This window comes from Pseudorasbora parva, chromosome 20 (assembly GCF_024679245.1).
Source record: "Pseudorasbora parva isolate DD20220531a chromosome 20, ASM2467924v1, whole genome shotgun sequence".
Lineage (NCBI taxonomy): Eukaryota > Metazoa > Chordata > Actinopteri > Cypriniformes > Gobionidae > Pseudorasbora > Pseudorasbora parva.
Window position 1 is genome coordinate 568,536 of NC_090191.1, and position 121,178 is coordinate 689,713.

Sequence of the window (121,178 nt, forward strand, 5' to 3'; positions counted from 1 at the left end):
ACAACTTTTGGATTTTAAATAAATAATAATGAATAAATGCTGTTTGTGGTGTGCAACAGCGGATCAGTTGCGGACTGCAAACGCAGCATATGTGAAAGCACAACAGGGCGTGCGGATCCTGTACCGCAACGCAACACGCACCGCACACGCACTGCAGACGGGGTATGACATGACATCAAAGCCACGATCGGTCAACGAGACCTCGCGCCTCGCGGTACACCAAAGCGCACTTGTGGGAGAGGTGTCTGGCTGATGATTATGTCAGGAAAAAAGTCCAAAGTGTGGGATCATTTTGAAAAGTCGAAGGACGACCCTAAAGGCTGTTTGCAAACTCCGCAGGCAAACATCTGCCTATCACGCGTCAACATCGAATATGTCTTATCATTTAAAACATGTAAGTAGTAACGTTTCCTTATAGTGTTTCTGTTTGCTATCTGTTCGGCTATATATAAAAAACAAGTATTTTTTATAACGGGTAGGCTATACAAATAAATAAATACATATTATTTTTATTTATACATTTTTATAAAATGCAGAAGTTGTTTTTTATTCTGTTAGAAAAATTAGTCTGATGTTTGCAATTTGTTGTTTACAACAAAACCCGCCAACTACTAGCCCTAAACAATAGCCTTTCGGGGGGTTCTCCAGGAGAAAATGGCGTTTGGGGGTAAAATGTGTGTTATTTTGGCAAGGTTGCTGCTAAAATTCGCACTCATGGGTCTATATATCACATCAACGCGGACTTGGCAACACAGTGCAGTGCACTCTGTCTGTTGACATTTGCGTCAATGGCAGACAATGCGTCGCTTCGTTGCTCTGATTGGTTGTTGGTCTATCCAGTCGAGGTCTTTCCTGGTTGGGTTGAAACACGCCCCATAATCACAGCCCAATGAGCATCAGACTCATATTCTGACTAGAATTGAGTATGACCACGTCAGGCTAATAAAACACTGCTTAAAGTGGTAAACATGTAAGTATATGTTGTCTAAGCTGTTATAACACTCCCCAAAAAACTAGGCACTTTTTGATTTTTTTTTATAAATTAATGTTTGAAAGTGTGTAACTCAGGCCCTGTGTGCTCTAGGACCCTGCAGACACTTTGGGCTGCTTCCAGCATGTTTAATTAATATAATGACACTGGAATTTTGCATTTATACCACTGTATATGGTGGTGGGAGGGGGTAGCAGGGTTAGGGGAGGGAGGAAATGGGGGAAGGGGGGGGTCATCTCTTCAGACCCATTTGAATAAACCTTGCATACAACACGACACAGACAAACTTCTTTTTTCCACTATTTTAATGTAGTTTAGTGGAAGCAGCCCAAACTGACTGCAGGTGCTACAGCACACAAGGCCTGAGTTACACACTTTCAAAAATGATTTTATAAAAAAAAAAAAAAAAAAAATTCAAAAAGCCGCCTACTTTTTTTTTTGGGGGGGGGGGGGTTATTACAGCTTAGACAACATATACTTATGTGTTTATCACATTTATCAGTGTTTTATGTAACCTCAAAGGGTTTCCTGTAAAATGACACCAACATTTTTCAACTTAGACCACTGTGTGTGTGTATGGGAAGCTTTTCAATTTGGGTCGGCAAAATATCCCAAAAATGGTCCCGGAGTTTAAGCGGTTACTATCAGTGTTGAAAACAGTTGTGTAATTTATTTTTCATGAATATTTAATTAATAGAAAGTTAAAAAGAACAGCATTTAACTGAAATATAAAGCTTTTGCAACTTTATAAATGTCTATACTGTCACTTAATCAATTTAAGGCATCCTTGCTGAATAAAGGTATTCCTTTCTTTGTTTACCTACCCTACCCTACCCCCTAACATTTACTTTACATTTTAATAATATTTCACAATATAACACTCAACATAATTGTTTTATTTTTAATAACATAAATGCAGGTTTTGTTAGAAGAAGATAGCCTACTTATTTCAAAAACAATAAAAATTGTACAGTTGTAACAGATAGATTTGAGTATTGGGGGGGGGGGGGGGGGGGTGTTACCTCCCCCCACCCCCCCATAAACTACGTCCCTGCTGGCTGGTATGATCATTTAGATTGTAATTCTAAGAACAAACCTGACAGAGTTGTCTACATGGCAAGTAAAATTAGTTGGTAGGCCACAAAAGCCATTAACACAACTATATGCTGAAAGGACAAAGAAGGCGGCGAGAGGTATTCTTGCAGATAACTTTCACTCTCTCTTTAATTAATTTGAGCCCTTGAAATCAGGAAGGCGGTATAGAACCCCTCTAGCAAACCAAAATGTGTTTAAGAGATCTTCCCTCCCGAATGCCATTACAATTCTCAACTCTGCAAGTGACTGATAAATTAAATGAATGTGAAATGAATTGTACTTTTATATTTATGTATTGTGAATCTGTCTGTTTTTCGTAACACTGCCTGTCTAATTATTGAATGTGTTGGTGAGCCAAAGACAAATTTCCACCTCGGTGGACAATAAAGAAATACATACATATATAACATTATAGCCAAATGCCAAAAAGACCAAAAGCCAGCAAAGAAAAAGCAGACGAGCAGTGGGAATAAAGACAAACCTCATTCAGGACAAATGTGGGCAATTTTTTTCTTTTTTCTTTGCATAATCTGAGCAGAACAAGACTTGGCTACTTTTCCTAAGTTTGCCACCTGAACACAGAATTAGTCTACAATGTCGGCACCCATAGGAATAAATATGAAAAACTAAAATTCAGAGCATTTTGTTTTTATTTGTGCAATAAAACTCAAAAGATCCAACACAATGAAAATCATACATACATACAAATCGAGGGGTGAGCCTGTACAAAATTCTCTATGTGGCAAACACTCACACACACACTCTCTCTCTCTCTCTCTCTCTCTCTCACACACACACACACGCTCCCACAAACAAAGCATTCAATGAGCCTATAACAGAGGTGTTTTTATCACTCAAACATATATAAACAAAGAATTAAATGAGACAATGACTGACTTATTTGTTGTTGAATGTTTCAATCAGGCACTGCGCACACATTATAACAATGGTTTATAGAGTTCAGCCTATATGCAGCCACTGAGTACTACATCCATCTAGTGGCTATTGATATTATTGCCTTTTTTGTTATTTTTATACCAACATATAACACCAGATGACACCAATAATAACTTAATATTAAGTTATTAAATATAAAATAAAAATTTAAAAGATATGTGCCAGTATTATCCCATCAATGAAGTCTGTAAGTCCCGTTTGGCTATTGTCCAGTCTGCCTCTCAGTGTTTGCTCATAGGCTTATCAATCTGACACAGCCATGCCGAGGAGTCCAAAATATGAGACTGAAACCCAAATCCAGCACAGAGAGACTCCGTGAATGTGGAGGTGAATGTGTGTATGTGTGTGAGTGTGTGTGTGTCAGAGATGCTGTAGAAGGACAGTGTGCCGGCTGAAATGTCTACATACACCCCTACTCTACTACAGGAGCCTGAAGGAACATGTTTGTAAGGGAAGTTATAACAACGGATAGAAAATGTGTTGTCGTCGCAGACCAGACACCAGGTGTTTTCACTGTGTCCAAAATTACAATCCATCCCTCCTTTCCTGCTGATTCCTTTATATGATATTGCTATAGCAACATTTCCACTCCGTTCAACCTCCCAGTAACAGCGTTCTGGCAGACTCTCTCTACAGAGAACCTGAGGATTATATTTATATCTATCTGGGTGATCAGGATATGACTGATCCTCTCTCACATATAAAACCTTTCTGTTCCCCTCAGACATAATGAGCTGAGTGTGTGCTGTGTTTGGATCCAGTGTAAGATCACAGGCATCTGAACATAAGAAGAGAGAACACATTTATAACAATATCAATCACTAAATACACACATTTGTGTATAATTAAATTTGCATTACAATTTAAACGTGTTTGTGTGTCCCAGTAATTTACCTCATACCTCGTGTCCCCATAATCCAAATGTTTTAAAAAAACATACAAAAACCAGGTTTTATTGAAATAAAAAAAATGGCAAACATTTTCTGTGAGGGTTATGTTTAGTAGTGGGGAAAGAACATACGATGAGCTTAGCATAAAAACAATATATACAAGCTTGTGTGTGTGTGTGTGTGTGTGTGTGTGTGTGTGTGTGTGTGTGTGTGTGTGTGTGTGTGTGTGTGTGGACATACATTTGTGTAGTCCTGCTGTATTCCTGAACACTTCACCATGCGCCACGCTATAAAAGACAGAGTTAAACATTCTGTTAATCTGAAACAACACACACACACAGAGTGAGAGTGAGTGAGAGAGAGAGAGAGAGAGAGAGAGAGAGAGAGAGACATACTTGAGCATCTGTAGTGAGTAGTTTTGATCCTCCAGTTTTTCAGAGAGCAGCTTGACTCCTGAATCTCCTGGATGATTATAGCTCAGATCCAGCTCTCTCAGGTGTGAGGGGTTTGAACTTAGAACTGAAGACAAATAACCGCAGCCTTCCTCTGTCACCATACAGCCAGACAATCTACAAACACACATGACTTTATTTTGTTAATCAGTTATCACTATCACAGTCACCTGGGCAACTTGTATTTGCAACCTTTTTTATTTTCTAAACGTAGTGAAGTTTGCAGAAACATCTATACTCCAGCGTAGCAGATTTCCACTCTCTGCAAGAACACGAACAAAGTATTTCTACATTTTTCTGGACATTAGGCCATCCTTAAAAATATTTTGGTTTGTAACAGTAACAGTAACAGTAAAAAAAAAAAAAAAAAAAGGGTCGGTAGGTAGGTCAATATTTTTTTTCTTCAAATTTTAATGTAAAAAAAAAAGTAACTTTTTGGTGATGGTGATTACGTAGGTTTGAATTTAAACAAATTAGCATATTGTGACATCACTGACTGGGTCTTTAAGCCTTGCCCTCGGGCTCATAGGCTGATTGCAGGCTATATAGACCACAAACAAATTGAAATATTTGTCAAAAACATGTTTATTGCATAAATTTCAGGTGCATTCTTTAAGAAAAGGGTCCAACCACAGCTCGCTGTCATTGACTCAAAGCTGTCAACCCTCCCTTTTTTTCCGGGTTTCTCACGTATTTTAGCTCTTTTCCCGCTGTCTTCCCGTTTTAGTATTTTCCCGTGATATGTTTCTTATTTTTACGCTCGATTGTGTTAAATCTGAACACGCAGCTATCTGTGTCTCTGGAGTGGCTTGCACTTCTTGCCAGACCAGCGCATCTGGTGATATAGACTAGTGTATCTGAAGATCAAAAAGCTAAAAGTTAATTAAGTCGCTATAACCAACTCTTTACTGGTAAATATTACAGTAAACAAACATCGCAGACAATGGCAGACCATTTTTTTTCAGACGTTATTTTATTTTTGTAATATTATGTATTGTCTTTCAGTTTTTTTGAAGAGACACTGCCCCTCTTTCCTCCTTCTTGACAGCCTACATTTACAATAATAGCTTTGATGAACGTTAATGATGAGAGAGTTTTAATAATCGTGATTGTTTGGATTGTTTTTCCTGCCGTCGAGCCACAGCCGTTCACTAAATCAGTGTTTCCCAATCTTTTTTCAGTCATGGCACCCTTTGAAAATTTTTCTAATTTTGTGGCCCCCCCATACATACGTTACGCTAGGGGTGTAACGGTACAGATTGCTCACGGCTCGGTTTGTATCATGGTTTTAGGTTCACGGTTTCAGTACGGTTTGGTATTTGCCATGCTCAGGGACAGAAAGAACTAATGTCAAATAAAAATAAAGAAAACAAGAACAAAAAACTTAAATACAAGCAGCAGCACAAATAAATACTATTGAGCAAAGATACTAATAAAATAAACAATGCTTTTCAGATTTTTCAGGTAGGTCTAACACAGCGAGTTAATTAGTTTTTAGGTAGGTCTAACATTAGTTATTAGGTAGAGAAATTGAATAAATTAATCAAATGTAAAATAACTGGGCATTTAACTGTTTAAATTAAACATGAATCCTTATTAAACTTACAAAAGCTATTCAATCAAGAGCAGTGAGTGATGTCTTTATCTTTTGTTTGACAGACAGCAGTAAAGGCTACTGCCCCTTTAAAACCTAATACAGAGATATGCTCGTCTTTCTCAACTGAATACAGTTCACTTAAGGCATATTCAGACTGTCTGATGGATACTCATCAAGATCGACATGCTGACATACTTTTTGTGTGAGTTTGTCCGTTCAAACGCAAGACTTGAAAGAACTCAATATTTGCGTGCTGTGAGACGTGCGCGCGCTGCGCACAGAGACAGATCTTCTCTCACTGCAGAGGGTTCTCATTCGCGTCTTCTGGCGAATATACCCGGGTGATGATGGTGAAAATGACTGGTCATACGGCAGCACTCGCATGCATTGAACACAGTTTACAAAGATAGACCGTTTTGGCCACGTTCTTGTTTTATTATCGCTGTTGTAGTGTAACCTATCACTGAGGAGCCAGCACGTGTCTCCATCGACAGAACCATACATAAAGCATTATTTTCCAAGTTACAACCAGTGCCACGCGCTGAGCGTAGTCGAGCAAAACACACGCTACCCATAGCAACGCGTTAGGACAACGACATTTCAGACTGACAGGGACAAGATAAACGGCTTTTCCGCCATTTGTTACTGTTTTGTACACGTTGTTATATTAATTATAATTCAAATTCTGTTTTATTGGCCACAATATAGTAATGATGATTGTTGAGAGGGGCACTTTTGATTAATTTTCAGAAAGGGCAGGGGCTCAAACCCCCAAAGCCCTCGCCTCTGCAGTGCACTTAACTGGTGTGTGTAACGTGTGTGTAGCGTGTCCATGGTCCTGACTCCTGTCACACAATGCGGTGAAATCTCCGACAGGGCTTTAATAGTCTAACGTTACAGTGAATGAGAGAATGAGCCGAAACGAACCCACAGGCCGTAGTTTGACATCCGTTAACCATAGTGTAAACATAGATGACGTCACGGGTTTTTCTACAAAAGAAAGAACGTAGCCTTCGTTTGTATGTAGGCCTAGGCAATTTATATATTCATAATACTTACTAAAATATAATTCATATTATTTTATTACTGTTGTATTAGTTGTTTGAAGAGTAAAAAAAGAAATTGGTCGGTCTTAAAGCAAATTTACAACCGGCAAGTCGGTCGGACTAAAAGGGAAAAAAAATAAAAATTGAGTCGGCCCTAAATTGACAGGGTCGGTCGGCTTACGGCAAACAATATTTTTAAGGATGGCCTTATGGGCCAAAACCTGAAGTGCCATTTTAATTTATCTCACTGTCAGTGGTGTACATTTTGCTGGTATTATTACTTTATTACAGTACTTAAGTATTTTTGGGAGAATCTGTACTTTGTATTTTTTATAGTTTTTATTTTACTTTACTACATTTTTTTAACGAAATGTATCCTTTTAATCCAATACATTTACCCAAAGCATTTTGTTACTTAAGACAAAATAAAGTCGGGAGAACACAGACTGCAAGCAACCATGTGCAATAAAGTGCTGACACAGCCGTGGTCGATTTCATTTTCCAGGATGCTTCTGTTGCTATAGCGGCTGAGAAGGGTCTGCTGTCATTATACAGTACGAAAACAGCCTCAAGAGGCCAAATAAAAACTCTCCTCGTAAATAAAAACTGAAGCCTAGTAAAGTCTATTTTTTGTGTATAGTCACAATAAAAACAAATTCTTGTGCTTTTTGCAAAATAAAGAAAACAAACATGATGCGCAATTTGCAGCTTCTCTGTAAATTATGTCTAATCTGATTCTCTTGAGAAAATCACCTGTAGCTTAGTGAAAACTTATCACACAACCATGAGACATATGTCTAAAGAAACATTAAAATATCAGGTTTTAAATAAGGTAAACCAAATTGAAAACAAATATTATGTGTTTATGTAATCTGTTTGAAAAGAGAGAGATGTCAGTCGTTTGCAAGCCTCTTCATTATCTGGTAATGCGACCACCTTTACAGAGCGTGCGCTCTTTGAGATTCAAATACTGAGGCGATCCATGCGTCAACGCCCACATCAACTCAAACAAACTCTCTAAAAATGCTGTATCATGAATGCCAGACAAATAATTTTTCAATGTCACCCTGTTAAGAAATACTACACACCAGCACACATACGATTTCAAGTGTGCTTGCCTATGGATTAAACACGTACTACATGTGTGTGTGTCACTGTTTTAACAGAGTCATGTTTTTGAAGTTTACATTGAGATGATAATGGTATCGCTTTCAAAACTCCCTTTCAAAAACTTGCACTTTGAAACCTTTGAAAACAGGTTCCCAGGTCACCAAAACGCAGTTTTAGTGTAAATGAACGGCCACAACACAAATAAGGTTTTCTTATTTCAGTTGAAAACCATGTTGTGTAAGCAGCCCCTAGTTCAACCTTTATTTAACCAGGCAAGTTACTTAAGAACAGGTTCTTATTTTTAACAACAGCCTAAGATAATGTGTGATGAGATTTCTCGTCGAGGTGAAAAGCTGTCTCGTGTCATACGGTCATGACGGATTGTGAGGGTGAAGTTAGGATAGAATATGCCACTGCTACGTTTACATTGCGCCTCCACTCTATTTTTGCATTTTATAGAAATAAAAACAATTTAATTCCAGTGAATAACGGTCACTTCAATTCCATCAACTTATCCAACAAGAGCTGTTTGAGTCATACAGTGCGTAACACTGCCATTGATCACGTGATGAGAAGACCCGAGTGTGTTATGAGTGTGTGTTACGTGTCAGTGTATTGGTCGTATTGAGCATTTGTTACGAGTGTGTTACGAGTGTGTTACATGTTAGTGGACTGGACCGTGGAGGAGGATTCGTTGAGAAACAGAAGTTCAGACGATTGTCTTATTTTAAAATGCGCGTTCAGCACCACCGCTTCCTTTTCACAGAGTAATCATTTAAACGGGAGCGCAATATTATTTCAATAGTTACGGCTGTTTGAAAGCGGCTCCCTGAGGCATGAGAATTATTTCAATATGAAAGCTATCTAGTTTGAACCATCTCTTAGCTCTGTATCATGCTTGCTACCACGCTTTTCCATTGCGTGGTACGACTCGGTTCGGCACGGCTCGGCTCGGTTTTCCACTGCAGTTAGTACCTCTTTAAATTGTGTGGGATTAGAGAATGATCGCTGTAATTGTGCATTATACTTCTCGGTATGGGGATGTTTTTAACTACAAGACGAAGTTTGTTTCAAAGGAGGCTGATAGCAGCAAAACAAAATATTGCTAAAATCAAGAGAGTCTTAGTCTAATAACAAAGCACAGATGGCAACATCACTTGATTTGCTTGATAGCGGACGAGGGTAAACTAATCTAATATTTAGCAATGTGTTTAGGGTCTCAATCTCTATATCACTGTCACAAAAGCATATAATGTTATTGACCATAGTAGCTGGTAGTGACGATTCTCTCTGAACAATCAGTGATCTGCAGTGTTTACATGTCACTTTTTAGTAACGGTACGGCACGCTTGAAATCTCAACTGAGACGGTACTATTTAATTGAACCAAACCGAACTGTGCCATGCAGTGAAAATGCGCCAAAGCGAGCCGTACCAAAATATACCGAACTGTACCATGCAGTGGAAATGCACCAAAGCTAGCCGTACCGAACTATACCATACAGTGGAAATGCACCAAAGCTAGCCGTACCGAACTATACCATACAGTGGAAATGCACCAAAGCTAGCCGTACCAAACTATACCATGCAGTGGAAAAGTGCCAATACAGAAAAAAAAAAATGCCAGTCAGTTGAGTTTGTGCAAAACCTTTACAGTGCTTGTTGTCTTTTACTGCATGCATATGATAATTCTACTTAGAAAGTAGAACTGAAATGACATTCATTATAAGATGATGAGTTAAAACATTTCAAATGCATCTGCAAACTATTTTCTTGTCATGTATTTCATCATTGAGGATTTCTTAAAAATATTATGTAAACATCTACATAATATGTAAACATCCTGTAAGATCTTGTCTAATCTTGTTCTCGTGAACCCAATCTCGTGTCTTGTCTCGTCTCGAGAGATAAGGGCCTCATTACACCCCTAATAATAACTAATTTTACAGTGGAAATGAGCACTATATAAATGAAGATGACTTGACTGCAGCATGTTCTAATTGAGATCCAATGGCACAGATTTCAGACTATGGAAAGCCTTATTTTCTTGTTACTTCACGTAAACCTCACTTCAGACCAAGCCGACATCAGTCCGCTTCAGCTATGTGTCTGCATCAGGTCAGTAATTAGTTGGCATGTTTTATATATTCTTTCTATGTGAGTAGTGTATCAAATTATGATTTCAAACAATGAAAGTCACATAACTTGTAATATTCTAAACCATCAGTCTGTGGTAATAAATACTACATTAGGTCATCCTTAACAATATTGTTGTTTACCGTAATCCGACCGACCCTGTCAATTTAGGGCCGACTCAATTTTTTTTTTTCCCTTTTAGTCCGACCAACTTGCCGGTTGTAAATTTGCTTTAAGACCGACCAATTTCTTTTTTTACTCTTCAAACAACAAATACAAAAGTATTACGAATACAAAAATAAAAACGAATACAAAAATAATATGAAATATATTTTAGGAAGTATTATAAATATATAAATTGCCTAGGCCTACATACAAACGAAGGCTACGTTCTTTCTTTTATAGAAAAACCCGTGACGTCATCTATGTTTACACTATGGTTAACGGATGTCAAACTACGGCCTGTGGGTTCGTTTCGGCTCATTCTCTCATTCACTGTAACGTTAGACTATTAAAGCCCTGTCGGAGATTTCACCGCATTGTGTGACAGGAGTCAGGACCATGGACACGCTACACACACGTTACACACACCAGTTAAGTGCACTGCAGAGGCGAGGGCTTTGGGGGTTTGAGCCCCTGCCCTTTCTGAAAATTAATCAAAAGTGCCCCTCTCAACAATCATCATTACTATATTGTGGCCAATGAAACAGAATTGGAACTGTAACAAATGGCGGAAAAGCCGTTTCTTTTTTATTAAGTTTACTAAGCCGTATCTGTCAGTCTGAAATGTCGTTGTCATAACGCTTTGCTATGGGTAGCGTGTGTTTTGCTCGACTGCGCGTGGTGGGAGCGGCGGCACTGGTTGTAACTTGAAAAATAATGCTTTATGTATGGTTCTGTTGATGGAGACACGTGCTGGCTCCTCAGTGATAGGCTACACTACAACAGCGATAATAAAAGAAGAACGTGGGCAAAACGGTCTATCTTTGTAAACTGTGTTCAATGCATGCGAGTGCTGCCGTATGACCAGTCATTTTCACCATCATCACCCGGGTATATTCGCCAGAAGACGCGAATGAGAACTCTCTGCAGTGAGAGAAGATCTGTCTCTGCGCTCGTCCAAAAACGCGCACACTTCTCACAGCGCGCAAATACTGAGTTCTTCAAGTCTTGCGCTTGAATGAACAAACTCACACAAAAAGTATGTCAGCATGTCGATCTTGATGAGTATCCAAGCAGCCATAGTCTGTATATGCCTTAAGAGGACTGTCTATAGTCGAGAAAGACGATGCATAACCCTGTATTAGGTTTTAAAGGGGCAGTAGCCTTTACTGCCGTCTGTTTAATGTCAAACAAAAGATAAGGACATCACTCACTGCTCTTGATTGAATAGCTTTTTTAAGTTTAAAAAGGATTCATTTTAATTTAAACAGTTAAATGTGCAGTTAGTTTACATTTAATCAATTTATTCAATTTCTATACCTAAAAACTAATTAACTCGCTGTGTTAGACCTACCTGAAAAATCTGAAAAGCATTCTTTATTTTATTAGTATCTTTGCTCAATAGTATTTATTTGTGCTGCTGCTTGTATTTTAGTTTTTTTGTTCTTATTTTCTTTATTTTTATTTGACAGTAGTTCTGTCCCTGAGCATGGGACTGGGAGGGTAAAAAAGTGAGGGTTGACAGCTTTGAGTCAATGACAGCGAGCTGTGGTTGGACCCTTTTCTTAAAGAATGCACCTGAAATTTGTGCAATAAACATGTTTTTGACAAATATTTCAATTTGTTTGTGGTCTATATAGCCTGCAATTAGCCTATGAGCCCGAGGGCAAGGCTTGTAGACCCAGTCAGTGATGTCACAATATGCTAATTTGTTTAAATTCAAACCTACGTAATCACCATCACCAAAAAGTTACTTTTTTTTTACATTAAAATTTGAAAAATAAAATAAATAAAAAAATAGATCTACCTACCTACTTTTTTTTTTTTTTACTGCAAACCAAAAAAAAAATTTAAGGATGGCCTTAAGGCAAGTCTAAGGTAGCATTCCATGCATTTATCATATTAGTCTGTCAATCAACATTAGAGTGCCACTGTCAGGCAGAATAATGCAAGGACATTATAATTCTGCCACAAGTGTGTCTGATGTGTTCAGCGATTAGGCTATAAAGCATCATAAACTAGCGCAAAGACCCAGAATCTGTCCTACCTAAATTTATGGCCAGGAGCCGCTACTGTACTGTGCATTGTACTTATTTGATGTTTGAGTGTTTTGATTTGTTATTGTTGGGTCTTGTTTCTCCCCATTCCATACCACTGATGTGGGATTGTTCACCTTTACATTGATTTCCGTATTGTCAAATAAACACCATTCACTTCTCATCTCTGCGCTAGGGTCTAATAATTTCCAGTGACTTCCTGACACCATGGAACTTTTATTAATTATATAAAGAATATTTTAGAGAAGATGTTTGGATGATTACTTGTTTTAAAAAATATATTATAGGTGACCCAAACTAACAGCTCTTGCAGAGATGAGTTTGTGAAGCAGCATTTACTGCAGACTGAGCCACTCTTAGGTGTAAAATTCTTGCGTGTAAATGAACACAGTTTCGCGCTTTACTCTGAAACATGCATCTCATCAGTTAATCTATATTTACCTCAGTATCTGCAGCTGACAGTTTGGGCTCTTCAGTCCATCAGAGAGCTGCTTCACTCCAGAATCCTGCAGGTCATTGTTACTCAGGTCCAGCTCTGTCAGGACAGAGTTTGAGGATTGTAGAGCTGAAGACAAACTCTCACAGGACAGAGCAGTGAGATTACAGCACTGCAGCCTGTGTAAAGAACAAAACAAAAAGCCATATTAATGGGTTAATCAAGTAGAGTTCTACTTGAGTAATCTAGAGCACATATTATAACCAGGCCTGTTACATGTCATTTTCTTTCATACTGCTCGGTGTGCTATAGTGCATTCGTTATAGTTAGAAGGACCATCATACGTCACGATGCACCACAACGTCCAATAGGAAAATTCGACTGCAATATCCACCGTTCAACCTTAAGAGGGCAGCACTAAGACGTTTTTACAGCACATATTATAGAACACTTTATACCCAAATGTCAAAACATTTACTCGAATCAATAAAGAGCATTAATAAAGCCCCAGTCTTGCAGATCATTAACTAAAAAAAGTTGGCTAAGGGTTTTGTGGCGAAGGGGGCGTGGTTCTGCGAGGTCTGCAGTGGGAGAGAGAGCTGAGAGCGGAACAGCAGGTAAGTAGGTCAAGCACAGATGACGAACACCTGTTTCTGATTGCAGTAATTGGCAGGGAGAGAGCGCATTTAAGCCGCGGCCGGGAGAGAGAGTTGGCCTGGGACTTTGCATGCACAGCAGAAAAACAGAGACAGACACAGAGAGTCTGATTGAGAAGGAGCGATCCATATCATGGAGAAACTGAGTTATCACACACACACGTGTTTTTTTTGTTTTGAAAAGACTGAATAAAGAAAGCGAGTCCCAGTCAAAGTCCCAGACGTCACTAACACAGTCATTTGGGTGGTAGCTGTTATTTTCTGTAGTTTCAGTCTCAAAAGTAACAAAAGCCAACAGAAACATTTATACTCCAGTAAAGCTGAAATATACTTAAGAACAGGAACAAAGTATTTCTACATTGTCAGTAAACACCAGAGGTCGAAACTTGAAGTGACATTTTTAATTGATCTCACTGTCATTTCATCTTTTTGTGGTAAATTATCATTATCCGGAAGAAATAAATATTCCCCTTCAAAAAATGTCACATTATATCTTGTACTTAAATGAAAACTAAATAATGGATTTGATCCCACACAGACAACAGTGGTGCAATGCTTCCCCTGAAATCTTAGAAAGAATATAAATCGAACATGTCAAAATGTCAAACTTTGTTACTAAAATAAAATAGGAAGCTGCTTGCAGATTCTCACAATTGACTACACTATTGTGTCACAATTGGCACTACACTGAAATCCTCACTTCCAGGTCAAGAAGTTGTCAATCAAAATCTTACTAGCTAATGAGAATCATTTTTTAGCTTGCCTCGCACACACAAGGGATTTGAGCCAGAATGGCACAGATTTATTTTTCCAGTTTCAGAGTTTTTTCGTTAGTGTTTAATTCATATTTGTATTAGTTTATTGAAAAGTTACATTCAAAACATTTGGCACAAATCTAATTCCATATTAGTTAAGTATGGCCAATCTGAGTGCAGAGATTGCATCCACATAGCCTGTGCAGAGAACAAAACAAAGGTAGGGTTTATAATATGGGGCCTGATGTATAAACATTGCATACACACAAAATGTATCAGGATTTATAAAAAATAAACTAGGCGTAAATCTGTGCGCACCGTATGGACACTCTAGACCAGGGGTCTCCAAACTCAGTCCTGGAGGGCTGCTGTCATTGTTAGGACCTTGTAAAGCTGGGCATACACAGATTTTTGTCCGATTTCGAGCCAAATTCTGATTAATGCAGCTCTTTTTTAGATTGGGGCAATTTTCCGCTTTGTCGTGCATTGTTTGTCGTGAGGTGTTTGGGCAGTGTACGGGGGAAAGAAGAGGCAACAAACCTATCCTTATCTGCAATCGGATGAATTTCTGGCATGTCAGGGTATCAGAAGTTAAACCATTTCATTTTTAATGCAGCAAGAAAGAAAACAAAAAGAGGCAGATCTTTATGTTCTGTAGGAAGCTATCAAACTTGCAGCAATTTAGCAAACAATTGCATTCCTCCAGTTCGTGTTGAAAAATGGGTAATCCAAGTCTTCCAAACCACAGTGTAGCCTATCCAGTCAGTGCCTCTTTTATTATTTCAGCTACTTGATTGTTAATTTACTTGTTTCACTTCATTTACTAATTTATCTAACATTAAATTAATGTTATTTTCATGGGAAATGTGAATCGTTGTCCATCATTTGACAATTGGTGATGTCACATTGCAATATTGAAATTAATTTTTCCGTTTTAAATCATGAAGGCGAGTCAGTGGATTCACTACAGAAAGTGAAAGTAAAATCTGACAAGCTTTCGGCATATATTCTCAGAGAGAGAGAGAGAGAGAGATAAACTACTCCAGCATATGCTAAAAATGTTAAACTGTCTGTATTTATTATCTTTTATTTATATTTCTTATAATATTTCGACCTAGGCCTATTTTGTGTTTAACAAGTTGTTTTTGAAATAAAGCTGTGTAGGAATATGTATATTCCAGCACAACAAAGCATCCCCTCTCCGAAACCTGAACCGATCATAAAACCAATCAAGGATACGCCAACTGGCCCAAAGACAACATCTCTCCCCCTTTATCTGCGTTATCTCAAAACCAGCACAAGGACAAGATGAGTCACATGACGTTTATTGCCGACAGGCATACATTCAAATTGTTATCAGGACACAGAGCCGCTAAGAGCTTTTCGAAGGCTCGAAATCAACCCTGACACCATCCAGGACACCCCCCCCCCTTTTCTTGACCCGTGCATTCCAAAGGCTCTTTGAACATCACACAAAGACCTCACACCAATGCAGACATGAGGAGTTGACTTAAACCAAAGATTCAATAACATGAATTAATCCACCCAATTTAAACATATACCAAGGTGTATATTTATTATGTATATTTTCCTGTGACTTAAAGTTTCACTGTATGCGAGACATGTATTACATATGAATCTTTACTATCTCCTACTCCCATCATGGGAATAGCAAGCTGTTTGATGTCTATGTGATGGATAAATGATTCTCGTCATTTTGATGCAAGGTAAATTTGTGTAAAATGTGATCACAATAGTAAAGTTGGGTCCTTAAAAGTGTATAATCAGACATTACACTAGTGATATGCATGAACAGGAAATGTGTGCCCCCCCCCCCATGTCTTCTTCTCCTGTCATTGTCACTTGCACTGCATGCTACATGTTTAGCATATCTATCTCCGTTGGCAAACAGGGCTTCACATGTGATTAATGTAAGGAATTAATCAGGCTGACGGAGATTTCAGATTTAGAGACACGCATCCAAGCTTTATGTGAGAGTAGTGAGAATGTAACAGCTTTAGATACTGCTTTGGATGCGACTAGCTTAGTGAACACTCATTGTTTGGTTCCGGCTGAGGCCGCGCAGCAGGGCTGGGTGACGATGGGAAAGCATAGTCGCGGATCAAAAAACCACTCTTCCGTTCCGATTAGAACATCAAACAGGTTCTCCCCACACAGTGACGCACCCACCGAGGATCCTGTTGAAAGTGCCCTAGTTATTGGCGATTCAATTACACGGAATGTGAAAATAGAGACACCAGCCACCATAGTCACATGTTTATCGGGAGCCAGAGCGCCTGACATCAAAGCAAATTTAAAAGTGCTGGCTTAAGCTAATCGTAAATTCTCTAAGATTATTATTGATGTATTCGAACACTAATGATGTTCGACTTCGCCAGTCGGAGATCACCAAAATTAACATTAAAGAGGTGTGTAAACTCGCAAGTACGATGTCAAAGGCCGTATTTTTCTCTGGTCCTCTCCCTGCGAAAAGGAGTGATGAAATAGTTAGCAGATTATCATCACTCAATGGCTGGTTGTCTAAGTGGTGTCTGCAAAATAACATAGGTTTCATAGACAATTGGAAAAGTTTTTGGGGCAGACCTGACCTGTTGAAGATAGACGGCATTCATCCCTCCTGGGCTGGTGCTGCTCTTCTCTCTAGTAATTTGGCACATAGTCTTAAAGCTAAACCTTGACTCACTGGGGCCCAGGTCAGGAAGCAGACAAACTGGCTAGCTGTCTCACGTCACCAAAGTCAGCTAAATCCCAGCACATAGAGACTCTTTCACCTAGATATTATCATATAGAGACTGTGTCTGTTCCCCGAATTAGTCAATACAAAAAAACCATAACCAACCGTAAAAATTTAATTGATGTCCAACAAATAAACAACAGATATAATACGGATGAACAATTGATAAAGCTTGGGTTGCTGAATATTCGATCCCTTTCGCCAAAAACGCTTGTTGTCAATGATATGATTATAGATCATAACTTAGATGTGCTGTGTTTGACAGAAACCTGGCTAAAACCTGACGATTACATTACTTTAAATGAGTCCACCCCCCGAGATTATTGTTACAAACATGAGCCACGTCTGAAAGGTAAAGGGGGAGGTGTTGCTGTAATTTATAATAATATTTTCAGTATTACTCAGAAGTCTAGTTTCAAATATAATTCCTTTGAAGTTTTGGTGCTTTATGTAACGCTGTGTAGTGTAAATGATAAATCGCGTCTGACATTTGTGTTGGCTACTGTATACAGGCCACCAGGGCACAATACAGACTTTATCAAAGAATTTGCTGGTTTTGTATCGGAGTTAGTATTAGCTGTAGATAAAGTACTAATTGTTGGGGATCTTAATATCCACGTAGACAATGAAAAAGACGCATTGGGATTGGCATTTAGAGACATTTTAAACTCTATTGGAGTTAGACAACACGTATCGGGACCCACTCATCGCCTTAATCATACTTTAGATCTAATAATGTCACATGGAATAAATGTTGATACTGTTAAAATTCTGCAGCAGAGCGATGACATCTCAGATCATTACCTAATATCATGTATACTTAATTTACCGAAGGCTGCAAAGCCATCCCCTCGCTTCAAATATGGCAGGACGATAACCCGCTGCGACTAAAGATTGCTTTGTCCATAATCTTCCTCATCAGTTCCATCTCCTCAGCATTACAGATAGCCAAGAGGAACTTGATGCTGCAACAGAAACTATTGACTCTCTCTTTACTAGCACTTTAGACATAGTTGCTCCCCGGCGCTTAAAGAAGATTAAAGCAAATAATCCAACGCCGTGGTACAACGAGCACACTCGGGCCCTAAAAACAGCAGCCAGAAAAATGGAGCGCAGCTGGAAGAAAACAAAACTAGAGGTTTTTCGCAATTTGTGGAAAGAGAGCATGATTGCATACAGAAAGGCCATAAAAACTGCTAGATCTGCTTATTTCTCATCTCTTTTAGAAGAAAACAAACACAACCCTAAGTATTTATTCGATACAGTGGCTAAATTATCAAAAAATAAAGCTTCAGCTTCTGATGTTTGTAAACAACACAGCAGTAATGACTTTATGAACTTCTTTACTAGTAAGATTGATAATATTAGGAAAAAAATTATAACCATGCAGCCGTCTATTACAGTATCACTTCAGACAGAGCATTGTAGTGTCACTGAGGAAAAATTACACTCATTCACTACTATAGGAGGAGAAGAATTGGCTAAACTTGTTAAATCATCAAAATCAACAACATGTCTGTGTAACGGAGTGTAAATGTTAGTGTTAAATGATGCATAAATGGGGACAGCGCCATCTGCAGGAAAACGTGATGGCATTTAGCTCGTGGAATGGGGACCGCCCACAGCAGAACTAACGAGATATGCTGTGGGTAAGTCGCACGTTTTGAGCAGGCAGAGAATTATCAGTTAAAAGTGTGTAAAACGCATATACTTCCTTTTTTTGTGGACGTTTCTTTCTATGAACTCCTTAGGGAACTTTTCATATGTGTTTGGCGTCGAATGTGTTGTTTTATAATGATTTATTTTTATTTTGTAATACGTGGCACAATCGTAATTAATTTGTGCATTATCTTGTGTTTTATGTAGAACTGATTTATTCTTTCTTGCTTGGATCCTTCATTTCCACGTGTTGTTTCCTCATTGTGCAGGTATGTTTGTAAAATGTGTTGTGTTTAATGGATTAATTGTTTTATTCATGTATTGCGCATGTTCACCGCTAGGTGGGGATGTTTTCCTTTATATGGAACTTAATTGAATTGTTCTGTCTTTCATTGAGTTGATTTGTGATTAATTCATTGAAAATGTTTATTATAACTTCTCTCTTTCTAAAACAATCCACTATACGATCACAAAGCATGAGTTTAAAAGGATTAAAAGAGAAAATAGTTTTAAATAAAGAGCAGAACTAACGAGATATGCTGTGGAACTGATTTATTCTTTCTTGCTTGGATCCTTCATTTCCACGTGTTGTTTCCTCATTGTGCAGACCGCCCAGGCAAGACCGTCACATTGGTGCCGTGAAGTTGTGATGTCGCTGTGTTGCTATGGGCCGCGTCTTCAAGCAAGTTGATAGAAATCGCCGTGCTGCTACATAAGGACTGGAAGCGCCCTTCATCAGTTGTTCATCTCTGGTCCATCGTCTTTCGCGATCAAAGGACTCATTCGCTCTATCCTTTTTCAATTTATGGGACTTTTTGCACTGATCATTGATTTTGAGTTTATGTCTGTATGTGTGTGTGTGTGTGTGTGAACCTGCAACACATCTCATTTGCTCATAATGAGTAACAGCAATAGATATTTGCCTAACCAATTCACTCCTAGTCCAGTGGGCAGAGGCAGAGGGGTTTTAGGTGTTCCAATTCCCTTTTCAATGGACAGCCCCAATACTGGCAATGGTAATATTAGACGTGACATTACGGGAAGGCTGTGCCCTTTAAGAGACTATGATACAGCAGACATGCAGTCAGATGTGAGTCATAGGTTTTCAGGGCCCTGCACGTCAACGCCTAATGCTGAACATGGTGTGCCTGATATGTTAGGGCAAATGAGTTCAATTGTCCATCAGATTGGTCAACAGTTAGCAGACAACATTATGTCCCATCTTAGCCCTCATAGCTTGGACACTGGCCTAACAAATAGACAACAACCTGACAATTCTAAGGCTAGTTGCCCTTCAGGCATAGTAAATCAGTCACAAAACCAAGTAATTCAGCACAGAAAAGTCAAGGAGCCACCTTCATTCAGAGGGGATAGTTCAGACACAATTGAAATTGAGGAATGGGAAGATCTAATGAGGACATTTGTTAAAAAGAGCAACATGAATGATGATGAACATGTGGAGGAAATCCTTGTGCACCTGCGTGGTAAAGCAAAAGATGTAGTCAAATTCTGGATCAGGAACTGTGATTCTGCCACCTCTGTCAGCCCAAATTCTGTCTATAGCCTACTGCGCAAACATTTCAGTTGTAATCATTACTCACCTGTCCCACTTGCTGATTTTTACACTACCTTACCTGAGGAAGACGAAAATTCGTACGACTACTGGCTGAGACTCAACAAAGCAGCGGATGTTGCTTCTGAATGTCTGCGAGAGCAAGGTAAAACTCTTGACAAGCCCAGTGTGGAGGTGGTCCACATGTTTATCAGACACTGCCCGAGTAAAGACTTAGCCCTAACCTTCAGGTCCAAACCGATTACCAAGTGGTCAGCACATGAAGTACAGGCTGTACTTAATGATTATCAGTCTGATTTATCTTTCAAAGCCAACAGTACAGTGCATCGCAGCCAAAGTGAAAGAGTTTCGGTCAACAAGATTAATTTCAGTACAGTTCCAGTGCCCGCTCCCACGGTGTGTGAACAACAGAAAAGTACAGATTTCTCTGCTCTTGAAAAGGTCATTGACATGCTTGAAAAAGTCCTGCTGACCAACACTAACAGACCTCAGTCTCATCCAAAACGCCAGCCTTATAGGAGTCTCCCTAGAATAGAAGGTTTTGATGCTTTGCCGTGTGCTATCTGCAAAGATGCTGCTCACTCTGCCTTAACGCATTGTCGTGATCACCGACTGTGTTTCCAGTGTCAGTCACCAGGTCACTCTAGACGTTTCTGTCCCAGGTGGAGAAGACAATCGCCTCAGCCCGATCAGGAAAACTAGCAGGTCTGTGCGTAATGGAGGTTAGTACAGACCAGATTGATAACCCTCCCATCTTTGACACACAAGATTATGAGTCTGTATATGAGCAGCACAAACCCAGTGTCTCTCCCGATAAAACTGCTGTCTTTCAAGGAATACAACGAGTCCCCAGAGCTGATTCATTATTTTACACAACTGTATCTGTAGAAAATGGCCCGTCTTTCACTGCATTACTTGACAGTGGTTCAATGGCCTGCACTCTCAGCGAGGCTGCTGAAGCTAGTTTGTTGGCAAGTGCTTCCGCGCTAAAAAAGTGTCCTGCCGATGATGTTGTGATTATTGGATGTGGTGGTCATCGAGTCACACCAACTGCAATGTATGATCTGTCTGTCTGTGTTTACGGATGTAAAATGATAATACCTGCGCTGATCGTTCCAGGCCAGACAGATGAGATGATCCTGGGCAGTAATGCCATCAAAAGTCTACTGACTCTCCTGAAGAATACAGATGACTACTGGAAATTGATTTCACTTCCAAGCGGTAATGGAGAGAACGAGAGTTTAGAGTTCATTTCATTGCTCTCCAACACACAGAGATGGAGAGGTGATCACACACCTGAAAGAGTAGGTACAGTTAAGCTCAAGCACTGTGTGACACTTCAACCTAAAAGTGAACATCTTGTTTGGGGCAAGCTCCCTGCCAATGCTGCAATGTCTGTGGGAAGTACAGTGCTTGTGGAACCCACCCGATCCAAATGTAGCCCTAAGCAGATTATGGTAGGCCGAGTCATTACACCTTTGTGGGGCGACGGATGGGTACCTGTGAAAGTTATAAATCCTACGAACAATGTGTTGACACTAAGAAGAAATGCAAAGATTGCAGACGTTTCTCCATGCATCGCAGTGGAAGATCTTCCAGAGAGCGACCATATTAAGTCTCATGTTCAACACTTTCAACATGAGGAAGCTTCTCAGGAATCTGATGATGAGTTGATTCATGTCTTAAACGACTTGGGTTTGAAAGACCTGGATCTGACATCGTGTGAAGTGTCTTCGGCTTGGAAAAGTGAGTTACTTCGTCTCATTGTGAAATATGAGTCCATATTTTCAAGGAACAAAATGGACTGTGGTGAAGCCAAAGATTTTGTACATCGGATCCGCCTAGTAGATGACAAACCCTTTCGTCTGCCCTACCGTCGTGTACCTCCGAGTCATTATGAGAAGCTGAGAGTAGCACTGAATGAGATGGAAGAGAAGGGTATTATCAGTAAATCGAATAGTGAGTATGCTTCTCCTCTTGTCCTGGTGTGGAAAAAGAACGGTGATCTGAGGATTTGTACTGACTTTCGATGGTTGAATGCCAGAACTGTGAAAGACGCCCATCCTCTGCCACACCAGTCAGATGCCTTAGCTGCTCTTGGGGGAAATGCTTTCTTCTCCACTATGGACCTTACCTCTGGCTTCTATAATGTTCCGTTACACGAGGACGATAGGAAATATACTGCTTTCTCGTCGCCATTTGGACTACATGAATATAACAGGATGCCGCAGGGCCTCTGCAATAGTCCAGCTACATTCATGCGCATGATGATGTCAATCTTTGGTGATAAGAACTTCACAAATTTACTGTGCTATCTTGATGACCTTATGGTCTTTGCTCCCAATGAGCAGGTTGCACTTAACAGGCTGGAGATGGTGTTCTCAAGACTCAAGGCCCACAATCTCAAGCTTTCCCCTAAAAAATGCCATTTCTTGAGAAAGTCAGTTAAGTTTCTTGGACATGTCATTTGTGAGGATGGTGTCAAGACAGACTCTGAGAAAGTAAAGGCCATTACAGATGTTCAAGCAGTGGACTTAATGGACTCTGATGGAATCACTCCATGCCACAAGAAAATCAGATCGTTCTTAGGTATGGTATTATACTACCAACATTTTATTGAGAGATGCTCTGTTAAAGCCAAACCCTTGTTCAATCTTATTTCAAAGACAGATTCAAAGGGCTCCAGAGGCAGAAAGAGGAAACTCATCTCAAAGGCTATAAGCGTTAAGCTCTTACCAGCAGACTGGACGGACACATGCCAGAAAGCATTTGACACTTTAAAGGAAGACCTTCTCACAAGTGTAACGCTAGCACACCCAGACTTCGAACGCAACTTCATTCTGGCTGTGGATGCCTCATTTGATGGATTGGGTGCTGTTCTTTCCCAGATTCCAGAAGGTAGCACTATGGCCAGACCGGTGGCATTTGCTAGCAAGACATTGTCTCGTTCTCAGATGAATTACCCAGCTCACAGGCTGGAATTCCTCGCACTTAAGTGGGCGATATGCGACAAGTTCCATTATTGGTTAAAGGGCCGTCATTTTACAGCGTGGACGGATAATAATCCCCTCACCTACATACTCACCAAGCCGAGACTCGATGCTTGCGAGCAACGCTGGGTTGCCAAGCTAGCCTCCTTCAGCTTCGACCTGAGATATGTACCCGGTTCTAAAAACATAGTCGCAGATGCGTTGAGCAGGGAACCTTTTGTCCAATCCAGTGTAAGCCACCGACTCGTGACAGAACCTTACCAGTCTTTGCTTAATCAGGTTGATGGAGTTGTAGATCAAGTCGTCCAAGATTCCTTTCGACTTACCACTAACTGTCAATTATTGAGTCCTGCTGATGATTCTTCTGGTGCAGCTGGAGTTGCCAGTCAATGTCAGGTGTCTACAGATGCCTTGAGTTCACAGGATGTAGCCGCAGTATTAGACGCACATTGTTCTGGTGGTGTAGGACAATTCATGGGTGTGGAATCCATTCCGCCCTTCCTCAATGTTGACCAGACTGCTACGCTGAACACAAGCACACTTTCAGCTGCACAAGAACAGGATACCGCTGTGAGTAGAGCACTCTTTTATGTTCAGAGACACCGACGTCCTGACAAGCGTGAACGTGCTAGTGAGCCTCATACTGTCCTGAGACTTCTTAAGCATTGGAGTAAACTTACCATTAGAGATGGCATGCTTTTCAAAGTCAAAAGAGACAATCAAATGAACAAAAAGTTGCATCAATTCATAGTCCCAGATGCTTTAAAACAGCAAGTGCTTCATGGATTGCATGATGCAGCTGGTCATCAAGGGCGATCCAGGACTCTCTCATTAGCCAGACAGCGGTTCTTTTGGACTGGCATGGAACACGATATAACGCATTATGTGAGGAACTGCATGCGATGTATTGTAGGCAAGACACCTGAACCGAAAGATCGTGCTCCCCTTGAGAACATACGCACCTCTGAGCCAATGGAACTCGTCTGTATTGATTTCTGGACAGCAGAGCAGGGTGATAAGAGTGTGGATGTCTTGGTAGCAACGGATCATTTCACCAAATTAGCCTACGCTTTTCCCTGTAAGAACCAGTCTGCAAAGCAGGTTGCTCATCATTTATGGAACAGTCTCTTCTGCATTTATGGATTCCCTAGGCGTGTGCATTCAGATCAAGGTCCAAGTTTTGAGAGCAAACTGATGAAAGAGTTGCTGAATATGGCGGGTGTCAATAAATCACACACCACTCCTTACCACCCAATGGGAAACGGGATCACTGAACGCTTCAACAGAACCTTAGGGAACATGATAAGAGCCTTACCTCCCCAGTCCAAAGCCAAGTGGCCACAGTCTTTGCAGATGCTGACATTCTGTTATAACTGTACTGTTCACGAGACCACCGGCTTTGCGCCTTTCTTTCTGATGTTCGGGAGAGTTCCGCGTCTTCCAATTGATGTGATGTTCCAACATGTCTTGAAGGATGATACTGTTGTGAAGTATTCAGATTTCGTATCCAAACTTAAGTGTGACCTTGGTGAAGCTGCAAAAATTGCGCAGAAGCACAGTTCAACTGAGCAGGCCCGGCATGCAAGAATCTACAATCGGAAAGTGAAGGGATCACCTTTGACCCTGGGAGACAGAGTCCTTCTGGCGAATCGTGGTGAGCGTGGCAAACGAAAAGTCGCAGACAAGTGGGAGTCCAACCTCTATGAAGTGATGTCAGTGAGATCGCCCATTAATGTCTATCGGATAAGAGACACTGAGACAGGCAGAGAAAAGATAGTGCACAGGAACCTCTTACTCCCTGTTAACTTTTTGTACAAAGATGGAGTCGATTTACCAAGTGATTCAACTGCAGACTTACCTGATCTTCTTGAGAGTGATGCAAGAACAGCCCACTGGGTTATGCAGTCTGATCAGCAAAGCTGCCCTGATAATGGCAGTGACTCAGTTGCTTTGTCTAGAGTTCAGTGTTCTTTGGATGTGCAGAATTCCAATTCGGAGGCAGACTCTGATACTTGTAACAACTCTGAACACATTGAATTGGGAAGTGACGTTCCGCATTTGTTAGATGAGGGACTACCTCATGACGATGAGATAGATCAGAGTTCTTCTCAGCACTCCTTGACAACGCCAGTTTTTCCACTTTCACATATAGTCAATAACCCTGTTCTGGATACAGTTGACCCTGTAATTTGCAATCAACCACGACATTTTCAGACAGGCACACTTAGGACTAGGGCTGGTAGGACCATTAAACCTCCCCAAAGATTGATTTGTGAGATGAATAGTCAGTTTGTGGATGATTCGTCACCACCAGTGATTTCTCTTTTTGATGTGGTGAAAAGTCTTTTTCATGGGTAAATTATGAGTTGGACTTAGTTTTGAGTGGAGATTTTGTCTCTTAAGTCATTTCTATCCTTGAATTGTGTATGTGAAGAGAGGTGTTTAGGGCATCTCTTTAGTCTGTCTTAGGTCTGGATTTTGGTACCGGTCCATACTTGCACACTTCCTATGGAGGAATTTTGTAATTGATATTTACACTACAAAACGTCAAGGAGTTTCACAGTTTCTTTTTCTTCCTCTGTCCCTTTTCTGGTTCTTGTATTAAGTTTTCTGTACAGGCGCTTCCCCAGTTTAGCATAATTTAAGGGGGGTGCATGTAACGGAGTGTAAATGTTAGTGTTAAATGATGCATAAATGGGGACAGCGCCATCTGCAGGAAAACGTGATGGCATTTAGCTCGTGGAATGGGGACCGCCCACAGCAGAACTAACGAGATATGCTGTGGGTAAGTCGCACGTTTTGAGCAGGCAGAGAATTATCAGTTAAAAGTGTGTAAAACGCATATACTTCCTTTTTTTGTGGACGTTTCTTTCTATGAACTCCTTAGGGAACTTTTCATATGTGTTTGGCGTCGAATGTGTTGTTTTATAATGATTTATTTTTATTTTGTAATACGTGGCACAATCGTAATTAATTTGTGCATTATCTTGTGTTTTATGTAGAACTGATTTATTCTTTCTTGCTTGGATCCTTCATTTCCACGTGTTGTTTCCTCATTGTGCAGGTATGTTTGTAAAATGTGTTGTGTTTAATGGATTAATTGTTTTATTCATGTATTGCGCATGTTCACCGCTAGGTGGGGATGTTTTCCTTTATATGGAACTTAATTGAATTGTTCTGTCTTTCATTGAGTTGATTTGTGATTAATTCATTGAAAATGTTTATTATAACTTCTCTCTTTCTAAAACAATCCACTATACGATCACAAAGCATGAGTTTAAAAGGATTAAAAGAGAAAATAGTTTTAAATAAAGAGCAGAACTAACGAGATATGCTGTGGAACTGATTTATTCTTTCTTGCTTGGATCCTTCATTTCCACGTGTTGTTTCCTCATTGTGCAGACCGCCCAGGCAAGACCGTCACATCTGCTTGACCCTATACCGACTAGGCTATTAAAAGAGATACTTCCAGAGGTCATAGATCCTCTGCTTAATATCATTAATTCATCTTTGACATTAGGATATGTACCGAAAACTTTTAAGTTGGCTATAATTAAACCACTTATTAAAAAAACGCAACTCGATCCTAAAGAATTAGTCAATTACAGGCCAATCTCGAATCTACCGTTTCTATCAAAAATACTAGAAAAGGCCGTGTCTTCACAATTATGTTCCTATTTAGAAAGAAATGGTATATGTGAGGATTTCCAGTCAGGATTTAGACCGTATCATAGTACTGAGACTGCTCTAATTAGAGTTACAAATGATTTACTCTTATCATCTGATCGTGGTTGTATCTCTCTATTAGTGTTACTCGATCTTAGCGCTGCATTCGATACCATCGATCACAATATTCTTCTGAATAGAATTGTAAATTATGTTGCCGTTAGTGGAACTGCTTTGGCATGGTTTAAATCGTACTTATCTGACCGTTATCAGTTTGTAGCAGTAAATGAAGAGATGTCACACCGATCACAAGTTCAGTATGGGGTACCGCAAGGCTCAGTGTTAGGACCGCTGCTCTTCACCCTGTATCTGCTACCACTGGGAGATATCATTAGGAAGCATGGCGTTAGTTTTCATTGTTATGCTGACGATACTCAGCTCTATATTTCCTCACGCCCTGACGAAACCTACCAATTCACAAGATTAACGGAATGCATAACTGATATAAAAAATTGGATGAATAGTAATTTCCTGCAACTTAATTCAGATAAAACTGAATTTTTAATTATTGGACAGAAAAGCTCCACAAGTAGTAACCGAGAATACTGTCTAACACTTGATGACTGCTCTGTCAAGCCCTCGTCGTCAGTGAGGAACCTGGGTGTGCTCTTTGATACCAATCTTTCATTTGAAAGCCACGTTACTAGCATCTGTAAAACCGCATTCTATCATCTTAAAAATATATCTAAATTACGGCACATGCTTTCAATGCAAAATGCTGAACAGTTAGTACATGCGTTCATGAGTTCATGAGCTCAAGGCTAGATTATTGTAATGCTCTACTGGGTGGTTGCCCTGCTCGCTTAATAAACAAACTCCAGCTGGTCCAAAATGCAGCAGCTCGAGTTCTTACTAGAATCAGGAAGTATGATCATATTAGTCCAGTTCTGTCAACACTTCACTGGCTCCCTATTAAACATCGCATACATTTTAAAATCTTGCTTATTACTTACAAAGCACTAAATGGTTTAGCTCCCCAGTACTTAAGCGAGCCTTTAACACATTATACTCCATCACGTCTATTGCGGTCTCAAAACTCTGGCCAGTTGATAATACCTAGAATATCTAAATCAACTGCAGGCGGTCGATCATTTTCCTATTTAGCACCTAAACTCTGGAATAGTCTTCCTAGCATTGTTCGGGAAGCAGACACACTCTGTCATTTTAAATCTAGACTAAAAACACATCTCTTTACTATGGCATACACATAGAACATTTTTAACTTTCATTATTCAAATCAATTGACTGATTGTTAGGCTGCATTAACTAGGTCAGCCGGAACCGGGAACACTTCCCATAACACCTGATGTACTCGTTACATCATAAAAAGAGTGGCATCTACGCTAATGTTAGTCTCGGATCTGGGCCCTGTCCGGATCGGATGGTGGACCTGCCTGGACATGACCAGCTCATCCTGGAGTGTCTGCTGAGCCATGTCAAATGGTGTCTCCTCCGAATTTTCCTCACTGGCACGACATGCTCAAAACCCGTCTTCGGCGCAATAATTCCGATCTTTCATGTATTCATACTCTTGTGTAATCGACGCCCCATCCTAAATAAATCCGTCTCTTCCGTGATACCCTGAAATTTTGAATATTCCAATCTAATATGATTTCTGACCTGTAAGGTTGCCAGAATAATAATCATACACGGTGTGTTAATAGGCCAGAGGAGAACTGGCACCCCGACTGAGTCTGGTTTCTCCCAAGGTTTATTTTTCTCCATCATGCCCTGATGGAGTTTTGGTTCCTTGCCACTGTCGCCTTTGGCTTGGCTTGCTCAGTTGGGGACACTAAAAATATGATTAAAGTTATTCAACTTATTATACAAATTAAATGTATGAATTAGGTCTTATTTAATTCTATAAACTATAATACTGATCTGCCAACATTGTCTCTCTATGATAAATTAAAATAAGCTGATAACATCACTGTTTTCTCCAGTACGACTGTACAGCCAAATCTAATTTTGTCGCAATATTATCTTGTTTGACACTGTGAAGCTGCTTTGACACAATCATGATTGTAAAAGCGCTATAGAAATAAAGTTGATTGATTGATCATGCGGACCTTTCCTGCCTACACGCAGCGTCCTCCGAGCTACCCAGAGCTCTTCATCACCACACTCCAAAACTCCGTCTGAACCTAGCTGTAAAAAACTTCTTGGAGTCCGCGCAGTGATACCACAGACATGCCCGTCGCGTAGCAACCAGCTAACGCCATCCAGGATCCGGCTTTTCACCCCGCAAAACCAACTATTTGTCCCTCTGACCACAACAACTGACCACCAGCTGAGCAACGCCGTGCTAAGAGGAACCCATGCTTGTAAGAGCATTCAAACGCAAGTACATGACTCTTCATTCTGGCTGAACTGGTAAAAATCATATCTAAGCGAACAAACTAAGGTTGACCTGCTAGTATATTGATTCTCAGGTTGTGGCTAAGAAATCATTGGGACTTCACTCCTTTCCATTAACAAACATCCCTCAACTGTATGAATGTGTGTTTTTGTTATTTTCTGTGTGTTTAGAATAGTCCAATAAACTTTTGTTTACCTTTTTCATCTATACAAGTGTCTTTGGCTATGTGTTTATAAGTTACTGCCTCAAACTGATCGATTGTGTTACCTAAGCTCACAAACAGTGAACATAAAATTGATATTATTGCCGTTGTAGCGGGTAATATCCCAATTCAAGATTGATAATGTACACTGAAAAAAGTATAACATTAGTGTTGTTCGTTTAATGTGTATTTTCCCATTGAAATAGCTTAAAATTGTTAATTTTTTCAGACCCATCCAGCCAGGCTCTGAGACAGAACAACAAGGAACATTGATAAGGTAAGATAAAATTTGTCTACCGTTAACGTTTTTACCTCAAGTATATCTGACGGGCCTTAATTCTGGCCGTAATTAGCGCTAACGCTTGATAGCGTGTAAATTAATTTTTTAAGATAGCACTGGAAATGTTCGCAATTTTCATTCAAACTATAACGTTCAGTTATTTTAGCCCCCCATTGGGTGGGTGAGTAATAACGTAAATGCATGCAAACTATCTAAATGCATTTTGTGGTGGCATTGACCTAGCCTGGTTTTACCAGACTCTCGTACATTTCATTTGTACATAGAGTCTGGCCACTCTCCATTGACAAGGGTTTATTTCCGCAAAGGCGGGTACTCTGTTGAAGTTTAAAAAAATTGGATCTGCCCTGAGCCACTCTGGATCTGCCGTAACCAATCGAACAAAAAACATTTCAAATGCATCTGCAAACTATTTTCTTGTCATGTATTTCATCATTGAGGATTTCTTAAAAATATTATGTAAACATCTACATAATATGTAAACATCCTGTAAGATCTTGTCTAATCTTGTTCTCGTGAACCCAATCTCGTGTCTTGTCTCGTCTCGAGAGATAAGGGCCTCATTACACCCCTAATAATAACTAATTTTACAGTGGAAATGAGCACTATATAAATGAAGATGACTTGACTGCAGCATGTTCTAATTGAGATCCAATGGCACAGATTTCAGACTATGGAAAGCCTTATTTTCTTGTTACTTCACGTAAACCTCACTTCAGACCAAGCCGACATCAGTCCGCTTCAGCTATGTGTCTGCATCAGGTCAGTAATTAGTTGGCATGTTTTATATATTCTTTCTATGTGAGTAGTGTATCAAATTATGATTTCAAACAATGAAAGTCACATAACTTGTAATATTCTAAACCATCAGTCTGTGGTAATAAATACTACATTAGGTCATCCTTAACAATATTGTTGTTTGCCGTATTCCGACCGACCCTGTCAATTTAGGGCCGACTCAATTTTTTTTTTTCCCTTTTAGTCCGACCAACTTGCCGGTTGTAAATTTGCTTTAAGACCGACCAATTTCTTTTTTTACTCTTCAAACAACGAATACAAAAGTATTAAAATAATATGAAATATATTTTAGGAAGTATTATAAATATATAAATTGCCTAGGCCTACATACAAACGAAGGCTACGTTCTTTCTTTTGTAGAAAAACCCGTGACGTCATCTATGTTTACACTATGGTTAACGGATGTCAAACTACGGCCTGTGGGTTCGTTTCGGCTCATTCTCTCATTCACTGTAACGTTAGACTATTAAAGCCCTGTCGGAGATTTCACCGCATTGTGTGACAGGAGTCAGGACCATGGACACGCTACACACACGTTACACACACCAGTTAAGTGCACTGCAGAGGCGAGGGCTTTGGGGGTTTGAGCCCCTGCCCTTTCTGAAAATTAATCAAAAGTGCCCCTCTCAACAATCATCATTACTATATTGTGGCCAATGAAACAGAATTGGAACTGTAACAAATGGCGGAAAAGCCGTTTCTTTTTTATTAAGTTTACTAAGCCGTATCTGTCAGTCTGAAATGTCGTTGTCATAACGCTTTGCTATGGGTAGCGTGTGTTTTGCTCGACTGCACGTGGTGGGAGCGGCGGCACTGGTTGTAACTTGAAAAATAATGCTTTATGTATGGTTCTGTTGATGGAGACACGTGCTGGCTCCTCAGTGATAGGCTACACTACAACAGCGATAATAAAAGAAGAACGTGGGCAAAACGGTCTATCTTTGTAAACTGTGTTCAATGCATGCGAGTGCTGCCGTATGACCAGTCATTTTCACCATCATCACCCGGGTATATTCGCCAGAAGACGCGAATGAGAACTCTCTGCAGTGAGAGAAGATCTGTCTCTGCGCTCGTCCAAAAACGCGCACACTTCTCACAGCGCACAAATATTGAGTTCTTCAAGTCTTGCGCTTGAATGAACAAACTCACACAAAAAGTATGTCAGCATGTCGATCTTGATGAGTATCCAAGCAGCCATAGTCTGTATATGCCTTAAGAGGACTGTCTATAGTCGAGAAAGACGATGCATAACCCTGCATTAGGTTTTAAAGGGGCAGTAGCCTTTACTGCCGTCTGTTTAATGTCAAACAAAAGATAAGGACATCACTCACTGCTCTTGATTGAATAGCTTTTTTAAGTTTAAAAAGGATTCATTTTAATTTAAACAGTTAAATGTGCAGTTATTTTACATTTAATCAATTTATTCAATATCTATACCTAAAAACTAATTAACTCGCTGTGTTAGACCTACCTGAAAAATCTGAAAAGCATTCTTTATTTTATTAGTATCTTTGCTCAATAGTATTTATTTGTGCTGCTGCTTGTATTTTAGTTTTTTTGTTCTTATTTTCTTTATTTTTATTTGACAGTAGTTCTGTCCCTGAGCATGGGACTGGGAGGGTAAAAAAGTGAGGGTTGACAGCTTTGAGTCAATGACAGCGAGCTGTGGTTGGACCCTTTTCTTAAAGAATGCACCTGAAATTTGTGCAATAAACATGTTTTTGACAAATATTTCAATTTGTTTGTGGTCTATATAGCCTGCAATTAGCCTATGAGCCCGAGGGCAAGGCTTGAAGACCCAGTCAGTGATGTCACAATATGCTAATTTGTTTAAATTCAAACCTACGTAATCACCATCACCAAAAAGTTACTTTTTTTTTTACATTAAAATTTGAAAAATAAATTAAATAAAAAAATAGATCTACCTACCTACTTTTTTTTTTTTTACTGCAAACCAAAAAAAAAATTTAAGGATGGCCTTAAGGCAAGTCTAAGGTAGCATTCCATGCATTTATCATATTAGTCTGTCAATCAACATTAGAGTGCCACTGTCAGGCAGAATAATGCAAGGACATTATAATTCTGCCACAAGTGTGTCTGATGTGTTCAGCGATTAGGCTATAAAGCATCATAAACTAGCGCAAAGACCCAGAATCTGTCCTACCTAAATTTATGGCCAGGAGCCGCTACTGTACTGTGCATTGTACTTATTTGATGTTTGAGTGTTTTGATTTGTTATTGTTGGGTCTTGTTTCTCCCCATTCCATACCACTGATGTGGGATTGTTCACCTTTACATTGATTTCCGTATTGTCAAATAAACACCATTCACTTCTCATCTCTGCGCTAGAGTCAAATAATTTCCAGTGACTTCCTGACACCATGGAACTTTTATTAATTATATAAAGAATATTTTAGAGAAGATGTTTGGATGATTACTTGTTTTAAAAAATATATTATAGGTGACCCAAACTAACAGCTCTTGCAGAGATGAGTTTGTGAAGCAGCATTTACTGCAGACTGAGCCACTCTTAGGTGTAAAATTCTTGCGTGTAAATGAACACAGTTTCGCGCTTTACTCTGAAACATGCATCTCATCAGTTAATCTATATTTACCTCAGTATCTGCAGCTGACAGTTTGGGCTCTTCAGTCCATCAGAGAGCTGCTTCACTCCAGAATCCTGCAGGTCATTGTTACTCAGGTCCAGCTCTGTCAGGACAGAGTTTGAGGATTGTAGAGCTGAAGACAAACTCTCACAGGACAGAGCAGTGAGATTACAGCACTGCAGCCTGTGTAAAGAACAAAACAAAAAGCCATATTAATGGGTTAATCAAGTAGAGTTCTACTTGAGTAATCTAGAGCACATATTATAACCAGGCCTGTTACATGTCATTTTCTTTCATACTGCTCGGTGTGCTATAGTGCATTCGTTATAGTTAGAAGGACCATCATACGTCACGATGCACCACAACGTCCAATAGAAAAATTCGACTGCAATATCCACCGTTCAACCTTAAGAGGGCAGCACTAAGACGTTTTTACAGCACATATTATAGAACACTTTATACCCAAATGTCAAAACATTTACTCGAATCAATAAAGAGCATTAATAAAGCCCCAGTCTTGCAGATCATTAACTAAAAAAAGTTGGCTAAGGGTTTTGTGGCGAAGGGGGCGTGGTTCTGAGAGGTCTGCAGTGGGAGAGAGAGCTGAGAGCGGAACAGCAGGTAAGTAGGTCAAGCACAGATGACGAACACCTGTTTCTGATTGCAGTAATTGGCAGGGAGAGAGCGCATTTAAGCCGCGGCCGGGAGAGAGAGTTGGCCTGGGACTTTGCATGCACAGCAGAGAAACAGAGACAGACACAGAGAGTCTGATTGAGAAGGAGCGATCCATATCATGGAGAAACTGAGTTATCACACACACACGTGTTTTTTTTGTTTTGAAAAGACTGAATAAAGAAAGCGAGTCCCAGTCAAAGTCCCAGACGTCACTAACACAGTCATTTGGGTGGTAGCTGTTATTTTCTGTAGTTTCAGTCTCAAAAGTAACAAAAGCCAACAGAAACATTTATACTCCAGTAAAGCTGAAATATACTTAAGAACAGGAACAAAGTATTTCTACATTGTCAGTAAACACCAGAGGTCGAAACTTGAAGTGACATTTTTAATTGATCTCACTGTCATTTCATCTTTTTGTGGTAAATTATCATTATCCGGAAGAAATAAATATTCCCCTTCAAAAAATGTCACATTATATCTTGTACTTAAATGAAAACTAAATAATGGATTTGATCCCACACAGACAACAGTGGTGCAATGCTTCCCCTGAAATCTTAGAAAGAATATAAATCGAACATGTCAAAATGTCAAACTTTGTTACTAAAATAAAATAGGAAGCTGCTTGCAGATTCTCACAATTGACTACACTATTGTGTCACAATTGGCACTACACTGAAATCCTCACTTCCAGGTCAAGAAGTTGTCAATCAAAATCTTACTAGCTAATGAGAATCATTTTTTAGCTTGCCTCGCACACACAAGGGATTTGAGCCAGAATGGCACAGATTTATTTTTCCAGTTTCAGAGTTTTTTCGTTAGTGTTTAATTCATATTTGTATTAGTTTATTGAAAAGTTACATTCAAAACATTTGGCACAAATCTAATTCCATATTAGTTAAGTATGGCCAATCTGAGTGCAGAGATTGCATCCACATAGCCTGTGCAGAGAACAAAACAAAGGTAGGGTTTATAATATGGGGTCTGATGTATAAACATTGCATACACACAAAATGTATCAGGATTTATAAAAAATAAACTAGGCGTAAATCTGTGTGCACCGTATGGACACTCTAGACCAGGGGTCTCCAAACTCAGTCCTGGAGGGCTGCTGTCATTGTTAGGACCTTGTAAAGCTGGGCATACACAGATTTTTGTCCGATTTCGAGCCAAATTCTGATTAATGCAGCTCTTTTTTAGATTGGGGCAATTTTCCGCTTTGTCGTGCATTGTTTGTCGTGAGGTGTTTGGGCAGTGTACGGGGGAAAGAAGAGGCAACAAACCTATCCTTATCTGCAATCGGATGAATTTCTGGCATGTCAGGGTATCAGAAGTTAAACCATTTCATTTTTAATGCAGCAAGAAAGAAAACAAAAAGAGGCAGATCTTTATGTTCTGTAGGAAGCTATCAAACTTGCAGCAATTTAGCAAACTATTGCATTCCTCCAGTTCGTGTTGAAAAATGGGTAATCCAAGTCTTCCAAACCACAGTGTAGCCTATCCAGTCAGTGCCTCTTTTATTATTTCAGCTACTTGATTGTTAATTTACTTGTTTCACGTCATTTACTAATTTATCTAACATTAAATTAATGTTATTTTCATGGGAAATGTGAATCGTTGTCCATCATTTGACAATTGGTGATGTCACATTGCAATATTGAAATTAATTTTTCCGTTTTAAATCATGAAGGCGAGTCAGTGGATTCACTACAGAAAGTGAAAGTAAAATCTGACAAGCTTTCGGCATATATTCTCAGAGAGAGAGAGAGAGATAAACTACTCCAGCATATGCTAAAAATGTTAAACTGTCTGTATTTATTATCTTTTATTTATATTTCTTATAATATTTCTGACCTAGGCCTATTTTGTGTTTAACAAGTTGTTTTTGAAATAAAGCTGTGTAGGAATATGTATATTCCAGCACAACAAAGCATCCCCTCTCCGAAACCTGAACCGATCATAAAACCAATCAAGGATACGCCAACTGGCCCAAAGACAACATCTCTCCCCCTTTATCTGCGTTATCTCAAAACCAGCACAAGGACAAGATGAGTCACATGACGTTTATTGCCGACAGGCATACATTCAAATTGTTATCAGGACACAGAGCCGCTAAGAGCTTTTCGAAGGCTCGAAACCAACCCTGACACCATCCAGGACACCCCCCCCCCCTTTTCTTGACCCGTGCATTCCAAAGGCTCTTTGAACATCACACAAAGACCTCACACCAATGCAGACATGAGGAGTTGACTTAAACCAAAGATTCAATAACATGAATTAATCCACCCAATTTAAACATATACCAAGGTATTATGTATATTTTCCTGTGACTTAAAGTTTCACTGTATGCGAGACATGTATTACATATGAATCTTTACTATCTCCTACTCCCATCATGGGAATAGCAAGCTGTTTGATGTCTATGTGATGGATAAATGATTCTCGTCATTTTGATGCAAGGTAAATTTGTGTAAAATGTGATCACAATAGTAAAGTTGGGTCCTTAAAAGTGTATAATCAGACATTACACTAGTGATATGCATGAACAGGAGATGTGTGCCCCAACCCCCCCCCCCCATGTCTTCATCTCCTGTCATTGTCACTTTCACTGCATGCTACATGTTTAGCATATCTATCTCCGTTGGCAAACAGGGCTTCACATGTGATAAATGTAAGGAATTAATCAGGCTGACGGAGATTTCAGATTTAGAGACACGCATCCAAGCTTTATGTGAGAGTAGTGAGCTTTAGATACTGCTTTAGATACTGCTTTGGATGCGACTAGCTTAGTGAACACTCATTGTTTGGTTCCGGCTGAGGCCGCGCAGCAGGGCTGGGTGACGATGAGAAAGCATAGTCGCGGATCAAAAAAACACTCTTCTGTTCCGATTAGAACATCAAACAGGTTCTCCCCACACAGTGACGCACCCACCGAGGATCCTGTTGAAAGTGCCCTAGTTATTGGCGATTCAATTACACGGAATGTGAAAATAGAGACACCAGCCACCATAGTCACATGTTTATCGGGAGCCAGAGCGCGTGACATCAAAGCAAATTTAAAAGTGCTGGCTTAAGCTAATCGTAAATTCTCTAAGATTATTATTGATGTATTCGAACACTAATGATGTTCGACTTCGCCAGTCGGAGATCACCAAAATTAAAATTAAAGAGGTGTGTAAACTCGCAAGTACGATGTCAAAGGCCGTATTTTTCTCTGGTCCTCTCCCTGCGAAAAGGAGTGATGAAATAGTTAGCAGATTATCATCACTCAATGGCTGGTTGTCTAAGTGGTGTCTGCAAAATAACATAGGTTTCATAGACAATTGGAAAAGTTTTTGGGGCAGACCTGACCTGTTGAAGATAGACGGCATTCATCCCTCCTGGGCTGTTGCTGCTCTTCTCTCTAGTAATTTGGCACATAGTCTTAAAGCTAAACCTTGACTCACTGGGGCCCAGGTCAGGAAGCAGACAAACTGGCTAAACCAACCGTCTGCTAGCTGTCCTTTCGCCAAAAACGCTTGTTGTCAATGATATGATTATAGATCATAACTTAGATGTGCTGTGTTTGACAGAAACCTGGCTAAAACCTGACGATTACATTACTTTAAATAAGTCCACCCCCCGAGATTATTGTTACAAACATGAGCCACGTCTGAAAGGTAAAGGGGGAGGTGTTGCTGTAATTTATAATAATATTTTCAGTATTACTCAGAAGTCTAGTTTCAAATATAATTCCTTTGAAGTTTTGGTGCTTTATGTAACGCTGTGTAGTGTAAATGATAAATCGCGTTTGACATTTGTGTTGGCTACTGTATACAGGCCACCAGGGCACAATACAGACTTTATCAGAGAATTTGCTGGTTTTGTATCGGAGTTAGTATCAGCTGTAGATAAAGTACTAATTGTTGGGGATCTTAATATCCACGTAGACAATGAAAAAGACGCATTGGGATTGGCATTTAGAGACATTCTAAACTCTATTGGAGTTAGACAACACGTATCGGGACCCACTCATCGCCTTAATCATACTTTAGATCTAATAATGTCACATGGAATAAATGTTGATACTGTTAAAATTCTGCAGCAGAGCGATGACATCTCAGATCATTACCTAATATCATGTATACTTAATTTACCTAAGGCTGCAAAGCCATCCCCTCGCTTCAAATATGGCAGGACGATAACCGCTGCGACTAAAGATTGCTTTGTACATAATCTTCCTCATCAGTTCCATCTCCTCAGCATTACAGATAGCCAAGAGGAACTTGATGCTGCAACAGAAACTATTGACTCTCTCTTTACTAGCACTTTAGACATAGTTGCTCCCCAGTGCTTAAAGAAGATTAAAGCAAATAATCCAACGCCGTGGTACAACGAGCACACTCGGGCCCTAAAAACAGCAGCCAGAAAAATGGAGCGCAGCTGGAAGAAAACAAAACTGGAGGTTTTTCGCAATTTGTAGAAAGAGAGCATGATGGCATATAGAAAGGCCATAAAAACTGCTAGATCTGCTTATTTCTCAACTCTTTTAGAAGAAAACAAACACAACCCTAAGTATGTATTCGATACAGTGGCTAAATTATCAAAAAATAAAGCTTCAGCTTCTGACGTTTGTAAACAACACAGCAGTAATGACTTTATGAACTTCTTTACTAGTAAGATTGATAATATTAGGAATAAAATTATAACCATGCAGCCGTCTATTACAGTATCACTTCAGACAGAGCATTGTAGTGTCACTGAGGAAAAATTACACTCATTCACTACTATAGGAGGAGAAGAATTGGCTAAACTTGTTAAATCATCAAAATCAACAACATGTATGCTTGACCCTATACCGACTAGGCTATTAAAAGAGATACTTTCAGAGGTCATAGATCCTCTGCTTAATATCATTAATTCATCTTTGACATTAGGATATGTACCGAAAACTTTTAAGTTGGCTATAATTAAACCACTTATTAAAAAACTGCAACTTGATCCTAAAGAATTAGTCAATTACAGGCCAATCTCGAATCTACCGTTTCTATCAAAAATACTAGAAAAGGCCGTGTCTTCACAATTATGTTCCTATTTAGAAAGAAATGGTATATGTGAGGATTTCCAGTCAGGATTTAGACCGTATCATAGCACTGAGACTGCTCTAATTAGAGTTACAAATGATTTACTCTTATCATCTGATCGTGGTTGAGTCTCTCTATTAGTGTTACTCGATCTTAGCGCTGCATTCGATACCATCGATCACAATATTCTTCTGAATAGACTTGAAAATTATGTTGCCGTTAGTGGAACTGCTTTGGCATGGTTTAAATCGTACTTATCTGACCGTTATCAGTTTGTAGCAGTAAATGAAGAGATGTCACACCGATCACAAGTTCAGTATGGGGTACCGCAAGGCTCAGTGTTAGGACCGCTGCTCTTCACCCTGTATCTGCTCCACTGGGAGATATCATTAGGAAACATGGCGTTAGTTTTCATTGTTATGCTGACGATACTCAGCTCTATATTTCCTCACGCCCTGACGAAACCTACCAATTCACAAGATTAACGGAATGCATAACTGATATAAAAAATTGGATGAATAGTAATTTCCTGCAACTTAATTCAGATAAAACTGAATTTTTAATTATTGGACAGAAAAGCTCCACAAGTATTAACCGAGAATACTGTCTAACACTTGATGACTGCTCTGTCAAGCCCTCGTCGTCAGTGAGGAACCTGGGTGTGCTCTTTGATACCAATCTTTCATTTGAAAGCCACGTTACTAGCATCTGTAAAACCGCATTCTATCATCTTAAAAATATATCTAAATTACGGCACATGCTTTCAATGCAAAATGCTGAACAGTTAGTACATGCGTTCATGAGCTCAAGGCTAGATTATTGTAATGCTCTACTGGGTGGTTGCCCTGCTCGCTTAATAAACAAACTCCAGCTGGTCCAAAACGCAGCAGCTCGAGTTCTTACTAGAACCAGGAAGTATGATCATATTAGTCCAGTTCTGTCAACACTTCACTGGCTCCCTATTAAACATCGCATACATTTTAAAATCTTGCTTATTACTTACAAAGCACTAAAGAGTTTAGCTCCCCAGTACTTAAGCGAGCTCTTAACACATTATACTCCATCACGTCTATTGTGGTCTCAAAACTCTGGCCAGTTGATAATACCTAGAATATCTAAATCAACTGCAGGCGGTCGATCATTTTCCTATTTAGCACCTAAACTGTGGAATAGTCTTCCTAGCATTGTTCGGGAAGCAGACACACTCTGTCAGTTTAAATCTAGAATAAAAACACATCTCTTTACTATGGCATACACATAGAACATTTTTAACTTTCTTTATTCAAATCAATTGACTGATTGTTAGGCTGCATTAACTAGGTCAGCCGGAACCGGGAACACTTCCCATAACACCTGATGTACTCGTTACATCATAAAAAGAGTGGCATCTATGCTAATGTTAGTCTCGGATCTGGGCCCTGTCCGGATCGGATGGTGGACCTCCCTGGACATGACCAACGCATCCTGGAGTGTCTGCTGAGCCGTGTCAAATGGTGTCTCCTCCGAATTTTCCTCACTGGCACGACATGCTCAAAACCCGTCTTCGGCGCAATAATTCCGATCTTTCATGTATTCACACTCTTGTGTAATCGACGCCCCATCCTAAATAAATCCGTCTCTTCCGTGATACCCTGAAATTTTGAATATTCCAATCTAATATGATTTCCGACCTGTAAGGTTGCCAGAATAATAATCCTCCACGGTGTGTTAATAGGCCAGAGGAGAACTGGCACCCCAACTGAGTCTGGTTTCTCCCAAGGTTTATTTTTCTCCATCATGCCCCGATGGAGTTTTGGTTCCTTGCCACTGTCGCCTTTGGCTTGGCTTGCTCAGTTGGGGACACTAAAAATATGATTAAAGTTATTCAACTTATTATACAAATTAAATGTATGAATTAGGTCTTATTTAATTCTATAAACTATAATACTGATCTGCCAACATTGTCTCTCTATGATAAATTAAAATAAGCTGATAACATCACTGTTTTCTCCAGTACGACTGTACAGCCAAATCTAATTTTGTCACAATATTATCTTGTTTGACACTGTGAAGCTGCTTTGACACAATCGTGATTGTAAAAGCGCTATAGAAATAAAGTTGATTGATTGATCATGCGGACCTTTCCTGCCTACACGCAGCGTCCTCCGAGCTACCCAGAGCTCTTCATCACCACACTCCAAAACTCCGTCTGAACCTCGCTGTAAAAAACTTCTTGGAGTCCGCGCAGTGGTACCACAGACATGCCCGTCGCGTAGCAACCAGCTAACGCCATCCAGGATCCGGCTTTTCACCCCGCAAAACCAACTATTTGTCCCTCTGACCACAACAACTGACCACCAGCTGAGCAACGCCGTGCTAAGAGGAACCCATGCTTGTAAGAGCATTCAAACGCAAGTACATGACTCTTCATTCTGGCTGAACTGGTAAAAATCATATCTAAGCGAACAAACTAAGGTTGACCTGCTAGTATATTGATTCTCAGGTTGTGGCTAAGAAATCATTGGGACTTCACTCCTTTCCATTAACAAACATCCCTCAACTGTATGAATGTGTGCTTTTGTTATTTTCTGTGTGTTTAGAATAGTCCAATAAACTTTTGTTTACCTTTTTCATCTATACACGTGTCTTTGGCTATGTGTTTATAAGTTACTGCCTCAAACTGATCGATTGTGTTACCTAAGCTCACAAACAGTGAACATAAAATTGATATTATTGCCGTTGTAGCGGGTAATATCCCAATTCAGGATTGATAATGTACACTGAAAAAAGTATAACATTAGTGTTGTTCGTTTAATGTGTATTTTCCCATTGAAATAGCTTAAAATTGATAATTTTTTCAGACCCATCCAGCCAGGCTCTGAGACAGAACAACAAGGAACATTGATAAGGTAAGATAAAATTTGTCTACCATTAAAGGGGGGGTGAAATGCTGTTTCATGCATACTGATCTTTTTACACTGTTAAAGACTTGGAATCCCATACTAAACATAGACAAAGTTTCAAAAGTTAAGGTGGACGTTTGATGGGAGTATTTCTTTGTCAAAAATACTACTTCCGGTTAGTCATAAGTTTCGGCAAGTTTTTTGAGATCATGCGTCCCCTTTGACGTTAATGGGGGCGGAATTTCCTTGTATGGGCCTTACGGACAATTCTACCGGAAGCGCGTGAGAGAGAGCGAGGGAGAGAGCGAAAGCAACAGCCTACGCCCATCAAAGCGCTGGCTTGTAGGATGCTAAACAGGTGATATAACCAGTAGCTACTGACTTACCCACTGATAGGCCGGCGGTCGATCTGTATTAGCACTTTCCTCACGCGACGGGCGAATCACTTTCCTCACAGAGCGACTCACTTTCCTCACGCGGCAGGCGAATCACTTTCCTCACAGAGCGACTCACTTTCCTCACGCGGCGGGCGAATCACTTTCCTCACTGAGCGAATCACTTTCCTCACAGAGCGAATCACTTTCCTCACAGAGCGATTCACTTTCCTCACGCGGCGGGCGAATCACTTTCCTCACTGAGCGAATCACTTTCCTCACAGAGCGAATCACTTTCCTCACGCGCCGGGCGAATCACTTTCCTCACTGAGCGAATCACTTTCCTCACAGAGCGAATCACTTTCCTCACAGAGCGAATCACTTTCCTCACAGAGCGACTCACTTTCCTCACGCGGCGGGCGAATCACTTTCCTCACTGAGCGAATCACTTTCCTCACAGAGCGAATCACTTTCCTCACGCGGCGGGCGAATCACTTTCCTCACTGAGCGAATCACTTTCCTCACAGAGCGAATCACTTTCCTCACGCGGCGGGCGAATCACTTTCCTCACTGAGCGAATCACTTTCCTCACAGAGCGAATCACTTTCCTCACAGAGCGAATCACTTTCCTCACAGAGCGAATCACTTTCCTCACGCGGTGGGTGAATCACTTTCCTCACAGAGCGAATCACTTTCCTCACTGCAGCGCGCTGCTGCACACGTCATTATTTAGCTCCGCTCACACGACACGCCCCCACCCGCTCGGCTTTTTTCGGAAAGACTCGGAACAGCGCATCTTTCTTATATAATTATAAAAAAAATAAAGACTTTTCGGAGATATGCAGGATGCAATGCTACTCTATAGGTACTCAAGATTGACATGACACTGACTGAAACTGAGTGTTTCACCCCCCCTTTAACGTTTTTACCTCAAGTATATCTGACGGGTCTTAATTCTGGCCGTAATTAGCGCTAACGCTTGATAGCGTGTAAATTCATTTTTTAAGATAGCACTGGAAATGTTCGCAATCTTCATTCAAACTATAACGTTCAGTTATTTTAGCCCCCCATTGGGTGGGTGAGTAATAACGTAAATGCATGCAAACTATCTAAATGCATTTTGTGGTGGCATTGACCTAGCCTGGTTTTACCAGACTCTCGTACATTTCATTTGTGCATAGAGTCTGGCCACTCTCCATTGACAAGGGTTTATTTCCGCGAAGGCGGGTACTCTGTTGAAGTTTAAAAAAATTGGATCTGCCCTGAGCCACTCTGGATCTGCCGTAACCAATCGAACAAAAAACATTTCAAATGCATCTGCAAACTATTTTCTTGTCATGTATTTCATCATTGAGGATTTCTTAAAAATATTATGTAAACATCTACATAATATGTAAACATCCTGTAAGATCTTGTCTAATCTTGTTCTCGTGAACCCAATCTCGTGTCTTGTCTCGTCTCGAGAGATAAGGGCCTCATTACACCCCTAATAATAACTAATTTTACAGTGGAAATGAGCACTATATAAATGAAGATGACTTGACTGCAGCATGTTCTAATTGAGATCCAATGGCACAGATTTCAGACTATGGAAAGCCTTATTTTCTTGTTACTTCACGTAAACCTCACTTCAGACCAAGCCGACATCAGTCCGCTTCAGCTATGTGTCTGCATCAGGTCAGTAATTAGTTGGCATGTTTTATATATTCTTTCTATGTGAGTAGTGTATCAAATTATGATTTCAAACAATGAAAGTCACATAACTTGTAATATTCTAAACCATCAGTCTGTGGTAATAAATACTACATTAGGTCATCCTTAACAATATTGTTGTTTGCCGTATTCCGACCGACCCTGTCAATTTAGGGCCGACTCAATTTTTTTTTTTCCCTTTTAGTCCGACCAACTTGCCGGTTGTAAATTTGCTTTAAGACCGACCAATTTCTTTTTTTACTCTTCAAACAACGAATACAAAAGTATTACGAATACAAAAATAAAAACGAATACAAAAATAATATGAAATATATTTTAGGAAGTATTATAAATATATAAATTGCCTAGGCCTACATACAAACGAAGGCTACGTTCTTTCTTTTATAGAAAAACCCGTGACGTCATCTATGTTTACACTATGGTTAACGGATGTCAAACTACGGCCTGTGGGTTCGTTTCGGCTCATTCTCTCATTCACTGTAACGTTAGACTATTAAAGCCCTGTCGGAGATTTCACCGCATTGTGTGACAGGAGTCAGGACCATGGACACGCTACACACACGTTACACACACCATGCAAGAGCACTGCAGAGGCGAGGGCTTTGGGGGTTTGAGCCCCTGCCCTTTCTGAAAATTAATCAAAAGTGCCCCTCTCAACAATCATCATTACTATATTGTGGCCAATAAAACAGAATTGGAACTGTAACAAATGGCGGAAAAGCCGTTTCTTTTTTATTAAGTTTACTAAGCCGTATCTGTCAGTCTGAAATGTCGTTGTCATAACGCTTTGCTATGGGTAGCGTGTGTTTTGCTCGACTGCGCGTGGTGGGAGCGGCGGCACTGGTTGTAACTTGAAAAATAATGCTTTATGTATGGTTCTGTTGATGGAGACACGTGCTGGCTCCTCAGTGATAGGCTACACTACAACAGCGATAATAAAAGAAGAACGTGGGCAAAACGGTCTATCTTTGTAAACTGTGTTCAATGCATGCGAGTGCTGCCGTATGACCAGTCATTTTCACCATCATCACCCGGGTATATTCGCCAGAAGACGCGAATGAGAACTCTCTGCAGTGAGAGAAGATCTGTCTCTGCGCTCGTCCAAAAACGCGCACACTTCTCACAGCGCACAAATATTGAGTTCTTCAAGTCTTGCGCTTGAATGAACAAACTCACACAAAAAGTATGTCAGCATGTCGATCTTGATGAGTATCCAAGCAGCCATAGTCTGTATATGCCTTAAGAGGACTGTCTATAGTAGAGAAAGACGATGCATAACCCTGCATTAGGTTTTAAAGGGGCAGTAGCCTTTACTGCCGTCTGTTTAATGTCAAACAAAAGATAAGGACATCACTCACTGCTCTTGATTGAATAGCTTTTTTAAGTTTAAAAAGGATTCATTTTAATTTAAACAGTTAAATGTGCAGTTATTTTACATTTAATCAATTTATTCAATATCTATACCTAAAAACTAATTAACTCGCTGTGTTAGACCTACCTGAAAAATCTGAAAAGCATTCTTTATTTTATTAGTATCTTTGCTCAATAGTATTTATTTGTGCTGCTGCTTGTATTTTAGTTTTTTTGTTCTTATTTTCTTTATTTTTATTTGACAGTAGTTCTGTCCCTGAGCATGGGACTGGGAGGGTAAAAAAGTGAGGGTTGACAGCTTTGAGTCAATGACAGCGAGCTGTGGTTGGACCCTTTTCTTAAAGAATGCACCTGAAATTTGTGCAATAAACATGTTTTTGACAAATATTTCAATTTGTTTGTGGTCTATATAGCCTGCAATCAGCCTATGAGCCCGAGGGCAAGGCTTAAAGACCCAGTCAGTGATGTCACAATATGCTAATTTGTTTAAATTCAAACCTACGTAATCACCATCACCAAAAAGTTACTTTTTTTTTTACATTAAAATTTGAAAAAAAAAAAAAAAAAAAGAGATCTACCTACCGACGCTTTTTTTTTTTTTTACTGCAAACCAAAAAAAAAATTTAAGGATGGCCTTAAGGCAAGTCTAAGGTAGCATTCCATGCATTTATCATATTAGTCTGTCAATCAACATTAGAGTGCCACTGTCAGGCAGAATAATGCAAGGACATTATAATTCTGCCACAAGTGTGTCTGATGTGTTCAGCGATTAGGCTATAAAGCATCATAAACTAGCGCAAAGACCCAGAATCTGTCCTACCTAAATTTATGGCCAGGAGCCGCTACTGTACTGTGCATTGTACTTATTTGATGTTTGAGTGTTTTGATTTGTTATTGTTGGGTCTTGTTTCTCCCCATTCCATACCACTGATGTGGGATTGTTCACCTTTACATTGATTTCCGTATTGTCAAATAAACACCATTCACTTCTCATCTCTGCGCTAGGGTCTAATAATTTCCAGTGACTTCCTGACACCATGGAACTTTTATTAATTATATAAAGAATATTTTAGAGATGTTTGGATGATTACTTGTTTTAAAAAATATATTATAGGTGACCCAAACTAACAGCTCTTGCAGAGATGAGTTTGTGAAGCAGCATTTACTGCAGACTGAGCCACTCTTAGGTGTAAAATTCTTGCGTGTAAATGAACACAGTTTCGCGCTTTACTCTGAAACATGCATCTCATCAGTTAATCTATATTTACCTCAGTATCTGCAGCTGACAGTTTGGGCTCTTCAGTCCATCAGAGAGCTGCTTCACTCCAGAATCCTGCAGATCATTGTTACTCAGGTCCAGCTCTGTCAGGACAGAGTTTGAGGATTGTAGAGCTGAAGACAAACTCTCACAGGACAGAGCAGTGAGATTACAGCACTGAAGCCTGTGTAAAGAACAAAACAAAAAGCCATATTAATGGGTTAATCAAGTAGAGTTCTACTTGAGTAATCTGGAGCACATATTATAACCAGGCCTGTTACATGTCATTTTCTTTCATACTGCTCGGTGTGCTATAGTGCATTCGTTATAGTTAGAAGGACCATCATACGTCACGATGCACCACAACGTCCAATAGGAAAATTCGACTGCAATATCCACCGTTCAACCTTAAGAGGGCAGCACTAAGACGTTTTTACAGCACATATTATAGAACACTTTATACCCAAATGTCAAAACATTTACTCGAATCAATAAAGAGCATTAATAAAGCCCCAGTCTTGCAGATCATTAACTAAAAAAAGTTGGCTAAGGCCGGAGACACACTGCAAGCGTGGCGTTTTTGCTGCGTGTCAGCCGCGGGGCGGCTGCCTGGGGTTTTCTCTGCCTTTGCACACCAGAAGCGTGTCTGACGCGGCGCTGCTGCTGCTGGGAAGCCCTATACTTCATGTTAAATATAAATATATTGCCTATTGATACAGCAAAGACAACGTCGGCAGCCTATTGACCATATATATATGGTATTGACGGCAAAATAGGCTACAGAATATTTCGTTCTGTATTGACAGGTTTAATATTTCAAAATCGATAATTATGTTGTTTTTTAATTATTACAAGTAGGCCTATATCTGCATTTATGTTAACCTAAAGACTTTCAAACATGAAAATGTCATTTATTAATATGTATTCATGTCAAAATGGCATATAAACATATTTTCCTATGCTATTTTGCCTAGAAACGCTTCCAACACGCTCGCGTGTCGCGTGAAAAATAGGCGTCTCTTCTATTTGAAGCATGCACGCGTTTTCCGCGCGGCTCGGACCGCGTGTGAGCCGCGCGGCTGCCGCAGGCAGTATGTAAGCGCTAACCGGTTAACATGGGAGCCGAAATAAAAACGGACACGCCACGCAGCCGAGACGCTCACGACACGCTTGCAGTGTGTCCCCGGCCTAAGGGTTTTGTGGCGAAGGGGGCGTGGTTCTGAGAGGTCTGCAGTGGGAGAGATAGCTGAGAGCGGAACAGCAGGTAAGTAGGTCAAGCACAGATGACGAACACCTGTTTCTGATTGCAGTAATTGGCAGGGAGAGAGCGCATTTAAGCCGCGGCCGGGAGAGAGAGTTGGACTGGGACTTTGCATGCACAGCAGAAAAACAGAGACAGACACAGAGAGTCTGATTGAGAAGGAGCGATCCATATCATGGAGAAACTGAGTTATCACACACACACGTGTTGTTTTTGTTTTGAAAAGACTGAATAAAGAAAGCGAGTCCCAGTCAAAGTCCCAGACGTCACTAACACAGTCATTTGGGTGGTAGCTGTTATTTTCTGTAGTTTCAGTCTCAAAAGTAACAAAAGCCAACAGAAACATTTATACTCCAGTAAAGCTGAAATATACTTAAGAACAGGAACAAAGTATTTCTACATTGTCAGTAAACACCAGAGGTCGAAACTTGAAGTGACATTTTTAATTGATCTCACTGTCATTTCATCTTTTTGTGGTAAATTATCATTATCCGGAAGAAATAAATATTCCCCTTCAAAAAATGTCACATTATATCTTGTACTTAAATGAAAACTAAATAATGGATTTGATCCCACACAGACAACAGTGGTGCAATGCTTCCCCTGAAATCTTAGAAAGAATATAAATCGAACAGTTCAAAATGTCAAACTTTGTTACTAAAATAAAATAGGAAGCTGCTTGCAGATTCTCACAATTGACTACACTATTGTGTCACAATTGGCACTACACTGAAATCCTCACTTCCAGGTCAAGAAGTTGTCAATCAAAATCTTACTAGCTAATGAGAATCATTTTTTAGCTTGCCTCGCACACACAAGGGATTTGAGCCAGAATGGCACAGATTTATTTTTCCAGTTTCAGAGTTTTTTCGTTAGTGTTTAATTCATATTTGTATTAGTTTATTGAAAAGTTACATTCAAAACATTTGGCACAAATCTAATTCCATATTAGTTAAGTATGGCCAATCTGAGTGCAGAGATTGCATCCACATAGCCTGTGCAGAGAACAAAACAAAGGTAGGGTTTATAATATGGGGTCTGATGTATAAACATTGCATACACACAAAATGTATCAGGATTTATAAAAAATAAACTAGGCGTAAATCTGTGTGCACCGTATGGACACTCTAGACCAGGGGTCTCCAAACTCAGTCCTGGAGGGCTGCTGTCATTGTTAGGACCTTGTAAAGCTGGGCATACACAGATTTTTGTCCGATTTCGAGCCAAATTCTGATTAATGCAGCTCTTTTTTAGATTGGGGCAATTTTCCGCTTTGTCGTGCATTGTTTGTCGTGAGGTGTTTGGGCAGTGTACGGGGGAAAGAAGAGGCAACAAACCTATCCTTATCTGCAATCGGATGAATTTCTGGCATGTCAGGGTATCAGAAGTTAAACCATTTCATTTTTAATGCAGCAAGAAAGAAAACAAAAAGAGGCAGATCTTTATGTTCTGTAGGAAGCTATCAAACTTGCAGCAATTTAGCAAACTATTGCATTCCTCCAGTTCGTGTTGAAAAATGGGTAATCCAAGTCTTCCAAACCACAGTGTAGCCTATCCAGTCAGTGCCTCTTTTATTATTTCAGCTACTTGATTGTTAATTTACTTGTTTCACTTCATTTACTAATTTATCTAACATTAAATTAAAGGGGGGGTGAAACACTCAGTTTCAGTCAGTGTCATGTCAATCTTGAGTACCTATAGAGTAGCATTGCATCCTGCATATCTCCGAAAAGTCTTTATTTTTTTTATAATTATATAAGAAAGATGCGCTGTTCCGAGTCTTTCCGAAAAAAGCCGAGCGGGTGGGGGCGTGTCGTGTGAGCGGAGCTAAATAATGTTGTGTGCACGCCGCTGCTATTGTGTTGAGTGCGTCGAGTGCGTCGTAAAGCTGTCATCCCTAACAGCGGGGAAAAAACTTTATTCAAAATAAAAATATGGCTTTTAATCAGATACAGCCATACATCTATGATCCGGAATCAGACCCAGAGGCTGCAGTTGAACAGGAGCAGCAGCAAAAACGACTAGAGCAGGACGTCTCTATGTGGTACGATATACACTAACTATATAATATGCTTAGCGGCTTGTGTTATTTACATATTTATACTTGAATTATATCGTCGTATTTTTGTCTTTGAAGGTGTACATGTGGGAAGTGCAGTTGTGCACGTGTGTTTGTGTGTTTACGCGTGGTTTGTGTAGACAGGTTAAGTTAGTGTTTACATAGAAAGACACGGAATAGTAGCGCATTTGAATGAAGAAGCGTGCTTATTTAGTTCAACATATTTCCCCCCTCTTTGTGTATTGTTGAGTGCTTTTACAATACACAAACATAAAGTTACACATATAGTGGCCAGCTAAACAAATGTACACGCACTACACATCGCATGCTCCATTGATCAATTTCTATATATAGTAATATATATAGTAACTATACGTGATCATGTTTGGGCTACTTGATGAGCATAGACACAGACATTTGAAGCAGTCTAACTCACCGCCTGCGGTTCTAACGTTGGGACTGCTCCATCCTTCAGCATTAGGCTATTGGAAAATCCGGCGTCATGCTGGGCCATGTTTATGAAACAGTCGGCACCGAAATGCAGCGAACAGATATAAACATTCGCGCAACTCAGTTGCTGATCCGGAAAAGCAAATTACATCCACTGTTGCCTTACCGCGGGGTTTTGGGGGAATCTGTGCAGGACTGTCTTGGTCTGGCAACCAAAAACGCACTTTTTGATGTCATTGTTAATTGTGCACATTACCTGTGCAGCGCAGCCTACGAGCGCTTTGATGGGCATAGCCTGTTGCTTTCGCTCTCTCCCTCTCTCTCTCTCCCTCTCTCTCTCTCACGCGCTTCCGGTAGAATTGTCCGTAAGGCCCATACAAGGAAATTCCGCCCCCACTAACGTCAATGGGGACGCATGATCGCAAAAAACTTGCCGAAACTTATGACTAACCGGAAGTAGTATTTTTGACAAAGAAATACTCCCATCAAACGTCCACCTTAACTTTTGAAACTTTGTCCATGTTTAGTATGGGATTCCATGTCTTTAACAGTGTAAAAAGATCAGTATGCATGAAACAGCATTTCACCCCCCCTTTAATGTTATTTTCATGGGAAATGTGAATCGTTGTCCATCATTTGACAATTGGTGATGTCACATTGCAATATTGAAATTAATTTTTCCGTTTTAAATCATGAAGGCGAGTCAGTGGATTCACTACAGAAAGTGAAAGTAAAATCTGACAAGCTTTTGGCATATATTCTCAGAGAGAGAGAGAGAGAGAGATAAACGTCTCAGGTTACGTATGTAACCCTAGTTCCCTGAGGGAACGAGACGCTGCGTCGAAACGCTGTGAGAACGCCTCTGCGTTAATGCGTCGTGAAGCGCCTGTAGAACCATTCCATCGGAAAAAAGATCGATCGTCGGCGTGATGACGTCATCGACCGGAAGCTATAAAGCGTCCGTGAAAACAAACAGGAACTAACTTCTGATAAAGCCTGAAGTAAGTGATCACGGACACGCCGGGAGTATGGCAAAGCGACGCAGCGTCTCGTTCCCTCAGGGAACTAGGATTACATACGTAAACTGAGACGTTCCCTTTCGGGGAACTCGAGCTGCGTCGAAACGCTGTGAGAACGCTTATACCCACATCGCCATAGGACCAAGTGTCTCGTATGTGTGAAGCCGAAGCGCACACGGTTACGAGAGTACCTGTGCCCCAACTGTAGATGCCAGGTCTAGTTCGTAGAACCTGACGAAGGTTAATGTAGACGACCATCCGGCTGCGTTGCAAATATCATGGAGGGAAGCCCCCGACAAAAGTATTTTCGAAGCAGCCATACCCCTGGTAGAATGCGCCCGGACAGCCAGTGGAGACGGCTGCCCGGCCGCCTCGTAAGCAAGTGAAATGGCCTCGACCACCCACTTGCTCATCCTCTGCTTAGATACTGGGGCCCCTTTCTTAGGGGGACCGAAACAGACAAACAGCTGATCAGTTTTCCTCCACAGGGCAGCTCTGTGGACATAAGTATCTAGTGCTCTAACAGGGCACAGCAGATTTAATCTTTCCTGGTCTGACGTCGTGAAAGGAGGAGGACAGAACGCTTGAAGAGTAATGGGGCCCCGTGGGCTCGTAGGAACCTTGGTGACATAACCCGGCCTGGGATGCAGAAAGGCTTTCACCATCCCCGGCGCAAACTCTAGACATGAGGGCCCTACAGACAGGGACTGAATATCTCCTATTCTTTTGAGAGATGAAATAGCCAAAAGGAATATAGTCTTGAGGGTGAGGAACTTATCCGAAACCTCCTCCAAGGGTTCAAACGGAGGCTCGGACAAGCCCCGCAAAACAATGGCTAAGTCCCATGCTGGGACCCTCGAGTGCATAACAGGCCTCAACCTTAAAGTGCCACGGAGGAAACGTGTAATCAGAGGGTGTCTTCCCAAAGACACTCCACCCAAAGGGACGTGGAAGGCACCCAAGGCCGCCACGTACACCTTTATTGTGGAGGGGGTCAACCCTGCCGAGAACCTTGCCTGCAGAAACTCCAGCACTGTACCAACCGGGCAGTTAACTGGGTCCCACTGGCGTTCTCTGCACCATGCTGAGAAAAGTTTCCATTTCAGAGCGTACAGTTTCCTCGTGGACGGAGCTCTGGAGTGGAGGATGGTCTCTACGACCTCGGCCGAGAGACCTTCCTCTATGAGCCTAGCCCCCTCAGAGGCCAGGCCCACAGTTTCCACATCTCTGGGCGTGGGTGCAGGAATCTCCCGCCCGCCTGAGAGAGTAGATCCCTCCTGGTCGGAATCTCCATCGGAGAGCCTTCCAGGAGAGATATCAGGTCCGAAAACCATACTCGGGTCGGCCAGTACGGAGCCACTAGAAGTACCTGGGCCCCGTCCCGGCGTACCCTCTCCAGAACTCCTGGAAGCAAGACAATCGGGGGGAAGGCGTACAGAGGTAGCCTCGGCCACTCCTGTACCATGGCATCCAACCCCAGCGGGGCTGGATGGGTCAGAGAAAACCACTGCGGGCAGTGAGAATTCTCCGCCGAAGCAAATAGGTCTATTTCTGCTCTCCCATATACCTTCCATAGGAGCTCCACCACCTCTGGGTGGAGTCTCCATTCCCCGGGCCTCAGCCCCTGCCTCGACAGGCTGTCCGCTTCCTGATTCAGGACCCCCGGGATATATACTGCTCTGATCGACAGTAATTTCCCTTGGGCCCACAGGAGGATCCGATGTGCCAATTTGTCCAATGGACGGGACCTCAGACCCCCCTGATGATTTATATAGGCGACCACCGATGTGTTGTCTGACCTGACTAGCACATGGTGGCCCCTGAGGTCGGGCAGGAACTGTTTCAATGCAAGAAACACTGCGAGCATCTCTAGCCGAATTATGTGCCAGTGCCGCTGATGTTCCTGCCATAGACCCTGGGATGAGCGACCGCTCATTGAGCTTGGCCACCGAGCGATTTAGTAGACGCAGATCTAATATCGGGCGTAAGCCCCCATCCTTCTTCGGCACGATGAAGTAACGGCTGTAAAACCCAGACTCCCTGCTGGGAGGGGGAACCCTCTCTATAGCCCCTTTTTGCAGGAGTGTCTCTACTTCCTGTGCCATTACCAGAGCCTGCTCCGGGCCCACCTCTGTAGGTAGGACACCGCTGAAAGGAGGTGGCCGACTTTTGAATTGAATGGCGTACCCCCTTTCTATTATCTGCAGGACCCAATGAGATATATTTGATAGACGTTTCCACTCGTCTAGAAAATCTACTAAGGGAACCAGCCTCTCGAGGCTGGCCTCTGGTGTACTTTGAGCAACAAGCACAGTGCCCTGAAGCGGCGAACCGGCAGGGAACGACTGACTTGACTGCTCGGGGGCCCCCCGAGGGGGGCGCGGACCACCCTCGGGTGGCCCGCGGAGACCGACTGCGCCCCGGCATTGCGGCGGGGTTGGTAGCGCGGCCCCCAGAGGGTGCCGCAGGGAAACGGGTACCGTTGGCAGGGGTAAACACCGTTTCCCTACGGGGGGAACCACCCTCAGCGTCCTGACGCTTCTGGCGTCAGGAACGCTTTGACGAGGCCTTCTTGGTGATCAGGACTGTCCTCAGATCAGCCCTGCCCCTCGAAGGCCTCGTCTGAGAGCGCCGCCCCTCGTCCCCGCGCTGAGGGGGAGTTCGGGTAGCGACGCTCTGCTTCTGTTTTGCCCTGTGCGAGGCGCTCGTACTCGGTTTGGGCTGCTTGATGTCAGCAGCAGCCCCAGGGACCTGAACCCTGAGAGGGAGAAACTGCTTGAGCGCCGCAGCTTGCTTTTTGTCCTCCTGGAACCTCTCGGTGACAGTATGGACTGCGTCACCGAAGAGGCCTCCAGGAGAAAGCGGCGCATCCAGCAGAAAAGCTTTCTCCCTCTCTTTGATGTCAGTGGGGTTCAACCATAAGTGCCTCTCCGTGGCCACCAGGGCTGCCATAGAGCGGCCCACACATCTGGCCGTCTCCTTGGTGGCCCGGAGAGCTAAATCGGCTGACGAACGAAGTTCAGTAATAATATCTCCCCCCACTGCATCACTACTGTCCAGATCCCTCAGCAGGTCAGCCTGGTATGCCTGCACTATTGCCATAGTGTGCAGGCACACAGCCGCCTGACCCGCTGCCGAGTACGCTTTGCCCACCAACGCCGACGTTGTTTTTAGAGGTCTGGTGGGCAAAGACGGGGCTTTAAGGGAAGATGCCGAGCAAGGCGAGAGATGGCTCGCGAGCGTCTCTTCAACCTTTGGCATCGCCCCATACCCATACTGTTTCAGCCCAGCGATGTTACTATAGACCGAAGTCTGTGGGCTGAAAACACGGTATGATGCCGGTCTCTTCCACGATCTTGCCACCTCAGTGTGCAAGTCGTGAAAGAACGGCAAGCCCCGCCGCTGAGGCTCTGAAGCGCGAGAAGGCAGGAATCTCTCGTCTAATTTACTTGCACGCTTTCTTCCTGCCTCATATCTCTCGGTTGGCCAGTCGATGTTAAGCCTGGCCACCGCTCGCGTCAGAACCTCAACGAGCTCCTCGCATGCAGGGGACTGAAGTGGCGAGTCTTCAGTCTTGATGCTTTCAACGTCCACCTCCTCAGAGCTGGACAGATGAAGCACCGGCGACTCTCTCAGGGGGGAAGAAACCGCCACGCGTGCTTCCATGCCCCGAGAAGAGCCGCTGGATGGTGCAGGTGAGGGCAGAGATAAGGCAGCGCCCATCTCTAACCCCTCTGCAACATCCAATTGTGATCCCCACGACTGCAGCCTCCGCTCCGCCTCGGCGGCAGCGGGACCAGAGCCGCGGGGAACACGAGCCGAGGCACCCTCCTCGAAGAGTGCCCGGCGGGAGCGCAGCGTTCTCAGCGGTAGTCTCTCGCAATGCTCGCAAGCAGCCCCCTCGAGGGCTGCCTGGGCATGCTGCGCTCCCAAGCATGCAACACAGAGAGAGTGTGTATCCCCACCCGTGATGTAGCGTGGGCAGGGAGGAACACACTTCCTGAAATTGCTGCTTTCACTCGCCATTTCTATCTATTTATTTTCTCTTTTCTTTGTTAATATAGGAATATTTAACAAAAAGGGTGGAAAATCTCTGATAAAAGACAGACAAAAACACCAAATAGACAGACAGGTTCACACAGATCGCTTGCTGAAGGCGCAGAAGCTAGTTCCTGTTTGTTTTCACGGACGCTTTATAGCTTCCGGTCGATGACGTCATCACGCCGACGATCGATCTTTTTTCCGATGGAATGGTTCTACAGGCGCTTCACGACGCATTAACGCAGAGGCGTTCTCACAGCGTTTCGACGCAGCTCGAGTTCCCCGAAAGGGAACTACTCCAGCATATGCTAAAAATGTTAAACTGTCTGTATTTATTATCTTTTATTTATATTTCTTATAATATTTCTGACCTAGGCCTATTTTGTGTTTAACAAGTTGTTTTTGAAATAAAGCTGTGTAGGAATATGTATATTCCAGCACAACAAAGCATCCCCTCTCCGAAACCTGAACCGATCATAAAACCAATCAAGGATACATCAACTGGCCCAAAGACAACATCTCTCCCCCTTTATCTGCGTTATCTCAAAACCAGCACAAGGACAAGATGAGTCACATGACGTTTATTGCCGACAGGCATACATTCAAATTGTTATCAGGACACAGAGCCGCTAAGAGCTTTTCGAAGGCTCGAAATCAACCCTGACACCATCCAGGACACCCCCCCCCCCTTTTCTTGACCCGTGCATTCCAAAGGCTCTTTGAACATCACACAAAGACCTCACACCAATGCAGACATGAGGAGTTGACTTAAACCAAAGATTCAATAACATGAATTAATCCACCCAATTTAAACATATACCAAGGTATTATGTATATTTTCCTGTGACTTAAAGTTTCACTGTATGCGAGACATGTATTACATATGAATCTTTACTATCTCCTACTCCCATCATGGGAATAGCAAGCTGTTTAATGTCTATGTGATGGATAAATGATTCTCGTCATTTTGATGCAAGGTAAATTTGTGTAAAATGTGATCACAATAGTAAAGTTGGGTCCTTAAAAGTGTATAATCAGACATTACACTAGTGATATGCATGAACAGGAGATGTGTGCCCCAACCCCCCCCCCCCCCATGTCTTCTTCTCCTGTCATTGTCACTTGCACTGCATGCTACATGTTTAGCATATCTATCTCCGTTGGCAAACAGGGCTTCACATGTGATAAATGTAAGGAATTAATCAGGCTGACGGAGATTTCAGATTTAGAGACACGCATCCAAGCTTTATGTGAGAGTAGTGAGAATGTAACAGCTTTAGATACTGCTTTGGATGCGACTAGCTTAGTGAACACTCATTGTTTGGTTCCGGCTGAGGCCGCGCAGCAGGGCTGGGTGACGATGAGAAAGCATAGTCGCGGATCAAAAAACCACTCTTCCGTTCCGATTAGAACATCAAACAGGTTCTCCCCACACAGTGACGCACCCACCGAGGATCCTGTTGAAAGTGCCCTAGTTATTGGCGATTCAATTACACGGAATGTGAAAATAGAGACACCAGCCACCATAGTCACATGTTTATCGGGAGCCAGAGCGCCTGACATCAAAGCAAATTTAAAAGTGCTGGCTTAAGCTAATCGTAAATTCTCTAAGATTATTATTGATGTATTCGAACACTAATGATGTTCGACTTCGCCAGTCGGAGATCACCAAAATTAACATTAAAGAGGTGTGTAAACTCGCAAGTACGATGTCAAAGGCCGTATTTTTCTCTGGTCCTCTCCCTGCGAAAAGGAGTGATGAAATAGTTAGCAGATTATCATCACTCAATGGCTGGTTGTCTAAGTGGTGTCTGCAAAATAACATAGGTTTCATAGACAATTGGAAAAGTTTTTGGGGCAGACCTGACCTGTTGAAGATAGACGGCATTCATCCCTCCTGGGCTGGTGCTGCTCTTCTCTCTAGTAATTTGGCACATAGTCTTAAAGCTAAACCTTGACTCACTGGGGCCCAGGTCAGGAAGCAGACAAACTGGCTAAACCAACCGTCTGCTAGCTGTCTCACGTCACCAAAGTCAGCTAAATCCCAGCACATAGAGACTCTTTCACCTAGATATTATCATATAGAGACTGTGTCTGTTCCCCGAATTAGTAAATACAAAAAACCATAACCAACCGTAAAAATTTAATTGATGTCCAACAAATAAACAACAGATATAATACGGATGAACAATTGATAAAGCTTGGGTTGCTGAATATTCGATCCCTTTCGCCAAAAACGCTTGTTGTCAATGATATGATTATAGATCATAACTTAGATGTGCTGTGTTTGACAGAAACCTGGCTAAAACCTGACGATTACATTACTTTAAATGAGTGCACCCCCCGAGATTATTGTTACAAACATGAGCCACGTCTGAAAGGTAAAGGGGGAGGTGTTGCTGTAATTTATAATAATATTTTCAGTATTACTCAGAAGTCTAGTTTCAAATATAATTCCTTTGAAGTTTTGGTGCTTTATGTAACGCTGTGTAGTGTAAATGATAAATCCCGTTTGACATTTCTGTTGGCTACTGTATACAGGCCACCAGGGCACAATACAGACTTTATCAAAGAATTTGCTGGTTTTGTATCGGAGTTAGTATTAGCTGTAGATAAAGTACTAATTGTTGGGGATCTTAATATCCACGTAGACAATGAAAAAGACGCATTGGGATTGGCATTTAGAGACATTCTAAACTCTATTGGAGTTAGACAACACGCATCGGGACCCACTCATCGCCTTAATCATACTTTAGATCTAATAATGTCACATGGAATAAATGTTACCTAATATCATGTATACTTAATTTACCTAAGGTTGCAAAGCCATCCCCTCGCTTCAAATATGGCAGGACGATAACCGCTGCGACTAAAGATTGCTTTGTCCATAATCTTCCTCATCAGTTCCATCTCCTCAGCATTACAGATAGCCAAGAGGAACTTGATGCTGCAACAGAAACTATTGACTCTCTCTTTACTAGCACTTTAGACATAGTTGCTCCCCGGCGCTTAAAGAAGATTAAAGCAAATAATCCAACGCCGTGGTACAACGAGCACACTCGGGCCCTAAAAACAGCAGCCAGAAAAATGGAGCGCAGCTGGAAGAAAACAAAACTGGAGGTTTTTCGCAATTTGTAGAAAGAGAGCATGATGGCATATAGAAAGGCCATAAAAACTGCTAGATCTGCTTATTTCTCAACTCTTTTAGAAGAAAACAAACAGAACCCTAAGTATGTATTCGATACAGTGGCTAAATTATCAAAAAATAAAGCTTCAGCTTCTGACGTTTGTAAACAACACAGCAGTAATGACTTTATGAACTTCTTTACTAGTAAGATTGATAATATTAGGAAAAAAATTATAACCATGCAGCCGTCTATTACAGTATCACTTCAGACAGAGCACTGTAGTGTCACTGAGGAAAAATTACACTCATTCACTACTATAGGAGGAGAAGAATTGGCTAAACTTGTTAAATCATCAAAATCAACAACCTGTATGCTTGACCCTATACCGACTAGGCCATTAAAAGAGATACTTCCAGAGGTCATAGATCCTCTGCTTAATATCATTAATTCATCTTTGAAATTAGGATATGTACCGAAAACTTTTAAGTGGCACTGCATGAAAAAAGGTGTATCCGGACCCGTATACTCCTGTATACACTGCTGAAATTCGGAAGAATCCGGGAGTATACTGGCCGGATAGGTCAAATTCCATGGATCGGTATATATCCGTATACATCCGGAATGATACCAAATCGGATGTATGTTGTGGCCGTATACTTCCATGCTACAGCCATTTGTTGCCATGGCAAGTAATCCCATCAGGTTTTTTCAGGAGACACTTTCACACCTCTGAGCAGCTTTGCCTCCCATCCCCTATTGCCCTATCAACTCAAACTGGATTGGTTGTTCTTTTAAAACCACTCCCAAAACCCAAACTGCTATTGGAGGACAGGGCACATTGAAAACCCAGTAAAGTGATTTTATTGGTTACTTTTAAAACTTAGCCCACCCAAGGCCTTATAGTTTAGTGATTTGATTGGTTATAGGTCAGCTATGCAGATACTGCTCATACACCATAAGCCCCACCCCCCAAAGGAAAAATACACACAAAAAACAATTTAGGAAAATATGGAATATTTATTAAGGTACATAAAAAATTACCAAGAGCATTTTAAACAAGCAAAAGAATAGAATGGAGAAACAAAAACAAGTGAACAAAATGTATTTAAAAGGGATGAAAATGTAAAGAACAAAATAAAATAAAAATAAAGGCATTTAAAAGGAACAAATAAACAATATAAATATAACTATATAAAATAAACATACGTTAAAATGAAAGGGTAAAAAAGGCATGAAAAATAAAATTAACACAACATATTTAAAAGTTGGCGATATAAAGAAATAAATACACAGTGTATCTAAAAATGTAACATTATAAAATGAGACAAATGTAAACATTATAAAATTAGAACCAGAATGTTAAAAAAAGGTTATAAAATATACATAAATGTTCTAAGTAAACAATAAAAATAAGTGAAAAAAAAAACTCCCAAAGAGCATTGTAAACATATATTATAAAATGAATGGGGGGAAAAAAGTGAGCAAATTCTATTTAAAGGACGGCGATGTAAAGGAATAAAAGAAAAAAAATGCATATAATATATGTTCTAAGTAAACAATATATATATAAGTGGAAACATTTCCAAAGAGCATTGTAAAAATACATTATAATGATGCACTGATGATGTGACGTGTAGCATGGGTCAGCCTCTAGTCTGGTTCGTAGCACTTGGCAGAGCGCAGACAACCGTGGTTCTGTTTGGTGGAGACCTCACTGGCCTTCCATCAACAACAGCATCATCTTTATCAGACATCTGCTCTATTGTTGCGTTCCCTCACAGGTCTCTTTCTGCGTTAGCTTGTACAACCCTGGACCTGGTCTCCAGCAACTGCAAAACATGACAGTAATTTAACCACTAAAACACAGACTGTGTTTACATGTGCAACAATAATGCAACTATGTATTCTAAGAGTAAGGTCTTAATCGCAGGAAGGTGCTCACATGACATGAGCAGAACTCTTCACTCCAGTTGACATGCAATTTGCATTATTCACTAATGAGTATGGTTATGTCACACTCAGATTTGATCAAAGTTTTGGGTTTAATGTATAAGTTTAATCACAATATTGACAAAATCATATCTCCTAAAGAGAAAATAAATGCTTAGCAAGTTTCTTAACTTACCCTTCACTTTCTTTGACGGTTCTTTGCCATGTTCTTCATAGTGTGTATTTTTTGGGCCTTTTCAGGCTGAGCCACAGAATACTTCCTCCGCGGAGTCTCAATATGTCTTGCAACCTGCTAAATAAATCATGAATAATTGTAATACCAATAAAAGTAAGCAAAACAAAGCACACATGTTAAATGTTAATATAAAATTACTTTAAAAAAATCATACAATCTTTAAGATTACCTTTTACACATTCAGGGTCAACATCTGTAAAAGTTGTACTTAATTCTTCAAAGGAAAATGGTCAAAGCGAGGTTGTGTGATGACTATTCTGGGGGGGAAAGTTGCAGTTATAATTAATGAAATTCAGTTTTGGCATTTCAAATCCATATGACATTAGAAGTAGGTTAACCTAACATTTACAGTATACAATAAGCAGTCTTACCCAGTTTGTGGATCGTATTTGTGTGGGTTGTTCTCTGAATTGGGTTTCACACAAAGGCACCTTACAGATTCCTGTAAAGTTTGAAATTAAAATGCGTTTAAACGGATTCACAATCTGCAAGAACCACAATATTTTCAAGTTTGAATAAGATGGCCATCAAAGTAACCGCTGGAGACAAAACACATAACGTTATTAGGCTAACGTTAATTGTAAGCCAACTTTGGTTTACAGGCACATTATATAACAATAACTGAACTTACCTCACGTTACGTGCCCTTTTAAATCTTTTCACAATGTTGTTAGGCTCTTCCTGTAAGTTAGTCCGTGCTGCTCATACTTTTGCTCGAGAGAATAAAGACGCTGGAGAGCCTCTTGGAGAAGATCGGCCCGTTCATGCTGTGCAGATATTAAAGTAGTAAGCTGACGAGATATAGCACTCTGGCCGGAGATCAGCTGCTTCATCAAGGCATTCACAGTAACTGGGCTTGAGCTTGAGGCTGCTTGTCCTCCTTTGTTCAGTGGAGTAGAAAAACTAAGGTTCCTTTTACTCTCCATGTTAAATCTGTCGAAAATGATCGATTCCAAATCTCAAACAAACACCACAAAAAAACAACTATCCGTTCTCTGCACTTCCGGAAACAATGCGGAGGTTTCAACTTTCGCGCGCATGAAACAATACACTACGCGCCTCGTCCCCACCTTTATTGTGAGTGGTTGATTTCAAACCTCAAAACGCCCCCTCTTTGGCGCGTGCCGTTTGCTTGCTAATCCCCACTCAAACCACGCCCTCGGTATGACGCGTCGCAGGTGTATCTTTAATTTGGTGCAAAAATATAATGCTGGACATAATTATCTATCAACATGGAAGGACAACCACCTGTTGATAATAATACGAGAAAGAGAGCTCGGCGGTTTTGCGACCACTGCAACGAGAATGTTTCACATGCATATTTTTATCTTCACAAAAAAAACCTCCCTGGACATGACCAACGCATCCTGGAGTGTCAAATGGTGTTTCCTCCGAATTTTCCTCACTGGCACAACATGCTCAAAACCCGTCTCCGGTGTAATAACGCCGATCTTTCATGTATTCACACTCTTGTGTAACCGACGCCCCATCCTAAATAAATCTGTCTCTTCCATGATACCCTGAAATTTTGAATATTCCGATCTAATATGATTTCTGACCTGTAAGGTTGCCAGAATAATAATCCTCCACGGTGTGTTAATAGGCCAGAGGAGAACTGGCACCCCGACTGAGTCTGGTTTCTCCCAAGGTTTATTTTTCTCCATCACGCCCTGATGGAGTTTTGGTTCCTTGCAACTGTCGCCTTTGGCTTGGCTTGCTCAGTTGGGGACACTAAAAATATGATTAAAGTTATTCAACTTATTATACAAATTAAATGTATGAATGAAGTCTTATTTAATTCTATAAACTATAATACTGATCTGCCAACATTGTCGCTATATGATAAATTAAAATAAGCTGATAACATCACTGTTTTCTCCAGTACGACTGTACAGCCAAATCTAATTTTGTCGCAATATTATCCTGTTTGACACTGTGAAGCTGCTTTGACACAATCGTGATTGTAAAAGCGCTATAGAAATAAAGTTGATTGATTGATCATGCGGACCTTTCCTGCCTACACGCAGCGTCCTCCGAGCTACCCAGAGCTCTTCATCACCACACTCCAAAACTCCGTCTGAACCTCACTGTAAAAAACTTCTTGGAGTCCGCGCAGTGGTACCACAGACATGCCCGTCGCGTAGCAACCAGCTAACGCCATCCAGGATCCGGCTTTTCACCCCACAAAACCAACTATTTGTCCCTCTGACCACAACAACTGACCACCAGCTGAGCAACGCCGTGCTAAGAGGAACCCATGCTTGTAAGAGCATTCAAACGCAAGTACATGACTCTTCATTCTGGCTGAACTGGTAAAAATCATATCTAAGCGAACAAACTAAGGTTGACCTGCTAGTATATTGATTCTCAGGTTGTGGCTAAGAAATCATTGGGACTTCACTCCTTTCCATTAACAAACATCCCTCAACTGTATGAATGTGTGTTTTTGTTATTTTCTGTGTGTTTAGAATAGTCCAATAAACTTTTGTTTACCTTTTTCATCTATACACGTGTCTTTGGCTATGTGTTTATAAGTTACTGCCTCAAACTGATCGATTGTGTTACCTAAGCTCACAAACAGTGAACATAAAATTGATATTATTGCCGTTGTAGCGGGTAATATCCCAATTCAGGATTGATAATGTACACTGAAAAAAGTATAACATTAGTGTTGTTCGTTTAATGTGTATTTTCCCATTGAAATAGCTTAAAATTGTTAATTTTTTCAGACCCATCCAGCCAGGCTCTGAGACAGAACAACAAGGAACATTGATAAGGTAAGATAAAATTTGTCTACCGTTAACGTTTTTACCTCAAGTATATCTGACGGGCCTTAATTCTGGCCGTAATTAGCGCTAACGCTTGATAGCGTGTAAATTAATTTTTTAAGATAGCACTGGAAATGTTCGCAATCTTCATTCAAACTATAACGTTCAGTTATTTTAGCCCCCCATTGGGTGGGTGAGTAATAACGTAAATGCATGCAAACTATCTAAATGCATTTTGTGGTGGCATTGACCTAGCCTGGTTTTACCAGACTCTCGTACATTTCATTTGTACATAGAGTCTGGCCACTCTCCATTGACAAGGGTTTATTTCCGCGAAGGCGGGTACTCTGTTTAAGTTTAAAAAAATTGGATCTGCCCTGAGCCACTCTGGATCTGCCGTAACCAATCGCTATCGTTTGGTCGTGACGTATGTCATGCGCCCTTCGCCTGTTTCACTCATGGAAATCCGCCAAAATAAAAGTGCACATGTGCATGCCACCTCAGTAATAAAACTATAGGATAAAACCTAAAACTCGTGCATTCGGATTGTGATTTATTCACGTCATGGTGGAGACGAGAGTTCTGTGATCGGGAACGCGGTGCACACGTGGTCCATAACATCATTGTATGCTGTAAATAAAATGTCATATGCTTGGTATGATAATAAATGCTGCTATAAATAATGGACCAATTCAAATGTTTAAGTGCTTTTATTTTAATTTGTTTGAGCGGTGATGAAACATATTGCTCTTCTAAATACTTGCCAGCATTTTAAGGAAATACAAGTCTAGAAATGCATCCTAATAACAGCAAAGCAACCGTATGGTGTTCTGCAGTGGTCAAAAATGATTACAAACAGTGAATTTTGAAGTGATATATTGTTGAAAACTCAGAGATGTGGATTCGGACAGCTATTACATCAACACGACCTTGCGTTTGTCAAAAGCAGTCGGTAACTCAGCCAGGGATTTTTATGCGGGTGGTGAGAGACGGACGGCAATAAAATAACTGGCCAGTCCCTGTAACTTAAATGATGGCAATACCTTCCGACCCCACGAGAAACAGTTACCGTCCGAATAGCTTCAGCCGACTCCTTCATCACTAACGAAGCGATCTGGGAAATCAAACTTTTCCCGAATTTACCCTGTTAGAGGGCCACAACATCATGGCCACCAACAAACCCCAGCAAAGACTGTTATTGCTCCGGCTTTAACTTCTGGATATTCGGCAGCGCTGCCACAATGCAATGAATGGTTTAGTTTGCATCTTTCTCCGCCGCCATTACTGAACTACATCAACGTCATCTTTCTCAGCCACTCCCTCTGTTCGCTGATTGGACCGGTAAAAATTTGTTCGGAGAAAACCTAAGACTACACAGCAGTCCCAGACGTAGTACTGAAGGAAAATGAAAATTGAGCAGAAGTACGTAGGAGGGAAGAGCCAGGCTAGCATTGACCGTGTCAAGGGAAAGAAAATAGTGTACAATAATGTACAATAACATTACTCGAAACAAGTGCAGTTATAGCCTACATAAGCTACAATATTTAATGCTTAACTTTTATTAGACTGCAGTTCAAAAGAAAATCTGCCGCTGCAGATTCTCAAGGGTGGCTGCACGAGCTCTGATGACGACACGGCTGAGCAACGATTGGCTGGAATCACCGCATAACAGCGATCACGTGTTTTGTGTTCATTCTGAATCCTTATGTTACACTAATGCTCACAAATCATATATTTATAACATTAAAACCTCTTTTCATGTTGTCGTGATGTTATATTGGCATGCTTATCAAACTAAAACTGATAAAAACTTTATACCACACTTCATTGATAGTGTAGGTTTATATGTTGAACTTTATTTTAGTCCAAACAGACACTTTATTAAGCAAAACATAAAGTATTGAATGGAAAGGTCTTCTTAATGTATAATGTGTATTTGAGAAATATTGGATTTATTTAACTTCCGCTGTGATAAAGTATGCAAATATAGCTTAAGCGTCACTGTGGGAAGCAGAAAGTGTCCGACTTCACGTCTCCGTTTGCAGCTCCTCCCCGCCTGCACTCGGCTACTCTCACCGATCGCATGTTTCCAGCCGCAGCGGATGTCCAACACACCGGTGTCCCTTGTTTGCTCATTAGTCTTGCGTGTATAAATAGGCCTCATGTTTCCACTGTCTCTTGTCTAGAATTGTTTGTGTAATTCTACTGTTGGTAAGTTCATGCGTGTCAGTCAAGTTAAGTCCAAGTTTGGATTGTATGCAATAAAACTGCACATAGGTTCAACTTTCCTTAAGTGGACTTCGGTGACAGTAGTCTATAGCTCATATTTTCCTAATGTCTTAAACATGGTATCACAATGTGGATGGGAATGTGCATGGAAATGATATGCAGATGACAGTATGCATAGTAAAACTAGGCGTACGCTCCATATATGGTTAATTCAGGGAGAAGACTGGGTGGAGATGCACCGCACAATCTTCTGCAGTTTTAAAAAGGTAATTTTGCACAGGTTCTGGTGTATGCATGGTTTTATAAATCTAAAAACGTTTGTACATATACAAAATCTAGCTTTTGTGTGTACAGTACATACTTTTAGGATAAAATCAACTATTTTATACATGAGGCCCCTGGGCTGCATATTTGCGCTTAACACAGTGTATTCAGGCCCAGGGGTGGGAACGTTGGTCCAGAAGGGTTACTCTCTTGCAGAGTTTAGCTCCAACCCTAATCAGGGTCTTCAGGATTACTAAAGTTACAGGCAGATGAGTGTTTTTTTTTTTCAGCGTTGGAGCTAAACTCTGGAAGAGAGTGGCCCTTCTGGATCAATGTTCCCCACCCTGCTTTAGCCATTAAAATGTTATGAAGAACTTAAATAAGCACAAATAAATCAAGGTCAACTCCTGAGAGTTATGTTTATAACTCATCTGTGCATTTGTGAACTGACACAGTTCAACTCACTGACTCAATGGTCACAGCGGTTCTAAAGTTATCAACACACTGAATCTATCCTACTAAGGACAGGCAAGAACCAGAAGTAATACGATCCTCTGAGCACGGTGTGTAGAGGATTTGACTGATGAAATGAAAATAAAGCTACTATAATAATCAAATGCACAAGAAAACAGAACATGTTTTAAAAGTGTTATTATGAGATGAAACCATGTTCAGTGAAACAGACTGTAAGAATTATTTAATGAAAACAGGACTGATTTAATCTTTGGCCTGAATGGTAAGCGTCATGTCTGGAGGAAACCAGGCACCGCTCATCACCTGGCCATTACCATCCCTACAGTGAAGCATGGTGGTGGCAGCATCATGCTGTGGGGATGTTTTTCAGCTACAGGTACTGGGAGACTAGTCAGGATCGAGGGAAAGATGAATGCAACAATGTACAGAGACATCCTTGATGAAAACCTGCTCCAGAGCGCTCAGACTGGAGCGAAGGTTCATCTTTCAACAGCACAATGACCCTAAGAAAAAGAGGAGAGCCCTTGACGGGGTTGCCAGGTTTTCACAACAAAATCCGCCCAATTGCAACTCAAAACTGTGTTAAAGTAGCCCAATTCCGCATGAAAACCGCGGACTTGGCCACACTGGATCGCAGTTTGTGCGCCACATTACCTTTTATTTTAACCTAAATAAGAAAGCCATTGTCAGTTCGTTTGTCAGTTGGCAGGCAGTTTTGGTCGCTTTATTAAAAGTTGTTGCTGTGTGCAGTGTGTAAAGTAGGGTTGGGCGGTATGACGGTATATTCCGTGACCACAGAATAAAATGTCTACCGTTACAGATTTTTCTATTCTGTTGTTACCGTGAAGTTTAAAATAGTGGGCGTGGTTAACCTCACATGTTGCGCACCGGGACGTGAGAACAACTGAGAAGTTTCACATAAGCATATATAAGAAAAAAAACATGGAGAAAGATAAGCATGCTGATAAAGAAATCCCACAAACCAATCCTGAGCAGCAGGAGGAGGAACTTGTTGTGAAACGAGGCACGAAATCAGTGGTATGGACTTGGTTTGGGTTTACAAAGGCTGACAAAGAGCAGAAAAATGTGATTTGCAAACTGTCACGCGAATGTAACCGTTAGCCACGGTAGCACGAGTAACTTGTTTTATCATCTAAAGATGATGCCAAAGCATGTCAAAGAATACAATGAAAGCCAACAGATGCGCTCCGCATCAGGTGTTCCATCAACCTCTGGTGCTAAAAGCAAAAAACAAACACTAGTTTGGCCGAATCATTTACCAGAGGCACTCCATATGACAAAACCTCACGCAGATGTAAAGAAATAATGCAAGCCATTACAATGGAGTGTTTAGATTCTGACATGTTCCCCAAATATTTATATTTTTATACTTTCTGCAAAATTTGTTTTATGTTACTGAAGTTATATTTATTTAATTAATTTATTTATTTATTTCAATGCTCTGAGAAAGTATTAATAATCTGTTCTGATATTAATAAAAAGTCTGTTCTCTTTAAACTACACACGTGGCCTATTTATTGTTATGGTGAGGTTGATCTAAAAGTTCACGCATTCACTACTAATGCTCTAAATAAAAGAAAAAATAATAAAATAAGATGAGAGAGCCTCTTCTTTATTTTTAAAGTGGTATTCAATATATTAAGAAAGTCCCTTTTGTTGATTTACCTGAAAAATTATTATTCTGTGATATATACCGCTACCGTGAAATAAAATTATTCCGTTAAATGATTTTTTGGTCATTCCGCCCACCCCTAGTGTAAAGGAAAATAAAAATAGTTTTACCCTCCTGCTGACTAGTGTCTCGTGCCCCTCCCAACCCATTCACACACACACACAGATGATTCGACTATCAGTCGACCATAGAGAGATTCGACAATTCTGATTTGAATGTCTAAATCCTTAATCGGGGACATCCCTATATCAAGCAAAGGCTGTGAATTATTATGTATATGTGATTTTTGTGTGTGTGTGTGTGTGTGTGTGTGCGTGTGCGTGTGCGTGTGCGTGTGTGTGTGATTTTAAAAATATATATATTTAATAAATTTGTAAAAATGTCAAACCAACTTCTTTCATGTTGTCATTATGAGTTATTGTTTGTTAAAATGAGGTAAAAAATAATGAATTTAATCCATTTTGGAATAAGGCTGTAACATAACAAAAGGTGGAATAACTAAAGCTCTGTGAATATTTTCCGGATGCACTGTAACTGAAAATGCTCACTCTGCTCTGTGCCACTGGACACATTTTGTGAAACACTTTAATTTCGATTTTAAATAAGCAGCAATTGCTTGAATGGTGGGTTAATGGTGGGTTATTGAATGGGGGATAGTTCACTTTGAAATTAAATTTTGATGTTTTAGCTAACCTCATGGGCATCCGAGATGTAGGAGTATTTGTTTCCCCAGTAGTTTCAATTTTGATCATTTTAGGTCAAACCGTTCTTGTCTGTGCCTCACATAATGCAGGTCTATGGTGACCACCTCAAAGAGCATACACAGAGAAGTCCAAATTAAACAATCCCCCATCGTAAGTACACACTGATGGCCTAAGACACGAAACGAGTGGTTTGCGTGAGAAAACGAACAGTATTTATATCGTTTTTACCTCTTGTACACCACAGGAAACATGCACGCGCGCCCTCGGATCAGTCGAACGTAATGGTGTGTATGCTCTTTGAGGTGGTGACCATAGACCTGCATTATGTGAGGCACAGACAAGAACGGTTTGACCTAAAATGATCAAAATTGAAACTACTGGGGAAACAAATACTCCTACATCTCGGATGCCCATGAGGTAAGCTAAAACATATCAAAATTTAATTTCAAAGTGAACTATCCCTTTAACAACGACTAGAAAAACAAAACTAATCCTCTGCATGTTCCCTATTAGCATTGGGTAAGCATGCAAAATATTGCGGAATAGGTGGAATTTACATGTTGCTTTAAAACCAGATCTTCCACCATCGTTTAGTCAAGAGTGAAGGTGAAATTGGCAAAGCGAGGTCAAATCTGATTCACGAAGTACTAAACAGACGCTTTCAGTTTTTAATTGTAAAAAATAATATTTCGGATTTCATGGTGTCTGCGAGGCATCTTTCTGTGCAAGCTTTTCGGCTTTGTGTCAGTCAGCACAAGTAATGTATTGAGATCTTTTCTGTGGTTTATTGTGCTTAATAACTCTCTTTAAAAGAAAGGATGTCCCACACTTTATTTTCTCATTCATGCATGGTCTTTCTTGTGAAATATGAAACCAGCTTATCTGCCTTTTTTTCTTGGAGAAAACGCCACTGATGTATTCATACTACAATATAGACTGGGGAAAATGTCTGCTTGTCAGTTATGAAAAAGCTATTCATCCACATATTTTAACATAGTAAAAGAATGAATGTCAAACCTCAGTATGTTCAGTCGACAGTGCGCACTCTTCAGTCCATCCGAAAGAAGCTTTACTCCTGAATCCTTCAGGTGATTGCTACTCAGGTCTAACTCTTTCAGATGGGAGTCTGATGATTGTAGAGCTGAAGATACAGTTTCACAGCATGTTTCATCAAGACCACAGCCGTCAAATCTGCCAAAACAGAACATTAACCCAAATTATTTTCTGATGGTCAGTGTTTTGCATAATCAGCCAGACATTTCACACAATATTTTGACATTCAGTTGTTTAGCCATGTAGAGTTAAACTTGATTAAACAGTGATCAGTGAAATTACTCACAGGGCTTTTCTGCAGCATCTTACAGCTGGAAGGAGTTTTGTGTAGTCAGCTTGTGATGACGTGAACCTCTTTGGGTTGAACTCGTCCAGCACCTTCTCTGACATCAGCAGTACATAGGCCAGCACCGTGCACATTGAAGATGAGAGTTTTCTTCCTGTATGTGCATCTGAACTGATGTATCTCTGGATTTCCTCATATAATGAATGATCCTGGAGCTCAAGTAAGCAGTAGAATAGGTTGACTGAAGCTTCATCTGAGATGTCCATGTGTAGTTCTTGTTTAATGTATTCAGTTGTTTTTGTGATGCTCTCTCTGGTGTCTTTAGTGTGTGTGAAGAGGCCTTTGAGCAGATTTTGACTGGATTCCAGTGAAATTCCCATCAGAAACCGCAGGAACAGGTCCAGATGTCCTCTCTGACTCTGCATTGCTTTGTCAGTGGCCCTCCTTGTTAAGTCATGAAATTTGACATTTCTAAAGAAGAACTGTAACTTTTGTATGACTGTAGTTTTTTCAAAGAAAAACTGAAGCTCCTGCGTGTTCTTGTTCAGGTAGCAGAGGAACACATACACTGCAGCGAGGAACTCTTGAACACTCAGATGCACAAAGTAGAAGACCTTTTTTTCATAAAGTCCATGTTCCTTCTTAAAGATCTCAGCAATCATTCCTGTGAACTCAGTGTCTTTACTCACATCAATACCACATGCTTTCAGGTCTTTCTCATAGAACACAATGTTTTCCTTCTTCAGCTGTTCAAAAGCTAGCTTGGCTAACTTTAATATCATTTTTCTGTTTGACTTTAAGAGCTTTTTTTGTCCTCTTTCTGCTTTTCCATCATATTTCTGGCTCTTCATGTCCATCTGTATCCGCAGGAAGTGTATGTACATTTCAGTGAGTGTTGTGCTGATGTTCTCTGTATTGTTTGTAATGAGAATATTCTGAAGTACTGTGGCCGTGATCCAGCAGAACACAGGAATATGGCACATGATGTAGAGACTACGAGTCGTCTTAATGTGCGAGATGATTCTGGAGGCCTGAGTCTCATCTGTGAATCTCTTTTTGAAGTACTCCTCCTTCTGTTGGTCAGTGAATCCTCGCACCTCTGTGAACAAACCCACATACTGAGGAGGGATCTGATTGGCTGCTGCTGGTCGTGAGGTCACCCAGACGAGAGCTGATGGAAGCAGCTTCCCTTTGACCAGACTTGTGAACAGCACATCTACAGATGATCTTTTCTCAGCGGTGTTCAATGTTCTGCTTTCAAAATTCAAAGGCAGATGACTCTCATCAAGTCCATCAAATATAAATGCTAGCTTGCGTTTTTTATATAAATTTGATTTCTCCAGACCCTCCAGTTCAGAATAAAATTCCAGCAGAAGCTCATGGAGACTAAAATCTTCATTTGTCATTATGTTAATCTCTCGGAATGGAAGCAGGAACACACAGTCTATATCCTGATTGGCTGTTCCTTCTGCCCAGTCCAGGATGAATTTCTGCACAGAGACAGTTTTTCCGATGCCAGCGACTCCCTTAGTCAGCACAATCTTCTCCTCATTCTTTTCCTTTAATAATGTAACTATATCATTGCATTGGATTGGTTTGTCATGTGTTGTTTTTTGTTTGTTATTGAAAGCATCATCAATCTTCATAGTCTCATGTTCCTGATTAACATCTTTCATATCCCCCTCTGTGATGAACAGTTCTGTGTAAACAGCCTTGAGATTCACGTCATTTTCTTTCTTGCACTCAAAAATACGCTCTGCATTCTTCTTCATCTTGGTTTTGTGAGTTTCCAAGAATTTTTTCTGAATCAAATCCTCTGTTATAAAAGATTGGTGTAAGTAAATAAATGACAAAGCTTTCACATCAGCATTATCTGATGATCAGAAAATTGATTCAGCATATTGTAAATAAATTACTGTTGAAAGTATTACAGCCCAAGGCCTCAGATCTTCCATATTATTCACTATAATTCATCTTGATAAATATATTATACATGTGGAAGGGAATACCCTTAAGCATTAAAATCAGAATTGTCATCCAAGCATCATATTTTTTGTAATGCCTAATATGTAAACTCAGTACAGAAGACATGGTTGGAGGAACAACTGGCAGTGAATGCTCTAGTTCTTGTATATAAGGTTTACTGCTCACAGTTAACCTCTGTTCTTACATTAATGCCCATTAATTCTGTACATTAGGCCCCTGGACTGGTGTCCAAATTCAAAATACTTCCAACCTGTTTAAATCATTTCTGAAACACTTTAAACAGACTAGTACAGACTGACACTGAGCAATAACCAGATCACGTTCCTGACAAACAGTGAATGAAGATAACGGGTGAAAATAAACAGACTAACAGTAACAGATGTGTAACTGAATAAAAGCTGAAAACCTGGCGCTCATGTCTATTAGTGTGAACACTGTTGAGACTGTACCTTGCTCTTCTGTGAGTTTCTCTGCGTGTTTCTCTGCTGTCTCTGGGAGAGAGGAGAAAGAAACAAATGAGAACAATATACAGATATACAAAAATAAATTACTGAAGCTAAAGCTTGTTTGCCTATGAAAAACGTGACCATAGAATGAATAGTGAGATTTAGCAGCCTAATACAGTCCTCCCTTTATTCTCTTGAGTGTTATATAAGTCACCATTCACTTCATTATGTTCAGCCACTATAGAGAATATGTATGATTGAAATGTCATGTAGCCTCTTTTGTATTTTTCCATAACTGCAGTGAAAACAACTCCTTGTATGTTTCTTTTCCTCTTATTTCTAGCCAGCTTGTTCCTGTTTTTCGTTGTTCAAGGTTATATTCCATATTTGTTATTTCCAACTGTGAAATAATTCTGTCACATTCACGTTAGTTAGTGGCGATTCTTCCCACAGCTACGTAGATGCAGACCATAGACAGCATTGAAATTAGACACAATATATGTATACTTTCACACTTTTATTTTAGAACACTTGACAATTATCTAATCAAAATATGTTACAGTGACGATAAAACTGAAATCGAATCAACGACTTTATATAAAGGGACTTTGATTGAATGCATTTCTGATGTACGTTTCTGTCGGCTGCATGACAAAACAGTTTTCGTTCTCATGTCACAAGCTTTAAATATCCAGCTGGATATAAACTAATGCAAAAAGATGGTAAAAAAAAAAAAGCCATGACATTAAACATTTATATCTGGCTTGCTTGTGTTTTTGTCACATTGTTTTAACAGCTTGAGGAACTAATGTTGGCATCCTCTCAGCCTCGACAGCATTAATGAAGCATCTAGTCAACAGATGAATTACTTTACAGTGATAGGAAAACTGTCACGGGTTAATGGCTTAGAAAGCACATGATAAAGGAGACATTGATAGATGCAAAGAATTTAATCAATATAACAAACTCAGAAGGTTCACAACCACATTCAGACAAACAATAACCGACGAGAACTGAACAGAATGAGGTGTATGAATACACACAGTAACCGAGGACACTAAACAGGAACAGCTGGGCAGACATTAACTGTTGGAGCCATTAATGAGTCTATGTCATTTTCTTTCACACCACTAGAGGGTGCACAATGCATTTATGTTGTCAATCCAGCATAGAAGTGTGTGCAAAGAAGGTCAAACAAACTTTTTGACTGTATGTGATGTACCTGAATGGATAGGCTGATGAAATGGTTAAATGAACTAATCTTTCGTTGTTGTTTTTTTGTGTGTGCTTTTGTTTGGTTTGGAAAGAACACACAATAAATGGATTGGAATATTCAACTTTACATTGAAATTAATGGACATTGCCTTTAGTTTTTAAATTCGTTCAAGAAACACACTCAAAACCAAGACTCTAAAAATAGAGCAAACACGCGCCTTCATTAACTAATCAGACAACATAGCAACTAATGAGATCTAATATAGAAACGAAAAAAAAACAAAAACAGAACAGAATTGTCACAAAAACATGTACTGTAGTGTATAACACACTGGTTTGTTGTCTATAATTTAAATCTGATTTTGAAGTGTCTGCTCTGTGCAGCACAAAGCAAAGCCTCAAGTGTCAGACACTACACGCTGTGAAAATGTTTTGTTGGTTTAACTTAAAAAAGTAAGTAACCTGGTTGCCTTAATTTTTAGTTTATTGAAATTAAACATTTTCATAAACTAAAAAGTTGATACAATGAATATATTGGTTTAATAAATAGAAACTCAAAATATGATTGTATCTGAACCACATAAACATTTTTGATAAATCATGAAAATGGCACAATTTGCCATGTTTCACTGCATCATCACAAATAAAACGCACACAATTATCCAATATGCTTACAAAATCTTTTAATAATATGGCAATGCTTTAGATTGCGGCCCGGAAAGTACTGCATAATAATTTACAGCATAACTTTCAGTAATTATAGTGTAACTATAAAGTAAGTAGCCTACTTGTAGGTATAAGGGAACAATATGTAACATTTGACTATCAGGAAAATTAACAAATCATTTATACTGTAAGTATTGTTTAATTAAGGGGTAATTATCTGTGTAGTTACGGGGTAAGTATGAATGTGTAAGTTAAAGTGGCTATTGTTCCCCTCTTGTTTCATGTAATTACAGGGTAAGTACAATAAAAACACAAATACAATCTGATATCACTCAGACATATTTATTTGAAAAGAAACTTAGAGACACTTCTTCTTCTTCTTCTTCTTCTTCTTCTTCTTTTAAAATAAACTTTTAATTTCAAAAGATAACATCCTGACAGAAAGAGGCATGTTTTGTCCCTTTCTCTTTCTTTTCTTGTTCCTCTTCTTCTTTTTCGTTATTTCCATTGATGGATCTTAAAGCTACACTGTGTGATATTTCCCCCCATCTAGCGGTTGAAATGGTATATGAATAGTGAATAATAGTTTCTGTTCCTCTCAATTCTGATTTCATTTTAACTCCTACGGTGGCCGATTTAGTCCAAGATTAACACGGCAATCCCCCTCTTCACATTCGGCACGGTGCCATCGAGTGTTAAAACATGAAAGGCGAAGCTTGAATTTATGGGTATGTCCCTCTTTGGCTACTGTACTTTCAAGATGGAGGAGCAACATGGCGACCGGCATTCGAACCTCTCACCCGTATGTGTTTCCAATGGTATATTATAAACTTACGAGAATACTTTATTACTTGAAAGAAGTAAATATACATTAATGAGCACATATATTTTTGAAAGAACTAAGTGTTTTTAGCTAAGAATAAACTAAAAAAGTTACACAGTGTAGCTTTAAGAGGAATCCCATGTCTTTTGAAATTTAGCATTATTATTTATTTAAAGAAAAAGTATTACTCCAAGAAAGGCTGTCATAATTTAGTAATTGTTTCATATCCGATCAGCTGTGACCAGTGCGTGCATGAGACGCTTCAAGCTTTCATGACGTTCTCATGCGCATTTCATCTAAAACACAGGCGAGAACTGGCATCTTGTCTTTTAGTCTTGTTTGTTTCTAATTGTTATTATCATGTATTATGTTATTGTTTGTATAGTGTTGTCAGCATAAAAAAATAATTTAAAAAACGACAGCATCAGACATCCGCATGACCAGAGTTTTTCGGCGTGCACACGTCACGCTTCAAGTTACGTCAAGCGTGAAATCAACCCTCGCATACACACGCAGATGACTGCTGGTCGGAAGCGATATAGTCTATAGTTACATTTTTTAAAAAAATATTGTTATTTTTCTTATAAACACTTATCGTTTAACTTCAGAAGACATTGATTCATCCATTGGGTTCGTATCGATTACTGTATATATTACTGTATGTGCTGTTTGATGCCTTAACTCTTCGAAACCCAAATGAGTTTTCATTAGCAGAGATTATTTATTTATGTATATGACTTTTTTCTTTATTTAGAATAAAGTCATATACATCTCGGATGGCATGAGGGTAAAAGACGAGTAAACGGTGAGGACATTTCTGCTTGTACTGTATTTTCAGTGTAACATTTACAGAATACTAGCTAGAGACATGTGGGATTTTCTTCTTAAGATTCATTTGTGGCAAGGACGAAAAAGAAGAGGAACAAAACGAGGATCAGGTTTTTTAAGTTTATCATGTTCACTGTCGTGTTTTGTCGTGCACTTCCTGGTTTTGTCTTGTGTTCTATTGTCATGTGACTCTATGACCTCATGTGTTCCTGTGTCATGTTGTCATTGGTTTATGAGTTGATCATTGTTCACTGGTGTCCCTTGTCGTGTCATTAGCCCTTGTGTATTTAAGCCCTCATGTTTGCTATAGTCTTTGTCTGTTATTGTATGTTGTAACCCATGGGTGGTGAGTCTAAGCTAAGTCTGTTTATGTCTAGTCAAGTTTGTTCAAGTCTTTGTTTTATATTATGAGTTATGTTAAGTTTTCAATAAAGTACACTTGGGTTCTCAACCTTGTTGCCTCAGTGGAAATAGTTTGGTAATTTGCCTGATAGTTACCCCTTTATTCCCCTAATATTACTCTGCTCTGTGAAATACTTGATTCTGATTGGTCAATCGGGCATTCCAGCGGTATGTTATTCCCAGCTAACAACCGCTCATCCGGGCGCTACGAGTTATCTTGACCGGTACTACTTCTGTGCTTAATGCTGGCGCCATCTTGTAACAGCCATGAGTTACAATGAAAGACTTCAAGGCGGGTTTCCTTTATAAAGTTTTAAATATGGATATTTTTCTTACACAAACGCATCGATTGGAATCAGAAGGCTCTATTAACCCATTGGAGCCGCGTGGAGCACTTTATTTGACGGACAGCTGCATTTTTTATGGACTTCAAACACAGCTCCAACTACTGCTGGGATTAACGTTAGCCTGGACTTTTTAAATATAACTCTGATTGTATTTGTCTGACAGAAGAATGTCATAAACACCTATAATGACTTGAGGGTGAGTAAATCAGAGGCTTGGTTTATTTATGGGTGAACTAACCCTTTCAGCATTCATTCTCAACATTTAGCACAAAAGGCTCAAAGCAGTCTGGAACTGTTTTTCTCCGCGGAAGCTTTGGGTAAGAGCTAATAAAATATTTAATCTCAAGACAATATTTTGTGTCTAATAATTATTTATTTGAGACTAGTAGGCGTGTAATAAGCGGGATAATGTCCACCCAGCCGGTTGTTATCTCAGAATAAACCCCTTCAGAGTGACGCTCCGCTTCGCGTCGGGGTCCTGATCACTCTGGAGGGGTTTATTCTGCGATAACAACCGGCTGGGTGGACATTATCCCTTACTTGTTCCCATATACCTACACATACTTACTTTATAGTTACACTATAATTACTGGAAATAATGCTGTAAATTCACTTAAATTATGAAGTACCGGTACTTTCCGGGCTGTAATCTAAAGCGTTAACAATAATAATTGAATAAAGGTTGTCGATTCTCAAATTTTTTTATTGTATTTACTCAAATTTTATATTTTAATGAACTCAACATTTTAAGGCAACCAGGTAACTGATTTTTTCTTTTTTCTTTTTTTTACAGTGCAGCAACGGACAATGAAATCATCGAGCAAGCACATGCTTGCTTGCAGTCTGTGTTCTGCCGACTTTATTTTGTAGTAAGTAATGGATATGCTTTGAGAAAATGTATCAGCGTTAAAGTATACATTATATTTAGGAAATGTAGGTGAGTAAAAGTTAACAGAAAACTCATGTAAAGTACAGCTTCTACTGAGAAAGCACTACCTAAAGGAGACACTGTTTTTCTGAAGCTTATATCTTTTTATATCTGTACATTCTTACAACACAAATGTCCTAAGCATGTAAATTGTTATTCGATTAAAGTCAGGAATTTCTCTTGGTGATTAAATAGTTATCTTCATATTCATTATAGTAGTGAACATCAGCTCGGCAGGCGGACAAGACACGTCAGTGTATGTATTACAAACGTCAAAGCAAGCATTTTGAAATCAGAATAAAGAATAAATCTTGTAACCTCAAATAGATTCTCGAAAAAATACTCAAGTACTGTAACAGAGTATTATTATTTGTTACATTACACCACTGAAGCACAGCTATAGCGACAGTACCGTGTCCTGCATGTCCTGCAGTGTTGTAGTTGAAGATCACTGGGCCTCTGATGTTGTTTCCAGCGAGTACAGGAGCATTTACATTGGCTCCCGTCTGAGCTTTCAGATCAACACAGACTCCAGTGTGAGCCCTGCTGCTCATCTCTACTGGAACAGAGTCAGAGATTAATCACATTTCCTAAAGGACAACTTTAACATTACTGCTATTCTTTCCTTCATTACCTTTCTTGTCTTCCTCCGGCTCATCTATTGTGTCACGATGCTGATCTGCAGATGCCATCGTCCTTCACTGACTCACCGCTGCTGGACATGAAGAAAACGGTTTAGCTGTTATCAGGCACTTTATAAAAATAAATGTTTAAAAAAAAGTTAATAAAATATAGTCACAAGCGGCCATTATAAACTAAATGACGAGTTATTTAAAGGGGTGATGAATTGAGAAATCAACTTTCCCATGAGCTTTTGATATATAAAAGGTCATGGTAATATAAGATTATCCTGTAAGTTTCAGAGCTGAAAACTTCCTTGTTAGTAAAAGAAAAGCTTTTATAGACACCAGTGCCCAGAAAACGATTGTGGTACTGACGTCAGTGCACGACGAAACACCGCCTCTCCAGAATAATAAGCACGTGTAGTTCATTAGCTCTGCCCACCGACTCATTGGATCAAGCTAGCCAGCAGCAATAAACAAGCTGAGGAAGATAGCAAGATATTGTGGAAGAACGGAGTCGCTGCATAAGCTTCCTTCCGATCCTAATATTAGGAATGAGTGGTTGAACTTTATTTTTAATGAAATTCCAGCTCAGATGTTTTGCGAGCCCTATCAGAATTATTCCGGTTGCCGCTTTCAAAACAATCCCTCGTGTGAACTGACATTGGAGCTGAAGCTCATTAAATATGCAAATCTTCTCCAATCCTAGCCGTGGGCGTTTACTTCCAAGGCTCCATTGCGGCACGCCCATCAAAACCCAGTGTTCAGGAGAGAGCCTCAAAACCAGTGTAGAAAATAGCCTATTTCTTATTAGCAGAGGTGGGAGTAAGTCACACATGTGCAAGTCACAAGCAAGTCTCAAGTCTTAACCTTCAAGTCGCAAGTCATTCCAAGTCATTTGTTGTGACAATCAAGTCAAGTCAAGTCGCTCTTTATGTCAAGCAAGTCACTGGCAAGACATACAAATGTTCGATGATTTAACTGAATTTATATATTAAAATTAGCTACAACTACAGTAGTTATATGGACTGTGAGAGTTTTATTTGCAACAAAAAAAATGCAATATGCATTTCTACCCAAAAAAGGTGTCCACATACAGCTGAGTATTTAAAGGGTTAGTTCACCCAAAAATGAAATGTATGTCATTAATGACTCACCGTCTCACCCCCGTTCATCTTCATCTTTTAAGATATTTTATATTTAGTCTGACAGCGTATCTAAGTGTATGCACACTTTACTCTCCATGTCCAGAAAGGGAATAAAAACATCATCAAAGTAGTCCATATGAGACATCAGTTAGTTAGTTCGGATCGCGTGTCAAACTGCTGTAATCACGTGACATTGGTGATCCGAATCATGAATCAATACACTGATTCATAACTGTTTGAATCTTTATTTGAGGTTTAAAAACAAACCTGGAAGAGAAGCCAATGCTGAATAAAGTCGTAGTTTTTGTTATTTTTGGACCCAAATGTATTTTGGATGCTTCAAGAGACTCTAATTAACCCACTGATGTCTCATATGGACTACTGTGATGATGTTTTTATTCCCTTTCTGGACATGGACAGTATAGTGTGCATACACTTGCATACGCTCTCAGACTAAATATATAATATCTTAAACTGTGTCTGAAGATGGGTGTGGAACATTAGGATGAGTCATTAATGACTATGGGCGTCGCTAGGCCCTTTTTAGGGGGGCTTCAGCCCCCCTTAACTTATGCCTCAGCCCCCCTAAAAATGCGATTAACCTTTAAAACATATGAAACTGGCGGCAGGCTTATAGGCTTCGTCCCGTCTTTTAGTCTGTCTGTGTGTTGAGTTCTTCAATTTGCTGCCGCAGCCGCGCCGAGCAGAGCGCACGTCAGAAGCATAGGGGTGTGTCTGAGTGTGTGTGTGTGTGTGTAAATCTGAGCCTCATTGGTCTGTCACCGCTCGTCAATGTCAAAATATTTGAGAAAACCAATCAAATCAGAGTAGGCGGGTCATGTGAAGCGCCAAGATCGAGTTCTCTTTCGTGCTTGAACGAACAATAACACAGAATTAAAGCTGCGAGCAGCGATGACGGGCCCAAGCCGGGGGCACCGCCACCCCAGTGGCATCAGCTTAAGGCCGGAGACACACTGCAAGCGTGGCGTTTCTGCTGCGTGTCAGCCGCGGGGCGGCTGCGCGGCGTTTTCTCTGTCTTTGCACACCAGAAGCGTGTCTGACGCGGCGCTGCTGCTGCTGGGAAGCCCTATACTTTATGTTAAATATAAATATATTGCCTATTGATACAGCAAAGACAACGTCGGCAGTAGCCTATTGACTATACATATATATGGTATTGACGGCAAAATAGGCTACAGAATATTTCGTTCTGTATTGACAGGTTTAATATTTCAAAATCGATAATTATGTAGTTTTTTATTATTACAAGTAGGCCTATATCTGCATTTATGTTAACCTAAAGACTTTCAAACATGAAAATGTCATTTATTAATATGTATTCGTGTCAAAATGGCATATAAACATCTTTTCCTATGTTGTTTTGCCTAGAAACGCTTCCAACACGCTCGCGTGTCACGTGAAAAATAGGCGTCTCTTCTATTTGAAGCATGCACGCGTTTTCCGCGTGGCTGACACAGGCAGTATGCAAGCGCTAACCGGTTAACATGGGAGCCGAAATAAAAACGGACACGCCACGCAGCCGAGACGCTCACGGCACGCTTGCAGTGTGTCCCCGGCCTAACTGTGCACAGCAGGCCAATAGGCATTTAATATGGGAAAAAAATAAATAATGGGACTATGTCAAAGTCATTAGTATTCACCTCATTAACTGCAGCAACTGGTGCTGCTATGACCAGGAACCACAACAGTCACATCTCTGAGATCAATTACATTTTATTCATTAATTTTATGTCAGATGATGTCAAATCTCAATTTCAAAATGAGTGCAGAATACTGTCCAAATGCTGATGTTTTATTATCCTTACACTTCTCTTAAAAACAAATTAAGCCAAATCATAGAGGCCGCAACAATGATTTCAATATCAGTGTCAGGTAAGAGTAATATCCGTGCATATAATTTATGGAAGAATAAAATCATGTGAAATTAATTTTTTTATCCATTTGAATTCTATCAATAAATAATTAGTTTAAAGAGGTGTCATACGTGATCTTTGCAAACACAGCACATGACCTTCTTTAAAGCCCATGTTATAGAAAACAATTTAAAGTATTAGGATGGGGGAAGGAAGATGGCATTGTAGGGCTAACGCGTCTTTTGACGAGCTCCTGTGACATCTGTTAAGTAATTCGATCAATTTATATTTTCACTCAGTGAATTCATTCTACTCGGTCAGATGGTCATTGTGCCATGTCTTTAGATCAGTATTTCTCGAAAGGATCAGACAGAATGCCTAAAGCCAAAAAGATTACGTCGAAAAGTCCTAATATCGGTGGTGACGAACAGGTTGCTAACAACGTTATGCACCATGAGAGCCGCGAGGAGGAGAGTCCTAACTCCAATTTTGCTCAAACCTTGGACAAATTAACTGATAACATTACTAAGGTAATAGATGAGAAAGTAAATACTGTACTATCCGCGATAAACGATCAAACAGTCCAATTCCAAGCCTTAGTAGAGCAAGTGAGCCAGGCGGAGGAGCGAATCGCCGGATTGGAGAATTCAACGGAATCCCTGCAAATCACGGTGGCCGATCTAAAAAAAAAGTGAACGAAATGTCAGAGCACATTGACAATCTGGAGAACCAAGGGCGCAGGTGTAATTTGCATCTAGTTGGTTTGCCAGTGGGAACAGAAGGCGGAGATCCATTGCATTTCTTTAAAAGGTGGCTGCCCGATTACTTGAAGATTGCAACAAAAACAGGACGGATCAAGCTTGATCGTGCTCATCGCTCTTTGGCCCCATTACCAGGGCCTAAGCAACGACCCAGACCTGTCATCGTAAAGTTCCATAACTTTACGGACAAGCAGCGTGTGTTGGACGCAGCTCATCGCGTTGGCATGGATCCCGAAAAGAGCGCTGACGCAGGTCCTAGGATTTCATTCTTCAACGATTATTCTGCGATGGTGATTAAGAAACGCAAAGCTTTCAACGATGTCAAGAAACGACTGCAGAACCCTTACGCAACAAAAATATATTTCTCAATATATTAGATGACAATATATTTCTCAATATATTAGTTGACAATATATTTCATGTGTCTCCATATATTGTGAAATTTACATGGTAATATATCATATGATATATTATATAATAATATATTATATATGCAAGTTATATATTGCAATATATGGGAAAATACTGCAATTATTGCCGTTTTCATATATTGACTAAATACATATCATTATACTATTCAATATATTGCTATGTATATTGAAATATATCCTACAATATATGAAATTATATATTGGAAGAGTCATTGTATATATATGTAAATATATATGTAAAATTATATGAGATAATATACCTCAATGTACTGGATAATATAATCAGATTTATATGGGAACATATGTCTTAAATATATTGATTTATATTACATAGTATATAATTATCATATATATTGTATACATGGTAAATATGAAATAATCTAATGTACACTGTCTGTCATATATTTTAAAATATAACAGATTAAAATATAATATAGAAATTAGGGCCACGACTCGATTAAACAAAATAATCTAATTAATTAGAGGCTTTGTAATTATTAATTAGAGGCTTTGTAATCGCATTTTAATTGCATATAAATATTTGACCTGAGAACAATGAGAAGTAATTTTTCACATGTATTTTTAGTATCCCATTGAATAATGACTGAATACATAAGCTTAATCAACAAAATATTGTTTATTTATTTCAGTCCAGCAGACCAGTGCATATTTGCCAGTTTAGCAAAAGCATGTTTGTGATATTTGAGGCTCGATGTGCTGCGGTGATACGCTAACTCCTTGTTGTATAGCTTGCACACAACCATGCTCTTGACGACGCTTCCATTCTTTCATTTTTTAAAACAAAATTTCCCATCCACGGGGCCAAGCAAAGCAGTCTCATCAGCTTCTTCGTTCCATAGCTTCGTTCATCTTCACATGGTTCGTTGTTGTCGTGACTCCGGAGCGCTAGTTGGTGTTCCAGTATAATTGGTCCGTCGAAACTCATTCATTGAAAAACGTTCCGCGGTGCAAAAATAAGTGTGGTAAAAAACCCACACTTTTTTTTTTTTGCGTAATTAATTAACGCGTTAAAGTCACGTAATTAACGCGTTAAAGTCACATAATTAATTAATCCTAATTAACGCGTTAAAGTCCCGGCCCATAATAGAAATATTTTCTAAATATAGAAAATATATTGAATGTCATGCACCATCTGATTTGGGCTATTGTTAATCAACCTCTGTAAACATATGCAGGAGCTTGCTTAACTCACAAAAAATACTTTGTTTCAATAAACATACATGAAATAATTCAGTTTTGTTTGTATATCAATGTATTTTAATATATGAATCAATATATAGCAATAGGTTGTCCATCCATATATTGCTATATATTTTCAAATATATGAGGAAGTTTCTGATACATTGAAATATATTTTCTAATGTATTGCAATATAAATTCTAGTATATTGCAATATATTTTTGTTTCGTAAGGGAAGATGAAGGTTGAGTATGCCCTGCTGTATCCTGCAACTCTGAGGCTGACCATCAACGGGACAGTGAAGCGCTTCTCATCGACAGATGATGTGTCTGCTTTCATTGACAGCCTGGCCTAGCTTGGAAAATCTTCGCAGGCAGTTATGATACATGATCAAAATAATTTTCTGAGTGAAGAGGTATCGTGTTACTGATAGCGTGAGATTTGTGTTTACCCTATGTTTAAAGATGTGAGGGGTGTTTGGGGGGGTAGGCAGTTGCCTGCAGAGGATAAGAGTAACAGTTCTTCCTGCATGTTTAGCAGGTTTGTTCCCTTCTATAGTTTTCTATGTTTCATTTCATTTTTGTTTAAAGCTCCGATTTTTTAAGCACACTCACAGGAATGAATTATGTGACTATTATGTTTGCACTGATGCTGAGTATAGTATTGAATGTCTAGAGGACTTAGGATTTGTACATGGAATATTCGAGGTATCCATAACCCTATAAAACGGAGAAAGATACTTGCTTTTTTGAAGAAAGGAAATATTAGAAATTGCTCTTTTACAGGAGACTCATTTGAATGATGTAGAGCATTTAAAATGACAACAGGGTGTTTTTGGTCAGGTATACTTCTCTTCTTTTACATCTAGAAGTAGAGGTGTTGCTATTCTCATTAAACGTAATTTGCCATTTAAAATGTTAAACTGCACTAAAGATAGGGACGGTCGCTATGTTATTATTGAAGGCATCCCAGATAGCAAAATTGCTCTGGCCCAGATCCGGCCCACACTTTACACTTTCATCTGGCCCACTACCCGCGTGGAATGATGGCACTTGGGCGGTCCGCTCCCGTTTGCCAGATTTAGGCCGCAATCAAGCCATAGCAACGCCGCATGTCAGCCATGAACAAAACGCATGAAGCAGAACTGGCCCACATCTGGGCAACAGTTCATTTGAATTCTGGCCCAGATCCGGCCCAGATTTAATACCTTGCTTTGGCCCACATACCACGTGGAATGATGGCACTTGGGTGGTCCACTCCTGTTTGCCAGATCTAGGCCACAATCAAGCCATAACAACGCCGCATGTCAGCCATGAACAAAACGCATGAAGCAGAAATGGCCCACATCTGGGCAACAGTTTATTTTAATTCTGGCCCAGATCCGGCCCAGAAGTAATACCTTGCTTTGGCCCACATACTGTGTGAAATGATGGCACTTGGGCGGTCCGCTCCTGTTTTCCAGATTTGGGCCACAATCAAGCCATAGCAATGCCACATGTCAGCTATAAACTAAACACATGAAGCAGAAATGGCCCACATCTGGGCAACAGTTTATTTGAATTCTGGCCCAGATCCGGCCCAGATGTAATATCTTGCTTTGGCCCACATACTGTGTGAAATGATGGCACTTGGGCAGTTCGCTCCTGTTTGCCAGATTTGGGCCACAATCAAGCCATAGCAATGCCACATATCAGCTATGAACAAAACGCATGAAGCAGAACTGGCCCACAACAGTTGCCCAGATGTGGGCCAGTTCTGCTTCATGTGTAGGTATTAGATCCGGCCCAGATCTAATACCTTGCTCTGGCCCACATACCACATGGAATAATAGCACTTGGGCGGTCTGCTCTTGTTTGCCAGATTTGGGCCACAATCAAGCCATAGCAATGCCACAGGTCAACCATGAACAAAACACATGAAGCAGAAATGGCCCACATCTGGCTAACAGTTCAATTTAATTCTGGCCCAGGTCTGGCCCATATCTAATACCTTGCTCTGGCCCACATACCGTGTGAAATGATGGCACTTGAGTGGTCCATGGTCCACTTATGTTTCCCAGATTTGGGCCACAATCAAGCAATAGCAATGCCACATGTCAGCCATGAACAAAACACATGAAGCAGAAATGGCCCACATATGGCTCACGGTTAAATTTAATTCTGGCCCAGGTCCGGCCCAAATCTAATACCTTGCTTTGGCCGATATAAACCAGAGCTGACCCTAATGTGGGCCACAGTTGGTCTTTTACACAATCCTCATGTGGCCCACATGCTGTTTGCCAAATCTGGTCCACAATCAGGCCATTGCACAATTCAAGTTACCTTTCTTTGTTAATGCTTTATAAAGTTTCAAAGCAGATTTAAAGGAATAAACATGAAAATAATTATTTAATTATTCAAACAGAGTTAAATTCTGCAGTAAAGCAGCCCTAAAAAGAAAATAGTGTCACAGCTGAAGTCAGGTCAGTGTTGATTCAGTTCTGTTCAATAACTGTGTAAGGTTCATCAGTTATGAAATCAGTTCAATTTGCTATAAAGCAGCTTTGCAGAAAACATGATCCAGCGCAGTTCAGTTCTCCTCCAATAGCATCAGTGCAATTAAATCAATATTATATAGACATTAGAAATACCATAGACATTTTGTAATTTTTGCTGCCAATGATACAAAAAAATTGTGCTTAGAAACAGTCTCTCTGACAGCGTGCACATGTCGTCAAATGAGGTGTCTTTCACTGCTTACTGCACTTTAGCAGTTTAAAATCCCTTGTTTTTTAACCATAATGCTTAAAAATGCAGGCAGATGATAACATTTCAATACCACACAAGCAGAACAGCAACGTAACTACGATAGAGATGATGGTCCAAAATCAGTAGCAGTTGATACATTTCTACCAGTTAATCATATATACCAGTATATAGCCCACCCCTATTGTAGAATATTAAGCGTCCCAAACTAAGCAAGCCTAAGGCGACAGTGGCAAGGAACCCAAAATCCATCAGGTGACAGAAATGGAGAAGAAAAAACCCTTGGTAGAAACCAGGCTGAGTTGGGGGACCAGTTGTCTCTGGCCAACGAACATGGTGTGAATATGATTCAGGCTGCATTACAAGTCAGACTATGGATTGCAATAATTCAGAATATTTCATCTAGATCCACCAGCTTGAAGATCAGGATACAACATGCCGACATGGAGTTGAAGCTGGCCTTAGGGGTCTGTGCAGAGGACAGAGGATCTGTGTTGATGGCTGTTAGCAAGTTCCTCACAGGGGATTCGTCTCTAGGAGTTGTCTAGTTGACATGTTATCTGTTGACATTTAGGGCTGCGTTGATGTCTAGGTGCAGGTCCACCATCTGATCTGGATTTGGAGCAGATCCAGCTGACAATGGTAACCTCGGGATAAGAATGAAAGATTGTTAGCAAAGAATACACCAAATAAAACCATTACTGTACCTTATCGCTGCCATATTTATATAAAAATGTGTATGTCACTTTTATGTATATAGATTATAACATCCTAAACACTAAAATTAGGGTTTTATTGACATGATTTATTATTTTGTGCAAAAAATACTGAAAATTTGGCTTCCCAAACGTTGATTTTAATCGTGTCTGGATTTACTTTCAGTGCAGAAACAACTGCTGATCCTTGTATCATTTGGTTAATTTCTACAATTCAGAAAGATCAAACAGATCTTAATAGGGCTGGACGATATGACGAAATATATCGTCTGGACGATAGAAAATGTCTATCGTTTTATATAAGGCTCTATCGCTTACGCCACGATAAGGCGTTTATGGCAGAATTTTACGTCAAGATGCACCTCACGCCACGGCATGCCCATGCAATACATAAACGCGCTCCCTCTGTCTCTCTATCGCTCTCTCACTCACACACACACACGCGCTGCAGCCTCCCTTCCACTCACGTCACTTTTTTAAAATCCCCCACAGCGCGAAACACGAGTCCCGCAAACGCGCCGCAGAGGAGCTTGTTTGTAATCAGAGGACAAATGGCTCCTTAGTTTCGAAATGGTTTGGGTACAAGGTGATCGCGTTGAAAATAAAGGCGTTTGTCCAGCCTTAGAAGCTCATTTGAAACATTGCCGCGGCTCATTTAAGAAAATGACAGCTCCGAAGAGACGCCGCTTTAGTTTGAGGTAACGTTACTGCTAACAATAATAAAGAAAGACGATCAACACCTTATGTGTTACCACTGAAATGAAGATGTAATATATTTCCAAATGTAAGCCCATCTTAAGCAAAATGCACGCTTCATACTGTCGTCTGCTCTGGCTCTAACCTCGAGTGTTTACTTTTTGCAAACCTTGTGAGCGCCCAAACCCAAACGCTGTGACCTCGCGCCAAATGTTTTTATTGGTTTATTAAGTACAAACAGGCGAGTTATGAAAAATTGAGTGCGAGGGATATGTTCAATCACACAAAAAGATTTTGGAATGAGACGGCTAATTGTAGTAGCGTTTAGTCCACTGTCTATAATAGCCTAATTTAGAGATCACTTTTTTTTAACCGACAACTTTGATCGGTTAACGTTGATACGGTCAGCCATCGGTCAAACGTTCATCGGTAAACATCCCTAGGCAGGTGTTAACTTTACTAACAGTCTTGCTTTAAAAAAGGTTCTAAATAAAATAAAAATGTAGTCCATACTACCTTTATTTTTTTTGTATATCATTTCAAACTGCATTTCCACATTGCCATTTTGTATAGACTATTCATAAACTGAATTAATAGAAAGGTTGCTATATCGTTATGTATATCGTTATCGGGATATCAAATGAGCTATATCGGGATATGAAATTTTGGCCATATCGCCCAGCCCTAGATCTTAATATTAATCTGCACAAGCGACAATCAGGTCAGTTTTGGGAAAGATCTTGGGACATGTGGTCTTCACCTCACAGCCGGTAGGGAAAAAATCGGGATAGGACTCAGAAATCATGTTCATGGAAGTGATTATTAACGTTTAGGGGTGTAACGATACACTCGTCACGATTAAATATGTATCTCGATTCTGAACTCCCGACACGATATGTATCCCGATACGATATGTATCCCGATAAGCCGAAATAAAGTTCTTATTTTTATTTTGTACTTTTTTATTGTTATTATATTATTTGTGTATTATTATCAGGACCCACAAATATTCCCCCATTGCATTATTATTAATTATATTTAACATTATGTTTTGTCATTGTATGATTCTATGTAATGAGATTATTAATGTAATAGTGTCACTGAAACTCTGTAAATTAAAAAACACAAATTACTCACACTTTCAATGCAGGCAGCATTGCTCATGCTCGCTATGTCCTGCTGTTCCTGCTATTAATGCAGTATAAGAATGAACCATCTAAACTGCTTTGAATAATCATACTACTAAAACTAAATGTGATCTGGTGATTTAAATTATGTTTGCGCTTTCACTAAGGATTGCCGCTTTAAATGGTGTTTGCGCTTTGACTTTGGAGGAGTGCCGCTTTAAATAATGTTTGCGCTCTCACTTTGAAGAGGGTCATTCCAGCAGTGCATGCATTTCAGATGATCAATGCAATCAATCACAGTTCTAATCGCAAGAAAGTGTGTCAAAATGGCCGCTCTCAAACTGTAAATGTTTAGCTCATCCAAGAATTTTACCTCACTTTCATGTTGATTTCGCACGTCACGCAATCATTTGAACGTCTGTGTTTACTACAGAATGTTCACTGTGTTAAAGCTACACTGTGTAACTTTTTTAGTTTATTCTTAGCTAAAAACACTTAGTTCTTTCAAAAATATGTGCTCATTAATGTATGTAATGTGATGTAATGCACTTCTTTCAAGTAATAAAGTATTCTCGTAAGTTTATAATATACCATTGAAAATACATACGGGTGAGGGGTTCGAATGCCAGTCGACATGTTGTCCCTCCATCTTGAAAGTACATTAGCCAAAGAGGGACATACCCGTAAATTCAAGCTTCGCCTTTCGCGTTTTAACACTCGATGGCACTCATGGACGAGGTTGAACTGGATGCCATGTTAATCTTGGACTAAATTGGCCACTGTAGGAGTTAAAACAAAATCGGAATTGAGAGGAACAGCAACTAATAATCACTGGTTGGTCAAATACCTTTTCACCACTAGATGGGGGAAATTATCACACAGTGTAGCTTTAAATATTTTCACCACATAAAGCCATTGTGTCTATTCAGAAGACTTGAAGATTTCAGAAGATTTGGATTAGACCACTTGATTACTTTATTTTTTGCATCGTTTAAGTTTGAGAGTAATGGACTTTAAAATGGGTTTCATAAAGAATATCTTCATTTGTGTTTGGAAGTTAAACGAAAAACGACTTGATGGTGAGAATTATGACAGAATTTACATTTGAGGTACATTTGTAAATTTGTGTCTGGGTAAATTGTACCTTATAAATAGGCTTACTACAGCAAGTTGAGCCTTGGATAAAACAACTAAATTGCAAATCATATCGTTTGCATCAACGATACATATCGTCACATTTTATTAATGCGATATAACAATTTATCATTACATCCCTATTAACGTTACTGCAGTGTGAAGCAGAGCAGGAGCGAGTGTTGTGGAGCTGAGCAAGGCTGCTGGAGTGATTGTTAATGAGATGAACAACACAAGCCTCACGAGCAGCGCGAAAAACGTTGATTATGCCATAGTCGCCGGCACTATTTCTGCTTTTCTGGTAATGAGTATGAGGTAACGCAGCTCTGTTTATCATATAACACGTTTGAGTGAGTTTTAAATTATGTTATGACGTTACTCTGTGCGTTCACTCAGCGGCTGCTGTGACACTTGTTAACACTACAGTCGGAGTAAAGCGCATCAGCAGAATAAAACCAGAAACCGAGGGTTAAGAGATATGATGACATCGTTAGGCGACGCCCTCACACGTCCCGGTTCCTTGGTTAAAATAGCAATTTTCTCACGATTTACAAATAGTTGGAAACATTTGGGATATTGAAGGTTCTCAACTGAACAAAATATGTAGTATTGGCCTAGTGGTTTTGGGATATCTTACTGCAAATGTTACATAATGCTATTTTACAAATCTAGACGCACCCTAGCGGCAGCAAATCTAATTTGCCATGAGTTTAGTCTAGCAACTCTAAATACACTTCTGAGCTGTAAAAACCAAACTCTGGTCAGGCCAAACACATTGGCCCTCATTTATCAAAAGTGCGTACACCAAATTTTCAGCGTACACCTTGCGTACACCCAAACCCACGGTGACTTTGAGATTTATCAATATGGACGTTGGCGTACGGCACGCTCAAATCCTACGCCAGCTCAGGAGGTGGTGTACGCACGTTTGAGTTAGTGGGAAAATGCGCAGAAAAACAATTCCTAACACCACAAAACGCACTGACAAGATATGCTATATGATCCACTGTTAAAAACCACAACAACAACATTCAGTGTTTATTTTTGTGCAACATGAACGTCAATGTTTAATTTGTGTGACTTTACCAAAGCGTTTGATCTGTAGGAATATGTATTCCTCCAGTCGCGAGCCGGTGCGCTTTATCTGACGTTTCAGGCCCGCCTGGCCCGGCAGCTGCGCACGGACTGGGAATAATTCAGACTGACAAAATAATAAAAATGACCTTCTTCTTTTAAATAATAATAAAATCAATAAAAACGACATTCTTCTTCTAAATAACAAGCGTCATTAAGAATAATAATCATAATAATAAAAAGAAGAATCTTACAAATTGTCATGTAATTATTAATGTGAATGAATCTTACTCCACATCACATCATCATCACTGTCGTACACCCCAATATATGTGCCGTGATACGAAATTAAATGCTATTTTTTTCAAAACGTGCTGTAGCCTAAAATAATGCAGTGATGGTAATTTATCATCCAAACAGCTTTAAACTGCTGGAGTGCGCTTCTCAACCCCCACACTATTAACAGTACTCGTTATTTGTGTCCATATTTTGTTTTTGTAGGTGCCTTTAACCCCACTCTTTAAACTCCCAAATAAAACAATTTCGGGTTTTTTTCCCACTTCCCTGGTGATCTCGATGGGCGTGCGTCTCAATCATCTCAATAGGATCGTCAGTGATCAGGGAGTCAGCCCATTGACTTATGCCCTAATCAGTGCCCTGACTAGTGGACTAGTGAGATGATTGAGCGCGCCCGATCTCCACGTCGGAGAAGTTTCGCTTCTTTGCCGTCTTCTGTTTGTCCATGGCGTAAAATGAGGGCGTGGGGGAGGCGGAGACTTGAATATATAGGGGCGTGTTATTCTAATGACGATCGTTTTCAGCCGCCGCATTTATCAAGGGCAAGTATTGCGTACACCTGGATTGCAGAGGTACGCACAGCTTCATAAATCAGGCGCTGAGAGGAGTGTAAGCATAATCTTACGCCAACATATACACCAGTTTCTACGCAAGATTGATAAATGAGGGCCATTGTGTGTAGAGCCAGTGGGCGGGGCTTAACATAATGACGGCAGAGAAGGTTCCGAGAAGGTTGGTTGTAGCGCTATCCTATCGCGTGCAGAGGTAGTTTGAAAGACAACCGTTTATCCCGCCCCTCGGATTGAGCTCTGTCTATGGTGAGTTCCCAGAGCTAACTTCCTGATGTGGCTCTGGCTTGTCAGGCTAACTTAATGCAGTTTTAAGGGAACATTTGGGGAGCAGTTGGGGAAATGATGTCTAACATTATATTAGATCTGTGAATTAGGTCTTTATATTTATGTTAATGAAACAATAAAAGAAAAAAGGTAATCACTCACTGTTCTTAACTGAACTACATTTGTAGCTTTAATAATCATCAATTCATTTGTAACAAACACACTAAAGACTAAACATTGATTTTTATTTTATTTGATTATTTGTTTTTCTTCCCTAAAAAGTTTAGATAAGTAAAACACTACAATATCTATACAGCTCTGGGAGAGAAAAAAATTAAGAGACCACTGCAATTTTTTTCTTAAATCAGCATCTCTACAAGTATGGAAGCCTACAAGTATATTCTGGCTTTACTGGCATAGGGATACAGTGAGCGTCGGGTTGCTTCCATCCTTAAAATTTTAAAGACGGCGGTTCATAAGAACAAGGTCAAGCAGCAGACATTGGGGACAACAAAGTTACAGACTGGCAGAGGGCAAAAACGACTCTACACTGACTGGAATGACCACCAACTCATTCGAATGTCACTCAACAACCATAGGATGACCTCAGGTGACCTACAAAAAGAATGGCAAAAGGCAGCTGGGGTGAAGTTCACGGCGAGGACAGTTCGAAACAGGCTCCCAGTGGACAGGGCTGAAGTTGTGGAAAGCTAGAAAAAAGCCCTTCATCAATGAGAAGCAAAGAAGAGCCAGGCTGAGGTTTGCAAGAGACCATAAGGATTGGACTGTAGAGGACTGGAGTATGGTCATCTTCTCTGATGAGTCCAATTTTCAGCTTTGTCCAACACATGGTCTTCTGATGGTTAGACGGAGACCTGGAGAGGCCTACAAGCCACAGTGTCTCACACCCACTGTGAAACTTGGTGGAGGATCGGTGATGATCTGGGAGTGCTTCAGCAATGCTTGAATTGGGCAGACTTGTCTTTGTGAAGGACGCATGAATTAAACCACGTACAAGGTTGTCCTACAGTCTAAAAAATGCTGGGTTAATAACAACCCAAGTTGGGTTGAAAATGGACAAACCCACACATTGAGTTGTTTGAAAAGTTCCATTCACTGGGTTCAAACAACCCAATTTCTGGGTTTGTCCATTTTCAACCCAACTTGGGTTGTTATTAACCCAGCATGTTTAGAGTGTAGAAGAAAACATGCTTCCTTCTGCTCTGACAATGTTCCCCAACTCTGAGGACTAGTTTTTTTGCAGTGGTCTCTTAATTTTTTTCAGAGCTGTATATGTATATATATATACACAGTCTTGTTCAAAATAATAGCAGTACAATGTGACTAACCAGAATAATCAAGGTTTTTAGTATATTTTTTATTGCTACGTGGCAAACAAGTTACCAGTAGGTTCAGTAGATTCTCAGAAAACAAACAAGACCCAGCATTCATGATATGCACGCTCTTAAGGCTGTGCAATTGGGCAATTAGTTGAAAGGGGTGTGTTCAAAAAAATAGCAGTGTCTACCTTTGACTGTACAAACTCAAAACTATTTTGTACAAACATTTTTTTTTCTGGGATTTAGCAATCCTGTGAATCACTAAACTAATATTTAGTTGTATGACCACAGTTTTTTAAAACTGCTTGACATCTGTGTGGCATGGAGTCAACCAACTTGTGGCACCTCTCAGCTGTTATTCCACTCCATGATTCTTTAACAACATTCCACAATTCATTCACATTTCTTGGTTTTGCTTCAGAAACAGCATTTTTGATATCACCCCTCAAGTTCTCAATTGGATTAAGGTCTGGAGATTGGGCTGGCCACTCCATAACATTAATTTTGTTGGTTTGGAACCAAGACTTTGCCCGTTTACTAGTGTGTTTTGGGTCATAGTCTTGTTGAAACAACCGTTTCAAGGGCATGTCCTCTTCAGCATAGGGCAACATGACCTCTTCAAGTATTTTAACATATGCAAACTGATCCATGATCCCTGGTATGCGATAAATAGGCCCAACACCATAGTAGGAGAAACATGCCCATATCATGATGCTTGCACCTCCATGCTTCACTGTCTTCACTGTGTACTGTGGCTTGAATTCAGAGTTTGGGGGTCGTCTCACAAACTGCCTGTGGCCCTTGGACCCAAAAAGAACAATTTTACTCTCATCAGTCCACAAAATGTTCCTCCATTTCTCTTTAGGCCAGTTGATGTGTTCTTTGGCAAATTGTAACCTCTTCTGCACATGCCTTTTTTTTAACAGAGGGACTTTGCGGGGGATTCTTGAAAATAGATTAGCTTCACACAGACGTCTTCTAACTGTCACAGTACTTACAGGTAACTCCAGACTGTCTTTGATCATCCTGGAGGTGATCATTGGCTGAGCCTTTGCCATTCTGGTTATTCTTCTATCCATTTTGATGGTTGTCTTCCGTTTTCTTCCACGTCTCTCTGGTTTTGCTCTCCATTTTAAGGCATTGGAGATCATTTTAGCTGAACAGCCTATCATTTTTTGCACCTCTTTATAGGTTTTCCCCTCTCTAATCAACTTTTTAATCAAAGTACGCTGTTCTTCTGAACAATGTCTTGAACGACCCATTTTCCTCAGCTTTCAAATGCATGTTCAACAAGTGTTGGCTTCATCCTTAAATAGGGGCCACCTGATTCACACCTGTTTCTTCACTAAATTGATGACCTCAGTGATTGAATGCCACACTGCTATTTTTTTGAACACACCCCTTTAAACGAATTGCCCAATTGCACAGCCTTAAGAGCGTGCATATCATGAATGCTGGGTCTCATTTGTTTTCTGAGAATCTACTGAACCTACTGGTAACTTGTTTGCCATGTAGCAATAAAAAAATATACGAAAAACCTTGATTATTCTGGTTAGTCACATTGTACTGCTATTATTTTGAACAAGACTATATATATATACATATATATATATATATATATATATATATATATATATATTAGGGATGCCACAATACTCAATATAATATTGAACCGTTTGGTACGCATTCATGGTTCAATATGCGCTGGTGAATTGTGTTTTTTCGGTTTTGCATTTAATTATTTATTTCCATTTCCCCCCGTTTGAAATATTCCCATAGACAGTAAAAGAAATGGACAGAGCTATCCCATTGACTTCAACGGCGGAAAAATGAGGCCAATCAGAGGCACTCACTTCCTGATGGCGCAGGCTCAGACGGAGCTTGAGGACGTAGATGTGACGTGAGCCTCCTGTCTGACAGCTGTAGGTCTTCTAGTAGATGTGGAAAGCGAAATCTGAATCACGTTGTTTAAATATTTTCTCCCGTTGCTTTTGGCTCTCTATGGGCTTCTCCCCATTCTTCCCCCTTGACTTTATCAGACTTTATGTCTCCACGTCCCCCCGACTGTCTCATAGACAGTAAAGATTGCCTGCGAGCGTCTCCTCAGGTCTGTACGGTAATTTCTCAACTGTGCGACAGAGTCGCGTTAGTTATGACGCAATCGTTAGCCTATTTTTACAAAAACAGCTTCTGCGGGGCGATAGTGTAAGATACAAGGTAATGGAGCCTTTTATGCATTGTCGTGTTTCTTTAGAAATAAACAATGGACAAATTGAGTCTTTAAACGCCTCTCATGTAAAGTTATTCACTGTCAAAGACGCAAAAATGAATGGGAGTCAATGGGATGCTAACAGCAGGTGATGGCTTGGTTAGCAAAGGTCTGATAAAGTCAAGGGAGAAGAATGGGGAGAAGCCCATAGTGAGCCAAAAGCAACGGGAGAAAATATTTAAACACCCTATGGGTGGAACGCTTTCCGAGCGCTAGATTACCCCCTTGAATATTCCTCTTTATTTATTCTGCTCTTTTTTTAATGGTTTGCCTGAGTCTATGCGCTGATTTGAGCAAATATCCAATCATATGCACTAAAGTTAAGGGTGTTTACCCGCATTTACGTTTATACTCTACATTTATTCATTCAATTTCATACTTAAATGCTCCTGTACCTCTCTGAGCTGCCACTGTAAATCTTTATATATATTTATTTTATTTAATACAATACACTGGGAATGTGTATACATTTTTTATGTAAAGTTTTAAGTTTAAGTAAGGGTTTTCAAGTCTTTTAAGTAAAATAAAGAAAGAGTATTGCAATAAAAACCATTTTCTCCTTAACCTTTTTCTGTTCCTGTCACCCAAGAATAGAAGAGCACAAAAAAAAACCCGAACCGAACCGGAAAACCGTGGTTAAAAACCAAAGTAAGGTTATGTATTGAACCATGGACTAACTGTATTGTTGCATCCCTAATATATATATATATATATATATATATATATACAGTTTCTATTACTGTTTTTTATTGCATATTTCTTCTAATTTTTATTAACAAAGATGAAATAGATGAGATAGACCTAACAAGTGAAGTGAAGTGTAGTCCCGGATTTACTCCAAATGATTACAAACAATTAGTAAAATAGACCGTGTAAATTACTTGCGTGTCCATTTTCGTTACTCCTTTTCTCTTCTCCCTCTGTCTCACTTGCAATTTGAAGCCATCTGTTGAAGTGGGATTCTACAGCTTACTCGCTTGCTCTGTGATCCTGTTGTTTCTGTAATACAAGTAATACAACTAGTTAGTGCAGTTTAATGTCAAATTTATACATAGATGAATTTCAAATTATACATTATAATTATAACATTATAATTGGGAAAATACGTTGACCATACAGAACTGACTGCAGGTTGGTATACAGTGAGTGAAAGTGAAATCATGCTGGTCTATGCTTTTTTTCCAGCAGAAGACAATGTGATTTTCAGTTCGAAGGACTTCTTTGTAACGTTAGTGATGGGAAGATCAGATCATTTTACTGACTTGGATCTTTAAATCATTTAGCAATCACGTCAAGTAGCGCAAACTTTGATAACAACTTCATATTTAAAATAAATAATAAAATAATGATAATAAAAACTATACATATTGCAGGCAAAATAACAAATTATGAGAAACAGATGATTCATTTAGGCTATTCTGGTAACGTTAGGCCTTGTTCATACTTTTGTCACGTGAGAGCCGCATAGACTAACGTTAGTACAGCAATGAAACAGACAGATATTAATATTTTATCACCATTTATTTAGCAGTTAGTAATTATCAAAAATCACGTGACAAATGTATGAAAGAGAGGTGAACTAACGATAATCAACTTGAATTGCAAACGTTATGTCACTTACAAAATCCTTCAGGCAATGGCAAAAGTTTTGAATTGACAAAATAACTAATGTTTGATAGCTAACAATTGTAGCTTTCATTAGCTAACGTTTTAATATCACATAACATGCAGTACTCCAACTGAATATAACGAAGCAATCCCCAAAACGAAGCAATATTTTTTTTATTAAATCTTACCTTAACTTTCTTTGCCGTTTTCCACCGTCAAATCTCCAAACAAAAATCCTCCTCTGCAGCTCCGTCTTTTGGGCGCCTTTTCCGCGGCTATTTTTTAAATTTAAAGGGCCGGAAATAGGAACTCGAACCAGTTGATTTTAAATATATATATATATATTATTATTATTGTTTTATATATATATATATATATATATATATATATATATATATATATATATATATATATATATATATATATATATATATATATATATATATATATATTCTAGCAAGGGATAAAACATGTTTTTGTAATGAAAGCATAACAAAAAAAAAAGAGTTGAAAAAAGTTGCCTTCAAAATAACAATAAAATGTTCTCATAGCAGGTTTTGCTGATTTGTCATTCATTTAGCCTACTCTTAAATGCATATCTCAATTAATATACTGACAGGTTATAGGACAGATATGATACAGATAATATTCAATATTTAAGTCAATATTTAGCAAAAATGAAAGACAAATTGAGTATTTTATTTATAATAATTTAGAATATCAGGGTCACTTGAAGCGGTTTATAAGATGACACTGCCTTACAGTTCCATACATTTACAGGTGAATGTGATTTCAACAAGACTGTTTCTGGATATTTATAACATTGTTAATCCTGCATTCCAATCAACAAATCATATTTCAGTGACAAGCTTAAAGTTTATGTCAAGTTTATGTTTAAATGCAGGGTTTGGTGCTAGTTATTTACCTATCATTTCCCTCTGGGTTAGGTTAGGGTTAGGGGGTTAGGACTATGTTTCATGACAGGAATTGTGTTCCAGGATAAATATATACATATGTTGACCCAGGAATATGTCCTACTTAAAATCATGACAAAGATTTTCACATACAGCAACTCAAAATGTATCTCAGCCAACTATTCAAGTCAGGACCATTAAAAACAGTTCACAAATTTGACCTGTTGCAAACAATTCATAATCACACACACGCACGCACGCACGCACGCACGCACGCACGCACACACACACACATACACACACACACACATATTTTCAACCTACTGTAGCTGTGTACACAGTATACACACAAACATGATTTTTATACTGTAAAAACTGTATATTGTATCACCCTACACTAAACCTACCCCTAAAACTTCTACCCTTCACAGAGAAATCTAAACTTTTTTTTTAAATTTCAAAAAGCATAATTTTTAATTTAGTTTTCTTCATAGAGACCAAAAACATCCCCACATGGACAAGGATTTCAAATATTGCCATTTTTGTGTCCCCATAACATAGGGTTTACCTAGACCACACACACACACACACACACACATTGTTTTTTGTGTGAATTGTGGGGACTTTCCATAAGCGTAATGGATTTTACACTGTACATTATATCCCCCTACACTGCCCCTACCCCTAATCACAGGAAACATGCTGCAGTTTTACATTTTCAAAAAACATAGTATGTTTATGAATCCGTTTACATTGTGGGGACCGCTGGCTGCTGATCTCAGGTTTATATTACATTGTTTGGTCCCTACAATATAATATAAACAAGTACACATACACACACACATACACACACACACACACACACACACACACACACACAGACACACACACACATTGCCCCTAAACCTACCCATCACAGGAAACATTCTGCATTTTTATTTTCTCAACAAAAAAAAACCTCATCCTGTATGATTTATAAGCATTTTGAAAAATGGGGTCATGAGTAATGTCCTCATATTTCACCCTCTCCCACATGTGTCATACCCATGTCATAATACACATTTAATCAGTGTCCTGATATTTAACAAAAACATGCCCACTCACACACACACACAGACACACACACAGACACACACACACACAATTAAAGTTATGTACTTTTTTTATCACAAGGCAGGCCAATCCACAACTGATATAGTCTTTTTGTCCAGATTAAACTGTACAATTAAGAGTTGCATCCTATCAAACATAGCCCAATTTCGTTACAAAGTATTATGCCATATTTTCAAATGTGGGCATTTTTAGCTATACATCTAAATTAACTGTAATTATATTTATGGCATATTTTCCATGTCAACTAGCCTAGAAATCTAGACACACCCTAGCGGCAGCAAATCTAATCTGCCGCGAGTGTCGTCTAGCAACTCTCAATACCCTTCTGAGCTGTAAACGCCAAACTCTGGTCAGGCCAATCACATCGTGTATAGAGTTGGTGGGCGGGGCTTAAAATAATGACGCCAGAGTTGCGCTTGCGTGCTTCTAGTAAACACAGAAGCTGGCGAACGGCGGTCTTTCGAATCAGCTTTGACCGCGACTCTGGAAGACTTGGAGTTAAGCTTTTCTCTGAGAAAAGAACAAAGAACAGCACTGAAGTCATTCTTAAGAAGTCAGTCAGTTTAGGTTCAAGCCCTGGTTAGCCACTGGCCAGTGTTGACTTTGCCATATATTTTCCAAATGTGGCCCAAATTTGGTGTAATGTATTCGGGCCATATTTGCTATGCCATGTCTGAGCCACTTTAGGTTCAAATTCAGATTCACCATTAATTACTGTCCCTCACCTTTGCCAAAACTGGCCCAGATATGTTTTAACATAATTGGGCCACATTTGCAGCACTTAATGTGGGCCAGTTTAGGTTTACACCCTGGTTAGCCAGTGTTGACTTTGCCATATATTTTCCAAATCTGGCCCAAATTTGGTGTAATGTATTCGGGCCATATTTGCTATGCCATGTGTGGCCCACTTTAGGTTCATATTCAGATTTGCGAGTGATTTCTATCCCTCACCTTTGCCAAAACTGGCCCAGATATTTTTTTAAGAAAACTGAGCCACATTTGCTGCATTATATGTGGGCCAGTTTAGGCTCACATCCTGGTTAGCCAGTGCTGACTTTGCTGTACTTTTGCCAAATGTGGCCCAAATTTGGTGTAATGTATTCAGGCCATATTTGCTATGCCATGTGTGGCCCACTTTAGGTTCATATTCAGATTTGCGAGGGATTTCTATCCCTCACCTTTACCAAAACTGGCCCAGATATGTTTTAACATAATTGGGCCACATTTGCAGCACTTAATGTGGGCCAGTTTAGGCTCACATCCTGGTTTGCCAGTGTTGACTTTGCCATATATTTTCCAAATGTGGCCCAAATTTGATGTAATGTATTCGGGCCATATTTGCTATGCCATGTGTGGCCCACTTTAGGTTCATATTCAGATTTGTGAGTGATTACTATCCCTCACCTTTGCCAAAACTGGCCCAGATATGTTTTAACATAATTGGGCCACATTTGCAGCACTTAATGTGGGCCAGTTTAGGTTCAAGCCCTGGTTGGCCAGTGTTGACTTTGCCATATATTTTCCAAATGTGGCCCAAATTGGGTGTAATGTATTCGGGCCATATTTGCTATGCCATGTCTGGGCCACTTTAGGTTCAAATTCAGATTTGCGAGTGATTTCTATCCCTCACCTTTGCCAAAACTGGCCCAGATATGTTTTAACATAATTGGGCCACATTTGCAGCACTTAATGTGGGCCAGTTTAGGTTCAAGCCCTGGTTGGCCAGTGTTGACTTTGCCATATATTTTCCAAATCTGGCCCAAATTTGGTGTAATGTATTCGGCCCATATTTGCTATGCCATGTCAGGGCCACCATAGGTTCATATTCAGATTTGTTAGTGATTACTGTCCCTCACCTTCTCCAAAACTGGCCCAGATATGTTTATAAGAAAACTGGGCCACATTTGCTGCATTATATGTGGGCCAGTTTAGGCTCACATCCTGGTTAGCCAGTGCTGATATTGCTGTACTTTTGCCAAATGTGGCCCAAATTTGGTGTAATGTATTCAGGCCATATTTGCAATGCCATGTGTGGTCCACTTTAGGTTCATATTCAGATTTGCGAGTGATTTCTATCCCTCACCTTTGCCAAAACTGGCCCAGATATTTTTTTAAGAAAACTGAGCCACATTTGCTGCATTATATGTGGGCCAGTTTAGGCTCACATCCTGGTTAGCCAGTGCTGACTTTGCTGTACTTTTGCCAAATGTGGCCCAAATTTGGTGTAATGTATTCGGGCCATATTTGCTATGCCATGTGTGGCCCACTTTAGGTTCATATTCAGATTTGCGAGTGATTTCTATCCCTCACCTTTGCCAAAACTGGCCCAGATATTTTTTTAAGAAAACTGGGCCACATTTGCTGCATTATATGTGGGCCAGTTTAGGCTCACATCCTGGTTAGCCAGTGCTGACTTTGCTGTACTTTTGCCAAATGTGGCCCAAATTTGGTGTAATGTATTCAGGCCATATTTGCTATGCCATGTGTGGCCCACTTTAGGTTCATATTCAGATTTGCGAGGGATTTCTATCCCTCACCTTTACCAAAACTGGCCCAGATATGTTTTAACATAATTGGGCCACATTTGCAGCACTTAATGTGGGCCAGTTTAGGCTCACATCCTGGTTTGCCAGTGCTGACTTTGCTGTACTTTTGCCAAATGTGGCCCAAATTTGATGTAATGTATTCGGGCCATATTTGCTATGCCATGTGTGGCCCACTTTAGGTTCATATTCAGATTTGTGAGTGATTACTATCCCTCACCTTTGCCAAAACTGGCCCAGATATGTTTTAACATAATTGGGCCACATTTGCAGCACTTAATGTGGGCCAGTTTAGGTTTACACCCTGGTTAGCCAGTGTTGACTTTGCCATATATTTTCCAAATCTGGCCCAAATTGGGTGTAATGTATTCGGCCCATATTTGCTATGCCATATCTGGGCCACCATAGGTTCACATTCAGATTTGTTAGTGATTACTGTCCCTCACCTTCTCCAAAACTGGCCCAGATATGTTTTTAAGAAAACTGGGCCAGATTTGCTGCATTATATGTGGGCCAGTTTAGGCTCACATTCTGGTTAGCCAGTGTTGACTTTGCCATATATTTGCCAAATGTGGCCCAAATTTGATGTAATGTATTCAGGCCATATTTGCTATGCCATGTGTGGGCCACTGTAGGTTCACATTCAGATTGGTTAGTGATTACTGTCCCTCATCTTTGCCAAAACTGGCCCAGATATTTTTTAAGAAAACTGGTCCACATTTGTTGCATTATATGTGGGCCAGTTTAGGTTCACACCCTGGTTGGCCAGTGCTGACTTTGCCATAAATTTGCCAAATGTGGCCCAAATTTGGTGTAATGTGTTCGAGCCATATTTGCTATGCCATATGTGGCCCACTTTAGGTTCACATTCAGATTTGAAAGTGATTACTATCCCTCACCTTTGCCAAAACTGGCCCAGATAGGTTTTACCATAATCGGGCCTCATCTGCTGCACTCAATGTGGGCCAGTTTAGGTGTACACCCTGGTTAGCCAGTGCTGGCTTTGCCATATATTTGCCAAATGTGGCCCAAATTTGATGTAATGTATTCGGGCCATATTTGCTATACCATGTGTGGGCCACCTTAGGTTCACATTCAGATTTGTTCATGATTACTGTCCCTCACCTTTGCCAAAACTGGCCCAGATATGTTTTAACATAATTGGGCCTCATTTGCAGCACTTAATGTGGGCCAGTTTAGGTTCACTCCCTGGTTAGCCAGTGCTGACTTTGCCATATATTTTCCAAATGTGGCCCAAATTTGCTGTGATGTATTCGGCCCATATTTGCTCTGCCATGTGTGGGCCACAATAGGTTCACATTCAGATTCGTCAGTGATCAATGTCCCTCATCTTTGCCAAAACTGGGCCAGGTGTTTTTTACTTAATTGGGCCGCATTTGCTGCATTATATGTGGGCCAGTTTAGGTTTACACCCTGGTTAGCCAGTGCTGACTTTGCCATACATTTGCCAAATGTGGCCCAAATTTTGTATAATGTATCCAGGCCATATTTGCAAATTCCATGTGTGGCCCACTTTAGGTTCATATTCAGATTCGCCAGTGATTACTGTCCCTCACCTTTGCCAAAAATGGCCCAGATATGTTTTAACATAATTGGGCCTTATTTGCTGCACTATGTGTGGGCCAGTTTAGGCTCATACCCTGGTTAGCCAGTGCTGACTTTGCCATATATTTGCCAAATGTGGCCCAAATTTGATGTAAAGTATTCGGGCCTTATTTTCTTTGCCAAGTGTGGGCCACTTTAGGTTCACATTCAGATTTGCCAGTGATTACTGTCCCTCATATGTGCCAAAACTGGCCCAGATATGTTATAACATAACTGGGCCACATTTGCTGCAACATATGCGGGCCATATTTGGTTTACACCCAGATTAGACATTGTCGGTTTTGCCAGATTTTTCCCATAGGTGGCCCACATTTGGTTTGTGATATTTGGGCCATATTTATTAATTATCATATGGGCCACTTTAGGCTCATATTCAGATTACACATTGCCATGAGTGCCGCATCTTTGCCTAAAAAGGCCCACATGTGATTTAAAATATGTGGGCCATATTTGCCATTTTACTTGTGGGCCACATCAGGCTCACATACATTTTATCCGGGCCATAAGAAGGCCTGCAGTGCCGCATCATTGCCTGAAGTGGCCCACATCCGCTTGCTATCTGGGATGTTACAAGGTAAAACTATTCTCATACTAAACATGTACTATCCTCCAGCTCATCCATCTGAATTTGTTACTAAAGTGTTTTTAGACTTGATTGCAAGATCAGCAGATTTAACAACTGTGGGTTGGAGATTTTAACTGTGTAATGAATCCTCTTATAGATAGGCACCCACATAGCTCTGCATCTCTAACTGTTCAGGCGAGATCTCTTCAGAATATTTGTAGAGATCTTGGTTTTGTAGACGTCTGGAGAACTCTCCACCCTGCTGATAATGAATATATGTTTTTTTCTACCTCCTACCAATGTCAGACCAGATTAGATTCTTCTTAGACTCAGATGATAATATTTTCTATGATAATAAGAATATTAATAACTCTTTTAGACAATTCTATATTAAGTTATATTTTTCTGAGAAAACAGGTGACCATATGAAACAAATGGTTGATTTTTCTTCTGACAATTTCAACTACACAAAAATAATCTCTTAATAGTTATATTACTAGACAGGTGGAGAGTTGGTTGACCCATTGGTTAATATGTTCAATTATTCATTTGTGGTTAAAGAATTACCACAGACCCTCAGAGAAGCTAATATCTCTCTCATAATAAAGAAAGTCCCCATATATGTTCTTCTTATAGGCCAATTGCTTTACTGAATGTGGACCGGAAACTGCTTGCTAAAATTTTAGCAGTGCGCCTTGAAAAAATTGTCCCTACGATAATTGGAATTGACCAAACAGGATTTATACATTGTAGGAATTCTTCTGATAACATTAGACGCATTTTAAATTTTATTGACGCCTGTAAAGTGAAGTCCATAGATGGGCTAGTGCTGTCCTTAGACGCGGAGAAGGCGTTTGATCGTATTGAGTGGTCCTATCTTTTCTTTGTTTTGGAAAAATTTGGTCTAAGTGAAAATTTTGTGCAATGGATCAAAGTACTGAATACAGACCCATGCTCTGCTGTATTGACTAATGGCTTAAGATCTGATTTTTTTCCTATGCATAGGGGCACCAGGCAGGGTTGCCCCTTGTCACCACTTTTATTTGCGATGGCTATAGAGCCTTTAGCTGAAGCAATCAGATCTGCCACAGCTATTTCAGGTTTACGGATAGGACATATACATCATAAGATTGCGCTTTATGCAGATGATGTGTTTCTTTTTCTATCTGAGCCTGAGAGATCACTTCCTGCTTTGACTGAGTTGATTAACTCATTTAGTACCTTTTCTGGTTATAAAATTAATGTAGCTAAATCTGAAGCTATGCCTTTAGGTACTCTTATTTCCAAACCTAACATCGTGCCCTGTTTTCCTTTTAAATGGTCACCTCTAGGTTTTACCGATTTAGGTATTAGTATCTCTGCATTTTTGAAGCAAATGTATGATTCTAATTTTATTCCTTTGTTTGAGAAAATACGGCAGGATTTAGAACGTTGGAATTCCTTGCCACTATCTTGGCTAGGTCGGATAGCACTTGTAAAGATGATTGTATTACCTAAATTATTATACCCTATCCGAATGGTTCCTATATTGTTCTTAAATAAGACATTGTGGTGTGACAGGCAGCAGGGCGAGGGACTGCGAGAGCGGGCCGGTGATTAATGTTAACGAGTGCCAGCTGCGTGGCACACCGGTCTCGTCTCGCGGCCATGTGACGGGAGCATAAAAGGAGGAACAAGAGCTGCGGAAGAGGAGAGAGGACCAGGCCTGGATTTTATGTTATGGTTTGTTTATGTGTTTGTGGGCAGTCGTCCGTGAGGGGCTGCCCACGTTTTATTTTGTGTGTTCGCGGGCAGTCGTCAGTGAGGGGCTGCCCGCGGTTTTACTTTACTTTCGTTTTGTTTATTTCTTTTGAATAAATGTTGTTGAACGTTCGCCGGTTCCCGCCTCCTTCCTTCCCATCTACGAACGTCATTACACTGGTGCCGAAGCCCGGGAGGAAGGAGGGACGCGCTGTCGGAGAGCCCTCGCTGCTGAGGGGGATCGCGGTGCTGAGGAGTTCGGGCAGCGCGGATGATGAAAGACCGCGAGTGACTGCCCGAGGCGGTGGTGCTGGAGCGAGTGAAGACCGGTGGGACGGAGAGCTCGCTGCCGTGCCCCTGGGTCGAGGTGGGGTGGCGGCCGTCCTGGAGGAGCGGAGGAGTTGCCGGCGTTCGCCGTGGGCCGGAGCCTGCTGCCATCCGCCGGAACGGGGAGGAACGGGGAGGAGCAGGGAACGCGGAGCTCGCTGCCGACTGCCCTCAATCGGAGGAGCCAGGGGGCGGAGGAGGATCGGGCCGTCCACCGGGCGTCCAGCACCATCGCATAGCACCGCGAGGAAGAGCCTCTCGGCTGGTGAGGACCAAGGGGGTAATCTAGCGCTCGGAAAGCGTTCCACCCCTAGGGGCTGCCATTGCTAACCAAGCCATCACCTGCTGTTAGCATCCCATTGACTCCTATTCATTTTTGAGTCACTTTGACAGTGAATAACTTTACATCTGAGACGTTTAAAGACTCCATTTGTCCATTGTTTATTTCTAAAGAAACACGACAATGCATAAAAGGCTCCGTTACCTTGTATCTTACACTATAGCCCCGTAGAAGCTGTTTTTGTAAAAATAGTCTAACTATTGCGTCATAACTAACGCGACTCTGTCGCACAGTTGAGAAATTACCGTACAGACCTGAGGAGACGCTCGCAGGCAATCTTTACTGTCTATGAGACAGTCGGGGGGACGTGGAGACATAAAGTCTGATAAAGTCAAGGGGGAAGAATGGGGAGAAGCCCATAGTGAGCCAAAAGCAACGGGAGAAAATATTTAAACAACGTGATTCAGATTTCGCTTTCCACATCTACTAGAAGACCTACAGCTGTCAGACAGGAGGCTCACGTCACATCTACGTCCTCAAGCTCAGTCTGAGCCGGCGCAGTTCGCTCAGCCATCAGGAAGTGAGTGCTCCTATACTGACATCACTTAACGCCGTAGAAGGCAATGGGATCCCTCCGTCCATTTCTTTTACTGTCTATGGTGAGGTCCGAGCGGCAGTGTGTCGGGGAACCGGACCAGAATTTTTTTTTGTTCTTTCTTTTTTCCCTCTCTCCCCTCTCTCGTCCGCGGGCTCCTCGTGCTCCCGTCTACATTTCTCTCGCCTCTCTGTCCTTACCCCCAGGTGCCGCGGCCGCCATGATCGCCCCCCCCCCCCCCCCCCCGGGAGGGGGGGGGAGTAGAGCGCAGTCTCGGGAGTGCCCCCCGGCCTGCGAGGGGCGATGGGGGTATGTGGTGTGACAGGCAGCGGGGCGAGGGACCGGTGATTAATGTTAACGAGTGCCAGCTGCGTGGCACACCGGTCTCGTCTCGCGGCCATGTGACGGGAGCATAAAAGGAGGAACGAAGGCAGCGGAAGACGAGAGAGGACCAGGCCTGGATTTTATGTTATGGTTTGTTTATGTGTTTGTGGGCAGTCGTCCGTGAGGGGCTGCCCACGTTTTATTTTGTGTGTTCGGTTTTACTTTCGTTTTGTTTATTTCTTTTGAATAAATGTTGTTGAACGTTCGCCGGTTCCCGCCTCCTTCCTTCCCATCTACGAACGTCATTACAGACATTAAAGGGCATGAATAGCTGGCTGACTTCCTTTATATGGAGTAAACGTAAACCCAGATTAAAATTGACAGTACTTTATCTGCCAAGTTGTATGGGGGGGTTGGATTTTCCTAATATTAAGATTTATCAGTTAAATTCTCATCTGAGATATATTGCAGAGTGGGCTAGTAAAGATTCTTCCTCTACTTGGTTAGATATTGAATCTTCCTTTTCACAATTTCCTTTAAGAGCTCTTCCTTTTGTTAAGAAATTTCAAAAAGTAACAGGGATATATGATAATCCAATTATAGTTAACACCCTGAAAGCATGGCAATCAATCTGTAGACTTGTAGGTAGATCTAAATTGACTTCTTCCTTTACCCCAATATTAAACAATCCTGATTTCACCCCAGGAATTTTGGATGAAGGTTTCAAACGTTGGTATAACTTGGGACTTGTTGGACATGTTTTCAGGCAATAAATTAATGTCATTTATTGAGTTAACCCAGAAGCATCAGTTGGTTAAACAGGATTTTTTTCGTTTCCTCCAACTGTGACATTATATTACTAATAGCACAACACGTTAGGAATTGTGAAATATCTTCTATTGAGAAGTTATTATTTTTGTCATCTGGAAAAATTTCTCTGAGTAGATTTTATGACTCTTTGTGTTCAATTTCTTCGGCTGATACACAGAGTATTAAAGTTAAATAGGAAGAAGAACTAGCTACTGTTATTGATGATAAAACATGGAATGACATTTGGTCTTATGCTAAAAAAATATCAGTTTGTACACGAACAAAGGAAATACAGTTTAAAATCATACATAGACTCTGTATTTCCCCTAACCGCAGACATTTATTCAACCCATCTCTATCGCCTATGTGTATAAAATGTAAAACTGAAATAGGTACTTTAACACACTGTCTATGGTCATGTAACCGACTGCAAAGGTATTGGTTTTTGGTGCTGGGGGAAATGGAAAAGATCTTTAATGTTCAGTTGGATTTTGATCCAGTCTCATTGGTGTTGGGTATTCCTAACGGACGCATTGTTTCATCTGCCAATAAGAAATATAATATTAAATATAATATTTTGTCTTTTGCTGTCAGAAAAAATATTTTACTTAATTGGATCAGTGATAAATCACCATCTCTTAAAGATTGGCATAAGATTATTTTTGAATTGATTCCCCTGGAGCGTCTTACCCATGTATTGCATCAAAGAACAGGCCAGTTTTACAAAGTCTGGACCCCATTTCTGGACTATTTGGAAACTCATCTTCGCCCTATTATTTTACAAGGAATATTGTAACTGTATAACTCTTGGTCCTCCTTTTGACATATGATATTGTCTTTTTTCCACTAATCTGGTCTATTATGATGTAGTCCTGTTTTATATATAAATCTAAGCCTTTTTTCACTTTTCTTTTCTTTTTTTTCTTCTGCGTATGTTTGTGTAATGATTGATGCTTTATTGTATTTTAATGAAAATTTAAGTAAATAGTATTAGGATATCGCTTTCAATTATGTGCAAATGCATTTTTGCAGCTCAAAATTTTGTAAGTTCAGAAGACCAGTATATAATTAAAGATATAATATATGTTTTTGTTTTACTTATTTTTCACAATAAAGTGATAGATATTTGTGATAGCCTATGATATGAAAGGGTTACATTATGAAAAAACAAGAGACACGGTGACACACACAGAGTGAGAGACACACACACACACACACACACACACACACACACACACACACACACACTTGGGGGGGGGAGGTGACAGACACAAAATCTAAACAGTGAGAGAACATTGTTTTATATCGGTATCGGCCTCAGCCCGGCGCATTCTGATGTGTGTGCAAAGTTTCAAGAGTTTTCGAGCATGATAAGGGCCCTGAAAGTGCCAGAATAGTTGAAAAAACAAAATTGTCCTTAGAAGAACAATAGGGCTGTGCGCCCTTTCAGGGCTTTGGCCCCAATGAACATACAAGAAATAACAAACAATAAAACAATTTTAAAAAATCCCACTGTCACCATAGACTTTTCCTAATTTGTGAAGCAGGGACAGGTGCCCATTGTGCCTGCTTCCCTGTACTTTACTATCCTCTTAAATTGACCAAAGGAGGACAAGTTATCAAGTTTTAAGTCATTCTGTAACAGGTCCCATGCTGATGGGGCAGAAATTCTAAATGCTTGCTTCCCTAACTCTGTGCGAGCCCTAGGCACAACCAGCTGGAGATTATCATTAGACTATACAGGGTGCAACAATGTGTAAAGGGATTGCACCCTGTAATAAATCTCAGTGCACCATGATAAACTGAATCCAGTTGGTGCAAATATTTATTAGGGGCGTGCATATATAAAAAAATCACCATAGTCCATAAGAGTCATGAAAGTAGCCTCAACTAATTTCTTCCTTGTTGCAAGAGAAAAGCAGGCCTTATTCATATAGTAGAACCCTAGCTTTAACCTAAGTTTCCGTGCTAAACTTTGGATATGAGCCAAATAAAAGTCAAATGGTCATCAAGTAAAAGCCCCAATAATAATTAAAGCAACTGTAAAAAACACAAATGTCAGAGCATGTCAAACTTCTTCAGGGCCACAAAATATCCTTATGGTCCAGAGGGTTAAAACCCCTTTAAAAAAACGTATTCCCGTCTACATGCTCTTTAAAATGGGTGTGTGTTTGAAATTGGATGATAGGCTTAAGGAAGTCAAGTGTCTCTCAAAACAAACCAATACACAAGAGTAAGATGAGAAGCACTTCTGAAACTGTAACCAATAAAGGGGCTTCCAAATGATTCTACAGTGACCCCAAAATTGATCCAAACCATGTGACCCACTCAGAAAAGAAGAGACACCATTCAGATTGGACAAATCATTCAGTGTTTCCTAAAAGCATTGCTATCCAACTACCCAGCCAACACATGTATGTGGGGCCCACGTGGATTAAAACATGGGCTACAGGGGTACAGAGTGGGCTCAAAATGGCCATCTTATCTGGGGCCCACTTGGGTGAACCAAGTAGGTCCCACATGGGCAAACCCAGCTGGGCTCCTCATGTGGGACCTAGTTGGTTCACTAATGGGAAATGAGAACATGGGTGGAAAATGGGCTATTCAGTGGTCTAATTCATTCACAGTCAAGACAAGTGCAAACACAGTCAATTCCAAAGGTTGATTACATGGGTAGATAGTACACAAATATCACCCTTGAAAAAAATGTATTGTTATTTTGACACTTGAACACAATTAATGTGACTTTAATCTAATCAAAATTTAAAAATTCCAACACAATAGCAATTTTATTTGGTTTATTTTGTGATCACAGAGCAGTGCCATACAGGGACCATTTTAGCTTTTATTATAAAAGTGTACACATTAAGTGAAATATTTCCTTTCTCAAATGTTTAATTGTGAATAAATCTTTAATACGTTTTATTTAGGCACAGAACCACTAGTTTCCGATTAGTAATGGCTTTAGAATAATGTTCCAAATAAGTTGGAATGTCTTCTGCAGGGTTAGGTAATACTGAGTCATTGTTAATAGGTTACACCAGAATCTTTACTTTATACTTAACACATTTTGTATTTCTCCATCATCAATCACACCTGATTCAACTCATGAGCTCATTAGTAGAGATTTCAAAACCTGGGTGTGTCAGATATAGTGAGACGGTCAAAATCTGCAGGGCTGGTGGTACGCCAAGACAGGTTTGAAACCATAACCATGACCGAATTTATTTATTTTTATTTTTATTTTTATTTTTTAACAATACATCCACTTGTGATTCTTATTAAGTGGGCACTTAAATCTTCACCTTAATTCTTTTGCAGTTTGTGTCGTTTCGTTGCCATCTGTTTTTGTCTGACCCTACAGACCATGTCATCAAGATCAACTGGGTGTGGGGCACCAAAAAGCTTTAAATGTGAAAAAGAGAATTAAAAAAAAAAAGTGACACAATGGTTGATTATTTTGAAACTTTTTCAAAGGGCTTTTGGGCGAGCGATTATGGTGGAGTGAGGAGCTGCACTGTTTTTATCTTTTTGTTTGTGAAATACATAAACTTTAAGTGTATATATATATATATATACAGGTTTGAAAACCACTGCTCTAAAATACACTCAAATGTTATATATATATATATATATATATATATATATATATATATATACAGATGTATACATACAAGTTTTGTCAAATTATGTCTGTCAGGAACTTTTTTTTTTTTTTTTGTGATACTTTTGTCAAATAAAGTTGTAACTGTAATTTAGTCATTTTCAAATTATTCTAAATAACCCTTGCATGATAAAATATAGCATGAGCTACTGGTTTCTGTTGATTAACTTTAACATTTTAGTGTAGTTTAGAGCAGTGGTTTTCAAACCTGTCCTGGAGGACCATCAGCCCCGTGTCTCCCTCATTTATCACACCTGATTCAACTCATCAGCTCATTAGTAGAGACTGCAAGAACTAAATTGGTTTGTCGAATAAGGGAGACATACAAAATTTGCAGGACTGGCGGTCCTCTAGAACAGGTTTGAAAACCACTGGTTAAGAGGATTACCTGTAATGTTTGTATTACGGGGTTCACTATAAGATAACTCATACAGAAACTATGCTAGCCCATCTATATATACCCGTTGTAGCCCATAAGAGCCCTACATAAAACCTATCTGGGTCCAGTCATTAACCCATATGGGCAGACCCATGTAGGCCCCAAATGGGTGCGACCTGGGTTACCCATATCGGCCTGGTATGAGCCCATAAAGAGACCCATCATTAACCCGTATGGGCAGACCCGTGTACGCCCCAAATGGGTGCGACCTTGGTTACCCATATCGGCCTGGTATGAGCCCATCAAGAGACCCATCATTAACCCTTATGGGCAGACCCATGCAGGCCCCAAATGGGTGCTACCTGGGTTACCCATGTGGGCCCAGTATGAGCCCATCAAGAGACCCATCATCAACCCATCTGGGCTAACCCATGTAGGGCCTCCATGGAAACTGAGGACAAAATTAGCTGGGTCCCAGTTGGGTAGCCCAGGTGGGCCCCAGATATTAGCCCATGTGCAACCCCTTTGGGCCCCACATGGGTGTGTTGGCTGGGTATGGTCACGTTCCATCGTTATCAGCATAGCACAGTGTTTGCCATACCATAGCTCCAACAAACGCAAACAGCATTACAACATTGTGCTGTTTTAATTACAGCTCTCTACATGTGGTTAGAAGCATATTTTCCCCTTTTTAATAACATGTGGACTGTGAAATCCTTATATTGAACAAAATAAGCAAGATGATATTCAACACTATCTATATTATCCATTTCGAACATATAAACAATTAATTCATGACTGTTAGTTTTTCAAGAGATTTAAATGGTCATTTTTGAAGGGTGTGCATGTGTGTACGTGCTTTAGTATACAGTATTGTTCAAAATAATAGCAGTACAATGTGACTAACCTGAATAATCAAGGTGTTTAGTATATTTTTTATTGCTACGTGGCAAACAAGTTACCAGTAGGTTCAGTAGATTCTCAGAAAACAAACAAGACCCAGCATTCATGATATGCACGCTCTTAAGGCTGTGCAATTGGGCAATTAGTTGAATTAGTTGAAAGGGGTGTGTTCAAAAAAATAGCAGTGTGGCATTCAATCACTGAGGTCATCAATTTTGTGAAGAAACAGGTGTGAATCAGGTGGCCCCTATTTAAGGATGAAGCCAACACTTGTTGAACATGCATTTGAAAGCTGAGGAAAATGGGTCGTTCAAGACATTGTTCAGAAGAACAGCGTACTTTGATTAAAAAGTTGATTAGAGAGGGGAAAACCTATAAAGAGGTGCAAAAAATGATAGGCTGTTCAGCTAAAATGATCTCCAATGCCTTAAAATGGAGAGCAAAACCAGAGAGACGTGGAAGAAAACGGAAGACAACCATCAAAATGGATAGAAGAATAACCAGAATGGCAAAGGCTCAGCCAATGATCACCTCCAGGATGATCAAAGACAGTCTGGAGTTACCTGTAAGTACTGTGACAGTTAGAAGACGTCTGTGTGAAGCTAATCTATTTTCAAGAATCCCCCGCAAAGTCCCTCTGTTAAAAAAAAGGCATGTGCAGAAGAGGTTACAGTTTGCCAAAGAACACATCAACTGGCCTAAAGAGAAATGGAGGAACATTTTGTGGACTGATGAGAGTAAAATTGTTCTTTTTGGGTCCAAGGGCCACAGGCAGTTTGTGAGACGACCCCCAAACTCTGAATTCAAGCCACAGTACACAGTGAAGACAGTGAAGCATGGAGGTGCAAGCATCATGGTATGGGCATGTTTCTCCTACTATGGTGTTGGGCCTATTTATCACATACCAGGGATCATGGATCAGTTTGCATATGTTAAAATACTTGAAGAGGTCATGTTGCCCTATGCTGAAGAGGACATGCCCTTGAAACGGTTGTTTCAACAAGACAATGACCCAAAACACACTAGTAAACGGGCAAAGTCTTGGTTCCAAACCAACAAAATTAATGTTATGGAGTGGCCAGCCCAATCTCCAGACCTTAATCCAATTGAGAACTTGAGGGGTGATATCAAAAATGCTGTTTCTGAAGCAAAACCAAGAAATGTGAATGAATTGTGGAATGTTGTTAAAGAATCATGGAGTGGAATAACAGCTGAGAGGTGCCACAAGTTGGTTGACTCCGTGCCACACAGATGTCAAGCAGTTTTAAAAAACTGTGGTCATACAACTAAATATTAGTTTAGTGATTCACAGGATAGCTAAATCCCAGAAAGAAAAAAAAATGTTTGTACAAAATAGTTTTGAGTTTGTACAGTCAAAGGTAGACACTGCTATTTTTTTGAACACACCCCTTTCAACTAATTGCCCAATTGCACAGCCTTAAGAGCGTGCATATCATGAATGCTGGGTCTTGTTTGTTTTCTGACAATCTACTGAACCTACTGGTAACTTGTTTGCCACGTAGCAAAAAAATATATACTTAAAACCCTGATTATTCTGGTTAGTCACATTGTACTGCTATTATTTTGAACAAGACTGTATATGAAGGAGCCAATGCTGATATCATGTCCATAATTTATGTGGCATTAATTTGATCTCAAACTTAATTAAAAGAAGTTATTACTCAACTACTGGTGTGATATAATTAACTAACACGGTTGAACTACAAATTTGCGACCGTATGGTTTTGGGAAACAGTTGTGACTAGCTAGCTGATTTCTTTGACGATGCCTCATACTTTGGTAGTTAAGCAGTGAGTTACGTCATTTTACAGGAAACAGCCCAGATTGTTGAATGGCAGGGCTGTCAATCACCAAATTACACAAATGTCTCATTAAAAATGTCTACAAATATTTATAAAACTGATCTGAGATCATGTAAAAACCATAAACTGGTTCACTGAGATCGGCCTCCAACAACGAACCATATACATTTTTTTGTGAAACAGTTGTGACGTAACAAAGCCTTGTTTACTGAACAAAGTCTCAGCTTTCAATAGAGCGTTTACAGACAGAAGAGAGTTTAACAGCAAATTAAGACAAAAGCAACTGTTCCTATGCAATGGTGTGATTCGCTGGTTAAAAAAGAAAATATACACAAAATAAAGATTCATTTGACTCAAGATTTCTATAGATATTGCAATATGTTTTTACCCTGAATTATTTTGGCCACAACAATCGTGAAGTGAAAAATCTAAATCTTAATCTAAATTAGCTAACATAAGGTTGTGAGATGAATGTGGCTATTTATGAAGAGAAAACAGAGACACTGTGCCAGTGCTGTTTGTTAAGTCTAGATCAATGTGAATGGACACATGACTCTGTTAAATCTATATATGTCAGTATTTTATAAAGTAGTATTTACTTACCATGAATAATGGCGATGTGGATGTTTCTTGTTCCTCCGCTGAACTTGAACTGTCTTGAGCAGACGTTATTCTGACAATCCTTTCAGCTCTGGGTTTTTATAAAGGAATGTGGAGGGGGAGTTTTCTTTAAAACTTAAACCTGTTGTAACAAAACTTTCTCAGAAAACTAATAGAACCAGTTTTCATAAGGACTCATGACATAAGAGTGAACCTGTGTGGATAATCAGTGTCTGTCATCAAAACAGCCGCACACAACATATCTGATCTTACCAGCAGCCATATCACCCTGTAGCCCAAGACTGGTTTCCCACTGAAGCTAAGCAGGGCTAAGCCTGGTCAGTACCTGGATGGGAGACCAACTGGGAAAACCAGGTAGCTGCTGGTAGAGTTATTAGTGAGGCCAGCAGGGGGCGCTCACCCTGTGGTCTGTGTGGGTCCTAACACCCCATTATAGTGATGGGGACACTATACTGACAAAGAGCACCGTCTTTCGGATGAGATGTTAAACCGAGGTCCTGACTCTCTGTGGTCATTAAAAAGTCCCATGGATGTCTTTCGGAAAAAAGAGTAGGGGTGTAACCCCGGCATCCTGGCCAAATTTGCCCATTGGCTTCTGTCCATCATGGCCTCCTAATAATCCCCATATCCTGATTGGCTTCATTACTCGGTCTCCTCTCCACCATAAGCTGGTGTGTGGTGAGCGTTCTGGCGCAATATGGCTGCCGTCGCATCATCCAGGTGGATGCTGCACATTGGTGGTGGCTGAGGAGATTCCCCCCTTCTATGTAAAGCGCTTTGAGTGCCTTGAAAAGCGCTATATAAATCGAACGCATTATTATTATTATTATTATTATTATTATTATTATTATTATTATTATTATTATTACATGCAAAGTTAAAGAGGGGGTGGTTTTACAACAGTGCTGTTTACAGAGAAGCTGGAGAGTTCATCTGCTGAGAGGGCCACATCTGCGTGTTCCAGGTTAAGGACCTTCTGCACCTACTTCAGGGCCTCATCTGCGTGTTCCAGATTAAGGACCTTCTGCACCTACTTCAGGGCCTCATCTGCGTGTTCCAGATTAAGGACCTTCTGCACCTACTTCAGGGCCTCATCTGCGTGTTCCAGATTAAGGACCTTCTGCACCTACTTTAGGGCCTCATCTGCGTGTTCCAGGTTAAGGACCTTCTGCACCTACTTCAGGGCCTCATCTGCGTGTTCCAGATTAAGGACCTTCTGCACCTACTTCAGGGCCTCATCTGCGTGTTCCAGATTAAGGACCTTCTGCACCTACTTTAGGGCCTCATCTGCGTGTTCCAGGTTAAGGACCTTCTGCACCTACTTCAGGGCCTCATCTGCGTGTTCCAGATTAAGGACCTTCTGCACCTACTTCAGGGCCTCATCCACGTGTTCCACATTAAGGACCTTCTGCACCTACTTCAGGGCCTCATCTGCGTGTTCCAGATTAAGGACCTTCTGCACCTACTTCAGGGCCTCATCTGCGTGTTCCAGATTAAGGACCTTCTGCACCTACTTCAGGGCCTCATCCGCGTGTTCCACATTAAGGACCTTCTGCACCTACTTCAGGGCCTCATCTGCGTGTTCCAGATTAAGGACCTTCTGCACCTACTTCAGGGCCTCATCTGCGTGTTCCAGATTAAGGACCTTCTGCACCTACTTCAGGGCCTCATCTGCGTGTTCCAGATTAAGGACCTTCTGCACCTACTTCAGGGCCTCATCTGCGTGTTCCAGATTAAGGACCTTCTGCACCTACTTCAGGGCCTCATCTGCGTGTTCCAGATTTTAGGACCCTTTGGTGCCCCAGGAGATCAGCATCCCACAGATCTTCGTGTTCAAGGCTGTTGAAACAGATTTCAGCTCCTTTCTTCACTGCACTGTCTCCCAGCAAAACCATTGGAAGAAGTCATCACTATCGGACTGCTTACTCAACCACATGGAACGTAAATATCACTTAACCAAACCTCTTTCTAGAAACCTTCGCATTGTTGTATATTATCAGTATATGATTTTCTAATTTACATTAGAGGTAATATAACGGATGCTAGTTAATAACAAATCATCTTTCGTTTATTTGTTTAATGCATAATAAGGTGCTTCACCTTAGTTTCAGAGAAACAACAGTTTATCTTTCCATAAGATAACGTAACTCTTCTATAGCCACACTTAACTTACTCACATGTATTTTATGCATTTTCGCACTTTATTCCTTTATCATTCATTGTATTCATTTAGTAGTTGTGTTAATTGTTCTGTTTATCTTTTGTTAATAAAATCTATTTTATTACAATTGTGTCTTCCTTGTGCTGATAAAGCAGAAAAGGCTCTACAAGTTAGAAATCTCACCAATCTTTCAGATAAATCAGCTGACCAACTCCTTCCTGTGCGGAGTGTTCTCATACAGCCAAGGTAAAAGACCTTGACTAGTGTCCCAAACTAAGACGGGGGAAGGTGGTCATCTGATGTACTCATAGCACACCTTAAGTGACGTGTGATCCAAAATCACAACGTCAGCGGTGATGTGAGTACCAATCACTACCTTACTTAGTGTCATTGGGTGGACAAAAGTAAAAAATCACTACATGTTAGCGGCAGGAAAAATGGGCAAGCGAAAGGATTTGAGTGAGTTTGACAAAAGCCAAATTGTGATGGCTAGACGACTGGGTCAGAGCATCTCCAAAACTGCAGCTCTTGCGGGGTGTGTTCCCAGTCTGCAGTGGTCAGTATCTATCAAAAGTGCTCCAAGGAAGGAACAGTGGAGAACCGGCCATAGGGTCATGGGCGGCCAAGGCTCATTGATGCACGTGAGGAGCGAAGGCTGGCCCGTGTGGTCCGATCAAACTAATGAGCTACTGGAGCTCAAATTGCTCAAGACGTTAGTTCTGATAGAAAGGTTTCAGAATACACACAGCAGTGTCAAAAGTATTCACATTCATTACTCAGGTAGAAGGATAGATACTAGGGTTTAAAAATTGAAGTTGAAGTATCAACTTTTTACTCAAGTAAAAGTGTAAAAGCACTGGTTTTAAAACTACTTAAAGTACAAAAGTAATGTAAGGAAAAAATGCACTTATGGACAAAAGCTTAAGCCGTGCCAAAGGGGCCTATAGTGCACTGCCCACCTCCTCAAAAATAATTTTTCTAAAGGTCATTAAAAAAATGAAGCAATTAAGAAGCAATTAAAAAAATTGGGATGCACTAGGCTACCTGTTTCAGTTGCATATATGCCCATTGAAAATTAACGCATTTTAGTACAACGCAAATATATGAAAGAACCATATATATGTACTACTGAGAATTAACGTGTTTCATGGAGCGGAAGATTTGATGACTATTTGCCTATAAGTAATGTACTTCAGGCATAAATGTAAATGTACATGTGTGATCAGTGTTGCCAGATTGGCTCGACGATTTCCAGCCCAAAAGCTCACCAAAACCCACCCACTCCAAGAAAAAAATAGCAATTAGCAATGTAGCCTAATAAACAGGCATTTCACACACGTTACTGCACAAACCACTGGTCAAATGCATCATTCATTGACACTGTACAATAATCTGCCAACAAAAAATAAATCAAAACAATGTGCTTAGCTTTGTGTTGCGCTTTGCTCTGACAAAACTACAGTACTTTGTTTGTGAAGTTCATTGAACAAACATTTAGCCCAGTCAAAACTGATGAATTGTTGATTCAAACCTCTTTCAGCAGCTGTTGGGGTTGCTGTAGGAGACGTTGTGAGTGTGTATATGATGATGGACAGGAGTCAGGGTTATATTTATAAAGAGTCTTCGAGTCACAGGTGTAATCCACGTTTGAGAGTTAGGTCACTGTCACTCTCCCACTCTTTACTGTAGATACAGCTTACTGTATATTTGTTGCTGTTTATTCATGCCACTTTAGCATAGCAATCACTTGAATATACGGCTACGAGTTATCACGCTAAAAACCTGTCAGTCATGAATGAGTCTGCCTGCTGATTGCTGATTGGCTTAAAGTGCGTGCTCGTCGGCAGGAACGCGCTCAATCTGGCAACACTGTGTGTGATTTGTGTTATGTGCAGGCGCGATGGATCTCGTACAAACCAAAAGGGTGACGTGTTTATACTTCTCATCCAACCACAATCAAATTCACTCTATCCAGATAACGCAATTTATCTGTATATTTTTTTATTTATGAAATAGGAGTAACAAGGCTATTTTTAAAATGTAAGAAGTAGAAAGTTAGATAATTGCATGAAAATGTAATTAAAAAGTCAATTGAAAAATACTTAAAGTACAGATAAAGTATAGATACCCCAAATTTCTACTTAAGTAAGGTAACAAAGTATTTGAAGTATCACTTGACACCTGTGAATACACAGAGCATCGCAGTCTGTTGTGTATAGCCGCTGACCAGTCAGAGTGCCCATGCTGACCCCTGACCCTGCCGAAAGCACCAACAGTGTTACGTGAGCATCAGAACTGGACCACAGAGCAATGGAAGAAGGTGGCCTGGTCTGAGGAATCACTTTTCTTTTACATCACGTGGATGGCCGGGTGTGTGTGTGTGGCTTACCTGAGGAACACATGGCCCCAGGATGCACTATGGGAAGAAGGCGAGCCAGCAGAGGCAGTGTGATGCTTTGGGCAATGTTCTGCTGGGAAACCTTGAGTCCTGCCACCCTGCTATACTTTGACACATGCCACCTACCTAAGCATTGCTGCAGACCATGATCACCCTTTAATGGTTGCTGTGGCTTCTTTCAGCAGGATAATGTGCCCTGCCACAAAAGGTCTGTCGGTATATACTTATCAATTTAAGTCACTCCCTTCTTCATCTGCAAACCTAAGAACTGAAGTATATACTTGCATGGTTAAAAATGAATGTGCAAGTCAGGAAGCACAAGTCAGAGCTCTCAGAAAATTATGAGGAACAGTTAGTGGAAGGTCTGCAATTGGTCTGCTGATGGTTTCTGCATACTGTGTCTGACTTTTAGATGAATGAAATCATGTGCAGCACCATCAGTTAATGCCTATGAGCAAGGCAAGCAGGTGATCTTTACCCCAAATCATGTGATGAAGCTCAACACTTCCTCCAGAAAGGCTGCATACATCTGGGAGGTCAGGAACGGTGTCATCTTCAGGCACACCCACATCAACCAACGGCACATCCATCAACATTTACAGCCGCAGGTGTTGAGCTGAG

At 40.3% G+C, this 121,178-nt stretch overlaps 1 protein-coding gene across 1 annotated transcript; it reads right to left on the bottom strand.

Annotated features, from left to right (window-relative positions):
- Nucleotides 1–3,264: 3,264 nt before the first annotated feature.
- On the bottom strand, nucleotides 3,265–116,030 carry LOC137049938 (NACHT, LRR and PYD domains-containing protein 3-like). Its single transcript, XM_067428681.1, has 11 exons — nucleotides 115,981–116,030; nucleotides 78,528–78,605; nucleotides 78,306–78,452; nucleotides 72,688–72,729; nucleotides 70,253–72,068; nucleotides 69,931–70,104; nucleotides 46,649–46,822; nucleotides 33,315–33,488; nucleotides 4,329–4,502; nucleotides 4,174–4,220; nucleotides 3,265–3,821 (listed from the first exon to the last, which is right to left on the bottom strand). The coding sequence occupies exons 2-11, from the start codon at nucleotides 78,583–78,585 to the stop codon at nucleotides 3,265–3,267; spliced, it is 3,363 nt and encodes a 1,120-aa protein (XP_067284782.1). The 5' UTR covers nucleotides 78,586–78,605; nucleotides 115,981–116,030.
- Nucleotides 116,031–121,178: the final 5,148 nt, after the last annotated feature.

Excerpts from the sequence above, each read along its gene's own strand:
- LOC137049938 (XM_067428681.1), bottom strand. The coding sequence starts at position 78,585 with ATGGCATCTGCAGATCAGCATCGTGACACAATAGATGAGCCGGAGGAA. Across the intron at positions 70,105-70,252 it reads AGATGCTGCAGAAAAGCCCT|ATTTGACGGCTGTGGTCTTG; the intron begins GTGAGTAATTTC and ends CTGTTTTGGCAG. Across the intron at positions 3,822-4,173 it reads TACAGCAGGACTACACAAAT|ATGCCTGTGATCTTACACTG; the intron begins GTATGTCCACAC and ends TCTTATGTTCAG.